This window comes from Lathyrus oleraceus, chromosome 1, assembly GCF_024323335.1.
Source record: "Lathyrus oleraceus cultivar Zhongwan6 chromosome 1, CAAS_Psat_ZW6_1.0, whole genome shotgun sequence".
In the NCBI taxonomy this organism is placed as follows: Eukaryota; Viridiplantae; Streptophyta; class Magnoliopsida; order Fabales; family Fabaceae; genus Lathyrus; species Lathyrus oleraceus.
Window position 1 is genome coordinate 249,498,745 of NC_066579.1, and position 144,179 is coordinate 249,642,923.

Genomic DNA, 144,179 nt, shown 5'->3' on the forward strand with positions numbered 1-144,179 from the left:
AACCGTGGCCTAAGCTGGAAGTTCATCTTCTTCCTCGTGCCATTCATGAACAGTAACAACATCAAGAACTTTTGTTCCAGAAATCACAATTGGATACACAATCCTGTAGATCTTTCATCAAGGATCACGAATACATGCATGGCTAAACCTAATTCCAATTATCATGAGCAAATCGAAACCAAGAACATTCATGCATGGAACTTTAAATCAACATTACTCAGCCAATAGTGCATGGAATTTCATGAATCAAAGCTCAGAATGATCAGTAAAAAGAGATCTATAACAACATCACAATAATTTTAAGAATTAAGAGGATTGATTCATGACCTCTTGAAGAGCAGATCTGGAATTCTCAAGCTATAGGCCTTGTAAATGCTTTACAGTTCTTCTATAATGCTTGTACAAGTGATTGGAGAGGAAAATGGAGCTCAATTGCACACGATCTCACCAAAACTTGAAATCACCATTGTTGCTTCACTCTTCAAGAATGCTTCGATGCAGCTCTGTTTTCTTCAATTCCACGTGCAATTCTACTCAATGATACCTCAGGAACAAGAATCAAGCAATGGAAATGGCTCTTATTTGAAGAAATTGGAAGAAAATTTTGAGAGAAATTTTTTGTGATTTTGATCTAGATCTGAATTTTGTGTTGTTAATCTGAAAAACAGTTGGAGTTTTAGCTTATATAGGTCATGCTAATCACTCCTTAATCATGTTTAAGCCAATTGGTAAGTGAGTTTAGCAAAAATGAGGTGTAAGTGCAAATTGCCTTTTTCACCTTATGCATGAAGTGCATGCATGAACAGTGCATGAATTTTCTTCCAATTTCCCTTAAAATTCAATTTTGGAGCCAATGGCAATGGTCAAATGTTTAAACAATGCACAAAATTTAAATTTCATGTTTTCCCTCCAAAAATCAAATGAATTACCAAATGCTCATGTGATGATAATTTGTGCAATGCAATGCATGATTTGGAAACTAGAGGTCAAAAGGAGAATTTAGCAAAAAGAACCACTTGAATTGGAGCTTTGGTTGAGAAGTTATGTCCATTTGAATCTTCAAGTACGCTTTGCCATGTTTTGATCATATCTCCTTAACCACACATGAGAAATTGATGATCTTGGACTTTTTGGAAATGGGAGAGAAAGATCTACAACTTTCATGTTCAACAAAATTTTATTTGAAGCTTTATTGATGATATAATTTGAAGTTGAAGTTAGGCTAAAACCTTTCCATTTTTGGCAAATTCAAATTATAGGTCACTTTCTATTTTTGGAAAGTTTTGACCTGACTTTAAATTCTTCAATGTTGATATTTGAAATGTCAAATGAGACTTGTTTGAACATGAATGAAGTATTTCTAATCACTTCCCACCTCCAAATCCACAGTTGACTTTGCTGTTGACTTTCTGGGCCTTCAGTTGACTGGGAAATGTTCTGATGAAAATCAAGCCTCTACCACTTGGGATTTTGCTTCAAAATAACATCATGGTTCATATGAACTCTTATGAATGATTATGGGGTCCAAATTCTCAAGAATGGCCACCATCTATTGCTCAATGAATGCCTTTGACTGCTTTGACTGTGATTGCTTCATCTGCAAGACAAAGGTTAGATGACATATTTTTGTACATTTGATTAGTGATAAAAGAAAAGCAACGATATACAAATGCAAAACATGCTTGGTGATCAAGAACCACTCTCAAAAGATAACCCACCCACAGGGAAGGAAGCAAGGTGCACCATGATCCTTGAGGCAATGAAATGATATGATATGATGCCATGAGGGATCTTAGGGGCAAAATTGGGGTCTTACAGATGCCCCTATTTAAGGTCATTCTAGCCGGAGAAGTGAAGTTTAGAAATCTTCATCTCGACGCGGTAGAATGGGCTTAAATAACAGTAATGAGACAAATTTTGGTCCCTAAGAGACCTCATGATGCAAATGTATGCATGCAAAAGACAAACAAAACTCTGTGGGGAATATGGGTCCACAAAGAAAGGACGATCCATCGGAGTAATACACTCACCAGGAATAGAGACTCTAACAGGACTCTCATGGGGATAAGAAAAAAGAAAAAGAATGCGTGAGCAGGACACGACTCTGAATTAGGGTAAAACTGACACGGCGTGAACAGGACACGACTGGACTGGAGACCTCACTGGGGAGAGAAGGACTCAAACAGGGAAAAGAAGAATTCCAAAGGAAAACACATCCATTGGAAAGACTCAAGCTGACTCAAATTATCCACAAAGGATACTTCGGATGAAAAATCCGGACTCGGACTGGGGAAAAGATTCACAAAGAACCTCCCTGCCGGGGAAAATTGCATATATTGGGGAAAACGCCAATACAGCAAAGGGGTAAAAAAACACCACAGGAAACTCCGCTGGAGAAGGTCTAACAAAGAGACTCTCCCGGGGAAGCAACAAAGAAATGAGGTGTCACCGGTATAAGGGTAACAAACTCAGGAAGAATGAATATCTAAGACCGGTATAAGGGTGAGAGATATCAATCAACCAAACATTTGAGAAAGACCTGAAAAAGGTACTTCAACTCAGGAAAATCTGACTCCACAGGGGACCAAGGTCATAATAGGGAGAAGAAAGGAAGGAACACCAGGGATACCGGTTACTGGGTATATAATAGGTGACCGACCAAAACGTGAATTGGTATATATGCCAAAACACTCATCATCCGAAAGGAGGGCTTGAAAAAGCAAATCGACTTACAGGATGGACATTCGAATCCGCAACGGGAGAACGAATATTACTCAGCTGGGAAAAAACCCAAAGAGCGCATGAGATATAATATCCATTACCGTCAGAACGTGGATAGTATACTCGCATGAGATATATTATCTATTACCGTCAGAACGTAGACAATATACTCGCATGGAAAAGACACCAGAGATACCGGTTACTGGGTATATAATAGGTAACCTACCGAAAACGTGAATTGGTATATATGCCAAGACACTCATCATCCTGAAGAGAGCAAAATGCAAACTTATCAAAGGATGGATATTCGATTCTACAAAGAATACGAATCTTACTCCGCTGGGGAAAATCAACAAAGGATTCCAACCAAAGAGCGAAAGAGATATATTATTCATTACCGTCAGAACGTGAATAATACACTCGATACAGGAAGAGACACCAGAGATACCGGTTACTGGGTATATAATAGGCGACCAACCAAAAAGAGAAACAATCGTTACCAACAACAACAGGGTAAACGAAAGATAACTCACAAGGGATAAAATTGCAAGCATCCGGCAATTATCCAAGAGACAACAAATATTCGATTCCACAAAGGAATAACGAATCTTACTCGACTGGGGAACCACAACAGGCTTCGACTGAAGAGTGCATGAGATATATTACCCATTACCGTCAGAACATGGATAACATACTCGCATGGAAGATTATCCACAACCGGTTATTGGGTTAATAAAGGATAAATCGACCGAAAAGAAAGGCATCGGGATACCAGAACTAGGTATATAATGATGACCGATCAAAGGGAGCAACAACATTACCAAGCAAAAGGGTAAATGAAAGAAGACTCACAAGGGATGCATTGATAAACATCAATGATCCGGGGAACAAATCACTAGCATACGGTGAAAGGACCCACTGAGGATAAAATTGCTAGCATCCGGCAATTATCCAAAAGACTTGCTGGGGATACAATTGCTAGCAAACGGCAATTACCCAGAAGCAAGGAGGGAATATCAACATCGAATATTGAATGAAGATAACCACAAAGAGTAACCATCATCGGTTAGGATGAACAGCAAGGTTAACTCTACAAAGGGGAGAAATTAGGGTTTACAACTACCGAATACGGGGTAGAAGACCAAAACTCTGGCTAAGGATAAAATTGCTAGCAAACGGCAATTATCCAGAAGAAAGCACAGACTCCGTTGGGGATAAAAACCACAACAACATAGGATTTACAACTACCGAATACTGGGTAGAAGACCACAAAATCCACCGTCAACCAGAACGAACCACAAAGGTTACCTCTGCTAGGGGAAAAGAGATAGGACTTACAACTACCGAATACTGGGTAGTAGCCAACAACTCTGATGAGGATAAAAAGATAGGGTTTATATCTACCGAATACGGGGTAGAAAACCACAACGTCCGCGTGGGAATGAAAGAATCACAATTCCGCACGGGAAACAAAAATAGGGTTTATAACAAACCACAAACTGCTGAGGAGCAAGCAAAACTAGGATTTACGACTACCGACTACTGGGTAGAAAACCAACGACTCTTGCTGAGGAATAAAAGGTATATAACCACAAATTCCGCCAAGAGGAAAAGGAACATAAGACTTATAACTACCGGTATAAGGGTAGAGGCCCGAAAGATTCCGCTGGGGATAAGATGAACTATTGCCGGTTACTGGGCAAATCATTCATTTATTCCACAGGGAAGCACAAAAGACAGTTGACAAATGCCAATTCAGGATCAAACCAAAAAGACATACTGAATCAAGACTCGTCCTATGAGGATATAACTCAATAGGAAGATCCATCCCAACATATGTGTTGGGAGGAAACGGAAGAAACCGTCATCCACGAGGATATATCTCAGTGGGGAACTGCAGAAGGAAAGACAGACACTTTCTGCTTCTGGGCTGACTCTATATTGAGATTAAACACCCGACATCTGCTTGGGGGAGATCTATTGTGGGGATCTATATCACCCATAGCAGGAGACAACAAACAAAAGATATATGGCAAAGAATGCAACATGAATATCTGAATGTTGAAAGTATGCATGAATATGCGGAATTTATGTTTGATGAATGCTGACAAAACAGACATATCTAACACAAACAGGCCCAGGAATCAAACGCCCGGTACTACACTTCCAGAGGAAAATCCAAGAAATCCAACTGGAGATCTTCAAGCTGAAAAGCAAAGATCTGCGGGGAGGCAAGAGAGGTCAGAGATATCAAAGAAATCACAAAATCTCTGAGTGATGGATCAACAATCAACCCAACTGGGGAACAGAAGTTCACAACAGGCCGAAACAGCCACAAAGATAAATCTGTTGGGGAAATGGAGAAATCCCGAGATTTCTGCAGGGGGATCCTCAGTATCAACTGGGAAGCAAGAGTTCACTGCATAAGCAAGAACTGCTGAAGAGAACAGAACACACAAGTAGAATCTAGCCGCACAAGCAACTCTACTGGGGAAACTGTCAGCCACTCCATCGGGGATAAACCCACTGAGGGAAAAATAGATCACACAAGTAGATTCTGCAACAAGCCACTCTACTAGGGATCAAAGCATCAGGGAATCAACCAAATCCATGGATGATAGATCACCAACCAACCCTACTGGGGAACAGAGGTTCACAACCGGCAGAAACTACCACAAAAGCAAATCTGTTGAGGATACCAACTCCGTTGGGGAATACCAACTCTGGCGGTGATTCTGTAGGGAAATCACACAGATACAATCATACCACAAATCTAAATAGTGGCTCCACTAGGGACGAGGAGGAGAGCTGGGGATCAACCACCAAATGTTGAACCTTCCAAAAAGAATCAACAAGCTGAAGAGGAAATAATCACTGCTCCGCTGAAGGATTAAGAGGTAAAAACCTCTACAAGCACTCTGATGGGGAGATATATCAACAATTCTGCTAGCGACTGTGCTGAGGAAAGTGATGAAATACCGGAATGTCAACCCATACACCACTGAATCTTCCAAAGGAAAGCACCCATGCTGAGGAGAGAAATACTGTTGGAGAGGACCATGGAGTCCTAACAAACACTCTGCTTGGGGAACAACCCCAACAAAAGCTCTGCTTGGGGAACAACCCCTAACAATAAAAATCTGGAGAAAGAGGATACAACCAAGCCAGGAATATGAACAAATGTCTTACCTGTTGGAAATCATGCCACCCTCGGGAGAGCACTGAGAAATTCTTAAGTATCCTTTCATCATTGTGAATGTTCACTTTGTTTAAAACAACAATTTGAAAAAATTTATTTGTTTAAAACAATGATATTTTATCAATTAAAACATGCAAAACATTTGTTGAATTGAAACAAATAAGAGTGCAAATAATTGGATAAAAGCTCAAATTGATTTGATGGAATGGTAGCCTGCAAATGGCAAGACTCCATAGATCTGTACAAATTTGAAATCAGTGATATATATTGGAAGAGGGCTACATTGAACATAATGATCCTTTCTCTACCAATTTGAATCTCAATGTATTCGAAGCTTCAGTTGACGACGAATCGAGAATTTCTGACGAAAAGACAGCTGTGGAACAGAAAGTCTTATCCGGATGCAGTTACTTGCCAAATCCCTAATTTTTGCCTAGATTGCCCCAGGGTGAGGTGCTCAATCTAGCGGGATGCAAATATTCTTTTTTCAAGTCTCTAACTTTTGCCTGGATCACCCTTTCGGGTTCTCCACCAAGACGCTCATTTTTGCCTAAGCCTCCCTTTCGGGTATTCAACTTAGCGAGCTATTCTGTTTTTCTTTTGCATCTTTTTTTTTTAGGCAAAGTATTTCTTAACTGCATCTGAATTCACAGGACGAGTGAAATCCTCCCCATCCATTGTTGTAAGCATCAAAGCACCGCCTGAAAAGGCTCTCTTAACAACATATGGACCTTCGTAGTTTGGAGTCCACTTGCCCCTGGAATCAGGCGCGAAAGACAAGACTTTCTTGAGCACGAGGTCACCTTCTTGGAACACACGAGGTTTGACCTTCTTATCGAATGCTTTCTTCATTCTCTGCTGATATAACTAACCATGGCACATGGCAGTCAATCGCTTCTCTTCAATCAAATCCAGTTGGTCATAAAGACTCTGAATCCATTATGCATCAGTCAACTTGGCTTCCATCAAGACTCTCATTGATGGGATCTCCACCTCTACTGGGAGCACAGCCTCCATGCCGTAAACAAGAGAAAAAGGGGTTGCCCCTGTTGAAGTGCGGACAGATGTACGATAACCATGCAAAGCAAATGGCAGCATCTCATGCCAATCTTTGTACGTAACTGTCATCTTCTAGATAATCTTCTTGATATTCTTATTAGAAGCTTCAACAGCCCCATTCATCTTAGGTCTGTAAGGAGAGGAATTATGGTGTGCAATCTTGAACTCAGCGCACAACTCTTCCATCATCTTATTATTCAGATTAGATCCATTATCAGTAATGATCTTATCTGACACACCATAACAGTAAATAAGTTGATTCTTGATAAACTTCACGACCACCTGCCTGGTCACATTCGCATACGAAGCGGCTTCAACCCACTTGGTGAAGTAATCAATTGCTACGAGAATAAACCTGTGCCCATTGGACGCTTTCGGTTCAATCATGCCTATCATGTCGATTCCCCACATAGAGAAAGGCCATGGTGATGAAATCACGTTCAGAAGTGTCGGAGGAATATGAATCTTATCCGCATAAATCTGACACTTGTGGCATTTCTTCACATATTTGCAGCAGTCAGACTCCATTGTCAGCCAATAATAGCCTGCTCTCAGCATCTTTCTAGCCATGGCATGTCCATTGGAATGAGTACCAAATGAACCCTCATGGACCTCAGTCATCAACAGGTTTGCTTCGTGTCTATCCACGCATCTGAGCAAAACCATGTCAAAATTTCTCTTATACAGCACTTCACCGCTGAGGTAGAAACTGCCTGACAACCTTCTCAAAGTTTTCCTATCTTTCACAGATGCCCCAGGCGGGTAGACCTGGTTCTGGAGGAAATTCTTGATATCAAAATACCAAGGCTTGTCATCATTCACTTCTTCAACTGCAAACACGTGAGTTGGTCTATCCAAGCGCATCACGGTGATATTGGGAACTTCATTCCAATATTTGACCACAATCATGCAAGCAAGCGTAGCAAGCGCATCCGCCATCCGATTATCCTCTCGAGGAATATGATGAAAGTCAACTTCGGTAAAGAATATTGAGATCCTCCTCGCATAATCTCTATACGGAATGAGACCTGGCTGATTCGTCTCCCATTCACCCTTGATCTGATTGACAACCAGGGCCGAATCACCATACACATCAAGATGTTTGATTCTCAAATCAATACATTCTTCTAGTCCCATAATGCAGGCCTCATACTCAGCCATATTATTCGTGCATTTGAAAGTTAGCCTTGCTGTAAACGGAATATGCGTGCCATGAGGAGTAATGATTACTGCCCCAATTCCATTTCCGTACTGATTTACAGCGCCATCAAACACCATCGTCCATCTGGAACCAGGTTCTGGACCTTCATCAAATGTAGGCTCATCACAATCTTTCATTTTCAAATACAGAATCTCCTCATCTGGGAAGTCGTACTGAACAGACTGATGATCTTCAATTGGCTAGCGCGCTAAATGGTCAGCCAAGATACTACCTTTGATAGCTTCCTGAGCTCGATACTCGATATCATACTCAGACAACAGCATCTGCCAACGGGAAATTCTCTCAGTTAAAGCAGGCTTCTCGAAAATATATTTGATTGGATCCATTCGGGATATCAACCAAGTTGTATGATTTATCATGTACTGGCGCAAACGCTTAGCAGCCCAAGCCAAAACACAACACGTCTTCTCAAGCATAGAGTATCGAGACTCACAATCAGAAAACTTCTTACTGAGGTAGTAGATAGCAGATTCTTTCTTCCCTGATTCGTCTTGTTGACCGAGTACACAACCCATCGAGTCTTCAAAAACAATCAAATACATGATCAGAGGTCTTCCTTCTACAGGCAGAGACAAGATCGAAGGTTCAGACAGATATTCTTTGATACTGTCGAAAGCTTTCTGGAAATCTTCGGTCCAATCATGAGATTGATCTTTCCGGAGGAGCTTGAATATCGGCGCACATGTGGCGGTCATGTGGGATATGAATCTGGAAATATAGTTCAAGCGGCCAAGAAAACCTCGGACTTGCTTTTCAGTTTTGGGCGCAGGCATCTCCTATATTGCTTTGACCTTTGCAGGATCAACCTCAATACCTCTCTTGCTGACAACAAAACCCAACAACTTGCCAGAACGGACTCCAAATGTACATTTGTTCGGATTCAGGCGAAGTCTGAACTTCCTCAGACGCTGAAAAAGCTTCAACAAATGCTCAACATGTTCAACTTCCGTTGGGGACTTAGCAATCATATCATCAACATAGACCTCTATCTCCTTGTGCATCATATCATGAAACAAGGTAGTCATAGCTCGTTGATACGTGGCTCCGGCGTTCTTCAAACCGAAGGGTATCACTCGATAACAGAATGTTCCCCAAGGTGTGATGAATGTTGTCTTCTCCATATCTTCGGGTGCCATCTTGATTTGATTATAACCGGAAAATCCGTCCATAAAGGAAAAGACTTTGAATTTAGCTGTATTGTCTACCAACATATCAATGTGTGGTAGAGGAAAATCATCTTTAGGACTAGCCTTATTCAAATCTCTGTAATCAACACACATACGGACTTTTCCGTCCTTCTTAGGCACAGGCACAATGTTGGCCACCCATTGAGGATATGTAGAAGTCACCAGAAACCCCGCATCAATTTGCTTCTGAACTTCCTCTTTGATCTTCACTGCCATATCTGGATGAGTTCTTCTGAGCTTCTGCTTCACAGGCACGCACTCAGGCTTCAAAGGCAGGAAATGTTGCACAATATCTGTATCTAGACCCGGCATGTCTTCATACGACCAAGCAAAGATATCGGAATATTCTCGTAGCAAACTGATCAACCCCTTCTTGACATACTCTTCAAGAAGTGCCCCAATCTTCACCAAACGAACACAATCTTCAGACCCCAAGTTGACTGTTTCCAGATCTTCGAGATGTGGCTGAATGATCTTCTTCTCGTGCTCAAGGAGACGGGTAATCTCACCAGGAATCCCTTCAACATCATCTTCCTCTGCCTCGAATACAGGGAATTCAAAATTGGGAGATGGTGTTGGATCATTATGTTCAATGGGTTTTAGAATCAACCTGCATAATGATTTTGGATAATAAAAGCTTTAGAATTTAAACAAGCAAATCATTATGCAGATGAAAAGGTTGCTTTTATTCTTGTTTTTAGGGTTTTTTGTGATCACTGATTTCATGCAAAAGCAAAAAGTGAAAACAAATGGAAAAACAAATGTTTAACAATGCATTAATTGAATGAAAATATCATTGTATAAATGCTGCCAACAATGTCATCACTTCTCCTTTTGGCATGGGAGAAGGGTTTTTGAATAAAGTGAACAAATTACGCTGACTTATGAATGACCGTAGGAACATCCACAGCGACCCAATTGTGGCAGACACCACCAGGGATGACAAAGTTGCTCAAATCCCCTGCATCCTCTTCCAAGATAGCAGCAACTTCTTCCGCTTGATCAGCATGGATGAAACCTCCACTCTTGAACAATCCTTGCTCATTAAATGCCCCAGAAGAATAGCCAATGCCAGCCCGGGATTTGTTGTCTTCAAGCTCAATCATCTTCCCTAAACCAGCAACTGCACCATATTCAATGGCCAGTTTCGCATCACGATAGGAAGCAAATGAAGGAGACTTCTTCTCAATCGGCTCAGCAATAGATAAAGCTTGGAAAGGTGTTCCAACTTCATCCTCAACATCAATATATGAGAAAGAAGACAAGTGGCTAACCAGGAGATCCTTTTCTCCCCTTACCACAACCAGTTTCTTATTCTTAACAAATTTCAGCTTCTGGTGTAGGGTGGATGTCACGGCGCCAGCCTCGTGAATCCATGGTCTACCAAGGAGACAACTATAAGATGGGTGGATATCCATAACCTGGAAGGTAACTTGGAAATCACTTGGTCCAATCTTGATTGGGAGATCAACTTCCCCAATCACAGTCTTACGCGACCCATCAAAAGCTTTCACAACAACACCACTCTGCCTCATGGGAGGCCCCTGATATGACAATCTCGAAAGAGTGGTCTTCGGCAATACATTTAAAGATGACCCAGTGTCCACCAGCACGTTGGACATGGCGTCGGTCTTGCAATTCATAGAAATATGTAAAGCCATGTTGTGGTCTCTTCCTTCCTCAGGGAGATCAGCGTCACAGAAACTCAAAGTGTTGCAGGCAGTGATGTTTGCAACAATACTGTCAAACTGTTCAATCGTGACGTCATGATCAACATTAGCCAGATCCAATACTTTCTGCAGAGCCTCCCTATGGGGTTCTGAATTCAGAAGCAAAGATAGCACGGAGATCTTGGACGGCGTTTGTAGAAGCTGGTCTACAACGTTGTACTCACTCTTCTTGATGAGCCTCAGCATCTCATCACATTCTTCATTCACAATGCCACTCGGGCCAACAGAAGAAACAAGAGTCTTTTGTACAGAGGAGGGTTTGGCAACAGGTGCCGGATTCGGAACATTAACAGCAGTCCCAACCGGACGCTCAGCAGAATCAGAAACAACAGCTCTAGCCTGAGGCTTAGGTGCTGAAAACACGCGACCACTACGGGTCAATCCGCTCACGTCAGCAATATTTACCACGGAGGTTGAAGGCAACGACACTTCTTTCCCATCTTCCACAGCAACGGGATTATATCGGAAAGGAATAGCTTTATCCGAAGAATAAGGCACAGGGTCTGCAGGCTTGATTACCAATGAAGGAGAGACCTTCGGCTTGCTACCATCATAATGGATGACAACAGGCTCGGGCAGCTTGAACACAGGAGAAATCACATTCACCTCTGGTTCATCTTCATCAACATTTCGATTCTGCAGAATCTCAATGGTACCATCATCCAACAGCTCTTGAAGCTCTCTTCGCACTTGGCGGCAACCCAATCTATTAACAGAACAGATACGGCATTTGTCATGGTCGTGCTCCATATGACTGTACTGACACAGCAGACGATGCAATTCGACCAATGACTGTCGAATATGACTTACATATTTGACTTTATATTTACCAGGGCAACCCTGGACCATGTTAACCGACTTCCCATGCTCGGGCAATGGGTTCTTCGTAACATTCGGGCCTGAGTCCTCAAAGCTCAGGATGCCGCATCTCATAAGGTCTTGAACCTTAGTCTTCAACGAATAGCAGTTTTCAATATTGTGACCCGGAGCATCGGAGTGATAAACACAATGTTGATCTGGCTTGTACCACCACTGCGGGTTAGCAGGCACAACCGGAGGCTCTCTGGGAGTAACCAGTTTCCGCTCTATCAAAGAGGGATATAGCTCAGCATATGACATAGGAATGGGATCGAAACTGATCTTTTTCCTATCATAATTCAAATTGGCCTGATTACTGGTGCTGCCACGAGGCTGGTAAGCCTGTTGCTGTGGACGATGTTGATGTTGATACTGAGGTTGTTGCTGATGTTGATTGTTGTCTCTGAAGACAGGTGCTATATGAGCCACCTGATGCTGATGACGCACTGGCTTCCTCCTTAGACGGGTGCTATATGACCCATCTTTCTTCTTAAACGCCCCATATCGTTTAGAAGAGCCTTCATCCTTAGACAAACGTCCTTCACGGACACCTTCCTCCAAACGCATCCCCATGTTCACCATCTCGGTGAAATCAGAGGGAGCACTCGCAACCATCCGCTCATAATAAAACGAACTAAGAGTCTTCAGAAAGATCTTAGTCATCTCCTTCTCTTCCAGCGGAGGAGTAATCTGAGCTGCCAGCTCTCGCCACCTCTGGGCGTACTCCTTAAATGTCTCTTTATCCTTCTGTGACATGGCGCTGAGTTGATCACGGTCAGGCGCCATATCAACATTATATTTGTATTGCTTGACAAAGGTTTCGCCAAGATCGTTAAAGGATCGGATGTTTGCGCTATCAAGGCTCATATACCAACGAAGAGTCGCACCGGACAAACTATCCTGAAAGTAATGAATCAGAAGCTGATCATTATCGGTCTGAGTAGATATTTTCCTGGCATACATGACCAGGTGAGCGAGAGGGCAGGTGTTCCCCTTATATTTCTCAAAGTCAGGGACTTTGAATTTGACAGGAATCTTCACACCGGGAACCAGGCATAACTCGGCAGCAGACTTGCCGAATAGATCTTTCCCTCGGAGGGTCTTCAATTCCTTTCGGAGCTCGAGGAATTGGTCATTCATGGCATCCATCTTCTCATTAACATCTGGGCCCTCAGACGGCTCAGAATGATAGATGGTGTCGTCTACCCTAGGAATGGTATGCACGACAGGAGGAGGCATTGCAAGGACCGGGCTAGATGCCGGCATAGAAGCAAAGGTAGGAGCTGGAATATCTGGCATGAAACCAGGAGGCATACCCCACGGAAACCCGGCTGGCATGGCATGCCGCACAAAATGGGCACTAGCAGCTGGCACAGTCGAGGAGACAATCTCTGATATAACAGTCCTCTGAGGAGGAGTTGCAGGAGGTGGAGACGGTTGATTCTGGGAAGCCAAAAATTGCTCCATCAGAGCACTCAATCTGGCGACCTCTTCCTTCAGCTCTCTGTTCTCTTGTTCTAACTGATCCATCACTCTTGCAGAATTGGCTCTGGTATAGTACCGGTGAGTCAACTTGTCTTCAAAATAAATGAAGAGCACAGAGTTAGGCCACAGACAAGAAGACCAGAACAACACCTGCTTATGCAAAATGATGCCTGCAATGCTTGTGCATATGCTTTATTTTTATTTCAAGGAACTTTTAGGGTTCTATTTGCAAATTTTGAAATTTTAAAGCATTTAATCGCATATGGAAAAATATCTCATCAAATATATTCAAGACAAAGAAGTACAACATTGTTGATTATTACAAGGGAAAAGGAAAATGAACATCCTATGGATCCCTAGAAGCTCGAGATGCAGGAAGACGGGATACACAAAGCTTCTTGATCTCTCTCTCATATGCTGCTTCCATATCCACTTTCTCTTTAGCAAGTCGATCATACTTCCTCTTCCAGAATTTGGAAGACTGAGGAAGCAGAGAAGTCCAGGTATCATTCGAATCATCTATCACCTGATGCTCGAGGAATTCGATTAGAGCATCCTTCTCCTTAATTTGCTGAAGCAATTCTTCTCTTTCACGGATCCAGGCACGTGAAAGGTCTTCGTCTCTCAACTCCTCTACGCCTTGGTTAGGGAGGGTTGAAGGCCCAGCCACAACCAACGGTGTAGGTCTCGGATAATCATATGGCATAAGATACTCAGAAGCTCTCTGCCTGACCCAAGAAGTATACGGCTCCAAAGCAATGCAGTTCTTCGGACCCAACTCGTTTCTACCCTTCTTGTGAATCTTGCGCCAAGCGCGGACCATCCTGGCTTTCAGACCTTGGGGATCTTTACCCTCCTGAAAGAACACACCTTCTAACAGAATGTTATGAGGTTTATCTTTTAGGGGGAACCCAAGCTAACGACGTGCTAAGATAGGATTGTAGCTGATCCCGCCACATGTACCAAGAAGAGGCACATTAGGGAATTCACCACAATAATCAATGATCTGAACAGTATCATACACGCGATCATACCAAGAGATATCGTCATTAGTGAGAGACATAAGTCTCGTAGACCACCGTAGACATCCCTTGTTCTCCTTGAAAGCGACCGTCTGCGGTAAGTGGGAAATAAACCACTTATACAACAGAGGCAAACAACACACAATAACTCCTCCACCCTTTGCATTCCTCAGATGCAAAGAGAAATAGGCATCACCCAATAGAGTAGGAACGGGATTAAGAACTGAAAAGATCCTAATGGCGTTCACATCCACAAATTTGTCGATGTTGGGGAACAATACCAATCCATAGATGAGCAGCACGAATATGGCCTCAAAGGCATCCTCACTCATGGCCTTCCTATAAACGGTAGCTTGAGCAATGAGGAAATCAGAAGGAAGACCCTGAATTCCACCTTTGGTGGTCATATGCGCTTCAATCAGGGATTCGTCTATGTGCAACAAGTCTGCGATCTCTCGAGAAGTCGGAATACTCTCTAAGCCACTGAACGGCACCTGATCCAGAATAGGAATACCCACAAGATGAGCATACTCCTCAAGCGTAGGCAACAGCTGAAAGTCTGGAAAAGAGAAGCAGTGATACAGAGGATCATAGAATTGTGCCAAAGTACTCATCAACCCTTCGTCGACCTGAGTAATCAACAGAGGCAGAAGTTTCCCATAATGAGCCTTGAAACCCAAGGGATCTAATACATAGGATGTCAGATTCCTTAACTCTTTCACATCGGGTTGTCTAAAGTTGTACTTCTTTGTATGCCTTTTCGGTCTTTCCATGTCTGAAAATTTTGCAAATAAACCCTTTAAGTTCCTTGAAAATTTTCTGATTTTTCTGATGACATGAATGCAGATGAATGCATGAATGCATGAATGCAACAATCACACTCAAGGATCAAGCAAATCACACCAGGCAAAGGTCATGGGAAAGCTCATAGTATCCTTAATATCAATCATCGATTTTGGTGGATTATGGTTTTCACCTTATCGACACCCAAGTTCCATTGATATTAACAATACATGAACCGGTTCAATCATCCTTAATATTAATCATCCGTTTTGGTGGATTATGGTTTTCACCTTATCAACACCCAGGTTCCATTGATATTAAGGGTGTCTGAATGACTCAACCACGAATCACGGGTTTGTTGAGAGTCACGAGCATGGAGTCTCGGTTAAGAACCACCCAAAGGGAGTGTACTAGGGTTTAAACCTGCCGAACATGTTCTACCAGAGGTTCCCATAGTCATCATCCCATCTTTCGAATATTATCGGAGGAACGAATACTCGTATTCCAAAAATATTCTCAAGAGAGACTCTTATGAGTGTAGTATCGCGTAACAATCGCATCAGATCTTACACCTGAACGACCTCCGCACTACGTCCTAAAAATAGGCCAAGATGGGCTTGGTAAACTAAGGTCCTTGGCTTCTAAGGCACATGATTGAAAGAATAATGCCTAACCACAAATAACTTGTGTGACATTATTAATCCAACATGACCTCCACCAAGTGAATGGGCTCGCAAGTCATCTTGTTAAGGAATACTCCACACAAGTCGACAAGACTATGCCATTCTCCTATTCTAAGGTGCACTCGAGTTCGGGTATAGAACTCATCTCACAGAGATCACCAAGCAAACAAGCAATTGTATATCAAGCAATTCAATCATTACAATCAATACAGTTATCCCAAATTGTACAAAAATATGTCAAATAACAAATAAACAATATCATACAACAAGGGTGAAAAGTAGGCAAAACCACCAAGGATCTTGTTCCCCAGCAGAGTCGCCACTTTTCTGTAGCGGTGTATTCGTCACTTTATGATTTATTGATTAAACCAAAAGCAAAGCATACAAAGAATCGAGTCGCCACCGCACTTTTATTTATCCGAAGGAATGACTAAAAAGCGAACAAAAGCCTAAGAAGTTTTACACATAGAAAACTAATGAAAAGATCAGAGATCTGGGTAAGGGGTTAATTACGCAATGGGAAGGTGTTAGGCACGCAAAACGTCCTAGGTACTCCTAGGGAGCCTTTTTCACACTTGTTGTACGAAATGTTATTTGTTTATGAAATATTTATTGTGCAAACATGGATTGAAGGGATGAGAAAAGAATATACAATTTTTATTATTTTTGTGTTTGAACGGATGAACCCGTTGCCTACGTACCTTTCCATGGAAGGTAAGGATCAAAACTCCGTAGTTCGGCTAAAAGATTTCCAAAATATGAGTGGGTTCATTTTAAAACAAAAGCCCTAAGGTCTTTCGTTATCCACGGGAGAAAACTCAACCTTATACAAACAACAAATCCACCATGTGAGAATAGCTTCAACTTGCTAGTGAGGGGTTAACCCTATAATAAGCAAGGAAGTCTTACAATTCAATCACTAAGGACAAAAGGTGAGATTAACATCAACCAACTAGGATAAATCGAACCTATGGCTAATGTATGAAAACTTGTTAAGAATGGACAAAGCCACAAAACAATTGAATGAGTGGAATTAACCAATTAGGATTATTCACAAAAGTGGTCAAAGTATGATTAGGATTCAATTCAAAAGAAGTATTATGAAATGGAGTTTGAAAAAATCAAAGGCCTAGAGCCTAGGTTTCTAATTTGAAAAGAAATGAAAATGTTTGCACAAAGTTTTTCAGGTTTTGGATTAACATGCAAATGGAGGTTTAAAGACAAAAGGTGGAAGGTTAGGGAGTGTAAAACTTCTTAGATGTTCACCTCTTGAGATCATATGTAGATGATTCAAGTGATTCCTTTGGAATAGGGCAACAATGCAAATAAGCAAATGAGCAAAGCAAAGGGATACCGGACGCCAATCAATGGACTTACACCAATCTCACAAACAAACATGGATACCGGATACCAATCAATGGATTTACACCAATCTCCTACAACAAAACAATGATACCAGATGCCAATCAATGGACTTACACTAATCTCAAAAACAAACATGGATACCGGATACCAATCAATGGATTTACACCAATCTCCTAAAACAAACACAAACATGGATACCAGATGCCAATCAATGGACTTATACTAGTCTCCCACCATATCATAGGAACAACTGCCAAGTAATGGACTTATGCTTGTCTCCTCCATGGACAAAGCAAAATGCTACAAAGCAAAGTTTATGAAATGATATACAAATGATGATGATAAATGCACAAAGGAACACTCAAGCAAATATGCACAGATGAATCAAGTAAGCAGACAATCAAGTCAGTTAGCACACACTATATACAATCAATTAGGCTCAAACAAGGTTAGGCTTTACAGCCAACTGGAATGGGGTACTTTGAGCTCTTAACCCTAACATTGAGAGTTAGGGTGAAGCAGATGAAATGGAGATGAGGGGTGTGCCTCATAGCTCTTATCCCTGGTCAGGGAGAGCTTTAAACAATGGAAGGTGTGGGAGTTCAGAAAGTTGGAACTCTTCTCCAAAAGTGATTTGACTCTATAAGATCTTGGGTTAGTATCCACAATGCATCAACACATGGTGTGAGCAAAGTGGATGACACACTGAATAGCAGGAGATGGATTACATATCTCTTTTATCTGCCAATTGCCTCATAAGAGGACTTTTCCTGCTTGGCACAAAGATAAACAAACACAAGCATTGCCTCTTAAGGAGGACTTCAGACAGGTGCCTGCCCACATAACAGGACAGGTCTTCCAGACTACATGAAGAAGAGAGGTTATACCTAAGTGGTTAAGCAACCAAGCAAAAGCAAGTTCAAAATGAACTTAAAGCAACTTATGTACCTGTGGAAACATCAAACAAATCAGTACAAGACTCAGACAACCAAACAACAGTCAATAAGCAACAAACAATCCCAATGTACACAATGTGTAAGCCAAAAGTTAAACTCAAATGAGTCAACATCAACCTACAAAACACATAAAGATTAGTAATCAAAGGCAAACATCAATGCTCAAATGATGGAGCATCAACAACTATGGAACTTGGATGTTCAACCTGAAATCAAAGCTCAAATGTGAGAGGCAAACCACTAGGTCAAAGCCTAGGGTCAAAGGTGGAGAAAAAATTCAAAACAGAAGCTGAAAATTAACATGAATCAACTTCAAACACATCTTGAAACATTCCAAAAGGTCTCACATCAATATCATATACCAAAAGCATTTCATGATCAATTGAAGTTCAAGGCAATTTTAAAGCTCAAATGTGACCAATCAGAATGAAAAATCTCAATTAAATCAGAAATGATTCAAATAATTCCAAGAAAATTCATGCTCATTCACAACATCCATAACATGCATCATACAAAAAATCAGGACAATTGGAGATCATTTGGCATGGCAAACACATCACATAAGTTAAACATCAAAAGGTGTGACACAAATTGTCACACCAACTTAACATGATCATAAAACAGAAATGATAAATGGTAAAAATACCAAATCAACACCAAAATGTCAAGCAAAGTGTCTAGTTTCAGCATGCAAATTTTCATAATCATTGATTCAAAGACCAGCATTTCACAAATGAATAAGCAAGGCAAGGTACAAAATGGATACATGTTCAAACATCCTAGCACCAAAAATTATTCAGCCAAGCACAACTTTGAAAATCATGATCAAAAAATAGTAGACAAGATAAGGATCATAATGCAAAAAACCTCATAATTTTTGGATCAATTTTCAAATTATTATGAATTTTTTAAGATGAGGAAAAATGAAAAAATGATATGAAGCATGTATAGAAATGTATGGAGGGAAATGAAAAAAGAAATGAAGCATTTGAATTATCACGCTGGCCAGGAATCGAACTGGGAGCGAATTCAAACGCTGGCGCCAAAACAACTGAAACGCGGCGTTTCATTTAATCCACATGGCACGGTCAAAGCTACATGGCAAAGTCAAACGCATCTGAGCCAATGGATATGCTGTGTGTGCAGTGACGTGGTCCAATGGCATGCGAACCCTAACAAACACATGCAGAACGCAGGAAAGCGTTCTCTATTGATCAAAACCGTGGCCTAAGCTGGAAGTTCATCTTCTTCCTCGTGCCATTCATGAACAGTAACAACATCAAGAACTTTTGTTCCAGAAATCACAATTGGATACACAATCCTGTAGATCTTTCATCAAGGATCACGAATACATGCATGGCTAAACCTAATTCCAATTATCATGAGCAAATCGAAACCAAGAACATTCATGCATGGAACTTTAAATCAACATTACTCAGCCAATAGTGCATGGAATTTCATGAATCAAAGCTCAGAATGATCAGTAAAAAGAGATCTATAACAACATCACAACAATTTTAAGAATTAAGAGGATTGATTCATGACCTCTTGAAGAGCAGATCTGGGATTCTCGAGCTATAGGCCTTGGCAATGCTTTACAGTTCTTCTATAATGCTTGTACAAGTGATTGGAGAGGGAAATGGAGCTCAATTGCACACGATCTCACCAAAACTTGAAATCACCATTGTTGCTTCACTCTTCAAGAATGCTTCGATGCAGCTCTGTTTTCTTCAATTCCACGTGCAATTCTACTCAATGATACCTCAGGAACAAGAATCAAGCAATGGAAATGACTCTTATTTGAAGAAATTGGAAGAAAATTTTGAGAGAAATTTTTTGTGATTTTGATCTAGATCTGAATTTTGTGTTGTTAATCTGAAAAACAGTTGGAGTTTTAGCTTATATAGGTCATGCTAATCACTCCTTAATCATGTTTAAGCCAATTGGTAAGTGAGTTTAGCAAAAATGAGGTGTAAGTGCAAATTGTCTTTTTCACCTTATGCATGAAGTGCATGCATGAACAGTGCACGAATTTTCTCCCAATTTCCCTTAAAATTCAATTTTGGAGCCAATGGCAATGGTCAAATGTTTAAACAATGCACAAAATTTAAATTTCATGTTTTCCCTCCAAAAATCAAATGAATTACCAAATGCTCATGTGATGATAATTTGTGCAATGCAATGCATGATTTGGAAACTAGAGGTCAAAAGGAGAATTTAGCAAAAAGAACCACTTGAATTGGAGCTTTGGTTGAGAAGTTATGTCCATTTGAATCTTCAAGTACACTTTGCCATGTTTTGATCATATCTCCTTAACCACACATGAGAAATTGATGATCTTGGACTTTTTGGAAATGGGATAGAAAGATTTACAACTTTCGTGTTCAACAATATTTTATTTGAAGCTTTCTTGATGATGTAATTTGAAGTTGAAGTTAGGCTAAAACCTTTCCATTTTTGGCAAATTCAAATTATAGGTCACTTTCTATTTTTGGAAAGTTTTGACCTGACTTTAAATTCTTCAATGTTGATATTTGAAATGTCAAATGAGACTTGTTTGAACATGAATGAAGTATTTCTAATCACTTCCCACCTCTAAATCCACAGTTGACTTTGCTGTTGACTTTCTGGGCCTTCAGTTGACTGGGAAATGTTCTGATGAAAATTAAGCCTCTACCACTTGGGATTTTGCTTCAAAATAACATCATGGTTCATATGAACTCTTGTGAATGATTGTGGGGTCCAAATTCTCAAGAATGGCCACCATCTATTGCTCAATGAATGCCTTTGACTGCTTTGACTGTGATTGCTTCATCTGCAAGACAAAGGTTAGATGACATATTTTTGTACATTTGGTTAGTGATAAAAGAAAAGCAATGATATACAAATGCAAAACATGCTTGGTGATCAAGAACCACTCTCAAAAGATAACTCACCCATAGGGAAGGAAGCAAGGTGCACCATGATCCTTGAGGCAATGAAATGATATGATATGATGCCATGAGGGATCTTAGGAGCAAAATTGGGGTCTTACAATTCCAAACATTATTCCTTCGTTCATTTACCCCATGACACGAATTTAACAGTACACCTTGTTATCACAACAATCAACCATCTCATAATACATATATAAATCATGGTTCATGGCAATTTGTTACACAATTAAATCATCTATTTCACCAACCTTCATACCCATGATCAAAGCTTCAAATATGCATCAACGGTATAAAATTACATGTTCATAAACAAAATGATTCACACATGTTATCAGTCATACAGTCACATAATCAAGTATATCTAATCATCAGTTTCTCAGAATTTAACACAACAACAACACATCCAAAATAGAATTATACAACTCTAATGAGAGCAAGGACCTCTCTTCCCTACCCTATCATTCAATACACCCATAGAGAAATTCTTTTCTCCCTCCTTACCTTAGATTCCTTACAAAAATTCATATTTGGATCAAGTTCTCTCCTTCCTTCTTCAAGCCCTAACCTTGCCTCCTTTCTGCCAAAAGTCTGTTTTCATGTACTGACAACTATAGGCTTATCTCTAATCATTTTTATTCCTAACCTAATTATTCCAACCTTTCAGTGATTCTATTTTCCTCCTCTCATATTACCTTTTCTCTCTCCTTGTTCCCTCTATTTCCTCACTATACCAAAACAGCTCCAACTCCTCTAATTCTCATTATTTCTCATTTTATTTAATTAATTAAATCAAAAAACTATAATTATAATTATTTTAATTACTATAAGTTTTTTATCCGTTCATCCACCCTACCATGGCTCTCACTATGCCCCATATATGCCTTACATCTCAACATGCATATTCATTTAAAAGCATAGCAAACACCAAATAATAAAATAAAATACGAATAATTCGATTAATTAAATTAATCAAATTTTTGGGGTGTTACAAACCAGGCTCTTGTATTTACGATGATGAGATACCCAACGTGAGGCCTTTACGATGATGAGATACCCGACACTGGCCATTTGGGATGATATTGGACTTACCGCATCTCTTGGAGTTGATCCTTTCCGATTTCGCTCGGGGGCCTATGACGGACTTACATTTGAATTCGAAAAGGTCCATTCGGGGGGGGGGGGGGGGGGGGGGGGTCATCCGAATGAGGCGAACCTTACCTGACTTTGCGAATTTGAATTTGGATCCGAAGGTGTACGCCGATCGGCTTTCCCGAGTGTTTGAGGTCGGCGCCTATAGTTGACCGAAACATCATAGAACTGGATCTCGACCCCGAGGTGTATACATGTGTTGTCTAACGGTGTCTCAGAGTTGATGTAACCACTTTTTCGACATCTGATCGGAGTTCGATGGATTTGAATGATGCAGATCTAAGATTTTGGCTTCTTGAGATTTCGATTTCCTCTCCTAAAATATTTTATGATTTCAAACTTAAGAGTTGAACGCAAAATTGTGAAAATCGTAGGAATTAGAAGTTGATTCCCACATACTGCACCATTGTTCCATTGTTGATATAGATGGCAATGGGGCGGGGCGGGGATGGGTTTTGCCTTCCCCAAACACAAATCCAAGTCCCAGTTAAAAACTTGTCTCATGCCCCAAACCCAAATGGGGATAAATAATTAAACCCAAAACTCATCCCAAACAGAGTTGGGTATCCCCGTCCTGTCCCATACCCGCATCGGAATCAATTTTGTAAATTGAAATAATCAAATTCATGAAACCCGTAATTTTTCCTGAACTCTAACAAACATTAGAAATAATAAGTTAAACAATCTTGAAATTTTTTGAACATACATTTTAAATATTTCAAATAATAAAGTACAAGCTAAAATATCAATGTACTAATCAAACAATTAATATTATAAATTATCAAAATAAAATATTCCAAATTACAAACGGGGTGGGTACTAGTGTCCCCATTACCCGCCCCGTATCCATCTTTTAAAAATCGTGGAAAACCCAAATCCCAACTCAAACTCAGTCAAAGCGGGTTGAATAGTGAGCCTTATGCTATTGGACTTTTAGCCGACGCGAAAAATAATAGGTCCCGGATTTTTGGCTAACACGATCTTTGATCGACATGGAACAATTTTGTTAAAATACACCAACTTATTAATTTTTTAAGAATATTATTTGTATTGAATTGAATTTTCTAAAACGTTGTTTTATTAAAAAATATTTATGTGTTGTATTTCAAGAAATATAATAAAATGTATTCCTCTTAAATTTTATTTTTTTAGAATTCAATCTTTTTTCTAACAAACATTCTTAAAAAATTAAAAAATATATATATGCTTTATGTCTAGAACATGTACTAACATAATTATAAAATTGTTTTTTTAAAAGAAATTGATGATTAATATGCCAAAAAAATCACCCAAAGACGGTGTTTTTTCTTACATTTTGCTTAAGTGATCATTAGTATAGATAAGAAGAGAAAAAAATCAAAAGGATGAAAAGAATTACATTAAGAGGTTTCTTTATGCCACACTATTTTTGACATGACAGCCTCATATTTTATAATAATGACAATTTTTTCTTTCACATTATCTATCTTTTAAATTTATATATTCTCTAAAAAAAATATCTTTGTAAAAATTATAAGAGATTAAAATATGGTATGAAAATTTTTGCCAGACAACGTTTTTATGTTTTTTTTATCGGACATTAAAAATTTTGGTATGAGGTTTAATGAATTTTTGACAAAAATCTAGAAATCTCTTGAATTTTTGGATTTTTTTTTTAAAGATTTGAAATCTATTGAAGTTTTACCGGTATTTTAGGAAAATTCCAAAAATATTTTTGAAGTATTTCTGGATTTTTAGTAAAAGTCAGGATATGTTTTGAAGTTTTACCGGTTTTTAAAGAAAAAATAGGAATTTGCAAGATTCTACCGTTATATTATCGGAGCTTTCCAAAAATCTCGTATACCATTCTTTTTATAAATATGCAATACCGGATTTTTTTTGCATAAATCCAAAAATCTAGTCATTCATTAGGCTTCAATTGTGCAGTCCTGAACTTGACTGTTCCCATGTGGATTTTACTCTGTTTTTCACCAGTGACGTGTTATATTTTTCATAAATGGATCCTTTTTATTTATGATATCTCTGACATTGATAGTTTATTTTGTATATGTTATAAATGTCAAATATTTTTCTCTCAGGCTGACGTTTTGGCATAGGCGCAGTCAGTTGATAAGCAACATGGTATTATTGTTATTACTATTCATTTCGATACTGCAAATGGGATGAGAAAGAGGAAAGATAAATTGATTATGGATTTTAAGAGAGGAGGAAATTGCAAGAAGAAGGATGTGATTGCAATAAGTTATACTATGAAAGCGAATGTCCATTTATGTTGAGATTTGTGCCAAGTGGAAGCGGTTGGAAGGTTACAGTTAGGTGCGGGTTTCACAATCAAACACTTTCTAAGGACTTAGATGGGAAGGATGTATTAGGTCATTTAAAAGATCATGAAATAAAGTTTGTGAATGACATGACCAAATATAATATGGCTCTCCGATACATAGTTACTACTTTGAAAGATAGAGATCCAAAAAAAACTAACGAGTGTTACCCAGGTCTATAAGGCAAGATCTACATACAGGACGAGCAAGAGAGGTTTGTTGACTGAAATGGAACATTTTATGAGTCTTATTCATGAAGATAAATACATGTACAAGACAAGAAACATGGACTCTTCAAATGTTGTTGATGACATCTTTTGGATGCACCCTGATTCAGTGAAGTTGTTGAACATGTTTCATCCTGTGTTGATTTTTTATTGCACATACAAAACAAATAGGTACTTATTATGTCAATTGCTTCTATTTTGATTTATTGCATTCTGAATGTTTTGGTTACTGACCGTGAACTGCCGTTGATGAATGTTATGAAAGTTGTGTTTCCAAACTCAACTCATTTATTGTGTCTGTTTCATATTTCAAAAAATGTTAGTATGAAGTGTAAGGAGTATGTCAAATCACATAGGCGTGAGCATGTTATTGATATGTGGAACAACATCATATATTCGAATACAGAGTAATTTTTTGGTACGCCTAAAGCATTTTGAAGTTGTATGTGCCGATATTCCAAAGTATGTGCAGTATGTGCACGAAACTTGGTTGACATCCTATAAAAAAATATTTGTTACTACTTGGACTAATAAAGTCACTCATATAGGGAACACAACAAAGAACTGGTACATCGATGTGAATATGAATATAGTTACATTACTAATTATCAAATAATAACATCTTGTTTTGTTTATGTTTTTGAGTTGAGTCTGCTCACTAGAGACTAAAAAATATGTTGACAAGTAACATGGGAGATTTATTTATAAGTTGGGATGTTGTTAACACCACGTTGAAACTAAAATTAGGTTCAATTAGAGTATCATTTCAAAAACAAATTTTCAACATTGAGAATCAGTATAACACTTCATTTTACTTCAGATTGCACGACTTCGTTTCAAAACAGTGCATACAACAATTGGAAAGGAGCTGGAAAAGATAAAATTAGTTGGTTGTAAAAAAGAAACATGTGGTTACTTTATTAGAATAACACATGGGTTAACTTGTGCGTGTAAACTTGCAGGTTATCAAATACAAAGAGAGGATATTCTATTAGAATCGATACATGTGTTTTGGAAGAAATTATTCATTGAAGAGCATGAGATCACTAAAGAAGAAAGTGGGACACATCTGGATTTAAAAGAAGAGTGTGAAGAGCGATGAAGAAGAAAGTGTCATAGTTAAAGACGTATTTTGGTACACTGGATATTGTATGCCGTAGGGAAATGAAGAAGAAAGTGCGGGAACTAATACATCCATCCACAACTTTCATGTTTCCACCACTAGTGAAGTACAAGCCAAAAAGGGAAATAAGAAGAGTAAAAAGGGTGAAGAGAGTGATGTGCATCGTGATCCTTCATAATGGGAGTATATTGAGGTCTCGCACTGAAGTTAGAGTACGAAGAGATCATGTACAAAACCAACTGAAAGTCAACCGTGTAGCATGTCTTCAAAACTAAAATATTTGTCTCAGTTTCCTATTTTCTTGCATCAGTACATTGATGACATTGTTGATGTGGAAGACGATGGAAATTATGGTTTTCGGGTTATCGCAACTTTACTTATATGAGGCAAAAAGTATTGGTCTTTGCTTCAGATGCAGTTAGATACTAAAATTTATCAATACCAACAATTGTATTCCAATTTGTCCTATGACACATTATTAGAAGTTAGGAGTGCGTTGTGGGTAGCTAACTTAGGTGTGCAGGGTCGTGAGAAGTGGATGACGAATCCTGATATGGGTTACCATATTGCTTCTAGATACAGTGTTATATTGGTCTCATTGTCTAGGAACCTTAACATCACATTCTTCCCATTAGTGATAGCTCCATGCATAACTTCAAGTAGACATAAAATGATTGCAGTTGGTTTTGTTAACAACAATCATTGGGTTCAGGTGAAGTTTAAACACAATTGTCCTTTTCTTCCCAATACAAACCGATGAAGACAAAATTATTGTGAAGTTGCAAGAGCATGAGAATTAGCATATGTGGGACGTATTAGGCACTGGGAAGAAGAAGTTAGGAAGTCAACATAATTTATTTTGTAATGTTATTATCATTTTTGTAATATATGTATATGTTTTATCTGGTACATTTTTTTAAAAATGTTAAAAAAAATGTTTTTCTATAATTTCTTTACTACCTACCCGATTTTTTAAAATTTTCAAAAATTTCGGTGTATCGGATATTTCAGAAAATCTTGTAGGTTTTATATGTTATCGGTTCTTTCCAAATATCCGGTAATTTTGTCCCGGATATTTTAAATTTCAGGTATTTCTTCATCATTTTTTCTAAAATTCTTAAATATTTATCGGCAATTTAAAAATATTCAATATTTTTGTATTATTTTGCGAAATATCTGATTAATTTTAAAAAATCCGAAAATTCTTCATCCAAACAATACAAAATATTCTTTTATATTTATATATATAAAAGGAAAATGTATGACTTTTAACACAATTTATTCTACTCCTTTTCTTAATTCAATAATTAGTTGGCCGTTAGAGTAATAAATTTTGCAAGTGTATTTTGCGGCTATACATTGGATACCTGCACCACTGTGCTAAGAAACCACCTCATTAATTTATCATCAATTCTGATCTCTGAACACAGCAACAATATTAACATATGAACGCAACAATATGATCTCTTTTTGTAAGTGTGGGTATCAATATAGGAATTGTAGAGGGGAATATGATGGTAAGTCTAGGTGGAGCAAGCCATGTTGTGGTTGAACAACATTGATATTCAAGACATGAGTTTTACTAATAATGAATCATATTAAATGCAATATTTGATCATTTTTTTCTCATTAAAAGAAATGTTCTTTTTAGTACACACTATATTACACATCCAACCACTTTTGCTCAATGGATTTCGTTTCTAATACTTGCTAAAAACAATCTCAACTCTTTAGCTTTCTGCTTGTGTTCAGGTGACACCTCTTTTTCTGAATCACTCAAATTAATCACTTCAATATTTTGTTCACTTGATGATTTAAATTTTGAAGTATTTGATGGCTTAAACGGAGTAGGGCTCAAAAGATCTATCACCACACTTTTGTCTGTACTAGAAACACGCTCATTGCTTGTCATGCTTGATGTGTTGCTGATATTCGGAGTCCATCCAATATTTTCTATGCCGTCAGCATGTGACGGAGATGATTTTTCTGTGTTTAGAACAGCATCAACCATAGAAGTTGTTTCTTCTAATATCCTCTCGAAAGAATCACCGGCGTCGTGATCGGTATTGTCTTCCAAGTTATCATCTAACATCAGGTTCTGCAGTTTTAGATCAAGCTCTGCCTGAGAAGGCGTGGTTTCCTTTTTCTTTGGTCGTCTTTTTTGAACATTTTGTTTCTTCCGCAGCAATTTTTTCTCCTCAAATTCCAAAATCTTCTCGGGACATGCACTGTCGATGATTAACAGTGAAACAATGATGATATATTAATGTCAGAGATGACAAAATTCATGTTGCATTCAGTTTAACTGAGTGCGTGTTTGATAAGAAGCATAATGCACATTGATAATAATCAGATCAATTACATTACCTTTCTATAAGATCTGCAGGTACTATTGATGTCTCAAGTCCATCCATGTCTTTCCAAGAAACCTCAAAGCACTCTCTCCCATGCAGTTTTCGACTCTTGATGATTTCTGACACGGGACATTTCACAGGGATCTGCGGTCCGATATATACTATGCATGATGACATAAGAAGGAACTTGTAGATAGAAATACAATTCATCTTCATCATTTAGAAGTGTTAACATGGGATAATTAAATATTGATCAGGTTTAGTTAATAGAGTTAGAAGTACCTCGTGTAAAGGAAGGTTCAACCCAAGTTCAGACGAAGTTGATCGCAAATTGGCAAATCGTCGTAAATCTCTTTCTGCTATACAGGGAAGTATATATCCATCTATTTCATGAACCAACAAATCAGCATTGCAAACAACTCCAAAATTTCATCCAATACATGAACAATAAACAATCTTTTTTTTACCATATAGCAACCGATGCGCGACTAATAAGAATAAGCATTTGAAATTAGATTAAGTACCTGTTATCTTCGAAGGCCATTCAAAGTATACAGCGCATATATGATGAAGCTTAGTACGTTGAAATGGATACTGAGAATGAGACCTACAGAAGTTTTTGCAAATTCTTCTTATTTTAAGCACATGTCTAATTAGTAACCAGATTCAGAACTGGAAACAATGAATTTAATAACATACTTGAGCACAAAATCTGAATCTGCTGAGTGGCATTTTGGCTTCAAATAAGCATCAATCACTTGTATAATGGTATCATCCCTTCCTATATTATTTTTAACTCCTGCATAAACAAAAAGATAGAAACAATGACCAATCGGTAGTTGGTCCAGTGGTGAGTGGTGCTGGACTTGGTAAGGAGGATCACAGTTCAAGTTCAATCCCCTGTAACTGTGATTGGGAGGGGGCTGGAACCACTTGTGATTGGGAGGGGGCTGGAACCACTTGATGCCAGAACTGACCCCCGAACCGGATTAGTTGGTCCAGTGGGCCGGATACTGGTGGTGAAACCCAAAAAAATAAATAGAAGCAATGATAAAAAGTTCAAGAGATGATTCGGTTAATACATTCGTATACCTTTTCGTTTTTTCACCCATCCAAGTCCTTCAGAAGCAAATTTTTTTAGGACATCTTTGTCCCCGATTGATTTTACTATCTGACAAGCTAACTCCTACAATATAACCATGGAAACAGTTATGCAAAAGCACAGGCAACTATATAATATGTAATATCCAACCCTGCTAAACAACAAGGGGTGAAAAGGCAAAAAGTAAATGATCATGAAGGATACGTTTAAGGACTCACCGGACCTAAACCATGAACTCCTTGATGATAGTCACTGCCGAGAAGCAAGGAGAGAGCAATCTGAAGATCACAGGTTACTTGGTTACTGATTTTCACCAGAACAAGAACTCAATACCCTTGAATTTTGAATTGACACCAAACAATGAAAGATAGTCTAAGAAAGCATTGCGATTCATAAGTATGTTAAAACATCAATCAGAAATTTACCAATGAATCCCGTCCAAATCCAAGTTTACTTTCAATGTCTGCCATCTCATAACATACAACATATCCACCATCTCCTAACTCATTAATAAAAAAAATTCCTCGTAAGTCATATGAAAGTACAAATAAATCCTTAGAACTTATAGTAAAATACAATTAGTAGAAAAATATATTCAACAATAATATTTAAAAATGAAATCAAATGGTATACTCACCGAGGCAAATTTCCCTGTACACAGTCCTTGCACCAAAGAGAAATATATCCGAATCTGAACTGAAGCATCCATCCTATAATTTTCAACAAGGAATGACAACAATCATGATATTAGCAAACAGCAATAGCATAAGCATCCCAAAAATAACTGATACTAATTACAAAGTAGGAAAAAAATGGAGTTTGAAGACGGCTAAGTAGACAAGTGCTTACACATAATGATTCAGAGTTCAACAAAGCACATTGAGCTTCAGCTTCTTCAATCCTGCATTTTCAAAAAGAGCATGATTCTATCAGTTCAAATTAGTGTAGTATCTTCTTTAGCATCCAGCAATGCAACTTGTTCAATCAAATATCAAAAGGAACAAAAATTCGATAATATCATTTCTAAATACCTGTTTAGTACCCCTACAAACAAATTTTAATTCTTGTATTAGTCCATAAATAAATTTTAACATCAACAATTACAGGCAAAATATCAGAGCATTCTTTAAAGCAAAACACCATCAAACTGTAACTTCTATTAAATATTACCCATTCAAACAAGAGACGCCAAGAGCCATCCCCAAGGCTTTAGCCTCTTTAATCATACATGAAAACTCAGACCCCAAATTTCTTCGTAAAGACGTCGCATTTTGTGAGTTAGTTTTGTTTTGAGCTACCTGCAGGATGATTATTAACTGACGAAAGTTAGTACAATAAAAAGTATGAAAAAGTCAACAGAATATGTCAAAGTACAGAATTTGAATAAAGTCTACACAGGAGATGGCAAAAGAAAAAGAAATATGAAAGGTCTGCTAACCTCTTTTCCATTGTTTAAGCGACGCCTATAAGTTGATAATTTGATGGCAGGTATTGACCCATCTACAAGGAATGAAAGAATACTTCATTAGGAAGGAGTATAAATGAATGAAGTAAATGCAAGCACATTCAAAAGATAAATAAGCCAAATGAATGGTTATAAAATGTTAAAAACACCGTAAACAAGAAAGAACTAACTATCACCTATAAACAATATTGTCCATCACAGATCAAGAAAAATAGTGGTTTGTTCAAATTCCGCTACACAACCTTGTTATATTGCCGCTATTTGACATTATTTTTACTAAATAGTATATAGTGAAATAATGACAATCTGTTCAAATTCTGCTACACTATAGCCCTATAGCGCCGCTATAGTTGATATTATACCTATAAATAAGATGCCTTAAGTTAATAACATATATATAATGGACCAGACAAGGCCATGCCGTTCACCTTGTTTTCCTCTAGCCTGGTGAATAATGTGATATGAAAGGTATCACTTTTTGGAAACGTTACCATAATTGGGGCATTTGGCTCTGCAATAGGTCTATTGAGGCATTGCTTTGGACCTTTGAACTGGAGCCCCCAATTCAACTGAGTAGAGACACACGAGAACTAATCTTTAATATTTTGAGATCTCCTAACCAGGACGCCTCTTAGCAACCGAATAGAATCAACTAGTATATTATTACAGAAAATGGGGAAGAATCCCCTTGCATTACAAACAAAGGTGGCGCTTGGAGGGTCTATCTGCCTCTCAATGTCAACAGGCCCTATTCCACTCAAATGGCCAGATGATTCTCTCTATCCATTAACTAAATTTTTAACTAACAATAATAACAGACCTATCAAAATTGAACTCGAGTTTCCTAGGGATCATAATGCATATTCACTCTAACAACCCATCTCTTGTTCGTATCTATGTTATATTTTACACACACACACCTACTATCACAAAAAACAGTCAGTTAAAACTTTAGCCACAAATAGAAGTCATTTACTTTGTCCATGTTTCCCACCATTGAACTACCATGTCCTCACTCCTCAATGTACTTAAAGCTAAAATGGTAAAGACCGGATAGGTGCTCACAGAAAAACCACTCCTCTCTTCAGAGAGAGACCTGTGTAGCAATCACACTTCAAATTGAAGGAGTGTCGGTGTCCGAAAGCAACAACTGCATAGATTCAACCATTATATTTTTAAATTACAAAAAAAATGTGTCAACAAATTTCAAAAAATGTATAATTTATTGGTTCTGTTTCATCACAAATTTCACAAACACGCACATACAAGAAAAAGAACAATTTTTACTTAGAAAAAACAAACAGCAAAAGAGAAAAGCAATGTAAAAAACCTGAAACGAAAACGACCGTGCAATTGAAGGAAACGAGAGCTCTAAGACGGTGAAAGAGTCCTCTAAGATAAACCCTCTCTTTCAAACAAGCATGCGACACTTTATGAAGCTGGACCACCCAGCACGATAGATCTACACACACCCTTTTGTTCCTGCAAAATCAAAATCCAACACACACCCTTGTTAATTCATCAAAAAGGGTACACGATTCAACAGGAAAGAACACATTTTTGAAAGTGAATGAAGAGAATTGTGAGCGAGTGTTATCTAACTGGAGATGATGAAGAGGAACCGTTTTCTTGCAAGAATCGAGAATGTCCCATAAATTCCTAACCCCCATGGAAATGGAGAATGAGAGATTCTTCTACTTGTGACTGTGAGAGGGATTGTTTCAGAGTTTTGAAAATTCTAACGTTGATTCAGACTCTGTAATTTTGAAATGCGCCACCGTTTTATTTATCTATTTTATATTATTATTTAATTTTAAAAAATAATAAAATTTATATTTTAAACTAATTTTGTTTATCTAATTTTATTTTGTTTTTTTTATGCAATATTAGTGACAAAATTTTGGATAGATATTTTTATTTGAGAAAAAGGGTGATGATCTGACAGTGTAAATTTATTTTAGACTGTCAATCAATGACCACTATGCATCCCGTCAAGTCAGAGTGAAAATTTAAAAATACTGATATGACATGGCAAAATGATATATTCTTCTTGGATGACAGTGTAAAATTATTTTATACTGTCAGTGCATCACCATTAAACCCTTTTTATTTTATAGAATAAGTTTTTCATTTGATCCCCTTTGAAGGATTCTTGGATTTAGTTTTTATTTTGCACTTTTGTTAAGTTAAATTGAATTTTTTGAATTAGATTTTTAAAAAGAAATATTTTTGTTCGATTTATTTCAGTTTTTTAAGAATATTTTTTATAATATTATTTATTTTTATTTTAAAATAATTATAATTTTTTTAAATAAAACTTTAAATAAAAAATCAATTTAAATAATTATGGACTTGTGTGGTTTAGTGTGTAGTAATGGGGCCTTTAATAATAAAAAGATGGTTAAATGCATTTTTGATCCTTTTACTTTGAAGTTTTTAAAATTTAGTCATCCATAAATTAGATTTTAGTTCCTAAATTTTACTTCTTTTGAGATTTTTATGTTCTCTTCCATTTGGTTGTCTCATTAATAACGTAACAACATCAGTGCAAATCCATGACACGTTTGTTGAATATTTTAATAACATTTATTTATATTTTATTTTACAAACCATTTTTAATTAATGGAAAATATTTTAGTTTAATTTTAAACAATAATGAACATAAAATGTAAATCAAGAAGTTATAATCATCTAAACCTAATTCCTTTTTGTTTTCTCTTTGAAGAAGAACACGAAGAACCCTAACCCAGTTTTTAAAGACCGACTCAAACATCAAACCCAGAAGCACTTGAAATAAAGACTCATAAAGGTTACTCGAAGCTCATTGTTGTAGCATTTCGTACTTGGCATTCGCGAATATGAGTAATGGGCAAGTGAAGTTCTATTTAAGGTATGTTTTCTTGTATCCTTTGGAGTGTCACCATGTCCCAGTTATTTTGTTTTATCGGTTGTAGGTTTTAGTTGTGGTTGATTGTCCTTTTCATGTGAACTTGTGGTCCCGTAGCTATTTTCTTTTTTAGTTGTCTTATTCCAATGTTGTGGTCCACCATATTTATTTAATGTTTAATTGTGGTCCCACTAAATGTTAACTTATTCCATATTTATCCGATTAATTCTCAGGCCAAGTCAGAGAAATAAGGTTAGGTTAAGAATACACCATATGGGAAGATTGGTTTCTGAACCTGTTAAGTGGTATGTTGATGGAGAGGTAACTGAGATGAATTGGCATTGGGATGTGGATTTCATGTCATACATGGATGTGGAGAGACTAAATAAAAGTTAGGGTTATGTAGACATAAAGTGTATGTTGTATTGGAACCCTATATTAAGCTTTTCACATGGTCTTAGGCCATTGAATAATGATCAAGATATGTTGTAGTTTACCAAAGATGTTGTAGGACATGAAGTGATAGATGTATATATGGAGCACAAAGGATCTGACCCCCTATGATTGTGGATCTAAGTGAATTAGATAACTACATATATGATGATGATGATGATGATGTACAATGTACTGGTTTTTTTGAGCCTAATGTTGAAATGAATAAGTCTAATAATGATTTGAATGAGCCTAATATTGATTTGAGTGATGAACAAGCTAAAGTTAGTGAGGCTAATGCTAAAGTTAATAATGAACATGCTGAAGTGACCGAGCCTAATGTTGATTTGAATGATGAACATGTTGAAGTGAATGACGAGGATTACGTTAAAAGTGAGTGTAATGAGTATAGTGAAGATAATGGAGTTAATGGGGCCTGTGAAGATTTTTGAGGAGATGGACTAGACCAAAGTACTACCTCCTGAAACTTTAGGTAAGGCTAGTGGAAGCAAAGGACCAGCTGATATGCAACATGAAGAATGTGAGGATTCTGATCATTTAATCAAATGGTATAAACCAATTATTTTATGTTACGCAAATGGTATATGTAACACCTCAAATTCGATTAATTGATTTAAATGAATTATTTATGTATTTGTTTGATTATCAGGTGTTCTAATTAAAATAAATTTTTGTGATTATATGTGTTCTCGCGGGATGTAATGGTATTCGCAGGGTATGATAAAAATATAGGTGCTTGGTAGAATAAAATAATTACTATTTTTAATTAAGTTAGAAATAAAAATAAGAATTAGTGGATTTATGTTAGAAATTATTTAACTAATTAAATTAAAGAGAAAATAGGAGTTATAAAGAAATAAGGGGCAATAAGGATATTTGGGAGAATAAGTTGGGGGTAGAAAAGAAAATACCTAAATGTAAGAATTAGATTTATTTATAAATAGAGGAGTGTGGGAATCGAGAGAGTTTTTCAGTACATAAAACTAAGAGTTGGAGTAAAGTGAGAAAAACAAAAGCTAGGGCTTGAGAGGGAGAATCCATAGGAATTGCTTGTTTTTACTGTTTTTGCTAGAAAATCTAAGGTAAGGGGGGGGGGGGGGGGGGGGGGGGGGAAAGGGCTTTCAATATGGGTGTATTTCATGATAGGGTGGAGAACAAAAGTTTTTGCTCTCATTAGGGTTGTATGATTATGTTTTTGATGAATTGTTATTGTGTTAGAAATCTGGAAATTGATGATTGTTGGTGTTTGTATATGCTTGAATCATTATGTTCATACATATATAAAATTCTACCATTATTGAATGTTTGAATGTTGTGATCACGAATATGATTGTTGGTGAAATTATTGATGTAATTGTATGAAAATTTTCTATGAATCGTGATTGATATAGGTCTTGTAATATGTTTCATTATTATGATGACACGTTGCACTGTTAAATTAGTATTATGGGTTAATTGAGTATGGGGATAATGGTTGGAGTGATGTATGAAAGTTAAGGGATGAAGATCATGTGTTAAAATTAAGTTTTCTGAAAAAATTGTCAGTGACAATCGATTGTCACCACATGATAATTGATTGCACACGTTAAAATTTTGAAAAAAAGTTACTATGACAATCGATTGTCATAATGAATTAATCGATTGCATGGCCTTTTGAAGCATTTTTTTGAAAAGTCAGAATGTACACAAGTTTGATGACATGTTGTATAGTTAAATTAGTATTATGGGTTAATTGAGTATGGGGATAATGGTTGGAGTGATGTATGAAGGTTAAGGGATGAAGGGGATGGAAATCATGTGTTAAAATTAAGTTTTCTGGAAAAATTGTTAGTGATAATCGATTGTCACCCTATGGCAATCGATTGCACAAGTTAAAATTTTGAAAAAAAATTACTTTGACAATCGATTGTCATAATGAGTTAATCGATTGCATGGTATTTTAAAGCGTTTTTTTTTGGAAAATTCATAATGTACACAAGTTTGATGACAATCGATTGTCATCCCATGACAATCGATTGTTGTAGGTCAAATGTTGAAAAAATTATTTTGATCTATGTTGCATTGTCTGACGATTTTGACTGTAACTTTAGTTTCATAGGTCCAAATGAGGTGTCGTTTGAAGTGTTGGAGAGCTAACATGGGGAGATATGTCATGGTAGTGCTTAGTGAGATAATTTATTTGTAGTCATATGTTAACTGTAGAATTGCATAACAACACTACCTATAAATAAGATGCCTTAAGTTAATACCATAATGGACCAGACAAGGCCATGTCGTTCACCTTGTTTTCCTCTAGCCTGGTGTATAATGTGATATGAAAGGTATCAATATTTTGAAACCTACCGTAATTGGGGAATTTGGCTATGCAATAGTGTCGCGACGCGAAAAATACCCGAGCGTAAGGAACGCTCGAAATATAAATAAAACAGAGTCGCCACCGAACTTTATTTATTCCCAAAGAGGGAAAGGGGAAATATCGATAAAACCCACAAAAATCAAAAAGAAATGGTCGTCGCAACCAAATCGGGTTCTGGAGTCGGTTATGTAAGGGGAAGGTATTAGCACCCCTCACATCCATCGTACTCGATGGGACCCATTTAGTTAGTTTTGTGTAAGAGTGTTAGCATGATATTGTTTGCGAGCTTCTACTTATCGAGTGAGGAAAGAGAAATAAAGAAAGGAAAGACTTAGGGTTTTTTAATATTAATGTGCCTGACAAGATTTCACAATCCTGCTCCTACGTATCTCCAGGTGCTATGAAGAACTCAAGGCATACGTAGTTCTACTCAAAGAGAACTACTAGATGGATTGCTTTTAAAGAGAGTGATGCTTGGATCACATTTGAGCGATTAAACCTTTACTTGCTGCTCACTCTTGGAGGCTGAAGTCTTTATTTGTTTCGCATCAAAATAGATATTGCATACTTTTTTCTAAAAATGTTTTGAGGGTCGCACGAGGGTGGAAAATAAGTTTGATGAGTTTAAGTTGATTTTAAGCGGAGACAGGCATCCAAGCAGGGAGCTCTACTGCAGTACTCGAATGCCCGAAAAGGAAGAGGCCTAAGCCCAATCACTCTCTTTTCATCCAAAAGTTTATTATGAAAATGTGTGGCAAATTAGGTCAAAGTTCATTAACGGAAGACGATTAATCAGACAAAGAGCTCTACAGCAGTGTCCAAATAATCGGGAAAGAGAAGGTCGATACCCAATCAATATTTTTCTTCTATAAGAGAAATGACCTAATTCTAGTAATTATTGTATTTTAATATGGAAGACGAATGTTTGAACATTGAGCTCTACAGCAGTATCCTAACATTCGAAACAGAGAAAGTCTAAACTTAATCAGTTTCTTCCATTTTTATTGTGAAAAGCTTTTAAAAACAAGGGGACGACTTGACGTTGGATCAAGTGTCAGAAGTTAACTTATGAAAATAATTTGGATGTGGCGGGGGTATATTTGACTTTGTAATCAATTTGGATTTGATTTAGGAAGAAAGACTCGATGTTGGATCGAGTGTTTGTTTTTGTTCTTTTCTGAAAGGGTTGATTTTAATCTTTTATTAACAATCAACTGGTATAGTAAAGTAAATGAAAGCGGTAAATTTATTACACATTTTTTTGGACTGGGGGTACAGTTTATCGAATGGAGATATAACACGGTAATTAAATGATATAAGCTTTGAAAGACAGTTGAAAAAATAAAAGAATCTCGTTGTAAGAAGGCCCAAGAGAAAGCCAAGGGACTCGAAATAAAAAATAAATAAATTTGAACTACATAATTTCGTACTATGTTAAGCAATCGTAAATCGATTCATATAGGAATTACCATATATAAGGTAGATAAACAAAACTCTATGCGCTTAAACAATTTCTGAAGTTAAATAAAATTTAAGCTTTGAAATCGCAACACAATTAAAATAAATGCAACATCAACCAAATTACTGTACATTATGCATGGATTACTTAATTAATCGACTAAAGACATGAAAATCGATTAATCAAATAAATCTCATTATTGAAAAGTAAATAGTTAATTAAATCTAATAACCAACTAATAATTAAAAGTTAAACAACTAATTAACTACTAATTTATTAATCAAATAAAAATAAAAATAAAACAAAAGGGTGCAAAGAGCAAAATAGGAGGGTATAGATAGGGATGATTAATGAGTTTTAGCCGATTGTTAGAAATTAAGCCCATTACTACACATATTAATATTACCTAATTCTTCTTTTATTACACTATATTATAAAATTAATGGGCTCACTTTAATCCAAAACCAACATACTATATATACTAAAATAAATAAAACCAAAAAGAAGTCAAAAAATGAAGTAACATATTCAAAACTAAAACAAGCGAGTGGAAATGTATTTATAGCATAACCAAAATGAGATTCTCATTCTCAGCATACAGTAAGTGATTTCTTTTTTTAAAAAATTATTAACATCCTCTAATATACTGACACGTGGCATGGATATTTTTTAATAAAACAAAAAGAGAAAACAACCTTACTCTCTTTCTCTTTCTCATTTCAGCCATGATATTTCTTTTTTTTTTTTTTTTAAATCCACATTGCATCAAAACTAAACTTGAATCCATGCTCACACTCATTTCTTATTTTCTATCATCTAAAATTCTAGATTTTCACTAAACTTGAACAAAGACTTAATATTAAAACAAGAGAAAAAAGAAGAAATTACCATCAGTGGTGAGCTGCAACGATTGTTGCGGTTTGGTTCCTCTTAATTCGGTTTCAACAGCTTATCACATTTTACTTTTGTTGTAGTGATAGAGAGGTCGGTTTCATGGTGGTGGTTGTGTTTGATAGGTGGTTGGATCGACCGTCGTGCTGGGCCGAGAGAGAAATAGAGCGTTGAAGACAAAGTTGTTATGTTGTTTGTGTTGTTGTTGTTCCGATGACGATGATGCTCGGTTTAAATGGAAAGAAGCACTTTTGATGGTTTGTTCGGCGGTTGCAAAGGGACCGGCGCGGTGGTCGTGTTTGTTCACAAGTTATGAGGGTTGTTTCCGTTGGAGGTCGTTGTGAAGGAAGAAAATATATGATAAGAGTTATACAGAGTTGAAGGGTGAAGAGAAAGAAAAGAGATTTAAGTTTTTATTTTTATTTTTTGGAGTGATAGATGTGAGAGATGTGAGATGTAAGTGAGAGAGATGATGATGAATATTTGTGTAGCAGAAGAAATTGATGTGATGGAGGAAGAAAAGAAGAAGTACACGTGAGGGAATAAGAGAAAGAGGGGAGAAAATATCTTTTGTTTTTTTTCTTCTGAAAATTTACCTTCATGCTATAATAAGTGACATAAAATGGAAGCCTTATTTCCACTATACACACGTGTCCTCCCGTTATTTTTTCTAGTTTTTTTTAAAAATAAATCAAATCTCCCCCATCAGCTGATGGCCACGTGTAGCCTCAATTAGGGAGAGTTTGAAGACATTTCTTGATTTTTTTGTTTTCCTTAGTTTCAAAAAATACTAAAAAGATTTTTTTTTATAATTTTTAAAAAAAATAGCACAAAAATAGAAAATTAAAATCAATTTTAAAAACATAAATAATTTCACCGATTAATTTGGCTAAACAATAAAAATAATCAGGAAAATAATGAATAAAAATCGGACGCCAAAGTGACCAAAAAATAAACTTAACATATTAAAATGATCAGTGCAAAATAAAATTTTCGTAAACATAATGGTTTTGGTCAAATTTTGAAATACATTTTGACCGGTTAAATGGCTCAGACGGATAAAATTGAGATCGAAAAAGTAGTCGAAAAATTAAAACTAGCACGCCAAGTTAAACCACACGAATCGTAGATTAAGAAAACTGACGTCTTCAAGCTCAATTTAGAAATTTTTTGCCCGCTAATTCGACGTACAGTTGAGAAACGGTGTGACTGGTCTGTCTATAGATCCGAAAAATTAACCTAGTTGAAATTTCAAGCACTATGCGAAACAAAATGCATGTTGTGACAAGTATAAAATGCAAATGTCTGTTGAATGCACTGATTCACTGACTGAATAAATACGAACAGACAATCAGACACAAACGAATCACCCTTGGACCATTTGCTTCTCATTCTCAAACACAAACAAAACCCTATACATATTCAGACTATGACAACACTCTTGATTATCACCTTCTAAACCTCTAAAAAAGATGCTACAGAATAAATGATGCATTGAGATCGAGAAATCAAGTCTTTCGATTTCTTAATCAATGTATGATGAAGGAATGTTTTTAAGATAAGATAAAATGCCAAAACTTCTGACTTTTCATCTAAAATCTTGACAAATTCTTTTTAACTGATGAAATGCATGACAAAATGGATCAATTCATGTTATGCTTATGCGAGTAAAAAAACTTAGGGGAAAATTTAGGATATGACAGCTGCCCCTATTTAAACATCTTTAACAGGAGGATATGAAGAGCTCTTGTCTTTAAATCATCATGGTAAAAGATAGTTTAAATACCAAACAGACCCAAATTTTGCCCTCTTATGTAGAAGAATGATATGCTTATGGTTATGACCGAATTCACTTGGACTTAAGAAATACTCTTGATTTCTTAATCAACAGACGATAATGCAAATGAAGGCAATGAGATTTAAGAAATACTCTTGATTTCCTAATTGTCGGGCGATATGCATGTAAATGAAGGTTAAGAAGTACTCTTGACTCCTTAAAAATGAATTCGAATGAATTGAGAAATACTCTCAATTTCTTAACTGTATGAATGACAAATAATATGGATGCTAAGAAGTACTCTTGACTCCTCAGAGATGAAAGAATTAAGAAATAATCTTGATTTCTTAATCATCATATGGATGAATGAAAATTCAGATGAATTGAGAAATACTCTTGATTTCTTAATCATCGGATGATAAATGATATGAGAAATACTCTTGATTTCTCATATGCTATGCAGGTTAAAAAGTATTCTTGACTTCTTAAATATGAAATGGTATGAGTTAAGAAATACTCTTGATTTCCTAATCATAAATGCAAATGATTTAAGAAATACTCTTGATTTCTTAATCATGATAATGCAAATTATTTAAGAAATACTCTTGATTTCTTAACCATGAGAATGCAAATGAGTATGAGTTATGAAACACTCTTGATTTCTTAATCATAGTTGTAAATGAAGTGTATATGAGTTAAAAAATACTCTTGATTTCTTAATCATGAATGTAAATGAATTGAAAAATACTCTTGATTTCTCAAATGATATGCAAATGAATTAAGAAGTACTCTTGATTCCTTAATCATGAATGTAAATGAATTGAGAAATACTCTTGATTTCTCAGATGATATGAAGATGAGTTAAGAAATACTCGTGATTCCTTAATCATGAATGTAAATGAGTATGAGTTAAGAAATACTCTTGATTCCTTAATCATGAATGTAAATGAATTGAGAAATGCTCTTGATTTCAGATGACATGCAAATGAGTTAAGAAATACTCTTGATTTCTTAATCATAAATGTAAATGTACTGACAAATGCTCTTGATTTCTCAGATGATATGCTAATGAGTTAAGAAATACTCTTGATTCCTGAATCATTAAGAATGCAAATGAGTATGAGTTAAGTAATACTCTTGATTCCTTAATCATGAATGTAAATGAATTGAGAAATGTTACAAAGTAAATGCTCGACTGTTCTTCAAACGTTCTTCGTTGAAGGCAGACACTCCTGGGGGAATAAGTGATCATATTCAGTTGCTTTTGGCCATAGATGTCATATTCAGCAACTCTTGGCTGAAACTGATGCATTCAACGACTCCTGGTTGAAGCAAAAACTGTAAAATAAAATAGTGTTCAACTGTTTTTTACTAAAACCACTGCATTCAACCGCTCATGGCTGAAGCAAAACTGGGAGATAAAAATAGTGTCCAGTTGCTCTTGGCTGAAACTACTGCAGCCAAAATAAAATGGTGTCCAGCTGCTCTTGGCTGAAACTAATGCATTCAACAACTCTCGGTTGAAGCAATCTGCTTAAAATAAAATAGTATTCAGTTGCTCTTTGTAACACCCTTCTAAATTACCCCAAATATTTAATTAAAACAACAAATATATACATCAGAGTAAAGGTGCAATTAAGGGTGTCACACAGACACTTCACACCATTCACCATAATAACTGTCATGCTCTTTTATTAATTCAAAACATAAAGCATTTGCACAATACGCAGCGGATAGAAATCAAATCAATCATGCAAAACATGTAACACATTACATGTAAACTTGTTCAACAATCAACAATGAAAAACAAGTAAAACATCCCGTCCCGATGTTACATCTACCAGAGCATGACCCACTAAGGAACTACACTAGATTCCAAGGACTAGCTTCTACTCAATCACTGCTCGTTACCTGAAACATAGTTGTAAGGGTGAGTTCCTCAATCGATATAATAAGCATTATAAAATATCATGTAATGCTAAGTAAATTAACACATCTCATCACCCTAATCAGATCACACATTCAGCAACAGCAACATCAACTCAAGATCATAGTCATACTCAACATAAACACACAACACACGTATAATATTGGAATACATCCATTCATATTATACGCCATACATACATTATGCAATGAGACTCCATGCATGCGGTACCGACTATTCGTGAACATATAGTTCAACCTCACCGATCAAATCCAGATACGGCTACCAAGCTCACTAGTCCCACTCATTTGAGACCTAGTGACTCACTCACTAATTCCTCACCATGGGAATTAGCTACCACCCCAAGGGCTATGATATGCACGCTAATCACCTAGCATGCAAACATCAACAACAATCCACAATACTCACTCACTAATTCCTCACCATGGGAATTAGCTACCACCATAAAGGCCATAATATACATGCTAAATCACCTAGCATGCAAGCATCAACAAAAATTCAAAATAGACATATGCTCACACTCTAAGCCATAAACAGTCCATTCACAATCGCATACATAACAAATACATTCACAGTATTATGCATACCATCATACGTCATCAGCATGTTTATCACAGAATCATATCATATCATGCTAAATAATAAATCACCGTATTAGCACACTCTACTAATACCTACACTGCTCAAAACAACGGGAAATGATCCCTACTATATCATATATCAGCTAAATTACATCACCCAGCTGAACAACCAAAAACTGCACAACAACAGCACAGAAAAATCACAATTCTGCCCATACGCGTATTGCCTAGTACCATACGCATATGGCCCATTTCTCAGCCAATCCCATACGCGTATTGTCTGCCTCATACGCGTATGCTACGCGTACCACATCCTCATACGCGTACCAACAGAGACAAAACTACGTTAAAATCATCATCTTCCTCATCCATACGCGTATTGCCTAGTGCCATACGCGTACCAGACCATCTCATACGCGTATTGCCTAGTGCCATACGCGTATGACCAGAAACCAGAATTCCAGATCTGCTATGGTTTTCTCTGCTACGAGATTCTCAGATCCAACCTTCCACATTCCAATTTTTACACCACATTCAGTCATATTGTCTAACACAGATCATACTCTATTCGATTTCGCAATTCTAACTTTATTACATCTAATTCCTACGAATTTCCTTCAATTATAACCCATATTTCGTTCATCCAATATTTCACGAATTTCAGTATACATCATTCTAATCAGAGTCAAATCAATGGTTTATCACTACCCATTACATGTTAACCCATAATACCCATTAAACGACGATAAACCCCCCTTACCTGAGTTAATCCGGCAAATCTCTGAGCTTCAAGCTTTTCCTTCCTTCAACCCTTGTTCTCTTGCTCTTTGCCCTTATCCACTTTTCAGTCGTTTCTCTGTTTTCACGTGAAAAAACCCTTCTTTACCAAATGGAATTCTCTTTATATATTTTCCAACTTATTATTCCAATTTATATTATTCCAATAATAATAATCCAATTATTTAATTAAATTAATAAATATATTATTAACTTATTTTAAATAATTATCTTATTTTTATCGGGGTGTTACAACTCTCCCCCACTAAAAGAGTTTTCGTCCTCGAAAACATACCTCAAGTGAATAACTCAGGATAAGACTCCTTCATCTGACTCTTAAGTTCCCAAGTCACATCGCCACCTGCTGGTCCTCCCCAAGCTACCTTTACTAAAACAATCTCTTTACCCCGCAACTGCTTCAACTCTCGATCCTCGATCCTCATGGGTGATGTTTCAACAGTCAGGTTATCTCTCACCTGTACATCATCTACTTGGACCACATGCGACGGATCAGGAATGTACCTCCTCAACTGAGACACATGAAAAACCTCATGCAAATTCGCAAGTGACGGCGGTAAAGCGATACGATAGGCTACCTCCCCTATCCTCTCCAAAATCTGATAAGGACCAATAAATCGAGGTGTCAACTTCTTCGACTTCAAAGCTCGACCAACCCCAGTTATCGGAGTAACACGAAGAAACACATGATCTCCCTCTTGAAACTCAAGTGACTTCCTCCTCTTGTCGTGATAACTCTTCTGACGACTCTGAGCAATCCTCATCTTCTCCTGAATCATCTTAATCTTTTCCATAGTTTGTTGAACAATCTCCGGTCCAACCACAACACTCTCACCGGACTCATACCAACATAAAGGTGTCCGACATCTCCTACCATACAAAGCTTCATACGGTGCCATACCAATGCTCGAATGAAAACTATTGTTGTAGGTAAACTCAATCAAAGGTAAATAACAATCCCAAGCACCTCCCTTTTCCAAAACACAAGCCCTCAAAAGATCCTCCAGTGACTGAATCGTCCTCTCAGTCTGACCATCAGTCTGCGGATGATATGCAGAACTCAATCTCAGCTTAGTTCCCAAAGCCCTCTGCAAACCTTCCCAGAACTTCGATGTAAATCTAGGATCTCTGTCCGAAACAATACTCGACGGAATACCATGTAAACTTACAATTTTCTCAATATACAACTCAGCTAATCTCTCTAACGGATAATCCATTCTGATCGGAATGGAATGAGCCGATTTTGTCAATCTGTCAACAATCACCCAAATAGCTTCAAAATTCTTAATTGTCCTCGGTAAACCAGAAACAAAATCCATACTGATACTATCCCACTTCCACTCTGGAATAACCAACGGTTGCATTAGCCCAGACGACTTCTGATGCTCAATCTTTGACTTCTGACAAGTCAAACAAGAATAAACAAAACTCGCAATTTCTCTTTTCATTCCCGGCCACCAAAATAACTTTTTCAAATCATGATACATCTTCGTAGCCCCAGGATGAATACTCAGGCCACTACGATGTCCTTCCTCAAGAATACTCTTCTTAAGTTCGGTAACATCCGGAATACACACCCGATTACCAAATTTCAAAACACCATTCTCATCAACTCTGAATTCACCACCTTGACCTTGATTCACTAGAGTCAACTTATCAACCAAAAGCACATCGGATTTCTGACCCTCTCTAATCTCATCCAGAATACCACTCGTTAACTTCAACATTCCCAATTTGACACTATTGTGAGTACACTCACACACCAAACTCAAGTCTCTAAACTGCTCAATTAAGTCCAATTCCTTAACCATTAACATAGACATATGCAATGATTTCCGACTCAATGCATCAGCCACTACGTTTGCTTTACCCGGATGGTAATTCAAACCAAAGTCATAATCCTTCAGAAACTCTAACCATCTCCTCTGTCTCATATTCAGCTCTTTCTGATCAAACAAATACTTTAAACTTTTATGATCACTGAAAACCTCAAATCTTGACCCGTACAAGTAATTCCTCCATAACTTCAGAACAAATACCACAGCTGCCAACTCTAAATCGTGTGTCGGATAGTTCCTCTCATGAACCTTCAGTTGTCTCGAAGCATAAGCTACAACCTGCTTATTCTGCATCAAAACACCACCTAAACCCAACAATGAAGCATCACAGTAAACCTCAAATGGTTCTGACGGACTCGGTAATATCAGAACAGGAGCAGTAGTTAACCTTCTCTTTAACTCTTGGAAACCTTCTTCACATTTTGAATCCCAAACAAACGCTTGCCCCTTTCTAGTCAACATCGTCAACGGTAACGCCAACTTAGAAAATCCCTCAATGAATTTCCTATAATAACCTGCAAGTCCAAGAAAACTCCTTATCTCAAAAACTGACTTCGGAGCTTCCCACTTAGATACCGCTTCTATCTTAGAAGGATCAACAGCAACACCACCTCTAGAAATCACATGACCAAGAAAACTAACCTCTTCTAACCAAAATTCACACTTGGACAGTTTAGCAAATAACTTCTTTTCTCGTAGAACTCCTAAAACCACCCTCAAATGCTCAGCATGCTCTTCTTCAGATTTCGAATACACCAAAATATCATCAATAAACACCACAACAAACTTGTCTAGGTACGGATGGAAAATCCTATTCATATACTCCATAAATACTCCAGGCGCATTAGTCACACCAAAAGGCATTACAGAATACTCATAATGTCCATACCTTGTTCTGAAAGCAGTCTTCTGAATATCCTCAGTTTTCACACGTATCTGATGATACCCAGATCTCAAATCTATTTTGCTGAACACACTCACACCAACCAACTGATCCATCAAATCATCAATCCTCGGCAAAGGATACCGATTCTTGATCGTCACTTTATTCAGTTGCCTGTAGTCCACACACAACCTCATAGTACCTTCTTTCTTCTTAACCAATAACACTGGTGCACACCACGGTGACACACTCGAACGAATAAATTTCTTATCCAACAGATCTTCCAGCTGACTCTTCAATTCAGTTAACTCAACAGCAGACATACGGTACGGAGCGATCGATATCGGCCTAGTACCAGGTACCAAATCAATCGAGAACTCAACTTCACGCTCTGGTGGTAATTCATTCACTTCTTCAGGAAACACATCAGGAAAATTACACACCACGGCTAGATCGCAAATCACCAGTTTATCTTTAGCCTCCAAAGTCGCTAACAGCATAAACAACTCCGCCCCATCTGCTACTGCCTCATTCACCTGCCTTGCTGATAAAAACAAACTCTTTCCTTCCTCAATCTCAGGAAAGATCACAGTCTTATCAAAACAGTTGATATAAACTCGGTTAGACACCAACCAGTTCATACCCAGGATAACATCAATCTGCACTAGTGGAAGACACACTAGGTCCATCCCAAAGTCTCTACCAAAAATACTCAAAGGACAATTTAAACAAACTGAAGTAGTAGTCACTGAACCCTTCGCAGGAGTATCAATCACCATACTACCATGCATCTCAGATATCTCTAATTCAAGTTTCACAGCACAATCCAAAGATATAAAGGAATGAGTCGCTCCTGTGTCAATAATAGCTACAAGAGGAAAGCCATTAATATAACACGTACCTCGGATCAAACGATCATCTGCAGAAGTCTCAGAACCCGATAAAGCAAAAACCTTGCCTCCCGACTGGTTCTCTCTCTTCGGCTTAGGACACTGTGGACTGATATGACCCACTTCTCCACAGTTGAAACAAGTCACAGTCTTCAACCGGCACTCTGTAGCCAAGTGACCACCTTTTCCACACTTGAAACACTTCTTCTCATTACTGGTACACTCATGGATACGATGTCCCGCCTGACCACATCTGTAACACTTCGTAGGGGCACTGGAGTCTCCCCCACTAGGCCTCTTCATCCCACTTTGTCTCTGGAAACCTTTGCCAGCTGCATACGGTTTCCCACGATCATTCTGATTCTTGCCTTTCCTATCAACCCTCTGCTGATAGCTCTCCGCTCTGGCCTTGGTATCCTGTTCAAAAATCCTGCAACAGTCAACCAAGTCAGAAAACACTCTAATCCGCTGATACCCAATAGCCTGCTTGATCTCGGGACGTAACCCGTTCTCAAACTTCACACATTTCGAAAATTCCCCAGTAGCCTCATCATAGGGAGTGTAATATTTCGACAGCTCTGTGAACTTAGCAGCATACTCAGTAACAGACCGATTGCCCTGCTTCAATTCTAAGAACTCTATCTCTTTCTTTCCTCTGACATCCTCTGGAAAGTACTTCCTCAGGAATCTCTCTCTGAACACCGCCCAAGTGATCTCAGCACTCCCAACAGCTTCCAACTCAGTGCGGGTAGCAACCCACCAATCATCTGCTTCCTCCGACAGCATATGCGTACCGAACCTGACCTTCTGGTTATCGGCACACTCAGTCACTCGGAAGATCCTCTCGATCTCCTTCAACCACTTCTGAGCACCATCTAGGTCGTATGCTCCCTTGAACATTGGAGGATTGTTCTTCTGGAACTCACTCAGTTGACGAGCAGCTCCCATTCCCACCACATTCGGATTCCCTCCAAGTACTCCAGCTAGCATACCCAGAGCCTCAGCAATCGCAGCATCATCTCTACCTCTTCCAGCCATCTCTATTCTGAAAACCCAACAAGCTAAAACAATAAGTACTGATAGGGTTACACAACACCTATCACGTACAGGGAAACAGAATAATTACGACTCGACTCGACCGACTATGCTCTGATACCACTAATGTAACACCCTTCTAAATTACCCCAAATATTTAATTAAAACAACAAATATATACATCAGAGTAAAGGTGCAATTAAGGGTGTCACACAGACACTTCACACCATTCACCATAATAACTGTCATGCTCTTTTATTAATTCAAAACATAAAGCATTTGCACAATACGCAGCGGATAGAAATCAAATCAATCATGCAAAACATGTAACACATTACATGTAAACTTGTTCAACAATCAACAATGAAAAACAAGTAAAACATCCCGTCCCGATGTTACATCTACCAGAGCATGACCCACTAAGGAACTACACTAGATTCCAAGGACTAGCTTCTACTCAATCACTGCTCGTTACCTGAAACATAGTTGTAAGGGTGAGTTCCTCAATCGATATAATAAGCATTATAAAATATCATGTAATGCTAAGTAAATTAACACATCTCATCACCCTAATCAGATCACACATTCAGCAACAGCAACATCAACTCAAGATCATAGTCATACTCAACATAAACACACAACACACGTATAATATTGGAATACATCCATTCATATTATACGCCATACATACATTATGCAATGAGACTCCATGCATGCGGTACCGACTATTCGTGAACATATAGTTCAACCTCACCGATCAAATCCAGATACGGCTACCAAGCTCACTAGTCCCACTCATTTGAGACCTAGTGACTCACTCACTAATTCCTCACCATGGGAATTAGCTACCACCCCAAGGGCTATGATATGCACGCTAATCACCTAGCATGCAAACATCAACAACAATCCACAATACTCACTCACTAATTCCTCACCATGGGAATTAGCTACCACCATAAAGGCCATAATATACATGCTAAATCACCTAGCATGCAAGCATCAACAAAAATTCAAAATAGACATATGCTCACACTCTAAGCCATAAACAGTCCATTCACAATCGCATACATAACAAATACATTCACAGTATTATGCATACCATCATACGTCATCAGCATGTTTATCACAGAATCATATCATATCATGCTAAATAATAAATCACCGTATTAGCACACTCTACTAATACCTACACTGCTCAAAACAACGGGAAATGATCCCTACTATATCATATATCAGCTAAATTACATCACCCAGCTGAACAACCAAAAACTGCACAACAACAGCACAGAAAAATCACAATTCTGCCCATACGCGTATTGCCTAGTACCATACGCATATGGCCCATTTCTCAGCCAATCCCATACGCGTATTGTCTGCCTCATACGCGTATGCTACGCGTACCACATCCTCATACGCGTACCAACAGAGACAAAACTACGTTAAAATCATCATCTTCCTCATCCATACGCGTATTGCCTAGTGCCATACGCGTACCAGACCATCTCATACGCGTATTGCCTAGTGCCATACGCGTATGACCAGAAACCAGAATTCCAGATCTGCTATGGTTTTCTCTGCTACGAGATTCTCAGATCCAACCTTCCACATTCCAATTTTTACACCACATTCAGTCATATTGTCTAACACAGATCATACTCTATTCGATTTCGCAATTCTAACTTTATTACATCTAATTCCTACGAATTTCCTTCAATTATAACCCATATTTCGTTCATCCAATATTTCACGAATTTCAGTATACATCATTCTAATCAGAGTCAAATCAATGGTTTATCACTACCCATTACATGTTAACCCATAATACCCATTAAACGACGATAAACCCCCCTTACCTGAGTTAATCCGGCAAATCTCTGAGCTTCAAGCTTTTCCTTCCTTCAACCCTTGTTCTCTTGCTCTTTGCCCTTATCCACTTTTCAGTCGTTTCTCTGTTTTCACGTGAAAAAACCCTTCTTTACCAAATGGAATTCTCTTTATATATTTTCCAACTTATTATTCCAATTTATATTATTCCAATAATAATAATCCAATTATTTAATTAAATTAATAAATATATTATTAACTTATTTTAAATAATTATCTTATTTTTATCGGGGTGTTACAACTCTCCCCCACTAAAAGAGTTTTCGTCCTCGAAAACATACCTCAAGTGAATAACTCAGGATAAGACTCCTTCATCTGACTCTTAAGTTCCCAAGTCACATCGCCACCTGCTGGTCCTCCCCAAGCTACCTTTACTAAAACAATCTCTTTACCCCGCAACTGCTTCAACTCTCGATCCTCGATCCTCATGGGTGATGTTTCAACAGTCAGGTTATCTCTCACCTGTACATCATCTACTTGGACCACATGCGACGGATCAGGAATGTACCTCCTCAACTGAGACACATGAAAAACCTCATGCAAATTCGCAAGTGACGGCGGTAAAGCGATACGATAGGCTACCTCCCCTATCCTCTCCAAAATCTGATAAGGACCAATAAATCGAGGTGTCAACTTCTTCGACTTCAAAGCTCGACCAACCCCAGTTATCGGAGTAACACGAAGAAACACATGATCTCCCTCTTGAAACTCAAGTGACTTCCTCCTCTTGTCGTGATAACTCTTCTGACGACTCTGAGCAATCCTCATCTTCTCCTGAATCATCTTAATCTTTTCCATAGTTTGTTGAACAATCTCCGGTCCAACCACAACACTCTCACCGGACTCATACCAACATAAAGGTGTCCGACATCTCCTACCATACAAAGCTTCATACGGTGCCATACCAATGCTCGAATGAAAACTATTGTTGTAGGTAAACTCAATCAAAGGTAAATAACAATCCCAAGCACCTCCCTTTTCCAAAACACAAGCCCTCAAAAGATCCTCCAGTGACTGAATCGTCCTCTCAGTCTGACCATCAGTCTGCGGATGATATGCAGAACTCAATCTCAGCTTAGTTCCCAAAGCCCTCTGCAAACCTTCCCAGAACTTCGATGTAAATCTAGGATCTCTGTCCGAAACAATACTCGACGGAATACCATGTAAACTTACAATTTTCTCAATATACAACTCAGCTAATCTCTCTAACGGATAATCCATTCTGATCGGAATGGAATGAGCCGATTTTGTCAATCTGTCAACAATCACCCAAATAGCTTCAAAATTCTTAATTGTCCTCGGTAAACCAGAAACAAAATCCATACTGATACTATCCCACTTCCACTCTGGAATAACCAACGGTTGCATTAGCCCAGACGACTTCTGATGCTCAATCTTTGACTTCTGACAAGTCAAACAAGAATAAACAAAACTCGCAATTTCTCTTTTCATTCCCGGCCACCAAAATAACTTTTTCAAATCATGATACATCTTCGTAGCCCCAGGATGAATACTCAGGCCACTACGATGTCCTTCCTCAAGAATACTCTTCTTAAGTTCGGTAACATCCGGAATACACACCCGATTACCAAATTTCAAAACACCATTCTCATCAACTCTGAATTCACCACCTTGACCTTGATTCACTAGAGTCAACTTATCAACCAAAAGCACATCGGATTTCTGACCCTCTCTAATCTCATCCAGAATACCACTCGTTAACTTCAACATTCCCAATTTGACACTATTGTGAGTACACTCACACACCAAACTCAAGTCTCTAAACTGCTCAATTAAGTCCAATTCCTTAACCATTAACATAGACATATGCAATGATTTCCGACTCAATGCATCAGCCACTACGTTTGCTTTACCCGGATGGTAATTCAAACCAAAGTCATAATCCTTCAGAAACTCTAACCATCTCCTCTGTCTCATATTCAGCTCTTTCTGATCAAACAAATACTTTAAACTTTTATGATCACTGAAAACCTCAAATCTTGACCCGTACAAGTAATTCCTCCATAACTTCAGAACAAATACCACAGCTGCCAACTCTAAATCGTGTGTCGGATAGTTCCTCTCATGAACCTTCAGTTGTCTCGAAGCATAAGCTACAACCTGCTTATTCTGCATCAAAACACCACCTAAACCCAACAATGAAGCATCACAGTAAACCTCAAATGGTTCTGACGGACTCGGTAATATCAGAACAGGAGCAGTAGTTAACCTTCTCTTTAACTCTTGGAAACCTTCTTCACATTTTGAATCCCAAACAAACGCTTGCCCCTTTCTAGTCAACATCGTCAACGGTAACGCCAACTTAGAAAATCCCTCAATGAATTTCCTATAATAACCTGCAAGTCCAAGAAAACTCCTTATCTCAAAAACTGACTTCGGAGCTTCCCACTTAGATACCGCTTCTATCTTAGAAGGATCAACAGCAACACCACCTCTAGAAATCACATGACCAAGAAAACTAACCTCTTCTAACCAAAATTCACACTTGGACAGTTTAGCAAATAACTTCTTTTCTCGTAGAACTCCTAAAACCACCCTCAAATGCTCAGCATGCTCTTCTTCAGATTTCGAATACACCAAAATATCATCAATAAACACCACAACAAACTTGTCTAGGTACGGATGGAAAATCCTATTCATATACTCCATAAATACTCCAGGCGCATTAGTCACACCAAAAGGCATTACAGAATACTCATAATGTCCATACCTTGTTCTGAAAGCAGTCTTCTGAATATCCTCAGTTTTCACACGTATCTGATGATACCCAGATCTCAAATCTATTTTGCTGAACACACTCACACCAACCAACTGATCCATCAAATCATCAATCCTCGGCAAAGGATACCGATTCTTGATCGTCACTTTATTCAGTTGCCTGTAGTCCACACACAACCTCATAGTACCTTCTTTCTTCTTAACCAATAACACTGGTGCACACCACGGTGACACACTCGAACGAATAAATTTCTTATCCAACAGATCTTCCAGCTGACTCTTCAATTCAGTTAACTCAACAGCAGACATACGGTACGGAGCGATCGATATCGGCCTAGTACCAGGTACCAAATCAATCGAGAACTCAACTTCACGCTCTGGTGGTAATTCATTCACTTCTTCAGGAAACACATCAGGAAAATTACACACCACGGCTAGATCGCAAATCACCAGTTTATCTTTAGCCTCCAAAGTCGCTAACAGCATAAACAACTCCGCCCCATCTGCTACTGCCTCATTCACCTGCCTTGCTGATAAAAACAAACTCTTTCCTTCCTCAATCTCAGGAAAGATCACAGTCTTATCAAAACAGTTGATATAAACTCGGTTAGACACCAACCAGTTCATACCCAGGATAACATCAATCTGCACTAGTGGAAGACACACTAGGTCCATCCCAAAGTCTCTACCAAAAATACTCAAAGGACAATTTAAACAAACTGAAGTAGTAGTCACTGAACCCTTCGCAGGAGTATCAATCACCATACTACCATGCATCTCAGATATCTCTAATTCAAGTTTCACAGCACAATCCAAAGATATAAAGGAATGAGTCGCTCCTGTGTCAATAATAGCTACAAGAGGAAAGCCATTAATATAACACGTACCTCGGATCAAACGATCATCTGCAGAAGTCTCAGAACCCGATAAAGCAAAAACCTTGCCTCCCGACTGGTTCTCTCTCTTCGGCTTAGGACACTGTGGACTGATATGACCCACTTCTCCACAGTTGAAACAAGTCACAGTCTTCAACCGGCACTCTGTAGCCAAGTGACCACCTTTTCCACACTTGAAACACTTCTTCTCATTACTGGTACACTCATGGATACGATGTCCCGCCTGACCACATCTGTAACACTTCGTAGGGGCACTGGAGTCTCCCCCACTAGGCCTCTTCATCCCACTTTGTCTCTGGAAACCTTTGCCAGCTGCATACGGTTTCCCACGATCATTCTGATTCTTGCCTTTCCTATCAACCCTCTGCTGATAGCTCTCCGCTCTGGCCTTGGTATCCTGTTCAAAAATCCTGCAACAGTCAACCAAGTCAGAAAACACTCTAATCCGCTGATACCCAATAGCCTGCTTGATCTCGGGACGTAACCCGTTCTCAAACTTCACACATTTCGAAAATTCCCCAGTAGCCTCATCATAGGGAGTGTAATATTTCGACAGCTCTGTGAACTTAGCAGCATACTCAGTAACAGACCGATTGCCCTGCTTCAATTCTAAGAACTCTATCTCTTTCTTTCCTCTGACATCCTCTGGAAAGTACTTCCTCAGGAATCTCTCTCTGAACACCGCCCAAGTGATCTCAGCACTCCCAACAGCTTCCAACTCAGTGCGGGTAGCAACCCACCAATCATCTGCTTCCTCCGACAGCATATGCGTACCGAACCTGACCTTCTGGTTATCGGCACACTCAGTCACTCGGAAGATCCTCTCGATCTCCTTCAACCACTTCTGAGCACCATCTAGGTCGTATGCTCCCTTGAACATTGGAGGATTGTTCTTCTGGAACTCACTCAGTTGACGAGCAGCTCCCATTCCCACCACATTCGGATTCCCTCCAAGTACTCCAGCTAGCATACCCAGAGCCTCAGCAATCGCAGCATCATCTCTACCTCTTCCAGCCATCTCTATTCTGAAAACCCAACAAGCTAAAACAATAAGTACTGATAGGGTTACACAACACCTATCACGTACAGGGAAACAGAATAATTACGACTCGACTCGACCGACTATGCTCTGATACCACTAATGTAACACCCTTCTAAATTACCCCAAATATTTAATTAAAACAACAAATATATACATCAGAGTAAAGGTGCAATTAAGGGTGTCACACAGACACTTCACACCATTCACCATAATAACTGTCATGCTCTTTTATTAATTCAAAACATAAAGCATTTGCACAATACGCAGCGGATAGAAATCAAATCAATCATGCAAAACATGTAACACATTACATGTAAACTTGTTCAACAATCAACAATGAAAAACAAGTAAAACATCCCGTCCCGATGTTACATCTACCAGAGCATGACCCACTAAGGAACTACACTAGATTCCAAGGACTAGCTTCTACTCAATCACTGCTCGTTACCTGAAACATAGTTGTAAGGGTGAGTTCCTCAATCGATATAATAAGCATTATAAAATATCATGTAATGCTAAGTAAATTAACACATCTCATCACCCTAATCAGATCACACATTCAGCAACAGCAACATCAACTCAAGATCATAGTCATACTCAACATAAACACACAACACACGTATAATATTGGAATACATCCATTCATATTATACGCCATACATACATTATGCAATGAGACTCCATGCATGCGGTACCGACTATTCGTGAACATATAGTTCAACCTCACCGATCAAATCCAGATACGGCTACCAAGCTCACTAGTCCCACTCATTTGAGACCTAGTGACTCACTCACTAATTCCTCACCATGGGAATTAGCTACCACCCCAAGGGCTATGATATGCACGCTAATCACCTAGCATGCAAACATCAACAACAATCCACAATACTCACTCACTAATTCCTCACCATGGGAATTAGCTACCACCATAAAGGCCATAATATACATGCTAAATCACCTAGCATGCAAGCATCAACAAAAATTCAAAATAGACATATGCTCACACTCTAAGCCATAAACAGTCCATTCACAATCGCATACATAACGAATACATTCACAGTATTATGCATACCATCATACGTCATCAGCATGTTTATCACAAAATCATATCATATCATGCTAAATAATAAATCACCGTATTAGCACACTCTACTAATACCTACACTGCTCAAAACAACGGGAAATGATCCCTACTATATCATATATCAGCTAAATTACATCACCCAGCTGAACAACCAAAAACTGCACAACAACAGCACAGAAAAATCACAATTCTGCCCATACGCGTATTGCCTAGTACCATACGCGTATGCCCATTTCTCAGCCAATCCCATACGCGTATTGTCTGCCTCATACGCGTATGCTACGCGTACCACATCCTCATACGCGTACCAACAGAGACAAAACTACGTTAAAATCATCATCTTCCTCATCCATACGCGTATTGCCTAGTGCCATACGCGTACCAGACCATCTCATACGCGTATTGCCTAGTGCCATACGCGTATGACCAGAAACCAGAATTCCAGATCTGCTATGGTTTTCTCTGCTACGAGATTCTCAGATCCAACCTTCCACATTCCAATTTTTACACCACATTCAGTCATATTGTCTAACACAGATCATACTCTATTCGATTTCGCAATTCTAACTTTATTACATCTAATTCCTACGAATTTCCTTCAATTATAACCCATATTTCGTTCATCCAATATTTCACGAATTTCAGTATACATCATTCTAATCAGAGTCAAATCAATGGTTTATCACTACCCATTACATGTTAACCCATAATACCCATTAAACGACGATAAACCCCCCTTACCTGAGTTAATCCGGCAAATCTCTGAGCTTCAAGCTTTTCCTTCCTTCAACCCTTGTTCTCTTGCTCTTTGCCCTTATCCACTTTTCAGTCGTTTCTCTATTTTCACGTGAAAAAACCCTTCTTTACCAAATGGAATTCTCTTTATATATTTTCGAACTTATTATTCCAATTTATATTATTCCAATAATAATAATCCAATTATTTAATTAAATTAATAAATATATTATTAACTTATTTTAAATAATTATCTTATTTTTATCGGGGTGTTACACTCTTGACTGAAACTAATGCATTCAACTGCTCTTGGTTGATGCAAATTGCTGGGAAATAAACAAAAGACTTTCTTGGGGAATAACTACATGTTCATCTGCTCTTGACTGACAGAAGACTCTTTTGGGGAATGAGAAGATCCCAGAGACTTGTTGGGGAGTTCATGAAATTTTGCTGGAGAAAATACAATGTTGGAGAAACTCTATGTGGAGATATCTACTGGGGAAACCAAGTAGAAATTCTGTTTACACCAAAGTTCCAACGGAAGAAAATCAATCACCTTGCTGAGGAAGAAACTCGTCTAAAGAATAATTACCAACAATGACTGTATTCTGAAAATACTATAGTACTGGAGAAGATAACTGCTATACTCTTGAGAACACCTCTTGCATCTTAGTCTGCTGAGGATTACACTGAACTTTCTTGAGAGGTTGCTGAATTCGGTTGAGGTTTATGCATGATCTGTTTTTGTACATGATATGCAAAATGAATGTGAATGCATGAATATATTAGTTTATGCATTTTGTGGGTATCAAGCTCGGATTCCCCAACGTCTTGTCTTGGATAGTTTTGTCATCATGAAGATGATTTTTTTGTTGCAAAAAAAATTCTGATTTCTGCTTTTCCGCCAAGCGGGCTTCAATGAGGACTTCTTGCTTCTGGAAGAAAATCCATTTCAAACTTGCTTTAGATTACAATGATCTAGGAAATGTCCCACGTCTTGTGAACCAGATGCATTATTGTAAACCAACAAAAATTCCTTTTATACTTTCAAAATCAAAACAAATTAAAGTTTTCAAAAGCTTTGTCGTTTCCACTATTTTAATGTTTTTTATCTTATCAAAAATAAAAAGCGACATTAAGCAGAAAAATAGAAATAATTGGTAAAGCAATGTTCAACTGAACAATTTTATTTGATGAGAAGAATAACTCATACATGGTGTTCATGAAGATGTAAACCCCTCTAAGAGGAGATTACAGAGAAAGAAAGCAAGTAAATGGCAACAAAAATTTAACTGATTTTCCAACGAAATACAACTTTGCTACTTTCCCCTATGTCCTCTAGTCCTCATTACTTTGCTTCTGGAGATGGTAATTGGATTGTTTTCTTCCATCTGAGCTTTGTTGTAGTGTTGACTTATGTCGCTGCAGTATTATGCTTTTGGATATTCCCTAACTTTTACACGAACCGCTCCTTAAGAGTTTCAGTTCACCGGGAGATTTTACCCTTTTTTGCTTAAGTCGCCCTTTCGGGCTTTCGACTTACCGGGCTTAATTTTTTTTGTTTATCCCTAATTTTTTCCTGAGCCGCCCTTTCGGGTTTTTAACTCACCGGGATGCTCATTTTTTTGCCTAAGTCGCCCTTTCGGGTTTTCAACTTAGCGAGCTTTTATTATCCATCTCTTTTTCTTAGGCATAATACTTTCTGACTGCATCAGAATTGACGGGGTGTGTCAACTCTTCTCCGTCCATGTTCATGAGAACTAAAGCTCCACCAGAGAAAGCTTTCTTCACCACAAATGGTCCTTCATAGTTTGGAATCCACTTGCCACGTGAATCCTTCTGGAGGGAGATTATCTTTTTCAAAACTAGTTCACCTGCATTAAACTCTCGAGGACGAACCTTCTTGTCAAATGCCCGCTTGAGCCTCCTCTGATATAACTGACCATAACACAACGATGTCATCCTCTTTTCTTCTATTAGATTGAGCTGGTCAAATCTGGTTTGAATCCATTCTGATTCTTCTAATTCTGTCTCCATCAAGACTCTCAACGAGGGGATCTCAACTTCTATCGGTAGAACAACCTCCATGCCATAGACTAGTGAGAAAGGGGTTGCCCCCGTTGAAGTGCGAACATCTGCTCGATATCCGTGCAAAGTAAAGGGTAGCATCTCGTGCCAATCTTTATAAGTTTTCACCATCTTCTGAATGATCTTCTTGATATTCTTGTTAGCTGCCTCTACAGCTCCGTTCATCTTTGGCCTATAAGGTGACGAGTTATGATGTTCAATCTTGAAATTTTTGCACAACTCCTTCATAATCTTATTATTCAGATTTGATCCATTATCAGTGATAATCTTGCTAGGAGTTCGGTAGCGACAAATTATCTCTTTCTTGATAAACCGAGTGACGACTTGCTTGTTCACATTGGCATAAGAAGCTGCTTCTACCCACTTAGTGAAATAGTCAATGGCAACCAGAATGAACCGATGTCCATTTGCAGCTTTAGGCTCAATCATACCAATCATGTCTATGTCCCACATTGAGAATGGCCATGGAGCTGATAAAACATTCAGAGGAGTAGGTGGCACGTTCACCTTGTCAACATAAATTTGGCACTTGTGGCATTTCTTGGCATAGTGGTAACAATCTGTTTCTATTGTCAACCAATAGTAACCAGCTCTAAGGATTTTCTTCGCCATTGCATGTCCGTTTGCATGAATGCCGAAAGAACCTTCATGGATTTCTTTGATGAGTAGGTCGGCTTCGTTTCTATCCACGTATCTGAGCAGAACTAACTCAAAGTTTCTTTTGTATAGAACACCACCACTTAGGAAGAAATTGGCTGATAACTTTCTTAAGGTCTTTTTGTCTGCGATGGATACATCATTTGGATACTCGTGCTTCTCAAGATATCGTTTGATGTCATAAAACCAAGGCTTGCCATCTATTTTTGCTTCAACTGCCAAGCAATGTGCTGGCTCGTCTAGACATTGAATTGTAATAGCAGGTGATTCGTTAGCCCACTTAACCTTGAACATAGATGACAGAGTAGCCAAGGCATCGGCTAGCTGATTCTCCTCCCTAGAATTATGATGGAAATTAATCTCATCAAAGTAAGGGATTAGCTTCGTGACATGCTCTCGATATGGGATCAAATTGGGATGACGGGTCTCCCAATCTCCTTTGATTTGATAGATGACAAGTGCTGAGTCCCCATACACTTCAAGAATCTTGATTCGTAGGTCAATAGCTGCTTCAATTCCCAAGATACATGCTTCATAATCCGCCATGTTATTGGTGCATTTGAAACATAACCTTGCCGTGAAGGGAAGATGAAAATCCTTTGGAGAAGTTATAACAGCCCCAATTCCGTTACCCAATGCATTTGAGGCACCATCGAACACGAGCATCCACCGCGATCCTGCTTCGGGTCCTTCTTCCGGGCCTGGAATCTCATAGTCTCTTATGTACATGACGTCTTCATCTGGGAAGTCGAGTCTCATTGATTGATAGTCCTCCACTAGCTGGTGCGCAAGGTACTCTGATAACACACTACCCTTAATGGCCTTCTGAGTTACATACTGAATGTCATATTCTGATAACAACATTTGCCAGCGAGCGATTCTGCCAATTAATCCAGGTTTCTCAAAGATGTACTTGATGGGATCCATCTTGGATATTAACATTGTTGTATGACAAATCATATACTGTCTCAGACGACGAGCGACAAATTAGGTCAAAGTTCATTAAAGGAAGACGATTAATCAGACAGAGAGCTCTACAGCAGTGTCCAAATAATCGGGAAAGAGAAGGTCGATACCCAATCAATCTTTTTCTTCTATAAGAGAAATGACCTAATTCTAGTAATTATTGTATTTTAATATGGAAGACGAATGTTTGAACATTGATCTCTACAACAGTATCCTAACATTCGAAACAGAGAAAGTCTAAACTTAATCAGTTTCTTCCATTTTTATTGTGAAAAGCTTTTAAAAACAAGGAGACGACTTGACGTTGGATCAAGTGTCAGAAGTTAACTTATGAAAATAATTTGGATGTGGCGGGGGTATATTTGACTTTGTAATCAATTTGGATTTGGTTTAGGACGAAAGACTCGACGTTGGATCGAGTGTTTGTTTTTGATCTTTTCTGAAAGGGTTGATTTTAATCTTTTATTAACAATCAACTGGTATAGTAAAGTAAATGAAAGCGGTAAATTTATTACACATTTTTTTGGACTGGGGGTACAGTTTATCGAATGGGGATATAACACGGTAATTAAATGATATAAGCTTTGAAAGACAGCTGAAAAAAATAAAAGAATCTCGTTGTAAGAAGGCCCAAGAGAAACCCAAGGGACTCGAAATAAAAAATAAATAAATTTGAACTACATAATTCCGTACTATGTTAAACAATCGTAAATCGATTCATATAGGAATTACCATATCTAAGGTAGATAAACAAAACTCTATGCGCTTAAGCAATTTCTGAAGTTAAATAAAATTTAAGCTTTGAAATCGCAACGCAATTAATATAAATGCAACATCAACCAAATTACTGTACATTATGCATGGATTACTTAATTAATCGACTAAAGACATGAAAGTCGATTAATCAAATAAATCTCATTATTGAAAAGTAGATAATTAATTAAATCTAATAACCAACTAATAATTAAAAATTAAATAACTAATTAACTACTAATTTATTAATCAAATAAAAATAAAAATAAAACAAAAGGATGCAAAGAGCAAAATAGGAGGGTATAGATGGGGATGATTAATGAATTTTAGCCGATTGTTAGAAATTAAGCCCATTACTACACATATTAATATTACCTAATTCTTCTTTTATTATACTATATTATAAAATTAATGGGCTCACTTTAATCCAAAACCAACATACTATATATACTAAAATAAATAAAACCAAAAAGAAGTCAAAAAATGAAGTAACATATTCAAAACTAAAACATACGAGTGGAAATGTATTTATAGCATAACCAAAATGAGATTCTCATTCTCAGCATACAGTAAGTGATTTCTTTTTTTAAAAAATTATTAACATCCTTTAATATACTGACACGTGGCATGGATATTTTTTAATAAAACAAAAAGAGAAAACAACCTTAATCTCTTTCTCTTTCTCGTTTCAGCCATGATATTTCTTTTTTTAAAATAAAAAAAAATCCACATTGCATCAAAACTAAACTTGACCACACTCATTTCTTATTTTCTATCATCTAAAATTCTAGATTTTCACTAAACTTGAACAAAGACTTAATATTAAAACAAGAGAAAAAAGAAGAAATTACCGTCAGTGATGAGCTGCAACGATTATTGCGGGTTGGTTCCTCTTAATTCGGTTTCAACAGCTTATCACATTTTACTTTTGTTGTAGTGATAGAGAGGTCGGTTTCATGGTGGTGGTTGTGGTTGATAGGTGGTTGGATCGACCGTCGTGCTGGGCCGAGAGAGAAATATAGCGTTGAAGACAAAGTTGTTATGTTGTTTGTGTTGTTGTTGTTCCAATGACGATGATGCTCGGTTTAAATGGAAAGAAGCGGTTTTGATGGTTTGTTCGGTTGTTGCAAAGGGACCGGCGCGGTGTGTAAGAACAAAGGAATCTGATCGCTTTATCAGATACAGAATAAAATCAGATACAAAGTACCAGAAGATCAGAAGCATCTGAAGTGGAAACGCTCCCTAGAAGTTCTGACTCTGAGCAAAACAACATATCAGAATATCAGAAACATCTGAAGAAGAAGCACGCTCCAGAAGTTCTGACTCTTTGCAACAACATATCAGAACACCAGAAGCTCTCAACTTCCTCTGAAGTCAACACTGATGATCTAAAAGACCAAGACTATCAGAAGCTCTAATGTCATTTCTCAGATCTCAAATTAAATAGAGTAATTCAGACTCTGACGAAGAATTTCCTTATCCAGAAAGAGTAACGGCAACTACAACTTCAAAAGGAAAGAAACCATATTTGGAAAGAAGTTATTCAGGGAGACAAACTTGTTTTGGCAAGAAACAACAGAAGTTATGGCATTAAACTCTCATCAAGACAAAATATCAGCCATCACTACAACGGTCCTTTCACCTCTATATAAAGGATGGCAAACCTCATTGAGAGACACACCTGAACGCACATAAATACTCTACTCTCTCTTAATCTTTCACGAGCTTTTGCTCATAACGTGAAACTTCTTACTTGCTCAAATTTCTGTAATATTTGCTTTAGCCTAGAAGCATTCTAGATTACAAATTCTGTTTTTACCTAAATTGATTTTTATTCCTCAAGTGACTCTGCGCAGTCTGTATACTTGAGAGGACTAAGAGATCTTTCTCTTAGACGTTGGTTGTAATGATCTTTCAAGATTAGTGGATTAAGTCCTTGTTGAAGGCGAAATCACCTTGGCCGGGTGGACTGGAGTAGCTTTGTGTTATAAGCGAACCAGTATAAAATCCTGTGTGATTTTATTTTGCAAAAGCACTTATTTTCCAAAACAATTCAAACCCCCCTTTCTTGTTTTTCTCACCTTCAATTGGTATCAGAGCTTCGGCTCTGTTATTGATTTTCCAATCAAACACTTAACCGTGTAGAGAGATCCAGAACGAGAAAAACTATGGCCCAAACAAATGAAAGAGACAGTTACGATGCTAAGCCTCCTGTCTTTGATGGAGAGAAATTCGATTACTGGAAGGATAGAATTGAAAGTTTCTTTCTAGGCTATGACGCTGATCTCTGGGACATTGTCACAGATGGATACAAACCTCCTGTAACTAATGCTGGAGTTGAAGTTCCCAGAAGCAAGATGACAGATGATCAGAAGCGCGAATTCAAGAATCATCACAAAGCCAAAACGATACTTCTCAATGCCATATCCTATAATGAGTATGAAAAAATCACCAACAGGGAAACAGCTAAAGATATACTTGACTCCCTGAAGATGACTCATGAAGGAAACTCTCAGGTCAAAGAAACAAAGGCTCTGGCTCTAATCCAGAAATATGAAGCCTTCAAAATGGAGGATGATGAAGCTGTAGAGGTAATGTTCTCTAGATTCCAAACTCTTATTGCAGGGTCTCAAAGTACTAGACAAAGGATACACAACTGCAGACCACGTCAAAAAGATAGTCAGAAGCTTGCCAAAGAAGTGGAGACCCATGGTCACTGCATTAAAGCTTTCAAAGGATCTGAACAACATCAGCCTTGAAGAGCTTGTCAGTTCACTCAGAAGTCATGAGATAGAATTGGAGGAAGATGAGCCTCAGAAGAAGAACAAATCTGTAGCATTAAAGTCCAGATCTGAAAGACGCAAGCCTGACAGGAACAAAGCCTTCCAGGCCGAAACAGAAGATGCTGATGACTCTGAACAGGAAGATTCTGATGACGAAGAAGAATTGTCCCTCCTAACTAGAAGAGTTAAACAACTCTGGAAAAAGAGGAACAATAACTTCAGGAGACCAAGACCCAGAGGGGATCGATCAGGATCAACCTCAAAAGGTAAAACTAACAAAGATGTTACTTGTTATGAATGTAAAGAAACAGGTGACTACAGGAACGAATGCCCAAAGTTAAAGAAAGACAACTCCAGAAAAGATAGCTTCAAGAAAAACTCCCTCAGAACCAAGAAGGGATTAATGGCCACCTGGGATGACAGCGAATCTGACTCATCAGAATCTGACTCTGATGAACAGGAAAATGTGGCATTCATGGCTACCACATCCAGGAGCACTTCAGATGAAGAATCTGAATCAGAAGAGGTATTTTATGAACTCTCTCGATCTGACCTAGAATCATGCTTGTCTGAAACTCTTAGCTCATATCAGAAACTAAAACAAAAATTTAAAGCAATAAAAGGCTGTCTTGAAGAAAAATTTGAAGAATGTGGCAAACTTGAGATGACAATTCTAGAACTAAAAGATGAAAACAAAGTTTTGACATCACTAAGAGATGCAGCAAAGAAAAATTGTTTAAAACTAGAAGAAGCATTATCTCAAGCTCCACAAACTTCAAACACGATAATTTATAAGTACGAAAAAGCCTTTCAAAAGTTTCTGAAAAATGGGATAGGAAGGAGTGTAATGGCATCCATGATTTATGGAGTCAGTCAGAACAATAGAAGAGGAATTGGGTATGATCCTAAGGAAGATAAAACTTCTACTAGTGACCAACCTAAATCCCCATTTTCATATCACTACACACACACACAAGAACAAAAGTTTGATAATGCTAGAAAACCCAAGGTAATCAGAAACTCTGGGAAAACTAATCATAAAGGACCCAAGAGACTCTGGGTACCAAAAGATAAGATTGTTTATGTTGCAGATATCTTATGCAGCAAAGTTCAAACACCAGTCATGGTACCTGGACTCTGGATGCTCGCGACACATGACGGGAAGAAAGTCTATGTTCTAAAGCCTGGAACTTAAAGACGCTGGATTCGTAGGTTTCGGAGGAGATAAGAAAGGAAAGATCAGAGGCTCCGGAACTATGGGTAATGGTACTCTTCCCTCTATATTTGATGTCCTTTACGTTGAAGGATTAATGCATAACCTGTTATCCATAAGTCAATTAAGTGATAACGGTTATGATGTAATCTTCAATCAAAAAACATGTAAAGCCATAAATCAAAACAATGGTTCTGTCCTATTCACAGGCAAGAGGAAAAACAATATTTATAAAATCAATCTGTCTGATTTAAAAGAACAAAATGTGAAGTGTCTGATGTCCGTTCACGAAGAGCAATGGGTATGGCATAGACGCTTGGGCCACATTAGCATGAGGAAATTATCTCAGCTAAATAAACTCGAGTTAGTCAGAGGCCTGCCTAAACTGAAGTTCTCTTCAGATGCTCTGTGTGAAGCATGTCAAAAGGGAAAATTTTCAAAAACATCTTTCAAAAATAAAACTATTGTTACTACCTCTAAGCCTCTGGAACTTCTTCACATTGACTTGTTTGGTCCAGTGAAAACAACATCAGTCAATGGAAAGAAATATGGACTAGTCATTATTGATGATTTCAGTCGCTGGACATGGGTAAAATTCCTAAAGCACAAGAGCGAGTCTCACTCTGTATTCACTAGCTTCTGTTCTAAAGTGCAAAAAGAATTTGACTCTAAAATTGTAAGAGTCAGAAGTGATCATGGTGGGGAATTTGAAAACAAATTTTTTGAGGAATTATTTGACTCTAATGGAATATCCCATGATTTCTCCTACCCTAGAACTCCACAACAAAATGGAGTTGTAGAGAGGAAGAATATGACACTCCAAGAGATGGCAAGAACTATGATCAATGAAACAAACGTGGCTAAGCACTTTTGGGCCGAAGCTGTAAATACAACGTGTTATATTCAGAATAGAATCTCCATAAGACCCATTCTGGAAAAGACTCCCTATGAACTGTGTAAAGGAAGAAAACCAAACATTTCATATTTTCATCCTTTTGGATGCTCCTGCTTTATTCTAAACACTAAAGAACATCTGAACAAGTTTGATTCCAAAGCACAGAAAGGTATTATGTTAGGATACTCAGAACACTCTAAAGGCTACAGAGTATACAATACAGAAACCAAAATTGTGGAAGAATCAATTCATGTCAGATTTGACGATAAGCTTGACCCTGAAAAGTCAAAGCTAGTTGAGAATTTTGCAGATTTAGAAATCACTCTTGCAGGATCTGACAAAGCTCCAGAAGCAACTGCCATTCAAAATCCTGAAGAAATTAATCTTCCATTAATCCCAAAGAAAGCTAAAAGTCGCCTCAACATATCTGAAGAATTGATTCTGGGTAACAAGGACGAACCTGTCAGAACCAGATCTACCTTCAAGACCTCTGAAGAGACTCCTCTGGGGCTAGTGTCTCTGATCGAGCCTACGTCCTGTGATGAAGCACTTCAAGATAACGACTGGGTTCTAGCCATGCAAGAAGAGTTAGACCAATTCACAAAGAACGATGTCTGGGATCTTGTTCCCAAGCCCAGAGGCACTCACGTTATCGGAACCAGATGGGTATTCAGAAACAAGCTGAATGAGAAAGGAGAAGTCGTCAGAAACAAAGCTCGACTGGTAGCTCAAGGTTACAGTCAACAAGAAGGTATTGACTACAATGAAACCTTTGCTCCAGTCGCCAGGTTAGAATCTATTCGTCTTCTTGTATCCTTCGCTATAAATCATTCTATCAAACTGTATCAAATGGATGTCAAGAGCGCATTCCTTAATGGTTATATATCAGAAGAAGTATATGTCAACCAACCTCCAGGTTTTGAAAATCCAAATTATCCAGAACATGTTTTTAAACTTAAAAAATCTTTATATGGACTTAAATAAGCTCCCAGAGCTTGGTATGAACGATTAAGTAACTTTCTTCTGGAACATAATTTCATCAGAGGAAAAGTTGACTCCACACTCTTCTGTAAAAACCTTAACAATGATCTCATGATATGCCAGATATACGTTGATGATATTATTTTTGGTTCAGCTAACGCCTCTGTTTGTCAAGAATTCTCTGAGTTAATGCAGGCAGAATTTGAAATGAGCTTAATGTAAGAACTAAAGTTCTTTCTGGGAATTCAAATTAACCAAACTTCAGAAGTCACGTACGTTCATCAAAGTAAATACATAAAAGATGTTCTGAAGAAATTTGACATGGCTGAATGCAACTCTGCAAAGACTCCCATGCATCTGACATGCATTCTTGAAAAGGAAGAAGTCAGTAAAAAGGTTTGTCAGAAGCTCTATCGTGGTATGATAGGCTCCCTTCTCTATCTGACTGCTACTCGACCTGATATTCTCTTTAGTGTCTGTCTCTGTGCCAAATTCCAATCAGATCCTAGAGAAACTCACTTAACTACAGTTAAGAGAATTCTCAAATATCTGAAAGGAACTCCTAACCTGGGCCTGATGTATGAGAAAACATCAGAGTATAGACTTTCTGGTTACTGTGATGCAGATTACGCAGGAGATAGATTGGAACGAAAAAGCACATCTGGAAATTGTCAGCTCCTGGGAAACAATCTGATATCCTGGGCAAGCAAAAGGCAATCAACTATCGCTCTGTCCACAGCAGAAGCAGAATACATCTCAGCATCACTGTGCACGACTCAGATGCTCTGGATGAAGAATCAGTTAGAAGATCTGCAAATCTTCGAGAGTAACATTCCTATCTTTTGTGATAATACTGCTGCCATTTGTTTAAGTAAGAATCCCATTCTGCACTCCAGAGCTAAGCACATTGAAATAAAACATCATTTTATCATAGATTATGTTCAGAAAGGGATAATCACATTGAAGTTCATTGATACAGATCATCAATGGGCAGATATCTTCACTAAACCCTTAGCTGAAGATAGATTCCTCTTTATCTTAGAAAATCTGAACATTCAAAACTGCCCTGAATAAAATGTGCCTCTGAAGTGGTTAAATGAGACTCTGACATAAACAAATGGATTCTGCCTTTGACTCTGATACTTCTACCCAGTTAGAAGTTATCTGAGTTGGAAATCTTCAGGAACCAATCGTTTGGTATTCCTGAAGATCAGATATATCAAACCACGTGGAGCATCTTGCGTCTAACCTTGAAACTTCTAGACAGCTGTCCAGCAGTAATCAAGGAACAGACTCTTGAGATCTCCTCGAGCAGTGTGCAAACTGTTGAGATTAGACATCATTTATGAGCTATAATCATTTCTCCCTCTAAACGTGCTAACTTGGTTTTTGTGCTAAACTCTGAATTCTGTGTCGTTTTGCATGCGCCCTTATGGGTATTTAAACACTCTTTTCACACTTTGCACACATTTCACTCTCACTCACTCTTTAAACCCAAGTTCTCTCAAGGCATTTCTGCAAACAGTTCATCTTCATCTTAGTTCTTCATCAACACCATGAATACTCAACAACAATCTGTGTTCAACTACTCTCAGCAAATGGATTCCAGCAACCCTGCTCAAAGCACCAGCAACCCTACTCCAACGGTTACAGGCGTAGTTACAACACCAGTTTACAAGGAGCCTCACATTCTTGACCGTGAACCCCATATTAACCTTGCAACACCTTTTGAAAAACTGGACGTGCTGTGTGAATCCCTGGTGGATTTTGATAACATGAGAAGAAATGGCGTAGACCTTACTGAAGAACTTCGCAAACAAGGTTGGGGAAACTACTTTCAACGCCTCTACGGTCCAGTTTACCCAAATATCATTAAGGAATTCTGGAGATTTGCTGATGCTGACGATCATTTCATAGTCTCATACGTTCTGGGTGTGAAGATTGTGATAACTGAAAAGTCCATCGCTGCTTTGCTGAACATGCAGAAAGATGGAGGAAGAAGGATTTACTGTTGGTGTAAGCCCTAGAGGCCAATACTTTTGGTACTTGTATCGAATTATTTATTAATAATAAAAGGCATTTTCTTTATTATGGTTGATTAATAAAGTCCCTAGAATAGATAGTCCGTTTAATGTATTAAGTGTGACTTAATCATGAGAACACATTAAACATAAGGGCACTGTTCTTAAATTATCCGTAGTCGACCTTTAATGTGAAGTGGGATAACATTAAAGCATTAAGACTATTATGTTTGTAGACTGATGATCGCATCTCATGGATCATGGATAAAGAGTTATCAAGTCTTAAACATAGGTATGAATATTAGGAGTAATATTTATACCGGATTGACCCGCTATGAGAATACTATATAGAAAGTTATGCAAAGTGTCATAAGTTATTCTCATGGTGATAATAGTGTATACCACTCTTCGACCTGAAACCACTATGGATCCTAGATGTAGAGTCGAGTGCTTTGTTGCTGATCTAACGTTGTCCATAACTGGATAACCATAAAGACAGTTGATGGGTACTCCACAAAGCATGCTGAGGGATATGAGTATCCTAGATGGAATTTGCCAATCCTGCGTAACAGGATAAATGTCTATGGGCCCAATATTGAACTAAACAAGGGTGACACGGTCTATACCTTGTGTTCAATATAGACATAAGGGCAAAGGGGTAATTATACACATAATTATTATCACAGGAGGTTTTTGTCAGATCACATGACATTTTCGTGACTTGGGTAGCAGTGATGTGTTGCTAGATACCGCTCACTGTTTATTATGTTAAATGCGTGATTTAATATAATTGCCAACGCCGCGAAAACCTATAGGGTCACACACAAAGGACGGATTGATGAGAGATAGAATAATTAAGGAACATCGTAAGGTACGGTGTACTTAAGCAGAATACGAAATATGGTAAGGTACCAAATACTTAAGTGATTTTGGCATATTATGAGATATAGGTCAAAATGCACTTAAGTGGGCTTTTTGGCTTGAAGCCCACACAAGTGGTTCTATAAATAGAGCTCTTGTGCAGAAGCTTTGTATGGGAATATAACACAACTAAAGAGTTGGAATTTCGTATCTCTCTCTCACTCAAAGCCTTCATTCATAACAGTTAGCACTGCGATTGAAGGAATCCGTTCGTGTGGACTGAGTAGAGACGTTGTCATCGTTCAACGTTCGTGATCGCCCCGTGGATTTGTATCAAAGGTTTTGATCATTATCAGAGATCTGCACCAAAGGTTTGAACCGCCACAAGAGGTAACGATTCTATCACTGATCATGCCCATTCGTAAGGATCACTAAATGGAGAAATTTTTAAATTCCGCCGCGCCTTGGATGGCAATTCTCCAACAGTGGTATCAGAGCCACTTACGAAACCATGAATCTGATATCTGTTTTTGTTATGTAATAATATGATTAAAACAGAATGAATCAAAGGTGAAATTAAGATCGATCAAGTTACATATATGTGATATATGTGATCTTGATGCAAAATACATTATATATGATATAGTGTTCTCGTTTCATTCATTCAAACCCTCGATGATTGTTTTCCTTTGAGCGATCAATGGTCGTTTGCTTCTTGATCCGACATTAGTATGGTGAAGCAATGACGTGTTGATCAATCATACTGAATTAACAATCGAGACGTGTTTGACGGTCTGAAATTGGTGCATCAGGGTTAGTGACGGCACAAGGGTTGTGTTGTCAGAGAGTTATGCGATTGGGGTTTGAACACACAAGAGTTGTGCTTCCTAAACACTTTTTGGAACAGTGTTAACCGGTTAACGCGTATGGTTAACCGGTTAACGGAATGCGAAATAATTTTTTTTGAGATTTTTAACAGTGTTAACCGGTTAACGCATATGGTTAACCGGTTAACGCAAGGCGGAAAACAGTTTTCCAAGACATTTTCAAACAGTGTTAACCGGTTAACACATTTGGTTAACCGGTTAACGCAAGGCAGAAAACAATTTTTTCAGATTTCAAAACAGTGTTAACCGGTTAACGCATATGGTTAACCGGTTAACGCAAGGAAATTTTCACCCATTCGGCTAACTCAGTGCTTTAAAAGTGTCAAGTGTTGATACGAAAAGCGACATCGATTTTAAATGAATTGTTCATTAAAATGTGATGATCGGTCGTCGAAATTTAATTTGATTTTAATTAATTAAAGGAATTAATAATAATAATAATAAAGTGTTTATTATTGTCTTGTGGTGATCAGTTATGGCCTTAGTTTTCCTTTGTTTTGTTTTGGGTTTTAAAATACGACCTGCGTGTCGTGCCTCTCTCTTTATCTCCCAAATGTAACTTCTTTTCTCATCTCACTCCCTTGTATGTAAAACGAGTTTATTTTATATAATGTAATGATATGAAGAAAGCAAAGAAGTCAGTGCCAAAGGAGGACAACCTTGAAGATCTTGCTTGGAGAAGCTTAGATCGTTGCAGGTTAGCTTAGGTTCTCTCATTGGCTTGGGAGAACAATTGCGCTAGGGGCCATAACTGTTTCATTTTGTTTGTATGTATGTTGAGGCATGTGAATGTATGTTGATGCATGTGAGAGACGGTTTATATGATAAACAAGTCGGTATGATCAGATAAATTGCAATTCCCTCAAAATAAATATTAAGTTTTTAGCTTTCCAAGTTTTAACACTCATCAAGACTAGTATCGAATAATGTAGGTTTCGCCTACGCGAGGTGCATGTTCTATATTAGTAAGGTGCGATGGGATAATTGTAATATCCAACTGTTAAAACAATGGGTCAAACTTAACTAAACAAATTATAATAAGATTATATATATGTTTAGAAGCAAGAGTTGGGAATGATCCATATGATGGATTGGAATAAGGAGTTATTCACCCAACTGAAATTTTTTAGAGTTGTATGAGATACAATTGGAAGGAGTTCCTACCTAAATAACCTAGTTTTGTGTAATCCGCCTACGCGGACTTAGAACGAAGTGAAATATGGATCTCGACCCACTAGAAAATCTTCCAACGGGATTTTCCGAATCAAATGATGAGGGTCATTTGTTTTTGAGTAAAATAGTGGGAGCATATTTAATTAAAGGCATAATTGAATATGTCAATGATACTTATATTTTCATTAATCCTTGTGTAGATTACCATGACAACAAACACCTCTAACAACATATTGCGATCAAACCCTGAGAAAGAAAAATTGTCTGGGACAAATTTTCTGGATTGGTACCGAGACATGAGGACTGTCCTCAAACATGATAAAGGGAAAGGCAAGGAAGTTGCCAAACCCAAACCCACTAGTGCTGCTTTGAAGCCTAGTGGAAGCATAGAAAAGGAGGGCACCTGCTTCCATTGCGGTAAGACCGCACACTGGAAGAGGAACTGCCCAAAGTACCTGGAAGATAGGAAGAATGGAGTAGAGACTCCAACTTCAGGTATTTTTGTTATTGAAATTAATTTATCTACTTCTGCATCATGGGTATTAGATACTGGATGCGGTTATCACATTTGTACAAATGTGCATGGACTGAAAAGGAGTAGAGATTTGGCAAAAGGTGAAGTCGACCTACGAGTTGGCAATGGAGCAAAGGTTGCTGCCTTAGCCGTAGGAACTTATGAATTGGCTTTACCTAGTGGTTTAATAATTCAGTTAGAGAACTGTTATTATGTACCAGCAATTAGCAGGAATATTATTTCCGTTTCTTGTTTGGACAAGTTCGGTTTTTCATTCATAATAAAGAACAATTGTTGTTCAATTTATTTGAATGATATATTCTATGCTACTGCTCAAATGAACAATGGATTATATGTCCTTGATCTTGAAGTGCCAATTTATAACATTAATACTAAAAGGATGAAACCTAATGAGTTAAATCCAACTTACCTTTGGCATTGTCGATTAGGCCACATAAATGAGAAACGCATTTCCAAACTCCATAAAGATGGATTGTTGGACTCTTTTGATTATGAATCATATGAGACATGCAGATCTTGTTTAATTGGAAAGATGACAAAGTCTCCATTCACAGGAAAAGGTGAAAGAGCTAATGATCTTTTGGCCCTCATACATACTGATGTATGTGGACCACTGAACATACCAGCCAAAGGAGGTTTTTAGTACTTCATCACATTCACTGATGATTTTAGTAGATATGGTTATGTGTATCTAATGAGACACAAATCAGAGTCCTTTGAAAAGTTCAAGGAATTCAAGAATGAAGTACAAAACCAACTGGGTAAGAATATTAAAACTCTTCGATCAGATCAAGGTGGTGAGTATTTAAGCCTAGAGTTTGATGACCATCTGAAAGAGTGTGGGATCCTATCCCAACTCACTCCTCCTGGAACACCCCAATGGAATGGTGTGTCTGACAAAAGAAATCGAACTCTGTTGGACATGGTCCGATCCATGATGAGTCAAGCCGATCTTCCAAACTCCTTTTGGGGACATGCGTTGTTGACCGCAGCTTACTGTAACACCTCAAAATTTGCCCTCCTCTCTTGGGACTAGCTTGAGCATTGCATATCATTTTGTAGGTCATTAGGCATTGCATATTTGCATATCATGTGGCTACATGGAGCAAGTCATCCTCCAAGTCTTGGTCAGAAGATAAGAGGTTGGGATTCAAGCCTGAGGGTTTATGGACTGATCGCTAGTCATCTGAGGATGTGTGATTCAAATTAGGGTTTCATGGTTTCTCAAGGAGATTGAGCTTGATCTTGGTTGAAATGATACATCATCATCATCATGGTCTTGTTATCACCAAGAGATTCAAGAGATTGATCAGACACCTTGAGATTAGGGTTTTGACCACTGGTCAACCCTAATCATCTGCATTGGGCCAATCAGGGCTTGGCAAGGAGATGGGGTCTACAATGAATATGGGGATCATCATGTGATTATATTGAGCTTATGGAGGCTAGGGTTTCATCATTGAGCCATTTCATCAGGAGTTTGAGGCTCAACTGGATCAGTGCATAGCCAAATTCATCTATCAGTCAGAAAAGTCAACTATGGTCAACTAGGCTTGAATTGATGGATTTGGAGGTGGGAGAGGGTTAGAGACACTCCATTCATGTCTAGACAAGTTTCATTTGACATTTCAAACATCAAGAATAAAGAAAATAAAGTCAGATGAAAGGTTTCCAAAAATGGCAGGTGACCTATAATTGAAAGTTTTTCACCTCAAAATTACATGTCCAAATATGCTTCAAATGAAATTTTGTTCAACATAAAAGTTGTAGATCTTGCTCTCACCTTTCCAAAAAGTCCAAGAACACTCATTTCTCATGTGTGGTTGGCAAGTTGTGATCAAATCATTTTCCAAAAATGCCTAAATTCAAAGTGGCATAACTTTCACATGGAATGGCCAAATTGGGTGATCTTTCTTTGAGAAAACCATATTTCACATGTACTTTCATGATGCATCATCACATTTTATCAAAAATGATCATGGCAAAAAGTCATTTTTTAAGTGGATTATTTGAAAATTGGTGGGAAAATAGGTGATTTAGTGAATTACATGGATTTTGCATACAAGGCTCATTCCAACACATCACAAATGACATGTTGGACTTGCATGAACTGATATTGCACTGTTACATTGACTGGTTTTGAAAAGGACATTTTGGCACTTTCACTTAAAATTGCATTTGTGCTAATTCTCTTCATTTTGGTTAATTGTGATTAAGAAATGGATTAGGAGATGGTATAAGACATTAATCATAACAGAGTTGATAATCACATTTTCATTCTCCAAGATCTAACAAACTTTCCCTCCAATTCTCTCCAAATTCTCCAAAATTTTTCACACTTTTTTTCATCATTTCACACTGAAGTCTTCATCAATTGCACTGGTTCTTGTTGGATTCATCACATACCAAGGCTTGTGCACGACTGTTTCATAAGATCAAGGCAAAAACCTTCAAGAATCGCAGCTGTCACATTCTCACACATCCATGGCAATTTCATGATTCTTGGAGCTGGAGCTGTTTTGAGCTGAGGCATCTATTCCATTCAACTTACACATCATTGGACTGCTTCTGTTTTCACATTTTGGACCTTGAGAAGCGCGATTCAACATCTGCCATCATCAAGAGGTAAAATCTCGATCTCCTTAATTGCTTAAATCATTATATGGCTTTGGTAGATCTTTCAACATAGATTATCATGCTGCTTGTGGTTTTGAGTTTGGTTGAGAATCGAGTGAGATATCTTGGATTTAAGTTTGATGTGCAAATGTTCTTTCGCTCGATCCCGTCGATACAGTTAGAATTAGGTCATATGCTTGCCATATCCATGATGTACATGCTTAGACGAATCCATTGATGTATGATTTGTTCATTTTGGTTGAAGTTTGGTCATACGCGATTTTCTGGAATTTTGCTTGTGGAAGACGATGAAAAACGCGCTTCAGTTCGCGTATTTGATCCAAAATTGCCTTGGCTGTGTTTGAATTGTTGTTTCCCGCTAGCCTGAGCCAATAGCAGCGCGCCAACAAATAAAATGAAACGACCGCGTTTGGCTTCGTGGCTCAAAAATTAAAAAATTGCCATTATTCACATATTATTTCATTTCATTTCTTTTTCTTTTTCATTTTTCATTTCATTTTGATTCATGATCTTTAAAAATTCATAAGTGATTCATTTTTTGTCCAAATTTGATGAGACTTTTTGCATATTTCTCCTTATGATGTGTAGTTTTTTATGATGATTTTTATGATTTTTGTGCACGTGTGAAAAAATAAATTGCCTAGGGTTTGGTTGAATGTGTCCAATTTGTGTATGCTTTGCCATTTCACTCATAAAATGATGATGCTTCCATATAAATGCTTGAAATTTTGCATGCCTATTCTTGACTCTTTGCTGGTGATTTTGATATGTGGTTTGCAATTTTTGGATCCCTGGTTGATGAGATATGAATTTTTGATTAGAGGTGTGACAATTTGTGTCACACCATGCTTTGTGAATTTCATGATTTTATTTGATGTGCTTGTGAACATTGGATTGAGCTAAATTTTTGCATGATTGAGCACATGGATGTTGAGAATACATGTGAATTTTTCTGGATTTATTGATCGCATTTCCTATTTGATTGGAATTTTTCCTCTGTTTGGTCATTTGTTGATTTTTTGTGATACATGTTGGTATTTGCTTTGTGAAATTCTGGTCATTAATTGGATGAGTGTGAAATTTGGTATGAGCATTGTAGACACATTATAGGTCATTGTGGTTTTGATCCCATTCATTTATCATATTTCATTTCTGTTTTATGATTGATGGAAGTTGATGATTGTTTTGATGCCTTGTGTTGGCTTGCTTGAACTTGTCTGGACTTAGTGAATTTAATTTCCATACTTCCTCTGGTCCAAATAGCATGAAATTTGATATGATGCTCATTCAATGTGTTCTGTTTAGGCTTGAATTTTTGTGGAATTTATTGAGCTGTTTTGATAATGATTTGATGGTGGTCATTCTATTTGGTCCTTTGAGGTTGCAAATTGCATGTTTTGTGCCTTTTCTTTCATGAAATGATGATGATGAATGATATGAGCATGGGACCAATGGGATTTGTTTCTAATTTGTTTGATTGTGATTTTGGATGATTTTCACTTGCTGTTTTGGATTTTTCATCTCCTTTTGACCCTAGGCTTGTCCTAGTGGTCTTGTTTCTCACTTTTGAATTGTGTTTCAGGTTGAGATGCAAATGCTTTAAAGGAGAATAATGCAAGTTGATTAAATTGAGTTTGGTTGCTTGTTGTGAACTAACTTGTGTGTTTTGTAGGATGCTTGGCTCACTTGCTTTGAGCTTGTGCTTGGCTCACTTGAGTTGGTTGTGCTTTGCACATTGCATTGTCTGATTATACATTGTCTGTTGGTTCTTAACTTGTATGTGTTGACTTTGTGACTTGAATACTGACTGTATTAGATTGATTTCAGGTACCATAGTCGCTTTAGTTCTTTAAGAACTTGCTGTGCTGCTGCTTGGTTGTATAAACCAATTGAGGTAGACTCTCTTGTCTCCATGTAGTCTGGAAGACCTGACTTGTTATTTAGCCAGGCAACTGTCTGAAGTCCTCCTTAAGAGGCGATGTTTGTGATTGTTTACTTTTGTCCCCAAGCAGGTAAAGACCTTGATTAAGGCAATTGGCGGAACCCAAGGGATGTGCAATCCATCCCCCGCTATTCTGTTGAGTCGTCCCTCTGCTCACACCACTGTGTTGATGCATTGGGACATTAACCCAAGATCTTGTACATTTGTACAGTCGAGTCAGAGTCTTGAGTGTAGAAGGGTTCCCACTTTCTGAACCCACACTCCTTTGTCTGAAGCTCTCCCTGGCCAGGGATAAGAGCTGTGAAGTCTAATCTTCACTCACCTTTCATCTGGCTTCACCCTGACTCTCAATGTCAGGGTTAAGAGCTAACACCACCCTTGTACAGATGACTTGCCTTGGCAGTCTGACCCTTTTGTTTGAGCCCACTTCTTGACTGGATATAGTGTGTGCTAACTGTGAATGTTTGATTTGCTTTGTTTATGCTTGCATGCTTTGCTTCTTCCTGGTTAGGATTAGCTTGCTGTTGTGCAAGTAGGTAGAAACCTTAACATAGGGCAATGATGCATGATAACACCTAGGCTCGAGTCCAGCTCCCTAGTAGTGTGTCTCCCTTTGTATCTGGTTAGAATTTCTTTCCCGTTCAGGGGAACTACGTCGCCCTGATCCTCATACCAGATGACGTACGTAGGCAGGAGACCGTGCGAGGTCTCTCCGGGCACTTTTTTTCTTTTTGTGTGTGTTTCCTTGTTAGCCCTCTTGTGTGCCAGGATATGGATGTAAGACCAGCGATTGGCTGTCCGTATCCTGAGTGTGTTTGTTTGGTTCGGAAGCCGATGTAAGTCCAGCGATTGGCGTTCGGGTTCCATGTTTGCATGTGTTTGTGTGTGTCTTGTTTCGGCGTGCGTGAGCCGAACTACGGCAGCTCTGATTCTCGTTCCAGACGAGATACGTAGGCATAGGATGCGATATCCTAGCGAGCCCTCTCCTCCTTTCCTGACCTGTGTTGTCTTCGGTGTGTGTGTGTGATGTTTGTTTTAGCAACCTTTTTCTATCGTTAGAACGTGGATCCCGTCGAGTACGACGGACGTGAGGGGTGCTAATACCTTCCCCTTGCGTAACCGACTCCCGTACCCTTTCTCTTTGGTCGCGAGGCCATGCTTTTCCCAGGTTTACTTCGAGCGTTTCCTTTCCCTCTTTTGGGATAAATAACGTACGGTGGCGGCTCTGTGTTGTTTTTGTTTCAGCCCGCCGGTTGTTTTTCGCGGATGCGACACTTACACACTTAACCGTGTTCCATCCAAAAGGGTTGATAAGACACCATATGAGATATGGAGTGGTGAGAAACCACATATGTCTTACATGAAGATTTGGGGTTGCGAAGTTTATGTGAAACGACAAATTTCAACTAAGCTTGAGCCCAAATCTGACAAATGCTTATCTGTGGGATATCCTAAAGAAACAAGAGGATATTACTTCTACAATCCTTCTGAGGGCAAAGTGTTTGTCGCTCGAACTGGAGTATTCCTAGAAAAGGATTTTATTTCCAAAGGAACCAGTGGGAGGAAAGTAGAGCTTGAAGAAATTCAAGAATCACAAAGCATCGATACACCTATGGAGGAATTAGAGCAGGAAACATAAATGGTTGTGGAAGAGCAACCTGCTCAAGTAGAACAAGACCAGCGTAGGTCAGGCAGGATACGTCACCTACCTGAGAGATATGGATATCTCATAACAGATCAAGGTGATGTATTACTCATGGATCAAGATGAGCCTGTGACCTACCAAGAGGCCATAACTGGTCCCGAGTCTGAGAAGTGGCTAGAGGCCATGAAATCCGAAATAGATTCCATGTACACGAACCAAGTTTGGAACTTGGTAGAGCCTCCTGTAGGAGTTAATCCTATAGGATGCAAGTGGGTCTTCAAAAAGAAGACTGACATGGATGGTAAGGTACATACCTATAAGGCAAGACTGGTTGCAAAAGGATATCAACAAATTCATGGTGTTGACTATGATGAAACCTTTTCACCAGTTGCAATGCTCAAATCTGTTCGGATTTTACTTGCTATCGCTGCATATCATGATTATGAAATATGGCAGATGGATGTCAAAACTGCTTTCCTTAATGGGAATCTTCTTGAGGATGTGTACATGACACAGCCTGAAGGATTTGACATACCAGAAGAAGCCCATAAGATATGTAAGCTACAAAGATCAATCTATGGATTGAAGCAAGCTTCCAGAAGCTGGAATCTTTGTTTTGATGAAACGGTAAAACAATATGGATTCATCAAGAACGAAGATGAGCCTTGTGTCTACAAGAAGGTTAGTGGGAGCATGATCGTGTTCCTTGTGTTATATGTAGATGACATATTACTCATTGGAAACGATGTCCCTACCCTGTAACAAGTAAAGACTTGGTTGGGGAAATGCTTTTCTATGAAGGACCTAGGTGAAGCAGCCTATATATTAGGAATCAGAATCTATAGAGATAGATCATAAAAACTGCTTGGCCTAAGTCAGAGTACATACATAGACAAAGTGCTGAGACGCTTTAATATGCATGATTCCAAGAAAGGATTCATACCTATGCAACATGGCCTGTGTCTATCAAAAACACAATCCCCTTCAACTAAGGAAGAAAGGGAATGCATGAATAAGATTCCATATGCATCTGCAATAGGATCTATCATGTATGCCATGTTATGTACTCGACCAGATGTCTCGTATGCTTTAAGTGCAACGAGTAGGTACCAATCTGATCCTGGTGATGCCCATTGGGTAGCTGTTAAGAATATCCTTAAGTACTTGAGAAGGACTAAGGAATCATTCTTGATATATGGAGGTCAGGAAGAGTTGGCTGTAATTGGTTAGACTGATGCTAGCTTCCAGACAGATAAGGATGACTTTAGATCGCAATCTGGTTATGTGTTTTGCTTGAACGGTGGCGCTGTGAGCTGGAAAAGTTCGAAGCAAGATACAGTTGCTGATTCTACAACCGAGGCCGAGTATATTGCTGCCTCAAATGCAGCAAAGGAAGCTGTTTGGATCAGGAAGTTCATTAGTGAACTTGGCATAGTCCCTAGCGTTGTGGATCCCATTGGTCTCTATTGTGATAACAATGGTGCTATCGCACAAGCTAAAGAGCCTAGATCTCACCAACGATCCAAACACATACTTAGGCGTTATCATCTCATTCGAGAGATAATAGATAGAGGAGATGTGAAAATATGTAAAGTACCTACACTAGACAATATAGCTGACCCACTGACAAAGCCTCTTGCGCAACAGAAGCATGATGGCCATACTAGATCAATGGGCATACGGGGTATGTCTGATTGGCTCTAGTGCTAGTGGGAGATTGTTGGTGTAAGCCCTAGAGGCCAATACTTTTGGTACTTGTATCGAATTATTTATTAATAATAAAAGGCATTTTCTTTATTATGGTTGATTAATAAAGTCCCTAGAATAGATAGTCCGTTTAATGTATTAAGTGTGACTTAATCATGAGAACACATTAAACATAAGGGCACTGTTCTTAAATTATCCGTAGTCGAGCTTTAATGTGAAGTGGGATAACATTAAAGCATTAAGACTATTATGTTTGTAGACTGATGATCGCATCTCATGGATCATGGATAAAGAGTTATCAAGTCTTAAACATAGGTATGAATATTAGGAGTAATATTTATACCGGATTGACCCGCTATGAGAATACTATATAGAAAGTTATGCAAAGTGTCATAAGTTATTCTCATGGTGATAATAGTGTATACCACTCTTCGACCTGAAACCACTATGGATCCTAGATGTAGAGTCAAGTGCTTTGTTGCTGATCTAACGTTGTCCGTAACTGGATAACCATAAAGACAGTTGATGGGTACTCCACAAAGCATGCTGAGGGACATGAGTGTCCTAGATGGAATTTGCCAATCCTGCGTAACAGGATAAATGTCTATGGGCCCAATATTGAACTGGACAAGGGTGACACGGTCTATACCTTGTGTTCAATATAGACATAAGGGCAAAGGGGTAATTATACACATAATTATTATCACAGGAGGTTTTTGTCAGATCACATGACATTTTCGTGACTTGGGTAGCAGTGATGTGTTGCTAGATACCGCTCACTGTTTATTATGTTAAATGCGTGATTTAATATAATTGCCAACGCCGCGAAAACCTATAGGGTCAGACACAAAGGACGGATTGATGAGAGATAGAATAATTAAGGAACATCGTAAGGTACGGTGTACTTAAGCAGAATACGAAATATGGTAAGGTACCAAATACTTAAGTGATTTTGGCATATTATGAGATATAGGCCAAAATGCACTTAAGTGGGCTTTTTGGCTTGAAGCCCACACAAGTGGTTCTATAAATAGAGCTCTTGTGCAGAAGCTTTGTATGGGAATATAACACAACTGAAGAGTTGGAATTTCGTATCTCTCTCTCACTCAAAGCCTTCATTCATAACAGCTAGCACTGCGATTGAAGGAATCCGTTCGTGTGGACTGAGTAGAGACGTTGTCATCGTTCAACGTTCGTGATCGCCCCGTGGATCTGTATCAAAGGTTTTGATCATTATCAGAGATCTGCACCAAAGGTTTGAATCGCCACAAGAGGTAACGATTCTATCACTGATCATGCCCATTCGTAAGGATCACTAAATGGAGAAATTTTTAAATTCCGCTGCGCCTTGGATGGCAATTCTCCAACATTTACAATATCAATCCCAGGGCAAAATACATAGCTCAAGAAATCAACCCAACGATCTTCAAACTAAACGCAGAAGGCAACCCCTCAAAGAAAAAGGAACTGCATCAGAACCTCCGGGTCTGGCTCAAAATCATTCTGGGAACAATCCATCATCGCCCAACGTCAAATTCATCAGATTACAACAATACAGATCAGAAATGTATTCTGTACTGTATTCATAAAGGTCTGAAGCTATGCCTCCCAGCACTCCTCTTCAAATACCTCAGAGACTCTGTACGAGAAACCAGAAATCACATGAAGCCCAGAACTTACATTCCCTTGGGAAGACTCCTCTCAGATGTACTGATAGAGAATGGTCTCGTGGACCATCTGGTAAAGCTCAGGCTTATGGACGACATGGAAATCGACACTGGAAGGCCTCTGAACTCCAGGAATCTGAAGAGCATGGGAATTCTAGAGAAGGTCAACGTTAGACCCACTCTGGACACCTCTTGGGAAGCCTTAAAAGATCAGAGGAAAATTCCCCTTGGTCTATATCTGTTCTCCAAGGAAGAACCCAAAGAGGCAATTCTCCACTATCTCCAACGTCTGAAGGATGAAGGCGTGGATATTTCAGAATTCAGGTTGAGCAAACTTCCAGATAAAGCTCCCAACTTCGTGAGGCATAAAAGAGGTCCCTCTGAGAAGACATCACAGGCGAAGAAAGCGAAGCTAGGAGAATCCTCTGAAACAAGACCTCCAGCACCTCTGCATGAGTCTTCTGGTAAGTCTTCCTCTCCTGCTCCTTCTGTACAGCAACTTGCCTCTTCTATTCCTCCACCAACCCCTCTATACACCCCATCTGAAACCCCTCCTTCAACGACCAGAACATCTCAACCACTCCCAAAATTTAACCTCGCCAATAACTCCTTACCCATATCTGAAGCTGAACAAATGAATGAAACCACCTCCTCATCTTCAGCCCCAGAATCACCCCCTTACTGTATCATCTCATCTGACACAGAATTCTCTGACCCCGCTTCTCCCACTCTAGCCCAACTTCAGACACAAAACCTTGCCTCCCAACAACCACAACCACCTCCACCTGAACCTGAAGTAACCTCACCACCCACAAAACAACCAACAGTCACTCCATCTGACGTTCAACCCTCTGACCCCAACGCCTCTGACCTTACCCCTCCATACACTTCTGCTGAGCCTCAAACTCTCAACCTAAGCCCTCCCACTTCCTCACCTCTACCATTTGAACCTGACCACTCCCTGCCAACCCTAGAAGAGGCAATTATGCTGTTTGCAGAAGCATCAGTGGAAAAGGTTAAGTCCCTGTCCACAAACTCTGGCATCAGTGATGATCCTTCCTTCCTCTGTTAGGACACACTGGAACAGAGTCATTGGCTGGATGACTTCTGAGGCCTTTAAGCTGAAGCACATCTCTGAGCAAGTCATAAATGACTTTATCAGAGACGCTGAGGCAAGACTATAGGAGCGCTTAGCCAGAGAAGCTGAGGAAGAAGCCAAAAGGGAAGCAGAAGAAAGAGCAAGACAAGAAGAACTTCAAAGGGTAAGGGAAGCTGAAGCCAAAGCTCTAGCTGATGCTGCTGCTGCTGAAGCTGAAGCTAAAGCCGCTGAAGAACAGAATGCTCTGACTCAGGGGGAGTCCTCTACTTTTTCCCCTCTGGTTCTCAAGACCCTTGAGGAGCTTCAGAAAGAGCAGAAGGAAGTTCGAGCCAGATTTGATCAACAGGACACAGTCAACGCCAACATCCAGAATCTGCGGACTCAACTGCTTCAGAGAATGCCTCCTCCTCCCAACCCTTAGGCACTTAGGATTTTTTTCTTGCTTGTTGCTTTGCTTGTTTTGTCTCTGATGTTTTTGCTCTTATCTGGATATATATATATATATATATATATATATATATATATATATATTTTCCTGCTTATTACTTTTTTTAAGTCTTTTTGATTCTGACAAAAAGGGGGAGAAATCAAACAGCTCTGATGAAAAATTGTCTAATTCCTCAAGCACTCTGCAAACATACTGTTCAATTAAAATCCATATAACACTCTTTGACTTAGAAAGATGCAGAAAGGTATCTAGAAAACTTCATTGCTTGGAAGCTCTGGTAAGAACTTCTGAACTACCTAGCTTATCTCAGGGGGGAGCTCACTTCTATCTGATCTGATAAACTCTTATATCTGAATGTTTCATCTGTCAATTAAGTTTGTTTTGTCATCATCAAAAAGGGGGAGATTGTAAGAACAAAAATAGTTCTACAACAGACTCCAGGATTTTGATGATAACAAAGGATGAAACCAAAATTGGCACTCTAACGAAAAGTTTCTAAGTGTGCAGGACTCTGAACAAGAACAAAGGAATCTGATCGCTTTATCAGATACAGAATAAAATCAGATACAAAGTACCAGAAGATCAGAAGCATCTGAAGTGGAAACGCTCCCTAGAAGTTCTGACTCTGAGCAAAACAACATATCAGAATATCAGAAGCATCTGAAGAAGAAGCACGCTCCAGAAGTTCTGACTCTGAGCAACAGCATATCAGAACACCAGAAGCTCTCAACTTCCTCTGAAGTCAACACTGATGATCTAAAAGACCAAGACTATCAGAAGCTCTAATGTCATTTCTCAGATCTCAGATTAAATAGAGTAATTCAGACTCTGACGAAGAATTTCCTTATCCAAAAAGAGTAACGGCAACTACAACTTCAAAAGGAAAGAAACCATATTTGGAAAGAAGTTATTCAGGGAGACAAACTTGTTTTGGCAAGAAACAACAGAAGTTATGGCATTAAACTCTCATCAAGACAAAATATCTGCCATCACTACAACGGTCCTTTCACCTCTATATAAAGGACGGCAAACCTCATTGAGAGACACACCTGAACGCACATAAATACTCTACTCTCTCTTAATCTTTCACGAGCTTTTGCTCATAACGTGAAACTTCTTACTTGCTCAAATTTCTGTAATATTTGCTTTAGCCTAGAAGCATTCTAGATTACAAATTCTGTTGTTACCTAAATTGATTTTTATTCCTCAAGTGACTCTGCGCAGTCTGTATACTTGAGAGGACTAAGAGATCTTTCTCTTAGACGTTGGTTGTAATAATCTTTCAAGATTAGTGGATTAAGTCCTTGTTGAAGGCGAAATCACCTTGGCCGGGTGGACTGGAGTAGCTTTGTGTTATAAGCCAACCAGTATAAAATCCTGTGTGATTTTATTTTGCAAAAACGCTTATTTTCCAAAATAATTCAAACCCCCCTTTCTTGTTTTTCTCACCTTCACGGTGGTCGTGTTTGTTCACAAGTTATGAGGGTTGTTTCCGTTGGAGGTCGTTGTGAAGGAAGAAAATATATGATAAGAGTTATACGGAGTTGAAGGGTGAAGAGAAAGAAGAGAGATTTAAGTTTTTATTTTTATTTTTTTGGAGTGATAGATGTGAGAGATGTGAGATGTAAGTGAGAGAGATGATGATGAATATTTGTGTAGCAGAAGAAATTGATGTGATGGAGGAAGAAAAGAAGAAGTACACGTGAGGGAATAAGAGAAAGAGGGGAGAAAATATCTTTTGTTTTTTTTCTTCTGAAAATTTACCTTCATGCTATAGTAAGTGACATAAAATGGAAGCCTTATTTCCACTATACACACGTGTCCTCCCGTTATTTTTTCTAGTTTTTTTAAAAAATAAATCAAATCTCCCCCATCAGCTGCTGGCCACGTGTAGCCTCAATTAGGGAGAGTTTGAAGACATTTGTTGATTTTTTTGTTTTCCTTAGTTTCAAAAAATGCTAAAAAGATTTTTTTTATAATTTTTAAAAAAAATAGCACAAAAATAGAAAATTAAATTAAATTTTAAAAACATAAATAATTTCACCGATTAATTTGGCTAAACAATAAAAATAATTAGGAAAATAATGAATAAAAATCGGACGCCAAAGTGATCAAAAAAATAAACTTAACATATTAAAATGATCAGTGCAAAATAAATTTTTCGTAAACATAATGGTTTTGGCCAAATTTTGAAATACATTTTGACCGGTTAAATGGCTCAGGCGGATAAAATTGAGATCGAAAAAGTAGTCGAAAAATTAAAACTAGCATGCCAAGTTAAACCACACGAATCCTAGATTAAGAAAACTGACGTCTTCAAGCTCAATTTTAAAATTTTTTGCCCGCTAATTCGTCGTACAGTTGAGAAACGGTGCGACTGGTCTGTCTGTAGATCTGAAAAATTAACCTAGCTGAAATTTCAAGCACTATGCGAAACAAAATGCATGTTGTGACAAGTATAAAATGCAAATGTCTGTTGAATGCACTGATTCACTGACTGAATAAATACGAACAGACAATCAGACACAAACGAATCACCCTTGGACCATTTGCTTCTCATTCTCAAACACAAACAAAACCCTATACATATTCAGACTATGACAACACTCTTGATTATCACCTTCTAAACCTCTAAAACAAGATGCTACAAAATAAATGATGCATTGAGATCGAGAAATCAAGTCTTTCGATTTCTTAATCAATGTATGATGAAGGAATGTTTTTAAGATAAGATAAAATGCCAGAACTTCTGACTTTTCATCTAAAATCTTGACAAATTCTTTTTAACTGATGAAATGCATGACAAAATGGATCGATTCATGTTATGCTTATGCGAGTGAAAAAATTTAGGGGGAAATTTAGGGTATGACAAATAGGTCTATTGAGGCATTACTTTGGACCTTTGAATCGGAGCCCCCAATTCAACTAAGTAGACACATAAGAATTAATCTTTAATATTTTAAATCTCCTAACTATGACGCCTCTTAGAATTGAATAGAATAAACTAGTATATTATCACATAAATTAGGAAAGAACCCCCTTCTATTACAAATAATGGCGGTGCTTGGAGGGTCTATCTACAACCATTCAATGTCAAAAGGCCATATTCCTTTCAAATGACAAAATGTTTCTCTCTCTATTTATAGGGAATGTGTCTTATTTGGCCTAAGTGGCTCTCAACAACTCATTAACTAACTTCTTAACAAACAATAACAGATCTATGAGAATTGAACTCGAGTTTCCTAGGGATCAAAATGCATATTCACTCTAACAACATATCTCTTGTTTGTATGTATGTATGTATTTCACACACACACACACAATATCACAAACAACGGTCGATTTAAACTTTAGCCACAAATTGAAGTCACTTACTTTGTCCATATTTCCCACCAATGAACTACCATGTCCTCACTCCTCATTTTACTTATAGCTACAATGGTAAAGACCAAATAGATGATCACAAAAAAATCACTCCTCTCTAAAGATAAAGAGGAGTGATTTTCGATTAGTTTTGATAGTGTTCTCTTTTAGAGCCTATCACTTGTGTAGCAATCAAACTTCAAATTAAAGGAGTATCGGTGTCCAGTTAAAAAATGTGTCTCTTATTATTAGAGTTTATCCTAACTCATTCTTATAAAACTGGATGGTAAGGTACGTATGTCACTCTATATAAACTCTTTCAATGCTCTATCTCCAACCAATGTGGGACTTGGGATTTTCCCAATACACCCCTCATGCCCAACACTCTTTTTAGGCTTAGTGGCGGCCTAAGGTCTGATCGACAAGGTCTGATACCATATTAGAGTTTGACCTAACTCATTTTATAAAACCGGTTTAAAAACCGGCTTATAAGATGAAGGTGTCACTATTCATAAACTCTTTCAATGGGATCTTACCAATACTCATTGACAACAAACTTTAGAAAATGCACAATTTATTTGTTTTGTTTCATCACAAATTTTAAAACAACACACATAAAAGAAAAATAATAATTTTTACTTTGATAAAATAGATAGAAAAAGAGAAAAACAATGTAAAAAACCTGAAACAAAAACGATGGTGCAATTGAGGGAAATGAGACCTCTAAGATGGTGAAAGAGTCCTCTAAGATAAACCCTCTCTTTCAAACAAGCATGTGACACTTTATGAAGCTGAACCACCCAGTACGATAGATCTACACACACCATCTTGTTCCTGGAAAATTGAAATAACGCCTTTTTTAAAGTAAAGGAAGAGAATATTGAGCGAGTGTAAACTAACTGGGGCAAATTTACCGAGATAACCCACTTTTTCGAAGAAATTCCCAAAATAACCCACTTTTCAGGAAAATTCCCAATCTACCCCACTTTTAGGAGGAGGCGCCAATTGGATTGGCGAACCCTCTTAAAAATTACAAGGAGGCGCCAATTGGATTGGCTAGGGCACCTGCCCTAGCCAATCCAATTGGCGCCTATGTGTATTTTTTAAGAGGGGGCGCCAATCCAATTGGCGACTCCCTTAAAAAAGCCTCAAATGAAAACACCTTCAACATGAAAGTTGTAGATCTTTTCAAGACAATGAATTTGGATATAAATTTTGCATCATTTGGATTTTTTATGAGAAAGTTATGGGCAGTTGAAGTTGGACTTCTGAGTTTTTCAACTATAATCTGACCTATAATGTCTTGCATTATTTCATGTGTTTCTTTTAGAGTTATGAAATTTTGTCCAACATAACATTTGAAGTAGACATATTAAATTTTCCAATGCACTTGGTCCCACCTCAAAATAATTAAAAATGAGTGAGTTAGGTTCCTGCGAAATTGACCTAAAATTAGGGTTTCAACTGTAATCTGACCTATAATGTCTTGCATTATTTCATGTGTTTCTTTTAGAGTTATGAAATTTTGTCCAACATAACATTTGAAGTAGACATCTTAAATTTTCTAATTCACTTGGTCCCACCTCAAAATAATTAAAAATGAGTGATTTAGGTCCCTGCGAAGTTGACCTAAAATTAGGGTTTCTGTCAAAATGATCTATAATGTTTTGAAATGAATGATGAGCTTCCAAGTTTCAAATGGATTTTTGATGAACATGAAAGTTGTTCATATGGAGACTGTTGTTAAAACTTGAATGGAGGCGCCAATTGGATTGGCTAGGGCAGGTGCCCTAGGCTAGGGCAGGTGCCCTAGGCTAGGGTAGGTGCCCTAGCCAATCCAATTGGCGCCTATGTGTATGTTTTAAAAGGAGGCGCCAACTCAATTGGCGAGTCCCTCATAAAATGCCTTTTTTGTCTTATAAATAGATGCGTTGTGTGACCTATTGTTCCACAACTCATATAATCATTTGGCTATCATGTTTGGTGTTCGTCGCCGATACGGTAAGGTGATTTATGCGAGAGACAAACCTCAATTGCTGATGCTGTTTTGGAACATCACCACGTTAGATCAACTGAAGAGGGAGCTGGTTCGGTGGTTAGACGGGAAAATACCAGAAGGGGAAAAAATCAGAAGTATTGAGAGACTTGACAGTATCTTTGGTTGGGTGCGAATGAAGACTGATAAGGATGCTAGGGAAATGATGTTTGGTCGAGACGACATTAATTTGATTGTTGTAATCAGTTAGAATTATTTATGTTTTCAGATGTTTTGTACTGATGTTGGTTATGAAACTCGTTGTAACAAGAACTTAATGATATATATTGATTGATTGTTACAGAAATACAATGTTACAAAAAGCATAAGATCAAGATAAAATGTTACAAAAAGCTTAAGGTCTAGATAAAATGTTACAAAAATCTTAAGACCTAGATGATGCTCCTTGATTGGGACAGTTGTTTTTGTTGTGTCCTGGTTGACGACAGATACTACATAATCTTATCAATTTATCTGTGGAATCCATCTCTGTTCTGATACGTGTGCTGTTTGGCCTTCCTTTCTTCTTTCTACGCATCTCTTCATTGTGCCAAACAATATCTCCTTCATATGGAGGCCAGTAATCCTCCATTGGTAGTACTGAAAAGCTTTGACTATATACATTCATGATGGTGTTTGCCTTGTACACATCAGATAAATGGGTGTAAGCGTCTTGACGAGTATAAGCGCATGCTGCAATGACATGGGAGCAAGGTATGCGGAAGGCCTGAAATTTTCCACAATCGCACCAACCTTTGTGTAGTTTAACCGCGTAGGCTAAGTTTGGTCTCCCGTCGCTGTTGCCCATTGTTTCCTGGACGCTGAAATTTTGTCTTTGACGGTCAAACACTGTTACAGCGTGTGTCGTAGCTTTGATGCTCTCCTCTTTCATGACCTTCATGCAACACTCACTGAATACTTGTCCAGACATTAACACTGCACTCCATCTTTCACCTCTGGTTGCGAACATAGAAGCCAACCTATAATAGGTTGATCTTACCAAGGCGGTTATCGGCAGGTTTCGAATTCCTTTGAAAACCCCGTTCATGCATTCCACAATGTTTGTTGTCATGTGGCCCCATCGACGACCACCGTCAAATGCTCTTGTCCACTGCTCTACTGGGATGTTATTTATCCATCTCCCCGCGTCTTCATTAGACAGACGAATCTCATCACGATAATATTGAAAAGACGGTTGAGTTAAAGCATACCCAGCATTCACCACCTTCTTGCGAAGATTCTTATCTTTTATAGCACGCATGAAGTTTTGTGCAATGTGTCTAATACAGTAGACATGTGTAGAAGGAGGATCATGCCATCCGTTGTCATGGTTGTTGTAGGCACTTTCGATGGCAGCATGTCTATCAGAAATCAAACATAGATTGGCTTGTGGAGCGACATGCGTTCTGAGATGTCGAAGAAAGAAACCCCATCCACCAGCCGTTTCACCTTCAACAAGAGCAAAGGCAATGGGAAATACATTGTTGTTACCGTCTTGTGCAACTGCCATGAGCAACGTACCCTTGTATTTTCCGTATAACCAAGTGCCATCAATTTGTAGGAGAGGTTTGCAGAAAGCGAAACCTCTGATGCACGGGTCAAATGCCCAAAAGAGACGGTGAAATATTCTATTACCTGTAGCACAGGTTCCGTCTGGCATCATTGCTGGCACTGTCTCCAGAATTGCCACAGTTCCTGGGACATAAGTTTTTAGTGCCCATAAAAACCGTGGTAATTCCTTGAATGAGTCCTCCCAGTTTCCGAAAACCTGCTCAACAGCCTTTGTCCTCGCAATCCATGCTTTCTTGTAAGATGGAGTATAATTATATGTTGTTCGGATATGGGATATAATTATACTCACCTTCACTGATGGGTCTTTATTTACCAATGGCAGAATGTCTCGACATATCAAAGCTGTGCTCAGTTTACGGTGATCTTGTTCAACGGTTGTTGCGACGCAACTGTGTGGTGGGTCTATTGAAGCGATCTCCCAAGAGTCATTTTTCTTCTTGTAAGATGCAGCCAAACGAAATTTACAAAGCATGTTACGACATTCGATAACATACCTTCTAGAATCAGTGCGTTTCACCGTAAAGTCAGCAAAGTTGTTCATGTGGTATTTTTTGATTGCCAAGACACATTCCTCTTTGGTACGAAACATGTCTCCCACCTTTAATTCGCCTACTGGTCTCGGATACGGATTATAGAAGACACTGTCGGACATTTCATCGTCGTTAAGAGCCATATTTGTCATATGTTGAGGAGGAATATAGGCATGAGTAGGAGGTATTGGTGGTGGTTGAGCCTCATCTTCATCGTCGTTATTCAGGATGTGATCAACCTGTATCTCAGTCTCCTCTTCTTCTTCATCAATAACGTCGACCTCTACTTCTGCTTCTGGGTTGAGTTCATCTGACCATTGTGCATCATCTGCAGCATCTCCACCAGCTGGATCCTGATCTGTTAGTTGAGACTGTTGAGACGGTATACATGGCTGTAGAGTAATGTACAACTCGATACAATCCATGCCTGAATGTTCATGACTAAGAAACATGCTTTCAACATCTTCATCGTCTCGTATCTTTAGGGGGAAAAACTTGCATTGACCATTCTCAAAAAATATAGGATTCTGATATGTCATCTTTGACACATTACCTGATGCTATGAAGGATTGTATTCTTTTTTTGAAATGCAAAAAGGTTGCATTTCTCTTCATCGTGACTCTAATGGTATCAGTGTTTTTAAAACAAAAACCATGAATCTCAGACTCAAAAGTTTCACCGTTGCAGTGAACGTTGACACTGTATAATGATGAAGATGACATTTTGGAGATGAAAACTATTTTGCAAGTGCAGATGAATGTGAGTGAAGATGCTAAGTATTTTGCAGATGATAAGTATTAATGTGAGTGAAGATGAATGTGAGTGAAGATGAAAAGGATTTTGCAAGTGCAGATGAATGTGATAGTAAGACACTTAAATAGATGGTATCAGTGTCTCACATTGAAGCTAGTCTGAGATACCGTGTCAAGCATGCAAGTAATTTCAGAGATGAGGTGTCTGTCATGCAAGACAGTGTAACCTGATGTGTCAAGCATGCTAGCTAGTCAAGAGTTGATGTGTCTGTCATGCAAGACAGTGTGAGTTGATGTGTCAAGCATGCTAGCTAGTCAAGACTTGATGTGTCTGTCATGCAAGACAGAAGTGAGTATTCAGCATGCAGGATACTAGAGAGCCACGTGTCTGAGATAATGTGTCAATCCTGCAAGACAGTGTGAGTTGATGTGTCAGCCAGGCAAGCTATCAAGAAGGTAGTCATCAGCATACAGGAGACAAGACAGACACGTGTCGGACACCTAAGCATGCTAGCTAGTCAAGACTTGATGTGTCTGTCATGCAAGACAGAAGTGAGTATTCAGCATGCAGGATACTAGAGAGCCACGTCTCTGAGATGATGTGTCAATCCTGCAAGACAGTGTGAGTTGATGTGTCAGCCAGGCAAGCTATCAAGAAGGTAGTCATCAGCATATAAGAGACAAGACAGACACGTGTCGGACACCTAAGCATGCTAGCTAGTCAAGACTTGATGTGTCTGTCATGCAAGACAGAAGTGAGTATTCAGCATGCAGGATACTAGAGAGCCACGTCTCTGAGATGATGTGTCAATCCTGCAAGACAGTGTGAGTTGATGTGTCAGCCAGGCAAGCTATCAAGAAGGTAGTCATCAGCATACAGGAGACAAGACAGACACGTGTCGGACACCTAAGATGGTCAGAGATGATGTGTCAATCATGCAAGCCATCCATAAGTGTTTTGTTCAGCATGCAGGAGACAACAATGCCACGTGTCAGACATGCAGAAGGTGGCGCCAATTGGTTTGGCGCCTACCTTTAAGGGTTGTACATGGTCGCCAATTTGAATGGCGCCCCCATGTAGTCAGTCCTCGAAACCAAGCATTCAGAACTAGCCTTGCATGCATGTACCCTATGGTGTCGCCAATTTGAATGGCGCCCCCTCCTTAATGTTGAACATGGTCGCCAAATGAGGTGGAGACACCATGCAAACACAATTTTCCATGCACTCCTCCATTTGCCTATAAATTGATCCACTCCTTCAACAATTCTTCCACACCAACATTCTCACTACCTCATCTACATTTCTCACTACTTCATCTACATTACTTCTTTTACAATTTCATCTTCAACAAAATCTTCCATTTTCATCTACACCAACTCCCCAACAATATGTCTTTACTCACAATGGGCGAAGCACACAGAGGAACAGTTGCAAACATCGCGACATACGTAAGTTTTTTCTTATACTTCTTTTTTATGTTTCATCTCCACCAACCCCATTTTATTTTGAAATACCGACTTAGTCAAGCGTTACATTATTTCTATTATAGGATGTCTCAACGTTTCGCACTCGAGTCCACGAATTTGTCCCAATGGACCCGATGATTCAACCTTATGTTGAACTCGCCGGTTTTGGTCACCTTAGCAAAATTATGTCTTGGTCTATAGATAACAAGTTCATTCTAGCCTTATGCGAAAGATGGAGGCCAGAGACACACACATTTTGGTTTCCAACCGGTGAGTGTACCGTGACGTTAGAAGACGTCTACATGCTTTTAGGACTACGAATTGAAGGCAAAGCTGTTAATGGTAAGACCAACTTTCCAAATTCAATTTGCATGGAGCTTTTAAACACTGATTTGTTAGATGATAATGCTAGGGGACAAGGTATACTACTTTCACGCCTAAAGTCATATTATAATAGTTTTTATTTAGATGAGCATTCTACCGAAGATGCTCGAATCATCAAAACTAGGTGTTACATTATGTTGTTACTAGGATCCTTTTTATTTCCCGAAGGTAGTGGTTCTAGCATGCATATTATGTACTTACCTTTACTTAGACATATAGATAGAATAGGTAGTTATAGTTGGGGATCCGCATGTCTAGCCTATCTCTATAGTTCTTTGTGCAAAAACTCCCACAAAGATACTTCTACATTTTCTGGATGTGCTGTTTTGCTACAAGCATGGGGATGGTCAAGACTACCGTCTCTAGCACCGGTCAATAACAACCCCTTCACTTTTCCATATGCAAAAAAGTAAGTTGTTTAAATTGCTATATCTTTACTTCCTTCCTTACAATTTATTACCCATAACTAATTTATTTTAACTTTTTGGTGTAGATGGTCGGCACGCGGTATGAATTACAAAAGATGTCCGAGACACTGTATTACTCAATATCGCAACCTGTTGGATCACCTTCGACCGGCAGACGTAAGCAAAATAATTACATTATTTCTTCATATTATGTTGACTTTTTCTACATTCATTTAAATCCTATTGTCTTTAACATTTCAGTTCATTTGGCGTCCATACCTTAATATGGATCATGAGCATCAGATCAACCCTGAAGACGCAGCCGTATGGACAACATGCACACCGATAATACGGTTCACAACAGTGGAGCTGCACAACACCGATCGTGTGAAGCTGCAGTTTGGTATGGTCCAGAATATCCCAGATCCCCCAGCTAGCCTAGGAGAATGGCATATGCGTAAAGTGAACGACCAATGGAACTACAACCCTTGGCAAACCTTCGCAAGATCAGAGTGTCGCAAGTGGAAGCACCGTCATGACCATGTCTTAACTGACGCAGTCATGCCAAATGAGGTAAAACCAAGTCGTACTTATATGGCTTGGTATAGATCAGTTGGATTTCAATTCATCGCCGATGATATGTACCTCTACGACCCACGCCAGACAAGTTACACACAAGAAGGCTCAACATTTAACCCCCAACAACATTCTCAGCCCGGTTACTCACAACCACCTATCCGACAAACTTTCCGTTCCACAAACACACAAACATACAACCAAAACATGCCATTCACCCAACCCCAAAACCAAGAACATCCCCCATACCACCACCAACAAATGGACCATCAACCTTCGACCGAACATCGCTTCGCACCCATACCATCACCCTACCAAAGTCGCCTTACCCAAAACACTAACCGCCCCATCACCTACCGTAGCCAAGAACCCCAAACATCACAATACCAAAACATCCCACAACCATATCTCTTCCAAACACCCCAACAACCTTTCCAACCTTTCCTAGACCCATCATTGTCACCCATGTCCCCCTTCAACCGTCCTGGTCGCCCATCCATGAGTCAACCACACCCCAACTTCTCTGGCATGGGTCATGAGCTCAGCTACGCCGGTACACCATCATTGAATACTGAAGACTATGCTGAGTTGGCTGAATACCTCAACGGATCTTCTCCTGTAGGAGGTAATGACGCTCCTGGACCATCAGATGAACAACCACCGGTGCAGAACCGTCAACGTGGGTTAGGGCCAAGGGTTAGGGTAGCTAGGGGATGTGGGACCGGAGGTCGGTTAGGTGATCCCGGTCATCACCGTTAGGATTCATTGTGTAAAATCCAAATTTTATTAATATCAATTCGTATTATGTCAAATTTATCTTTGTGTAAACTCCAAACATTAGGTTTCTTTCATAATTCTAAAATAAACACATATCATAATACAAAAATTTATAGGTCAGAAACCCTAATTCAAGGACTTGTTATTGTTATGTTGAAGGGCTTGAAGTTGGTCCCTTTTGGCAAAATTCACATACACTTGTTTTGACAGAAACCCTAATTTTGGGTCAAGTTCGCAGGGACATAACTCACTCATTTTTAATTATTTTGAGGTGGGACCAAGTGCAATGGAAAATTTAAGATGTCTACTTCACTTGTTATGTTGGACAAAAATTCATAACTCTAACACAAACACATGCAATAATACAAAACATTATAGGTCAGATAACAGATAAAATGTCAAAGAGCCCAAGTTCAGGTGCCCATACCTTTCTCATAAAAATTGCAAACGATGCAAAACTTTAGTCCAAATTCATTATCTTGAAAAGATCTACAACTTTTATGTTGAAGGTTTTGTCATTTGAGGCTTTTATCATTCAAACTAAAGGGCTTGAAGTTGGTCCCTTTTGGCAAAATTCACATACACTTGTTTTGACAGAAACCCTAATTTTGGGTCAAGTTCGCAGGGACCTAACTCAGTCATTTTTAATTATTTTGAGGTGGGACCAAGTGAAATGGAAAATTTAAGATGTCTACTTCAAATGTTATGTTGGACAAAAATTCATATTCCTAAAAGAAACACATGCAATAATACAAAACATTATGACTCAGATAACAGTTAAAAAACTCAGAAGTCCAACTTCAACTGCCCATAACTTTCTCATAAAAAATCCAAATGATGCAAAATTTATATCCAAATTCATTTTCTTGAAAAGATCTACAACTTTCATGTTGGAAGTTTTTTCATTTGAGGCATTTTTAAGGGAGGCGCCAATTGGATTGGCGCCCCCTCTTAAAAATTACACATAGGCGCCAATTGGATTGGCTAGGGCAGGTGCCCTAGCCAATCCAATTGGCGCCTCCTTGCAATTTTTAAGAGGGGGCGCCAATCCAATTGGCGCCTCCCTCTAAAAGTGGGGTATATTGGGAAATATTTTGAAAACTGGGTTATTTTGGGAATTTATTTGAAAAAGTGGGGTATATTGGTAAAAAATCCACTAACTGGAGATGATGAAGAGGAACCGTTTTCTTGCAAGAATCGAGAATGTCCCATAACTTCCTAACTCCCATGGTAATGGTAATGGAGAATGAGAGATTATTCTACTTGTGATTGTGAGAGGAATAGTTTCAGAGTTTTGAAAATTCAAACGTTGATTCAAAATCTGTGATTTTGAAATGCACCACCGTTTAATTTATTTATTTTATATTATTATGTTAATTGAAAAATATATATTTTAAAATGAATTCAAAATTTAAATTAATTTTGTTTACCTATTTTATTTTTATTTTTACACAATATTATCGACAAAATTAGGATCTCTTTAAAGAGTTCTTGGATCTAGTTTTCATTTTATAGAATAAGTTTTTCATATGATCTCTTTAAAGAGTTCTTGGATCTAGTTTTTATATTTTACTTCTCTTAAGTTAAATTGAATTTTTTGAGTTAGATTTCAGAAAAGAAATATATTTGTACGGTTGGTTTCAGTTTTTTTAGAATATTTTTTATAATGTTATATATTTTAATTTAAAAAAATTACAATATAAAAAAAAACTTTAAATAAAATATCAGTTTAAATAATTATGGACTTGTGTGGTTTAGGGAGTAGTAATGTGGCCTTTAATAATAAAAAAGTTGTTAAATACATTTTTGGTCCCCCTACTTTGAAGTTTTTTAAGTTTAGTCCCCCATTTTAAAAATCCGACTTTTGATCCCTAAATTTTACTTCTCTTGAGATTTTCATGGTCCCTTTCATTTGGCACTCTCATTAATGACGTGACAACGCCATTGTGAAACCATGACACATTTGTTGAATATTTTAATAAAACTTATTTTTATTTTATTTTACAAACCATTTTTAATTGATGGGAAACATTTTAATTTAATTTTAAACAATGAAAAATGAACATAAATGTAAACCAGAAGCCAAAATCACAAAAACCTAATTCCTTTTTGTTATCTCAATAAAGAAGAACACAAAGAACCCTAACCCAGTTTTTAAAGACCGATTGAAAACATCAAACTCAGAAACGCTTGAAACAAAGACTCATAAAGGTTACTTGAAGCTCACAGTTGTAGCATTTCGTACTTGAGATTCGCGAATATGAGTAGTCGACAAGTGAAGTTTTGTTTAAGGTATGTTTTCTTGTCTCCTTGGGAGTGTCACCGTGTCCTAGTTGTTTTGTTTTTTTGGTTGTATGTTTTAGTTGTAGTTCATTGTCTTTTTCATGTAAAGTTGTGGTCCCAAAGTTGCTTTCTTGGTTAGTTATCATATTCCAATATTGTGGTCCACCATGTTTATTTAATGTTTGGTTATGGTCCCATAAATGTTAACTTATTCCATATTTATCCGATTAATTCTAAGGCCAAGTCAGACTAATAAGGTTAGGTTAAGAATACACCATAGGGGGAGACTAGTTTCTGAACTTGTTAAGTTGTATGTTGATGGAGAGGTAACTGAGATGAATTGGCAGTGAAATGTGGATTTCATGTCATACATGGATGTGGAGAGATTGAATAAAAGTGAAGATTATGTAGACATAAAGTGTATATGGTATTGGAACCCTATATTAAGCTTTTCACGTGGTCTTAGGCCATTGAAATAATGATCAGGATGTGTTGCAGTTTGCCAAAGATGTTGTAGGACACAAGGTGATAGATGTATATGTGGAGAAGAAAGGATCTGACCCATGTGATTGTGGATCCAAGTGAATTAGATAACTATATTGATGATGATGTACAATGTACTGGTTTTAGTGAGATTAATGTTGAAGTGAATGAGTCTAATGTTGATTTGAATGAGCCTAATGTTGATTTTAGTGAAGAACAAGCTAAAGTTAGTAAGGCTAATACTGATGTTAATAATGAATAAGCTGAAGTTAGTGAGGCTAATGACAATTAATAATGAGCATGCTAAAGTGACTAAGCCTAATGTTGATTTGAATGATGAACATGTTGGAGTGAATGATGAGGATTATGTTAAAAGTGAGTATAGTGAAGATAGTGAAGTTAATGGGACTAGTGAAGATTCTGAGGAGATGGATTAGACCATAGTGCTACCTCCTGAAACTTTAGGTGAGGCTAGTGGAAGCAAAGGACCAGCTGATATGTAACATGAAGAATGTGAGGATTTTGATCATTTAATCAAATGGTATGAACCAGTTGTTTTTATGTTACTCAAATGGTATGTGTAACACCTCAAATTCGATTAATTGATTTAATTGAATTATTTATGTATTTATTTGATTATGAGGTGTTTTAATTAAAATAAATTTTTGTGACTATATTGGTAGGGTGCCATAAAAATATAGGTGCTTGGTAGAATAATTAACAATAACTAGAAATTAGAATAATTAGTAATTTTAATTGAAATAAAAATAAAAATAAGAATTTGTGGCTTTATGTTAGAAATTATTTAACTAATAAAATGAAAGAGAAAATAGGAGTTAGTAGAGAAATAAGGGGCAATGAAGATATTTGGGAGAATAAGTTGTGGGTAGTAAAGGAAATACCTAAATGGAAGAATTAGGTATATTTATAAATAGAGAAGTGTGGGAATTGAGAGAGTTTTTCAATACATAAAAAAATAAGAGTTGGAGTAAAGTGAGAAAAACAAGAGCTGGGGCTTGAGAGGGAGAATCTAGGAGTTGGTTGCTTTGACTACTTTTGCAAGAAAATCTAAGGTAAGGGAGGAGAAATGGATTTCATTATGGGTGTATTTCATGATAGGGTGGAGAAGAAAGGTTCTTGCTCTCATTAGGATTGTACGATTATGTTTTTGATGAATTGTTATTGCGTTAGACATCTAGAAATTGATGATTGTTGGTGTTTGTATATGCTTGAATCATCATGTTTATGCATATATAAAATTCTACCATTGATGAATGTTTGAATGCTTTGATCATGAATATGATTGTTGGTGAAATTGTTGATGTAATTGTATTATAAATTACTATGAATCATGATTGATACAGGTCTTGTAATATGCTTGATTGATGTGATAACATGTTGTGATGTTAAATTTGTATGTTGGGTTGATTGAGTATGGGGATAGTGGTTGGAGTGATGTATGAAGGTTAAGGGATAAAGGGGATGAAGACCGTGTGTTAAAATTAAGTTTTCTGGAAAAATTGTCAGTGACAATCGATTGCACACGTTAAAATTTTGAAAAAAAACTATCACAATCGATTGTCATAATGAATTACTCGATTGCATGGCCTTTTGAAACATTTTTTGGAAAATTCAAGTGACAATCGATTGCTGTATGTCAAATGTTGAAAAAAAATTGTTTTGATCTATGTTGCATTATCCGACGACTTTGGTCGTAACTTTAGTTCCGTAGGTCCAAATAAGGTGTCGTTTGAAGCGTTGGAGAGCTAACACGCAGGTCTACCTTATGGTAGTGCTTGGTGAGATAACTAATATGCAGTCTTGTGTTCACTGTAGAATTGTATGACAATATTGCCTATAAGTAAGATGCCTTAAGTTAATAAAATATACCATAATGGACCAGACAAGGCCATGTCGTTCACCTTGTTTTCCTCTAGCCTGGTGAATAATGTGATATGAAAGGTATCACTATTTGGAAACCTACCGTAATTGGGGTATTTGGCTCTGTAATATGTCTATTGAGGCATTACTTTGGACCTTGGATTTAGAGCCCCCAATTCAACTAAATAGACACACAAGAATTAATCTTTAATATTTTAAATCTCCCAAATAGGATGCCTCTTAGAAATCAAATATAACTAACTAGTATATTATCATAGAAAATGGGAAAGAATTCCCTTGCATTACAAACAATGGCAGAGCTTGGAGGGTCTATTTGTAACACCCTAATCCCCAACTCGACATTTAATAAAATAGTTCAAATAAAAATCCACGATTAGAGTTGCACTCATGCTTCACCATAGCATAAAACATCAACCACAAAATAGTTATGAGAAAATAAGCAGCAAACAAAAATAAAAGTTCGACATATAAGTCTCAACAACCAAAAACTCCAACATGTGAAAAACATAACACGAATAAATAATGACATCCCATCCCAAGTGCTACATATCAAAGCGACTCCTCTAAGACCCAATGAAAAAAGTGAAAGAGGCATCAACGTCATTCTCTAACTCAAATGACTACTCCTGTACTTGATTTCCTGTACTTCCGAGGAGCACAGACGCCAAAAAAACAAACAGGGGGTGAGAATACATCTAACAAATGTTAACAGAGAAATTCAACAAAGCAGGATAGTAATAACAATTTATAAAGTATTCTCAATCACACTCAAACAAAATCAAATAAATGATAATATAAATGCAATGCAATGTCACCATCTCCTTCTCAAAATGTATGTGGTACCAGAATCACTGAGATCAGAGGTATGTTATCTATATTCCCATGTCTTCGGTTCCTCTCTGACCGTGTCCCTATCTAGACGTGAGACCATCATAGTTCCTCTCTAAATTAGACCATCATTAGACCGAAGCCCTACCTATCTTCGAAATATATGAGCACATGATTATAAACAACACAACATGCAACAACATCAACATCAAAAAATCACAAAATCACAGTTCTCAAATATCAACGCATGCTTAAGAAGGTTCCGCTCTTGAACCCATAATTCGCCATTCACAGGCCATCATTGTAATTCCTCTATAGATTACTATACTCAAATCACAAATAAGGCATCACTGTAATCCCTCTCTAGATTACTATGCTTAAATCGCCAATAAAGGCCTCATTGTAATCTCTCTCTGGATTACTATGCTCAGAAATATGTATTTAAAACAATTTCAATTATTTCTCCTAAAAAATGTAAAGTTATGTTATCACTCAAAATTCTCAATTTCTCAAATTACTCAGGGAAATCAAAATGTCTCAAAAATTTATAATTCTCAAAATATCTAAAAACTCATAATTCTCAAAATGTCTCAAAAACTCATAATTCTCAAAATGGCTCAAAAATTAAAAATTCTCAAAATGTATAAAAAACTCATCAATAGAGTAAACCACTATTATTTATTACTTGTGTCATACCATCAACAGGGTAATAACCTTTAACACCAAGCCATACCAACACAACTCTAAAACATATCAAAGTTACTCAAATAACAACTCTGACAACTCTAAGGTAACAAATCAATCTCTTAAACTTATCAAAGTTTCTCAAAGGTAACTCTAAATTATATCAAAATACAAATTACACTCTCACAACTTTAAAAAACTCAAGACAACTCAATAGCAACTATAAACTCATCAAACAACCCCAAAATCATGCATTCTACTAGTCATACATCATATCCGAATAATTATTTAAAATATCAAAGTGAGTAAGCATAAAGCAAATGAATATGTTCCAGTTGAAAATTGTATAATTATGAGTAAATTACAAATATTTCCAGTTGAAAATAATATTAAAGATTCTTCCTAATGCAACTGACGACATTTCAAAAGAACTTACGAAACTCAAGTTATGCTTGAAATATTATGACTGACGCAGAACTAAAGTTGACTACGCCTCTAGCATTAAAAACTACAAATCACTACTATTGTAGCGCCCCTAGACCCAATTTCTCTACTTCAAAAGGAATATTATCGTATTAGTTTTCCAATTCTTTGAACCACACCTTAATCTAAGTCCTGAAACTCAAGATGTGTCTGAAATAAGGCGGTGAATCCCCCTCTAAGTCTACCAGCAATTTTTCTGCGTTTTTCTCCTTATTGAACAAATTTTTGAATTATTTTTTTTAAATTTAAAATTTTAAGTTTCTGTACAAAAACTGAGTTTTTGTAAAATAATAAAAAATTAAATTTTTTTGTAATTGGGAAAAATTCCAAATTAATCGACTCAGAAAAAAGTTTAAGCAAATAGAACAAAGGTCTCAATATCTTTGGAACTCAAACGACCAAAATAGAGTCGTTCGAATCCTCTTGGGAAAAATCTCAATTCAACATAAATCAAAACAATGAAGAAGCAGATCATCACAATACATAGTTTATTACATCCAAAAATAACTTAAAGAGACCGAGGATGATTTATTCCAAATCCCTTATTAGAATGTCAGAGCAAACACGTAAAAATACACAAATCAATACAATTCACAATAGTTAAGAAAACATGTAGCTCATTCATCACATAAAGGGAAAATAAAAGAAACTCATAATAATTCCTAATGTAATATCTCATATTCCCTAAAATTCTCAATTAGTTGTCATTTAAGACCAACTGAGTTCCTATGTACTCTATCTTTTGTCAATTAAAATAATTTGAGCTTATATGTGCTTTAATTGTTGCCAGTTAGGACAACTAGAATAGCTAGTAGACTATTAAAAGATCAATCCCTATTAAAAAAAATTGACCTTTATTATTAATAAGTATAAGAATGAGCATTTTGGTAAAAATAATAATTGGTAAATTGGTACTAGAAGACAAATTTAAATTTAAGATATTTTTCCTCTATCCATTTTTCCTCTCCACCACTAATTTTCTCTTATTCCTCCACCACATATTTTCCACCCTTGTTTCTACTAATCAGTAAACATAAAAAGAGAAAGAAAGCAAAGGGGATAAGAAGAAAAGAAAGTGGGGAAAGAAGAATAAGAAAAACTTGAGAAGAGAAGGGAAGAAGATGTCATACCCCAAAATTTGCCTGTTAATTTTTATGATAAATTGATTCATGCATGACATTCATTTCACATTTGCATTCATTCATTAGCATACATTCTCATATAAATTATAAATTTTAATTTATTTATTACGTGATACAGATATAAAAAATAATAATAATTTTGGTTATCTGTATGATATAAATAAATTATATATATATAAATAAAATAGTTTTAATTTAATGATAAATAAAAATAGATCTGAATTTTAATTGTATAAAATTTTAAATTAATTTTATTTGTTAAAGCTCATTAAATTATAATAACGATTTTTTATAATTTAGTGAGTCATGTTCCATTTATTCATTATTTATAAATAGTATTTATTTAGTAATTCACGTTGTTTTTACTTAATAAAATTTATTTATAAGAGTAACATTTTTTTAAAAGCCCATAAATTATAAAATAATTTTGGTTGATATAAGTAAGAATAATTTTGATTTTTGTTTAAATGATGAAAGTAAAAATAGAAATAGGTTTAAATTTTAATTCAATTATGTAACTAAAATTTAAATTAATTTTTATTTAATTATTCATTATTTATAATAATATTTGTATTTAATAAATATTTAGCAAGGTTAAACCCTAACTCTCCTAAAGTATAGGAAGGGATCCAAATATTTAGCAAGGTTAAACCCTAACTCTCCTAAAGTATAGGAAGGGATCCAAATATTTAGCAAGGTTAAACCCTAAAGTATAGGAAGGGATCCAAATATTAGCAAGGTTAAACCCTAATCCACACCATTATAAATACTTCATATGGTTGCAGCGAGAGAGAGGAGACGAAAAAGAGGAGAGATACAGCAGAAGAAGATACACAAGGCAAGGCAGAAGCAAGAAGATTCACGGGCAGGGAAAAGAGAACCATCATGATTATCTTGCAATACTCCTTAATTCATGCATGAATAATATTGGTTTAATATATATATTGAGATGATGTATTCATGGTTTGGTGGATGTTGATATTGCTTTATTCAAGTATGCATCTGTTCTTGATATGTCATAGCATGTTGGAGAAATTTTGTTTGCATGATTAAAGAATTATATCTGCCATTTAATTATTATTATATGAGTGTTGTTTCTAGCATGATTATGTTTATTTCACATGCTATTATTACATAATAATGATGATGATGATATAATGGTGATAATATAAACCCTTGGTTGTCTTTAACATGTATGTGTAAGGTTTGTTTTATCATTATCACTTGCAGTAAAGAGAACTAATACATGAGTAAAATAATATAAACTTCTTGATTTGTGCATGACTATTTTTATTATTGCATGATGATTACATATGATCTTATTTTTTGTGTGTGGTTTGACATAAGATGAAGTTACAGGTTTGTTGTATTCACATGAAAGAAACAACATGAAAAAAAATTAAGTAGCTTGCCGTAAGAGAGAAAGCTGTAACATGCATGGTGGTGTTGTATCAAAAATGGAAAAATCCATGTAGAATTAATATATATTTTAATGAAGGCGAATAAATAATGAATGGACCAACATAACTCGTTGGTAGCTCCCCCTCACTGCAATGTAGAGGTCCTGGGTTTGAGCCCCCAGGACCTATTTTTTAGCTTTTCAAAACTAGGATATAATTTAATCTAGTTTATTAATTAAATTTTCATATATCACTTAATTAATTAAAATGGACTATTTTGAATAATAAAAATCTAATTATATTTTTTTCTCTTTTCTTTTAAAATTTCTATCAATTTAGTCTAAGTTTTTCCATAAATTCATAAAAAAAAAGTTTCTATTATTATAGACTAAAAATATTCTTAATTCATTCTTAAATTTAGTTTATTTATTTCATTTGTCATGAACTTTCTATGTAATAGATTTAATTAGGATTTTTTTTTCATTTCTTTCTTTTTAGTTTAATTAGGTTTTATTATTTGGTATGCCCTTTTAATTTTGTACTCGTTAATTAAGACTTAGATATTTTATATCCCCTTTTAAATTATGTACCCCCATCCCGAAGTCATGTAATAGCGTAGTCTTATTTTTCGCACTTTAATTTTTCCATACTGTGAATATAACTGTCTAGATGTATGCTAATAGGATTGCATGGAAAGATAAATAATCGAACTTAGATAAATTAATTCAAGATAATATATCCGAATCCAATCATTTCCACACTTGCACCTCTAGGGTAACCCTCTCTTTGTTGCCTTACGATATTACGATCATGTCCCGCGAATGTGGGGATACCCTTAGCAAAGACCCTTTCGATTAAATCATCATCATCCCTAAACAGATAAGTCATAGTCCCTTCGATCAAAAGGTCAATGTCCCTACAAGATAAATCATAGTCCCTCGAACGTTGCCTTTGAATATATGACCTTGTCCCTCGTACGTTGCCTTCGAATATATGGCTTTGTCCCTCAATGACCCTTCGTTGTAGCCTACGATTAAATGATGATCGTCCCTTCGAATGCTAAGGTATCCTTACAAATGTTGCCTTCAATGACCAATCGACGATCCCCCGATGTCCCTTTACATCCAAAGGATAAGACTACTTACTTCTCAATAGTAAGGACAGTTTTACCCTCCTAAGGATAGGAAATACCTATAAAGACCTTGGTTAGGTATAACTCTTAAATGCTTGCTCACAGCTTAAAATACTCTTCACACCTCACACTTTTCATAACATCTTTTAGAAAATCACCACTTGGTATACATTCGCACCAGAATCATCGCCGAGTTATATTTTTCTAAACATCTTTCAAAATCAAACGAGATAAACACTTTATATACATTCATACAAGAATCATTACAAAGTTAAACTCTCCTTTCAAAATATTTTCTAAACACACCACATTTCTCAAACACTTTCTCAAACAAGGAAAACATAAGTGAGTTAAGAAATTAAGAGCCCATGGATAACCATGGATACAAAGGGTGCTAACACCTTCCCTTTGTATAATGTACCTCCCGAACTCAAAATCTAATCAAGGTCTTTCCTGTTCTTTTCCGCCTTTCCTTATTGGATAAAAGAAAAGTCGGTGGCGACTCTTGCTATCCGCAACATTGCTTTTCAAAGCAAAAACACAAAGTCAGTTCACCGTATCATAGAACTGGCGACTCTGCTGGGGAATCTTAAAAAGAGAGGTTACCTTAAAGATAAGATCACTTATGTTTTCGAATTGTTTCTTTGTCTGATTTACTTTTAAGGGATTGTTTGGGTATTCTATGCTTGAGTGAAAGATCCTACACCCGGATCTAGTGTACCTTAGGTAAGTAACAAGAGATCATCGCGACTGTCCGGCGTATACTGGAATGGTTAAAATGATGGCTACGGTTAATGTGACACTTTGGATGTCCTGATGTTCCTCATGTTTACTTGAGGAAAATTTTGGCGTCTGCGTGGTGTCATCAAAGCATTAACCAGACCTTTACAACCCTAATTGACTCATCCTAACCATTAGAAAGTAGTGAGATAACTGACTTCGGTTCCGACTGGGATTGGTTGATACTCGATACTACACTCTTTGAGATTGGACTTTAGGGAAATTTTGGTCAACCGCTTGGTGTTGCACTGAAGTGGACTTAAGGAAAGGTCAATGATTTGAGATCCTTCTAGAACCCGGTTACTATTCTAGGACAGGTTGAACCAACCAAACTTCAGTGGGGAGGGTACTTACCTATGGAACTCATGCAAGCCTTAAAACCTAGGAATGATTGTGGTGTGACTTATTTGTGCTTGTTACTTACTTGACATCATAACATCATAACATCATGACATCATGGCATTGTACTAACCATTTCGAGGACTTAGGGATTTAACTTTGCTCTGTTTTGTAGGGCTATGGCTTCCAGGAAGACCATCCGGATCAATTTTGTAGCGACCCCTCCTCAACTCAAGGATTTAGTGTCAGAACTTCCCGATCATGCTCAGTTCATCAAGAAACATGGTTATCTCCTCAATTTAGTTACCATCGGTTTCAAGGAATATATGATGAGAGTTCTATTCCAGTTCTTCGATCCTAAACATCATTGCTTCACCTTCCTATATTATCAGTTGGTACCCACCTTAGAAGAATTTTCCAGGTTGCTTGGGATACCTATCCTTGATCAAACACCTTTCAGTGGTTTAGAAAAGATTCTGAGGTCTGAAGAGGTTGCCGCGGCTTTACACATGACAAAGTCCGACATTGAAACTAATTGGGTAACAAGAAGTGAAGTTAAGGGTTTACTTGCCAAATTTCTGATAAATAAGGCCTGAGAATTCCTAAAAGCTATGAGTGTCCACGCTTTCGAAGATGTTCTAGCATTACTAATCTATGGTTTGGTGCTATTTCCTAATCCGGATCAATTCATAAACATGAATGTTGTTAAGATATTTCTCACTCATAACCCTGTGCCCACCTTGCTTGGAGACATTTTGCATTCCCTTCACACTCGTACTATGAAAAGGCAAGGGACTTTCATGTGTTGCGTACCTTTATTATCTAGGTGGTTTATTTCGCACCTTCCTCAATCAGTCTTGAAGAATGAGAAAAATTTGAAATGGTCTCAAAGGATAATGTCGCTCTCCCATTCAGACATCCATTGGTGTCCCCAACCCAAAGAAAATGTTATCATCATTGACCGTTGTGGATAATTCTCTAACGTACCACTCCTGGGGATAAGAGGAGGTATTACTTATAATCCTGCTTTAGCCCTACGTCAGTTTGGTTATGCTCGAAGAGATGGTCCACATGAAATAATTATCCAAGGCACTGTGTTTGACTATGACAACGATTCTCAAGGTCTCCGTCAAAGGTTTGTACGAGCTTGGGGCATGGTGAAAAGAAGTACTTTAGGACAGAAAAACTCTATTCCTATGGAACCTTATCTCAGATGGGTACGCGCCAGAGCTCGTGAGCTTATCATGCCATATCTTGCAATCGGACCTCTGATTGTTGAACCAGAAGTTGAAGGAGGTACCCCTCAGATCATTCCTTATCCAGATATGCCTACCAATGTTGAAGAATTGAAGAAATCTTGGATCCAGTTGAGAGAGGAAAGGGATACTTTTGAAGCTCAGTTTTGTGCTGAAAGGAAGAAAGTATTAGAGCTCACCAGCCAGCTTAATGAGGAACGAAGTCTCAATGCATATCTCCGCCCAAAAAGCAGCCATCCCTGGGAGACTTGAGCTTTCATTTTTTCTTGTAATGAACATTGATTAAAGAAATTATTAATAAAAGTTCCCCTTTTTGGTGGTTTACGCAAAGTTAAATTCCAAAAGTCCTTGAAAACATTTCATACATTGCATAGCATAACATAACATTGCATAACAGGTACTCTAAAGGATCAATGTTCTCACGGTCTTCCTCTCAAACAGAAAAATGGCCCTCGAACAAACTATCAAGGATCTCCAGGCTCAGAATGCTCAATTCCAGGAGATGATCTTGAACTTATCCAAGGGGCAGGAGGAACTGAAGACTCTATTGCTCGAGAAGAAGAAAGACGAGAAATCTGTGAGTTACATTAACCCGGGAAGAAGGCTTAAAGGACAGGCTCCAGGAGTCAAGATTGGAATTCCGAAGGATAAAGAAGATGAGACAGAAAATGATTCGGAAGATGAGAATGCTGATCCCTTCAACCCTGAGGACGACTATGAAAATTATGAAAATGAACAGTACTCTTCGAAAGATGATAAGTATAAGTTGTTGGAAGAACATATGCTAGCTATGGAGGGTCAGAAGGCGCCCGGTCTGGATTTCGAAAACTTAGGTCTGGTCTCTGATGTGGTCATTCCTCGCAAATTCAAGGTCCCCACTTTCACTAAGTATGATGGTGCGTCTTGTCCTCAGATGCATCTGAGAGCTTATGTGAGAAAGATCCAGCCGTATACCACTGATAGGAAGCTAGGGATCCATTTCTTCCAAGAGAGTCTGTCTGGCACACAGTTAGAGTGGTATTATCAGCTCGAGAGCTCTAACATCCGCACCTAGATTGATTTAGCGACAACTTTCTACAAGCACTACCAGTATAATTCTGAATTAGCGCCTACTCGGCTAGAGCTGCAGAATATGACTATGGGTTCTAAAGAAAGCTTCAAAGAATATGCTCAAAAATGGAGAGACTTGGCTGGCAGAGTCAAACCCCATATGACTGATCGAGAATTAATGGACATGTTCATGGGTACACTGACTGGCCCATTCTACAGCCATATATTGGGAAGTTCCTCATCGGGTTTCACTGAACTTATATTGACGGGTGAACGTGTTGAAAGCGGCACTCGAAGTGGAAACATACAGGCGGCTACCTCTGCAAGCACCAAAAAGTCCTATCAGGGGAAGAATGAATCAAATGCTGTGTACGGTCAAAGGGGTCATAACAAGAAAAATCGTGACCATACTGTTGGAGCAGTTACGATTGCAACACCACCATCTCAAAACTTCCAACACAGACAAGACAGGCCAAGAAGGCAGTTTACCAAGATCAAAATGACTTTAGAACAAGCACTGCAGGGTATGCTAAAAGCAAATTTAATTACCCTCAGAGATCCTCCTGCAAATCCCAACACTACTTCTCCTCGTTATAATCCCAATTCCAGGTGTGCATATCACTCCGATAGCCCCGGGCATGATACAAACGATTGTTGGTTGTTGAAGAATAAGATTCAGGATATGAACGACGCTGGAGAAATTGAATTTGATCCTCCGGAGACTCCTAATGTCATCACTGCTCCTATGCCTAATCATGACAAGACTGTTAATGCTATGGATGATGATTCTCACATTACTAATGTAGCTGACTTAGCATCTCCTCTCCTGATCATCAAGAAGAATTTATTGCAAGCTGGTTTATTTCCAGGTTGTGCTGAAAATTGCAATCTATGTATGCTATGACCCAATGATTGCTTGAAGTTGAGGAATGGTATTCAACGGCTGATGGATGATCGTACAATTCTCTTTGAAAAGATTCCTAAGGTGGAAAACCCTATTGAAGAAATATCTGTGATTGCTAGGTCCAAAGTTCCAGTGAAGATTACCGCTACTAGAGTGCCTGTGAAGATTACTGCTGAGCCCAAGGTAGCTCCCCTAATTATTACTGCACCTGGCCCAGTACCGTATTCCTCAAGCAAAGCCATTCCGTGGAATTATGGAGGTAATGTTTACATCCACGGCATAAAGCAAGATGATAATTCTGCTAATCCTAATGACGTTGACATTGTTGGGACTAGTAAAATTACTCGAAGTGGAAGGATCTTCTCTCTAGAAATCTCACCTCCCGCCCCTGAAACTCGAGGAAAGGGACCAGTAATCAATCCTTCTCAGTCAAAGACACCAGTCGAAGTTACTATCGAAGATGTTGCCAAGCAGGAAATGGAAGAAATGCTGAAAATCATCCGTAAGAGTGATTTTGATGTGGTAGAACAGCTGAGGCATACTCCGTCTAAAATTTCGATGTTATCCTTGTTGTTATCTTCTGAATCTCATGCCAATGCGTTGATAAAATTCTTGAAGACCGCTCATGTACCTCAGGAGACATCTGTCGATCAGTTAGAAAATTATGTCGCTAACTTGGTTGTTGATAATGGCATAGGCTTTTCTGATGCTGACCTGACACCAGCAGGAAAGAATCACAATAAAGCTCTGCATATCTCCATTGAGTGTAAGGGGATCACCTTGTCTCATGTGTTGATCGACAATGGCTCTTCTTTGAATGTGCTACCGAAAGCTGTGCTCGATAAGCTTGACTGTAAAAGCATTAAACTGAAACCTAGTGACGTTGTGGTGCGTGCTTACGATGGTGCGAAGAGTGTTGTCCATGGTGAAGTGGTTTTCCCTATCAAGATAGGACCTCAAGTCTTCAACACTACCTGTTATGTAATGAACATTCGTCCTGCCTATTCCTGCTTGCTGGGACGCCCTTGAATCCATGGGGCAAGTGTTGTAGCTTCGTCTCTCCATCAAAAGCTGAGGTATCCAATAGAGGGCAAGATTGTCACTGTGTGTGGAGAAGAAGAGTATATTGTCAGTAGTGTGCATACCTTCAGATACGTCGAGATGGATGGTGAATTCTTTGAGACTCCTTCTCAGTCATTTGAAGTAGTTCCTCCGACCAGTCCTGTCCTTAAGCCAACTTCCCGTGTGCCCAAGGTTATTCGTGCTCCTCCTGCTATGATTTCTCTGAAAGATGCTCAAGCCGTGGTTGAATATGGTGGTCGTACTGGCTAGGGTCAACTGATCGATGTACCGTACATGTCTGATAAATTTGGCCTGGGGTTTAGCTCTGAAAAGATAGTCAAAGATCAGATTAATGCTGTAGAAGATGCTGATAGCGATTGCGACTCGGATAGCTGGATTTTCCCAACAATTGGTGACAAACTCAATAATTGGATAGCTGAAGACACTATCCCGATTTCCTTTAGTCAGGAGTAATTGTTATTGCTTATTTTAGTGTTTCAAATTTTATAATTTTTATTATGAACAATTTAACTTCTTAAAGCATTGTGTCTATGCCCGGGGCACAATAACTAATTTGTTAAGGGTTTTGTCATTTTCATAAGCATATTCACATTCAATAAATCAATGGACTTTTGCATTCAAATATTGTGCTCTTTATCTTTCCTGTCATCTTTCAAATAAGCTATGTTTTCTTACACACACTCACGTAACAAATTGCAGATCCATATCCACTCTGGATCCTGTTGATAATAATTCTGCTACTGTTAATTATGGCTTTAAAAATCCGATCTACCAAGCCGAGGATGGAAGTGAGGAAGATTGCGAAGTGCCTGGAGAGCTTGCCAGACTGTTACTGCAAGAAGAAAAGACTATACAGCCGCATGAGGAATCAATTAAAATTGTAAATCTGGGTACTGAAGTAGACAAGAAAGAAGTCAAAATAGGAGCAGGCTTGGAAAACAGTGTCAAAGAAAGGTTGATTCAGATGTTACATGACTATGTAGAGATTTTTGCTTGGTCTTATGAAGACATGCCAGGACTGGATACTGATATAGTAGTACATCGTTTGCCGATGAAGGAAGATTGTCATCCTGTTAAGCAAAAGGTTCGTCGCATGCGTCCTGAAATGTCTGAGAAAATCAAAGCCGAGGTTATGAAACAATTTAATGAAGGTTTTCTAGCTGTTACTTCTTATCCTCAATGGGTTGCTAATGTGGTACCAGTGCCAAAGAAGGATGGTAAGGTTCGAATGTGTGTAGATTACAGAGATTTGAATAAAGCAAGTCCCAAAGATGACTTTCCACTTCCGCACATTGATGTTCTGGTAGATAACACCGCTCAAGACAAGGTATTCTCATTCATGGATGGATTCTCAGGTTATAACCAGATTAAGATGGCACCTGAAGACATGGAGAAAACTACGTTTGTGACGCAATGGGGCACTTTCTGTTACAAAGTAATGCCATTCGGTTTAAAGAATGCAGGGGCAACATACCAGCGTGCTATGGTGGTTTTGTTCCATGATATGATCCATCATGAAATAGAGGTATATGTGGATAACATGGTAGCCAGATCTCATACTGAAGAAGAACATTTCGATCATTTATACAAACTGTTTGAGAGGTTGAAGAAATACAGGTTGAGATTGAACCCAAACAAATGCACCTTTGGAGTAAGATCCGGTAAACTCTTGGGCTTTATTGTCAGTGGTAAAGGAATTGAGGTTGACCCGGCTAAGGTGAGAGCTATTCAAGAAATGCCAGTTCCCCGTACAGATAAAGAAGTCAGAGGTTTCTTGGGATGCTTGAATTACATTGCCCGATTTATCTCCCATTTGACTGCTACTTGCAAACCCATCTTCAAATTACTGAGGAAAAATCAAGAGATAATATGGAATGATGAATGTCAAGAAGCTTTTGACAAAATCAAGAAGTATCTCCAAGAACCTCCAATTCTGATGCCACAAGTTGAAGGAAGACCTCTAATCATGTATTTGACCGTGTTAGAAAATTCAACGGGGTGTGTGCTAGGGCAACATGACGAGTCTGGTCGAAAAGAGCATGCAATATACCTTAGCAAAAAGTTTACCGACTGTGAAACAAGATACTCACTGCTTGAGAAAAATTGTTGTGCTTTGGCTTGGGCTGCTCGCCGACTAAGACAGTATATGTTGAATCATACCACTTTATTTATTTCTAAGATGGATCCTATCAAATATATATTTGAGAAACCTGCTCTCTCCGGAAGAATAGCAAGATGGAAGATGATTTTAACAGAGTATGATATCCAGTATACTACCCAGAAAGCAATCAAAGGAAGCGTGTTAGCTGATCATTTGGCTCATCAAGCAGTTGGTGATTACCAATCTATGAATTTTGAGTTCCCTGATGAGGATGTTATGCTTGTTACTGATTATGAAGAACCTGGACCGGATGAAGGACCCGAACTGGGATCCCGATGGACTATGGTTTTTGATGGATCTTCTAATGCATTGGGCAATGGTGTTGGTGTTGTAATTATTTCTCCCAAGGGTTGCCATACGCCTTTCACTGCTAGACTATGTTTTGATTGTACCAATAATATGGTTGAGTATGAAGCATGTATTTTGGGACTCAGAGCTGCTATAGACCTAAGAATCAAGTTTTTGAGTGTGTACGGAGACTCAGCCTTAGTAATCAGTCAGATCAAAGGAGAATGGGACACTAAACATCCGAATCTCATCCCTTATCGAGAGCGGGTGTTGACATTAATCTCATACTTTGAAGAGATTACATTCGAACATATTCCACGAGAAGAGAATCAGTTGGTAAACGCATTGGCTACCATGTCATCTATGTTCAGAGTCAGATGGGACAATGAAGCTCCCATGATCACCATTGAACGATTAGATGAACCAACATATTGTTATGAACTTAATGCTGATGAAGTAGAAGAGAAACCTTGGTTCCATGAAGTAAAAAGATATTTAGAAACTCAGGAATACCCTGAAGGGGCATCCATCAATGACAGAAAATTTCTGAGGAAGTTCTCCGCTAAATTCTTTTTGAGTAATCGAGTATTATACAAACGTAATCATGATTCGACTTTGCTTCGCTGTATGGATAAAAAGGAAGCATAAAAGATTATGGAAGACATGCATGACGGTATTTTTGGGACTCATTCTAGTGGACATACGATGGCCAAGAAAATTCTGAGATCAGGGTATTATTGGTCTACCATGGAAGCTGATTGCCACCATCACTCCAGAACTTGTCACAAGTGCCAGATCTATGCGGACAAAGTACATGTACCTCCTGATCCATTGAACGTGTTGATAGCCCCTTGGCCCTTTGCAATGTGGGGCATTGATATGATTGGAGAGATTAAACCTACTGCTTCTAATGGACATCGTTTCATTCTTGTTGCTATTGATTACTTTACGAAGTGGGTTGAGGCAACCTCATTTGCTTCTGTCACCAAGAATGTGGTGGCACGGTTCATCAAGAATAGTCTTATTTGTCGGTATGGCATCCCTGAAAGAGTTATCACTGATAATGGTACTAATTTGAACAACAAGATGATTACTGAATTCTGCACGCAGTTCAAAACAAAACACCATAACTCTTCTCCGTACCGGCCAAAGATGAATGGCTCTGTAGAAGCTGCTAATAAGAATATTAAGAAGATTATACAAAAGATGACAGTAACATACAAAGACTGGCATGATATGTTACCATTTGCTCTTCATGGTTATCACACTTCAGTACGCACTTCGACAGGGGCAACTCCTTTCTCTTTAGTCTACGGAATGGAAGCCGTTTTACCAGTGGAAGTTCAGATTCCCTCTCTAAGAATTATGAAAGATGCAGGCTTAGATGAAGATGAATGGATTCAGACTCGACTCCATCAGATAAATTTGATTGATGAAAAGAGACATGCGGCTGTTTGTCATGGACAGATATATCAGAAGCGCATGACCCATGCATTTAATAAAAAAGTCAAGAGACAGGTGTATCAAATTGGCGACTTGGTGATAAAGCGTATCATTCTACCACAAGGTGATCCTAGAGGCAAATGGACTCCCACATACGAAGGGCCATTTGTAGTTAAGAAGGTATTCTCTGGTGGAGCCATGATGCTTGCTACAATGGATGGCGAAGATTTCCCGTATCCCGTGAACGCGGACATAGTTAAAAAATACTACGCATAAAAGAGACCCGCTAGGTCGACATATCTAGGCAAAAGTAAGGGCATCCCGGCGAACCAAAAGGGTTCGGGCAAAAATTAGGGATAAACATATAAAAATGTACACCCGGCAAGTCGAAAACCTGAAAAGGCGGCTTGGGCAAAAAAGGGTATCCTGGTGGATTGAAAACCTAAAAAGGCGGTCCAGACAAAAATTAGGGATTAAAGCGTATGACTATGTCCCGTTCTCGGTCAACTTCACCAAAGTCAAAGAGACTGAATAAGCCAATCACTTCTATCCGACAGCAAGAGATGAGATGCTTGAAGACATAATAGCAGTAGTAGAATTAAAATCAATAGGACTTTTTTTTTCATAACTGTTTTTTCTTTGCTTTCTTGACAATTTCCTCTTACTAGGATTTCGGTCTCCTTGTATTAAAATTGCTTGTTTATAGGCCCTCTTTCAAAATCAATACAATTTTATTTTCAAAAAGATACTTTTGTTTTACTTTCTCCGTTTTGTTTGCATAAACGTCCATTGATTTAATTCGAATTAATATATGCATTTGAATATGATTTATGTTTACCGAAAATACATGCATAAAATAGAAATAGAAATTACTAAAATACTTTAGGATCAAGGATAAGGTTTAACCATGCGTTCTAACAAATCCGGTTGCAAATCCTATTCCCCAGCAAAACCAGTTATTCCCAGAAGAAATTGGCACTACTAGACAGACTGGTCATCTCTTTTATCCCCAGTCAGGTTATGTTGAATATTTCTACCATCAGACAGAAATCAAATATCCCCAGCTAAGAAAGGGTCATCAATACAAATATCTCCAACCAGAATATCGAGATTTATTTTCCCATGGCAAAAATTTTCAGACGCATAATTCATTCATGCATCATTTCACAGCATATACATGCATGCAATGTTCGCATTTATTTTCAAGAGCATAAAACATCTCATGCATCATGACATGGCATGAGGCTAACTCTTTTTTTTCCAAGTTAATTATCCTCCTGATACAGTCAAAATAAAGATTCATTCAGACGGATATCTTTATCGATTACATTCAAGATTCAGATACATCTTTCAGATATAATCCATATGAATATTCATTCTGACAAGCATTCTGGTATCCTCCTAATGATGGCATCTTTAAGCCCATCCCAGACATTTATTGCAAATACAACATATACAAATATTATCAGATATAGCCTAACGTATGGCTCATTCTGATTCAGCCTAACGTATGGTTCCTTCAACTGTTCCAATACGGTCTAGCGTACGACCCATTTGGATATTCATCCCCTCAGATACTACCTAGCATACGGTACATTCTGAAATGTAGTCTAGCGTATGACTACCCCTTTTATCATCAGATACATCCTAATGGACGACTCATTCTGCTACTCAGATACGATCTAGCGTATGATCCATTCTGATATTTTATCCTCAGATACAGCCTAATGGACGACTCATTCTGCAACTCAGACACGGTCTAGTGTACGACCCATTCTGGCTCTTCTCATCAGATACTACCTAGCGTACGGTACATTATGAAATGTAGTCTAACGTGTGACTACTTTTTATCGCCAAATACAGCCTAACAGATGGCTCATTCTACTACTCAGATGCGATCTAGCGTACGATCCATTCTGATCTTTATTTCTCCAGATACAGCCTAACGGATGGCTCACTCTGCTACTCAGATACGGTCTAGCGTATGACCCATTCTGATCCTTATCTCATCAGGTTCAGCTCACCCTAATATCACCTAATGGATGACTCATTATACGGTCTAGCGTACGATCCAGTTTGACACCCATGTCTTCAGATATGGTCTAATGTACGACTATGATACGGTGAACTGACTTTGTGTTTTTGCTTTGAAAAGCAATGTTGCGGATAGCAAGAGTCGCCACCGACTTTTCTTTTATCCAATAAGGAAAGGCGGAAAAGAAAAGGAAAGACCTTGATTAGATTTTGAGTTCGGGAGGTACATTATACAAAGGGAAGGTGTTAGCACCCTTTGTATCCATGGTTATCCATGGGCTCTTAATTGCTTAACTCACTTATGTTTTCCTTGTTTGAGAAAGTGTTTGAGAAATGTGGTGTGTTTATAAAATATTTTGAAAGGAGAGTTTAACTTTGTAATGATTCTTGTACGAATGTATACAAAGTGTTTATCTCGTTTGATTTTGAAAGATGTTTAGAAAAATATAACTCGGCGACGATTCTGGTGCGAATGTATACCAAGTGGTGATTTTCTAAAAGATGTTTTGAAAAGTGTGAGGTGTGAAAAGTATTTTAAGCTGTGAGCAAGCATTTAAGAGTTATACCTAACCAAGGTCTTTATAGGTATTTCCTATCCTTAGGAGGGTAAAACTGTCCTTACTATTGAGAAGTAAGTAGTCTTATCCTTTGGATGTAAAGGGACATCGTGGGGTCGTCGATTGGTCATTGAAGGAAACATTTGTAGGGATACCTTAGCATTCGAAGAGACGATCATCATTTAATCGTAGGCTACAACGAAGGGTCATTGAGGGACAAAGTCATATATTCGAAGGCAACGTTCGAGGGACAAGGTCATATATTCGAAGGCAACGTTCGAGGGACTATGATTTATCTTGTAGGGACATTGGCCTTTTAATCAAAGGGACTATGACTTATCTATTTAAGGATGATGATGATTTAATCGAAAGGGTCTTTGCTAAGGGTATCCCCACTTGCGGGACATGACCGTAATATCGTAAGGCAACAAAGAGAGGGTTACCCTAGAGGTGCAAGTGTGGAAATGATATATTTTCTTGAATTAATTTATCTAAGTTCGATTATTTATCTTTCCATGCAATCCTATTAGCATACATCTAGACAGTTATATTCACAGTATGGAAAAATTAAAGTGCGGAAAATAAGACTACGCTATTACATGGCTTCGAGATGGGGGGTACATAATTTAAAAGGGGATATAAAATATCTAAATCTTAATTAACGTTTAGGGTTTAGGGTCTAGTGTACGACCCAGTCTGGCTCTTCTCATTAGATACTACCTAGCAAACGGTACATTCTGAAATGTAGTCTAGCGTGCGACTACTTTTTATCGCCAGATACAGCCTAACGGACGGCTCATTCTACTACTCAGATACGATCTAGCGTACGATCCATTCTGATCTTTATTTCTCCAGATACAGCCTATTGGACGACTCACTCTGCTACTCAGATACGGTCTAGCGTATGACCCATTCTGATCCTTATCTCATCAGGTTCAGCTCACCCTAATATCACCTAATGGATGACTCATTATACGGTCTAGTGTACGACCCAGTGTGACACCCATGTCTTCAGATATGGTCTAATGTACGACTGTGATACGGTGAACTGACTTTGTGTTTTTGCTTTGAAAAGCAATGTTGCGGATAGCAAGAGTCGCCACCGACTTTTCTTTTATCCAATAAGGAAAGGTGGAAAAGAACAGGAAAGACCTTGATTAGATTTTGAGTTCGGGAGGTACATTATACAAAGGGAAGGTATTAGCACCCTTTGTATCCATGGTTATCCGTGGGCTCTTAATTGCTTAACTCACTTATGTTTTCCTTGTTTGAGAAAGTGTTTGAGAAATGTGGTATGTTTAGAAAATATTTTGAAAGGAGAGTTTAACTTTGTAATGATTCTTGTACGAATGTATACAAAGTGTTTATCTCGTTTAATTTTGAAAGATGTTTAGAAAAATATAACTCAGCGACGATTCTGGTGCGAATGTATACCAAGTGGTGATTTTCTAAAAGATGTTTTGGAAAGTATGAGGTGTGAAAAGTATTTTAAGCTGTGAGCAAGCATTTAAGAGTTATACCTAACCAAGGTCTTTATAGGTATTTCCTATCCTTAGGAGGGTAAAAGTGTCCTTACTATTGAGAAGTAAGTAGTCTTATCCTTTGGATGTAAAGGGACATCGTAGGGTCGTCGATTGATCATTGAAGGCAACATTTGTAAGGATACCTTAGCATTCGAAGAGACGATCATCATTTAATCGTAGGCTACAACGAAGGGTCATCGAGGGACAAAGTCATATATTCGAAGGCAACGTTCGAGGGACAAGGTCATATATTCTAAGGCAACGTTCGAGGGACTATGATTTATCTTGTAGGGACATTGACCTTTTGATCGAAGAGACTATGACTTTTTTGTTTAGGAATGATGATGATTTAATCGAAAGGGTCTTTGTTAAGGGTATCCCCATATTCGCGGGACATGACCGTAATATCGTAAGGCAACAAAGAGAGGGTTACCCTAGAGGTGCAAGTGTGGAAATGATATATTATCTTGAATTAATTTATCTAAGTTCGATTATTTATCTTTCCATGCAATCTTATTAGCATACATCTAGGCAGTTATATTCACAGTATGGAAAAATTAAAGTGCGAAAAATAAGACTACGCTATTACATGGCTTCGGGATGGGGGTACATAATTTAAAAGGGGATATAAAATATATAAATCTTAATTAACGAGTACAAAATTAAAAGGGCATAGAAAGTTCATGACAAATGAAATAAATAAACTAAATTTAAGAATGAATTAAGAATATTTTTAGTCTATAATAATAGAAACTTTTTTTTTATGAATTTATGGAAAAACTTAGACTAAATTGATAGAACTTTTAAAAGAAAAGAGAAAAAAAAATATAATTAGATTTTTATTATTCAAAATAGCCCATTTTAATTAATTAAGTGATATATGAAAATTTAATTAATAAAACAGGCTCGAACCCAGGACCTCTACGTTGAGGGGGGGAGCTACCAACGAGCCATGTTGATCCATTCGTTATTCATTTGCCTTCATTAAAATATATATTAATTCTACATGGTTTTTCCATTTTGACACAACACCACCATGCATGTTACATCTTTCTCTCTTTCGACAAGCTACTTTATTTTTTCTCATGCTGTTCCTTTCATGTGAATACAACAAACCTGTAACTTCATCTTATATCAAATCACACACATAAAATAAGATCATATGTAATCATCATGCAATAATAAAAATAGCCATGCACAAATCAAGAAGCTTATATTATTTTACTCATGTATTAGTTCTCTTTACTGCAAGTGATAATGATAAAACAAACCTTACACATACATGTTAAAGACAACCAAGGATTTATATTATCACCATTATATCATCATCATCATTATTATGTAATAACAGCATGTGGAATAAACATAATCATGCTAGAAACAACACTCATATAATAATAATTAAATGACAGATATAATTCTTTAATCATGCAAACAAAATTTCTCCAACATGCTATGACATATCAAGAACAGATGCATACTTGAATAAAGCAATATCAACATCCACCAAACCATGAATAGATCATCTCAATATATATATTAAACCAATATTATTCATGCATGAATTAAGGAGTATTGCAAGGTAATCATGATGGATGCAAATTCCATAATGAACACTTACTGGGGATTTGATTCTTCTAGCTTGCTCACTGTATGTGTGTTGTTCTTATTCAGGCTATGAGTGTTTTATGGTTGCTTCTCTTTTCCCTGCCCGTGAATCTTCTTGCTTCTGCCTTGCCTTGTGTATCTTCTTCTGCTGTATCTCTCCTCTTTTCCCTCTCCTCCCTCTCGCTGCAGCCATATGAAGTATTTATAATGGTGTGGATTATGGTTTAACCTTGCTAAATATTTGGATCCCTTCCTATACTTTAGGGTTTAACCTTGCTAAATATTTGGATCTCTTCCTATACTTTAGGAGAGTTAGGGTTTAACCTTGCTAAATATTTGGATCCCTTCCTATACTTTAGGAGAGTTAGGGTTTAACCTTGTTAAATATTTATTAAATACAAATATTATTATAAATAATGAATAATTTAAATAAAAATTAATTTAAATTTTAGTTACATAATTGAATTAAAATTTAAACCTATTTCTATTTTTACTTTCATCATTTAAAAAAAAAATCAAAATTATTCTTACTTATATCAACCAAAATTATTTTATAATTTATGGGCTTAAAAAAATGTTACTCTTATAAATAAATTTTATTAAGTAAAAAACGTGAATTACTAAATAAATACTATTTATAAATAATAAATAAATGGAACATGAGTCACTAAATTATAAAAGATAATTATTATAATTTAATGAGCTTTAACAAATAAAATTAATTTAAAATTTTAATTATACAATTAAAATTCAAATCTATTTTTGTTTATCATTAAATTAAAACTATTTTATTTATATATATAAATTTATTTATATCATACAGATAACCAAAATTATTATTATTTTTATATCTGTATCACATAATAAATAAATTAAAATTTATAATTTATATGAGAATGTATGCTAATGAATGAATGCAAATGTGAAATGAATGCCATGCATGAATCAATTTATCATAAAAATTAACAGACAAATTTTGGGGTATGACAGCTGCCCCTGTTCAATATTCTTAAACCGAGAGAATTAGAATGGTATGTACGCCATTCGTGATCTGGAGGTGGAAGATTATTGAACACTTAGAATGCCCCAAAAATTTGCACTTGTTAATTAAAAGATAGTCTTGATGGAGATGGGCTTAAAGATGCCATCCAGAAAGTTTGATGATGAGAGCTTCAGAGTGCGTCGTACATTAGACCATATCTGAAGACATGGGTGTCACACTGGGTCGTACGCTAGACCGTATAATGAGTCATCCATTAGGTGATATTAGGGTGAGCTGAACCTGATGAGATAAGGATCAGAATGGGTCATACGCTAGACCGTATCTGAGTAGCAGAGTGAGCCGTCCGTTAGGCTGTATCTGGAGAAATAAAGATCAGAATGGATCGTACGCTAGATCGTATCTGAGTAGTAGAATGAGCCGTCCGTTAGGCTGTATCTGGCGATAAAAAGTAGTCGTACGCTAGACTACATTTCAGAATGTACCGTACGCTAGGTAGTATCTGATGAGAAGAGCCAGACTGGGTCGTACACTAGACCGTATCTGAGTTGCAGAATGAGTCGTCCATTAGGCTGTATCTGAGGATAAAAGATCAGAATGGATCATACGCTAGATCGTATCTGAGTAGCAGAATGAGCCATCATTTAGGCTGTATCTGATGATAAAAGGGGTAGTCATACGCTAGACTATATTTCAGAATGTACCGTACGCTAGGTAGTATCTGAGGGGATGAATATCCAAATGGGTCGTACGCTAGACCGTATTGTAACAGTTGAAGGAACCATACGTTAGGCTATATCTGATAATATTTGTATATGTTGTATTTGCAATAAATGTCTGGGATGGGCTTAAAGATGCCATCATTAGGAAGATATCAGAATGCTTTTCAGAATGAATATTCATATGGATTATATCTGAAAGATGTATCTGAATCTTGAATGTAATCAATAAAGATATCCGTCTGAATGAATCTTTATTTTGACTGTATCAGGAGGATAATTAAATGGAAAAAAGTTAGCCTCATGCCATGTCATGATGCATGAGATGTTTTATGCTCTTGAAAATAAATGCGAACATTGCATGCATGTATATGCTGTGAAATGATGCATGAATGAATTATGCGTCTGAAATTTTTTGCCATGGGAAAATAAATCCCGATATTCTGGTTGGAGATATTTGTATTGATGACGCTTTCTTAACTAGGGATATTTGATTTCTGTCTGATGGTAGAAATATTCAACAGAACCTGACTGGGGATAAAAGAGATGACCAGTCTGTCTAGTAGTGCCAATTTCTTCTGGGAATAACTGGTTTTGCTGGGGAATAGGATTTGCAACCGGATTTGTTAGAACGCATGGTTAAACCTTATCCTTGATCCTAAAGTCTTTTAGTAATTGCTATTTCTATTTTATGCATGTATTTTCGGTAAACATCAATCATATTCAAATGCATATATTAATTCGAATTAAATCAATGGACGTTTATGCAAACAAAACGGAGAAAGTAAAACAAAAGTATCTTTTTGGAAATAAAATTGTATTGATTTTGAAAGAGGGCCTATAAACAAGCAATTTTAATACAAGGAGACAGAAATCCTAGTAAGAGGAAATTGTCAAGAAAGCAAAGAAAAAACAGCTATGAAAAAAAAGTCCTATTGATTTTAATTCTACTACTGCTATTATGTCTTCAAGCATCTCATCTCTTGCTGTCGGATAGAAGTGATTGGCTTGTTCAGTCTCTTTGACTTTGGTGAAGCTGACCGAGAACGGGACATAGTCATACGCTTTAATCCCTAATTTTTGCCTGGACCGCCTTTTCAGGTTTTCAGTCCACCAGGATACCCTTTTTTGCCCAAGCCGCCTTTTCAGGTTTTCGACTTGCCGGGTGTACATTTTTATATGTTTATCCCTAATTTTTGCCCGAACCCTTTTGGTTCGCCGGGATGCCCTTACTTTTGCCTAGATATGTCGACCTAGCGGGTCTCTTTTATGCGTAGTATTTTTTAACTATGTCCGCGTTCACGGGATGCGGGAAATCTTCGCCATCCATTGTAGCAAGCATCATGGCTCCACCAGAGAATACCTTCTTAACTACAAATGGCCCTTCGTATGTGGGAGTCCATTTGCCTCTAGGATCACCTTGTGGTAGAATGATACGCTTTATCACCAAGTCGCCAATTTGATACACCTGTCTCTTGACTTTTTTATTAAATGCCTGGGTCATGCGCTTCTGATATATCTGCCCATGACAAACAGCCGCAAGTCTCTTTTCATCAATCAAATTTATCTGATCGAGTCGAGTCTGAATCCATTCATCTTCATCTAAGCCTGCATCTTTCATAATTCTTAGAGAGGGAATCTGAACTTCCACTGGTAAAACGGCTTCCATTCCGTAGACTAAAGAGAAAGGAGTTGCCCCTGTCGAAGTGCGTACTGAAGTGCGATAACCATGAAGAGCAAATGGTAACATCTCATGCCAGTCTTTGTATGTTACTGTCATCTTTTGTATAATCTTCTTAATATTCTTATTAGCAGCTTCTACGGCGCCATTCATCTTTGGCCGGTACGGAGAAGAGTTATGGTGTTTTATTTTGAACTGCGTGCAGAGTTCAGTAATCATCTTGTTGTTCAAATTAGTACCATTATCAGTGATAACTCTTTCAGGGATGCCATACCGACAAATAAGACTATTCTTGATGAACCGTGCCACCACATTCTTGGTGACAGAAGCAAATGAGGCTGCCTCTACCCACTTCGTAAAGTAATCAATAGCAACAAGAATGAAACGATGTCCATTAGAAGCAGTAGGTTTAATCTCTCCAATCATATCAATGCCCCACATTGCAAAGGGCCAAGGGGCTGTCAACACGTTCAATGGAGCAGGAGGTACATGTACTTTGTCCGCATAGATCTGGCACTTGTGACAAGTTCTGGAGTGATGGTGGCAATCAGCTTCCATGGTAGACCAATAATACCCTGATCTCAGAATCTTCTTGGCCATCGTATGTCCACTAGAATGAGTCCCAAAAATACCGTCATGCATGTCTTCCATAATCTTTTCTGCTTCCTTTTTATCCACACAGCGAAGCAAAGTCGAATCATGATTACGTTTGTATAATACTCCATTACTCAAAAAGAATTTAGCGGAGAACTTCCTCAGAAATTTTCTGTCATTGATGGATGCCCCTTCAGGGTATTCCTGAGTTTCTAAATATCTTTTTACTTCGTGGAACCAAGGTTTCTCTTCTACTTCATCAGCATTAAGTTCATAACAATATGCTGGTTCATCTAATCGTTCAATGGTGATCATGGGAGCTTCATTGTCCCATCTGACTCTGAACATAGATGACATGGTAGCCAATGCGTCTGCCAACTGATTCTCTTCTCGTGGAATATGTTCGAATGTAATCTCTTCAAAGTATGGGATTAATGTCAACACCCGCTCTCGATAAGGGATGAGATTCGGATGTTTAGTGTCCCATTCTCCTTTGATCTGACTGATTACTAAGGCTGAGTCTCCGTACACACTCAAAAACTTGATTCTCAGGTCTATAGCAGCTCTGAGTCCCAAAATACATGCTTCATACTCAGCCATATTATTGGTACAATCAAAACATAGTCTAGCAGTGAAAGGCGTATGGCAACCCTTGGGAGAAATAATTACAACACCAACACCATTGCCCAATGCATTAGAAGATCCATCAAAAACCATAGTCCATCGGGATCCCAGTTCGGGTCCTTCATCCGGTCCAGGTTCTTCATAATCAGTAACAAGCATAACATCCTCATCAGGGAACTCAAAATTCATAGATTGGTAATCATCAACTGCTTGATGAGCCAAATGATCAGCTAACACGCTTCCTTTGATTGCTTTCTGGGTAGTATACTGGATATCATACTCTGTTAAAATCATCTGCCATCTTGCTATTCTTCCGGAGAGAGCAGGTTTCTCAAATATATATTTGATAGGATCCATCTTAGAAATCAATAAAGTGGTATGATTCAACATATACTGTCTTAGTCGGCGAGCAGCCCAAGCCAAAGCACAACAAGTTTTCTCAAGCAGTGAGTATCTTGTTTCACAGTCGGTAAACTTTTTGCTAAGGTAGTATATTGCATGCTCTTTTCGACCAGACTCGTCATGTTGCCCCAGCACACACCCCATTGAATTTTCTAACACGGTCAAATACATGATTAGAGGTCTTCCTTCAACTGGTGGCATCAGAATTGGAGGTTCTTGGAGATACTTCTTGATTTTGTCAAAAGCTTCTTGACATTCATCATTCCATATTATCTCTTGATTTTTCCTCAGTAATTTGAAGATGGGTTTGCAAGTAGCAGTCAAATGGGAGATAAATCGGGCAATGTAATTCAAGCGTCCCAAGAAACCTCTGACTTCTTTATCTGTACGGGGAACTGGCATTTCTTGAATAGCTCTCACCTTAGCCGGGTCAACCTCAATTCCTTTACCACTGACAATAAAGCCCAAGAGTTTACCGGATCTTACTCCAAAGGTGCATTTGTTCGGGTTCAATCTCAACTTGTATTTCTTCAACCTCTCAAACAGTTTGTATAAATGATCGAGATGTTCTTCTTCAGTATGAGATCTGGCTATCATGTCATCCACATATACCTCTATTTCATGATGGATCATATCATGGAACAAAACCACCATAGCACGCTGGTATGTTGCCCCTGCATTCTTTAAACCGAATGGCATTACTTTGTAACAGAAAGTGCCCCATTGCGTCACAAACGTAGTTTTCTCCATGTCTTCAGGTGCCATCTTAATCTGGTTATAACCTGAGAATCCATCCATGAATGAGAATACCTTGTGTTGAGCGGTGTTATCTACCAGAACATCAATGTGCGGAAGTGGAAAGTCATCTTTGGGACTTGCTTTATTCAAATCTCTGTAATCTACACACATTCGCACCTTACCATCCTTCTTTGGCACTGGTACCACATTAGCAACCCATTGAGGATAAGAAGTAACAGCTAGAAAACCTGCATTAAATTGTTTCATAACCTCGGCTTTGATTTTCTCAGACATTTCAGGACGCATGCGACGAACCTTTTGCTTAACAGGATGACAATCTTCCTTCATCGGCAAACGATGTACTACTATATCAGTATCCAGTCCTGGCATGTCTTCATAAGACCAAGCAAAAATCTCTACATAGTCATGTAACATCTGAATCAATCTTTCTTTGACACTGTTTTCCAAGCCTGCTCCTATTTTGACTTCTTTCTTGTCTACTTCAGTACCCAGATTTACAATTTCAATTGATTCCTCATGCGGCTGTATAGTCTTTTCTTCTTGCAGTAACAGTCTGGCAAGCTCTCCAGGCACTTCGCAATCTTCCTCACTTCCATCCTCGGCTTGGTAGATCGGATTTTTAAAGCCATAATTAACAGTAGCAGAATTATTATCAACAGGATCCAGAGTGGATATGGATCTGCAATTTGTTACGTGAGTGTGTGTAAGAAAACATAGCTTATTTGAAAGATGACAGGAAAGATAAAGAGCGCAATATTTGAATGCAAAAAGTCCATTGATTTATTGAATGTGAATATGCTTATGAAAATGACAAAACCCTTAACAAATTAGCTATTGTGCCCCGGGCATAGACACAATGCTTTAAGAAGTTCAATTGTTCATAATAAAAATTACAAAATTTGAAACACTAAAATAAGCAATAACAATTACTCCTGACTAAAGGAAATCGGGATAGTGTCTTCAGCCTTCCAATTATTGAGTCCGTCACCAATTGTTGGGAAAATCCAGCTATCCAAGTCGCAATCGCTATCAGCATCTTCTACAACATTAATCTGATCTTTGACTATCTTTTCAGAGCTAAACCCCAGGCCAAATTTATCAGACTTGTACGGTACATCGATCAGTTGACCCCAGCCAGTACGACCACCATCTTCAACCACGGCTTGAGCATCTTTCAGAGAAATCATAGCAGGAGGAGCACGAATAACCTTGGGCACACGGGAAGTTGGCTTAAGGACAGGACTGGTCGGAGGAACTACTTCAAATGACTGAGAAGGAGTCTCAAAGAATTCACCATCCATCTCGACGTATCTGAAGGTATGCACACTACTGACAATATACTCTTCTTCTCCACACACAGTGACAATCTTGCCCTCTATTGGATACCTCAGCTTTTGATGGAGAGACGAAGCTACAACACTTGCCCCATGGATCCAAGGGCGTCCCAGCAAGCAGGAATAGGCAGGACGAATGTTCATTACGTAACAGGTAGTGTTGAAGACTTGAGGTCCTATCTTGATAGGGAGAACCACTTCACCATGGACAACACTCTTCGCACCATCGTAAGCACGCACCACAACGTCACTAGGTTTCAGTTCAATGCTTTTACAGTCAAGCTTATCGAGCACAGCTTTCGGTAGCACATTCAAAGAAGAGCCATTGTCGATCAACACATGAGACAAGGTGATCCCCTTACACTCAATGGAGATATGCAGAGCTTTATTGTGATTCTTTCCTGCTGGTGTCAGGTCAGCATCAGAAAAGCCTATGCCATTATCAACAGCCAAGTTAGCAACATAATTTTCTAACTGATCGACAGATGTCTCCTGAGGTACATGAGCGGTCTTCAAGAATTTTATCAACGCATTGGCATGAGATTCAGAAGATAACAACAAGGATAACATCGAAATTTTAGACGGAGTATGCCCCAGCTGTTCTACCACATCAAAATCACTCTTACGGATGATTTTCAGCATTTCTTCCATTTCCTGCTTGGCAACATCTTCGGTAGTAACTTCGACTGGTGTCTTTGACTGAGAAGGATTGATTACTGGTCCCTTTCCTCGAGTTTCAGGGGCGGGAGGTGAGATTTCTGGAGAGAAGATCCTTCCACTTCGAGTAATTTTACTAGTCCCAACAATGTCAACGTCATTAGGATTAGCAGAATTATCATCTTGCTTTATGCCGTGGATGTAAACATCACCTCCATAATTCCACGGAATGGCTTTGCTTGAGGAATACGGTACTGGGCCAGGTGCAGTAATAATTAGGGGAGCTACCTTGGGCTCAGCAGTAATCTTCACAGGCACTCTAGTAGCGGTAATCTTCACTGGAACTTTGGACCTAGCAATCACAATATTTCTTCAATAGGGTTTTCCACCTTAGGAATCTTTTCAAAGAGAATTGTACGATCATCCATCAGCCGTTGAATACCATTCCTCAACTTCAAGCAATCATTGGGTCGGAGTATACATAGATTGCAATTTTCAGCACAACCTGGAAATAAACCAGCTTGCAATAAATTCTTCTTGATGATCAGGAGAGGAGATGCTAAGTCAGCTACATTAGTAATGTGAGAATTGTCATCCACAGCATTAACAGTCTTGTCATGATTAGGCATAGGAGCAGTGATGACATTAGGAGTCTCCGGAGGATCAAATTCAATTTCTCCAGCGTCGATCATATCCTGAATCTTATTCTTCAACAACCAACAATCGTTTGTATCATGCCCGGGGCTATCGGAGTGATATGCACACCTGGAATTGGGATTATAACGAGGAGAAGTAGTGTTGGGATTTGCAGGAGGATCTCTGAGGGTAATTAAATTTGCTTTTAGCATACCCTGCAGTGCTTGTGCTAAAGTCATATTGATCTTGGTAAACTGCCTTCTTGGCCTGTCTTGTCTGTGTTGGAAGTTTTGAGATGGCGGTGCTGCAATCGTAACTGCTCCAACAGTATGGTCACGATTTTTCTTGTTATGACCCCTTTGACCGTACACAGCATTTGATTCATTCTTCCCCTGATAGGACTTTTTGGTGCTTGCAGAGGTAGCCGCCTGTATGTTTCCACTTCGAATGCCGCTTTCAACACGTTCACCCGTCAATATAAGTTCAGTGAAACCCGATGAGGAACTTCCCAATAGATGGCTGTAGAATGGGCCAGTCAGTGTACCCATGAACATGTCCATTAATTCTCGATCAGTCATAGGGGGTTTGACTCTGCCAGCCAAGTCTCTCCATTTTTGAGCATATTCTTTGAAGCTTTCTTTAGAACCCATAGTCATATTCTGCAGCTCTAGCCGAGTAGGCGCTAATTCAGAATTATACTGGTAGTGCTTGTAGAAAGCTGTCGCTAAATCAGTCTAGGTGCGGATGTTAGAGCTCTCGAGCTGATAATACCACTCTAACTGTGTGCCAGACAGACTCTCTTGGAAGAAATGGATCCCTAGCTTCCTATCAGTGGTATACGGCTGGATCTTTCTCACATAAGCTCTCAGATGCATCTGAGGACAAGACGCACCATCATACTTAGTGAAAGTGGGGACCTTGAATTTGCGAGGAATGACCACATCAGAGACCAGACCTAAGTTTTCGAAATCCAGACCGGGCGCCTTCTGACCCTCCATAGCTAGCATATGTTCTTCCAACAACTTATACTTATCATCTTTCGAAGAGTACTGTTCATTTTCATAATTTTCATAGTCGTCCTCAGGGTTGAAGGGATCAGCATTCTCATCTTCCGAATCATTTTCTGTCTCATCTTCTTTATCCTTCGGAATTCCAATCTTGACTCCTGGAGCCTGTCCTTTAAGCCTTCTTCCCGGGTTAATGTAACTCACAGATTTCTTGTCTTTCTTCTTCTCGAGCAATAGAGTCTTCAGTTCCTCCTGCCCCTTGGATAAGTTCAAGATCATCTCCTGGAATTGAGCATTCTGAGCCTGGAGATCCTTGACAGTTTGTTCGAGGGCCATTTTTCTGTTTGAGAGGAAGACCGTGAGAACATTGATCCTTTAGAGTACCTGTTATGCAATGTTATGTTATGCTATGCAATGTATGAAATGTTTTCAAGGACTTTTGGAATTTAACTTTGCGTAAACCACCAAAAAGGGGAACTTTTATTAATAATTTCTTTAATCAATGTTCATTACAAGAAAAAATGAAAGCTCAAGTCTCCCAGGGACGGCTTCTTTTTGGGCGGAGATATGCATTGAGACTTCGTTCCTCATTAAGCTGGCTGGTGAGCTCTAATACTTTCTTCCTTTCAGCACAGAACTGAGCTTCAAAAGTATCCCTTTCCTCTCTCAACTGGATCCAAGATTTCTTCAATTCTTCAACATTGGTAGGCATATCTGGATAAGGAATGATCTGAGGGGTACCTCCTTCAACTTCTGGTTCAACAATCAGAGGTCCGATTGCAAGATATGGCATGATAAGCTCACGAGCTCTGGCGCGTACCCATCTGAGATAAGGTTCCATAGGAATAGAGTTTTTCTGTCCTAAAGTACTTCTTTTCACCATGCCCCAAGCTCGTACAAACCTTTGACGGAGACCTTGAGAATCGTTGTCATAGTCAAACACAGTGCCTTGGATAATTATTTCATGTGGACCATCTCTTCGAGCATAACCAAACTGACGTAGGGCTAAAGCAGGATTATAAGTAATACCTCCTCTTATCCCCAGGAGTGGTACGTTAGAGAATTCTCCACAACGGTCAATGATGATAACATTTTCTTTGGGTTGGGGACACCAATGGATGTCTGAATGGGAGAGCGACATTATCCTTTGAGACCATTTCAAATTTTGCTCATTCTTCAAGACTGATTGAGGAAGGTGCAAAATAAACCACCTAGATAATAAAGGTACGCAACACATGAAAGTCCCTTGCCTTTTCATAGTACGAGTGTGAAGGGAATGCAAAATGTCTCCAAGCAAGGTGGGCACAGGGTTATGAGTGAGAAATATCTTAACAACATTCATGTTTATGAATTGATCCGGATTAGGAAATAGCACCAAACCATAGATTAGTAATGCTAGAACATCTTCGAAAGCGTGGACACTCATAGCTTTTAGGAATTCTCAGGCCTTATTTATCATAAATTTGGCAAGTAAACCCTTAACTTCACTTCTTGTTACCCAATTAGTTTCAATGTCGGACTTTGTCATGTGTAAAGCCGCGGCAACCTCTTCAGACCTCGGAATCTTTTCTAAACCACTGAAAGGTGTTTGATCAAGGATAGGTATCCCAAGCAACCTGGAAAATTCTTCTAAGGTGGGTACCAACTGATAATATAGGAAGGTGAAGCAATGATGTTTAGGATCGAAGAACTGGAATAGAACTCTCATCATATATTCCTTGAAACCGATGGTAACTAAATTGAGGAGATAACCATGTTTCTTGATGAACTGAGCATGATCGGGAAGTTCTGACACTAAATCCTTGAGTTGAGGAGGGGTCGCTACAAAATTGATCCGGATGGTCTTCCTGGAAGCCATAGCCCTACAAAACAGAGCAAAGTTAAATCCCTAAGTCCTCGAAATGGTTAGTACAATGCCATGATGTCATGATGTTATGATGTTATGATGTCAAGTAAGTAACAAGCACAAATAAGTCACACCACAATCATTCCTAGGTTTTAAGGCTTGCATGAGTTCCATAGGTAAGTACCCTCCCCACTGAAGTTTGGTTGGTTCAACCTGTCCTAGAATAGTAACCGGGTTCTAGAAGGATCTCAAATCATTGACCTTTCCTTAAGTCCACTTCAGTGCAACACCAAGCGGTTGACCAAAATTTCCCTAAAGTCCAATCTCAAAGAGTGTAGTATCGAGTATCAACCAATCCCAGTCGGAACCGAAGTCAGTTATCTCACTACTTTCTAATGGTTAGGATGAGTCAATTAGGGTTCTAAAGGTCTGGTTAATGCTTTGATGACACCACGCAGACGCCAAAATTTTCCTCAAGTAAACATGAGGAACATCAGGACATCCAAAGTGTCACATTAACCGTAGCCATCATTTTAACCATTCCAGTATACGCCGGACAGTCGCGATGATCTCTTGCTACTTACCTAAGGTACACTAGATCCGGGTGTAGGATCTTTCACTCAAGCATAGAATACCCAAACAATCCCTTAAAAGTAAATCAGACAAAGAAACAATTCGAAAACATAAGTGATCTTATCTTTAAGGTAACCTCTCTTTTTAAGATTCCCCAGCAGAGTCGCCAATTCTATGATACGGTGAACTGACTTTGTGTTTTTGCTTTGAAAAGCAATGTTGCGGATAGCAAGAGTCGCCACCGACTTTTCTTTTATCCAATAAGGAAAGGCGGAAAAGAACAGGAAAGACCTTGATTAGATTTTGAGTTCGGGAGGTACATTATACAAAGGGAAGGTGTTAGCACCCTTTGTATCCATGGTTATCCATGGGCTCTTAATTTCTTAACTCACTTATGTTTTCCTTGTTTGAGAAAGTGTTTGAGAAATGTGGTGTGTTTAGAAAATATTTTGAAAGGAGAGTTTAACTTTGTAATGATTCTTGTATGAATGTATACAAAGTGTTTATCTCGTTTGATTTTGAAAGATGTTTAGAAAAATATAACTCGGCGATGATTCTGGTGCGAATGTATACCAAGTGGTGATTTTCTAAAAGATGTTATGAAAAGTGTGAGGTGTGAAGAGTATTTTAAGCTGTGAGCAAGCATTTAAGAGTTATACCTAACCAAGGTCTTTATAGGTATTTCCTATCCTTAGGAGGGTAAAACTGTCCTTACTATTGAGAAGTAAGTAGTCTTATCCTTTGGATGTAAAGGGACATCGGGGGATCGTCGATTGGTCATTGAAGGCAACATTTGTAAGGATACCTTAGCATTCGAAGGGACGATCATCATTTAATCGTAGGCTACAACGAAGGGTCATTGAGGGACAAAGCCATATATTCGAAGGCAACGTACGAGGGACAAGGTCATATATTCAAAGGCAACGTTCGAGGGACCCTATGATTTATCTTGTAGGGACATTGACCTTTTGATCGAAGGGACTATGACTTATCTGTTTAGGGATGATGATGATTTAATCGAAAGGGTCTTTGCTAAGGGTATCCCCACATTCGCGGGACATGATCGTAATATCGTAAGACAACAAAGAGAGGGTTACCCTAGAGGTGCAAGTGTGGAAATGATTGGATTCGGATATATTATCTTGAATTAATTTATCTAAGTTCGATTATTTATCTTTCCATGCAATCCTATTAGCATACATCTAGACAGTTATATTCACAGTATGGAAAAATTAAAGTGCGAAAAATAAGACTACGCTATTACATGACTTCGGGATGGGGGTACATAATTTAAAAGGGGATATAAAATATCTAAATCTTAATTAACGAGTACAAAATTAAAAGGGCATACCAAATAATAAAACCTAATTAAACTAAAAAGAAAGAAATGAAAAAAAAATCCTAATTAAATCTATTACATAGAAAGTTCATGACAAATGAAATAAATAAACTAAATTTAAGAATGAATTAAGAATATTTTTAGTCTATAATAATAGAAACTTTTTTTTATGAATTTATGGAAAAACTTAGACTAAATTGATAGAAATTTTAAAAGAAAAGAGAAAAAAATATAATTAGATTTTTATTATTCAAAATAGTCCATTTTAATTAATTAAGTGATATATGAAAATTTAATTAATAAACTAGATTAAATTATATCCTAGTTTTGAAAAGCTAAAAAATAGGTCCTGGGGGCTCAAACCCAGGACCTCTACATTGCAGTGAGGGGGAGCTACCAACGAGTCATGTTGGTCCATTTATTATTTATTCGCCTTCATTAAAATATATATTAATTCTACATGGATTTTTCCATTTTTGATACAACACCACCATGCATGTTACAGCTTTCTCTCTTACGGCAAGCTACTTAATTTTTTTTCATGCTGTTTCTTTCATGTGAATACAACAAACCTGTAACTTCATCTTATATCAAACCACAAAAAAAAATAAGATCATATGTAATCATCATGCAATAATAAAAATAGTCATGCACAAATCAAGAAGTTTATATTATTTTACTCATGTATTAGTTCTCTTTACTGCAAGTGATAATGATAAAACAAACCTTACACATACATGTTAAAGACAACCAAGGGTTTATATTATCACCATTATATCATCATCATCATTATTATGTAATAATAGCATGTGAAATAAACATAATCATGCTAGAAACAACACTCATATAATAATAATAATTAAATGGCAGATATAATTCTTTAATCATGCAAACAAAATTTCTCCAACATGCTATGACATATCAAGAACAGATGCATACTTGAATAAAGCAATATCAACATCCACCAAACCATGAATACATCATCTCAATATATATATTAAACCAATATTATTCATGCATGAATTAAGGAGTATTGCAAGATAATCATGATGGTTCTCTTTTCCCTGCCCGTGAATCTTCTTGCTTCTGCCTTGCCTTGTGTATCTTCTTCTGCTGTATCTCTCCTCTTTTTCGTCTCCTCTCTCTCGCTGCAACCATATGAAGTATTTATAATGGTGTGGATTAGGGTTTAACCTTGCTAAATATTTGGATCCCTTCCTATACTTTAGGGTTTAACCTTGCTAAATATTTGGATCCCTTCCTATACTTTAGGAGAGTTAGGGTTTAACCTTGCTAAATATTTGGATCCCTTCCTATACTTTAGGAGAGTTAGGGTTTAACCTTGCTAAATATTTATTAAATACAAATATTATTATAAATAATGAATAATTTAAATAAAAATTAATTTAAATTTTAGTTACATAATTGAATTAAAATTTAAACCTATTTCTATTTTTACTTTCATCATTTAAACAAAAATCAAAATTATTCTTACTTATATCAACCAAAATTATTTTATAATTTATGGGCTTTTAAAAAAATGTTACTCTTATAAATAAATTTTATTAAGTAAAAACAACGTGAATTACTAAATAAATACTATTTATAAATAATGAATAAATGGAACATGACTCACTAAATTATAAAAAATCGTTATTATAATTTAATGAGCTTTAACAAATAAAATTAATTTAAAATTTTATACAATTAAAATTCAGATCTATTTTTATTTATCATTAAATTAAAACTATTTTATTTATATATATATAATTTATTTATATCATACAGATAACCAAAATTATTATTATTTTTTATATCTGTATCACGTAATAAATAAATTAAAATTTATAATTTATATGAGAATGTATGCTAATGAATGAATGCAAATGTGAAATGAATGTCATGCATGAATCAATTTATCATAAAAATTAACAGGCAAATTTTGGGGTATGACATCTTCTTCCCTTCTCTTCTCAAGTTTTTCTTATTCTTCTTTCCCCACTTTCTTTTCTTCTTATCCCCTTTGCTTTCTTTCTCTTTTTATGTTTACTGATTAGTAGAAACAAGGGTGGAAAATATGTGGTGGAGGAATAAGAGAAAATTAGTGGTGGAGAGGAAAAATGGATAGAGGAAAAATATCTTAAATTTAAATTTGTCTTCTAGTACCAATTTACCAATTATTATTTTTACCAAAATGCTCATTCTTATACTTATTAATAATAAAGGTCAATTTTTTTTAATAGGGATTGATCTTTTAATAGTCTACTAGCTATTCTAGTTGTCCTAACTGGCAACAATTAAAGCACATATAAGCTCAAATTATTTTAATTGACAAAAGATAGAGTACATAGGAACTCAGTTGGTCTTAAATGACAACTAATTGAGAATTTTAGGGAATATGAGATATTACATTAGGAATTATTATGAGTTTCTTTTATTTTCCCTTTATGTGATGAATGAGCTACATGTTTTCTTAACTATTGTGAATTGTATTGATTTGTGTATTTTTACGTGTTTGCTCTGACATTCTAATAAGGGATTTGGAATAAATCATCCTCGGTCTCTTTAAGTTATTTTTGGATGTAATAAACTATGTATTGTGATGATCTGCTTCTTCATTGTTTTGATTTATGTTGAATTGAGATTTTTCCCAAGAGGATTCGAACGACTCTATTTTGGTCGTTTGAGTTCCAAAGATATTGAGACCTTTGTTCTATTTGCTTAAACTTTTTTCTGAGTCGATTAATTTGGAATTTTTCCCAATTACAAAAAAATTTAATTTTTTATTATTTTACAAAAACTCAGTTTTTGTACAGAAACTTAAAATTTTAAATTTAAAAAAAATAATTCAAAAATTTGTTCAATAAGGAGAAAAACGCAGAAAAATTGCTGGTAGACTTAGAGGGGGATTCACCGCCTTATTTCAGACACATCTTGAGTTTCAGGACTTAGATTAAGGTGTGGTTCAAAGAATTGGAAAACTAATACGATAATATTCCTTTTGAAGTAGAGAAATTGGGTCTAGGGGCGCTACAATAGTAGTGATTTGTAGTTTTTAATGCTAGAGGCGTAGTCAACTTTAGTTCTGCGTCAGTCATAATATTTCAAGCATAACTTGAGTTTCGTAAGTTCTTTTGAAATGTCGTCAGTTGCATTAGGAAGAATCTTTAATATTATTTTCAACTGGAAATATTTGTAATTTACTCATAATTATACAATTTTCAACTGGAACATATTCATTTGCTTTATGCTTACTCACTTTGATATTTTAAATAATTATTCGGATATGATGTATGACTAGTAGAATGCATGATTTTGGGGTTGTTTGATGAGTTTATAGTTGCTATTGAGTTGTCTTGAGTTTTTTAAAGTTGTGAGAGTGTAATTTGTATTTTGATATAATTTAGAGTTACCTTTGAGAAACTTTGATAAGTTTAAGAGATTGATTTGTTACCTTAGAGTTGTCAGAGTTGTTATTTGAGTAACTTTGATATGTTTTAGAGTTGTGTTGGTATGCCTTGGTGTTAAAGGTTATTACCCTGTTGATGGTATGACACAAGTAATAAATAATAGTGGTTTACTCTATTGATGAGTTTTTTTATACATTTTGAGAATTTTTAATTTTTGAGCCATTTTGAGAATTATGAGTTTTTGAGACATTTTGAGAATTATGAGTTTTTAGATATTTTGAGAATTATAAATTTTTGAGACATTTTGATTTCCCTGAGTAATTTGAGAAATTGAGAATTTTGAGTGATAACATAACTTTACATTTTTTAGGAGAAATAATTGAAATTGTTTTAAATACATATTTCTGAGCATAGTAATCCAGAGAGAGATTACAATGAGGCCTTTATTGGCGATTTAAGCATAGTAATCTAGAGAGGGATTACAGTGATGCCTTATTTGTGATTTGAGTATAGTAATCTATAGAGGAATTACAATGATGGCCTGTGAATGGCGAATTATGGGTTCAAGAGCGGAACCTTCTTAAGCATGCGTTGATATTTGAGAACTGTGATTTTGTGATTTTTTGATGTTGATGTTGTTGCATGTTGTGTTGTTTATAATCATGTGCTCATATATTTCGAAGATAGGTAGGGCTTCGGTCTAATGATGGTCTAATTTAGAGAGGAACTATGATGGTCTCACGTCTAGATAGGGACACGGTCAGAGAGGAACCGAAGACATGGGAATATAGATAACATACCTCTGATCTCAGTGATTCTGGTACCACATACATTTTGAGAAGGAGATGGTGACATTGCATTGAATTTATATTATCATTTATTTGATTTTGTTTGAGTGTGATTGAGAATACTTTATAAATTGTTATTACTATCCTGCTTTGTTGAATTTCTCTGTTAACATTTGTTAGATGTATTCTCACCCCCTGTTTGTTTTTTTGGCGTCTGTGCTCCTCGGAAGTACAGGAAATCAAGTACAGGAGTAGTCATTTGAGTTAGAGAATGACGTTGATGCCTCTTTCACTTTTTTCATTGGGTCTTAGAGGAGTCGCTCTGATATGTAGCACTTGGGATGGGATGTCATTATTTATTCGTGTTATGTTTTTCACATGTTGGAGTTTTTGGTTGTTGAGACTTATATGTCGAACTTTTATTTTTTTTTGCTGCTTATTTTCTCATAACTATTTTGTGGTTGATGTTTTATGCTATGGTGAAGCATGAGTGCAACTCTAATCGTGGATTTTTATTTGAACTATTTTATTAAATGTCGAGTTGGGGATTAGGGTGTTACAAATAGACCCTCCAAGCTCTGCCATTGTTTGTAATGCAAGGGAATTCTTTCCCATTTTCTATGATAATATACTAGTTAGTTATATTTGATTTCTAAGAGGCATCCTATTTGGGAGATTTAAAATATTAAAGATTAATTCTTGTGTGTCTATTTAGTTGAATTGGGGGCTCCAAATCCAAGGTCCAAAGTAATGCCTCAATAGACATATTACAGAGCCAAATACCCCAATTACGGTAGGTTTCCAAATAGTGATACCTTTCATATCACATTATTCACCAGGCTAGAGGAAAACAAGGTGAACGACATGGCCTTGTCTGGTCCATTATGGTATATTTTATTAACTTAAGGCATCTTACTTATAGGCAATATTGTCATACAATTCTACAGTGAACACAAGACTGCATATTAGTTATCTCACCAAGCACTACCATGAGGTAGACCTGCGTGTTAGCTCTCCAACGCTTCAAACGACACCTTATTTGGACCTACGGAACTAAAGTTACGACCAAAGTCGTCGGATAATGCAACATAGATCAAAACAATTTTTTTTCAACATTTGACATACAGCAATCGATTGTCACTTGAATTTTCCAAAAAATGTTTCAAAAGGCCATGCAATCGAGTAATTCATTATGACAATCGATTGTGATAGTTTTTTTTTCAAAATTTTAACGTGCGCAATCGATTGTCACTGACAATTTTTCCAGAAAACTTAATTTTAACACACGGTCTTCATCCCCTTTATCCCTTAACCTTCATACATCACTCCAACCACTATCCCCATACTCAATCAACCCAACATACAAATTTAACATCACAACATGTTATCACATCAATCAAGCATATTACAAGACCTGTATCAATCATGATTCATAGTAATTTATAATACAATTACATCAACAATTTCACCAACAATCATATTCATGATCAAAGCATTCAAACATTCATCAATGGTAGAATTTTATATATGCATAAACATGATGATTCAAGCATATACAAACACCAACAATCATCAATTTCTAGATGTCTAACGCAATAACAATTCATCAAAAACATAATCGTACAATCCTAATGAGAGCAAGAACCTTTCTTCTCCACCCTATCATGAAATACACCCATAATGAAATCCATTTCTCCTCCCTTACCTTAGATTTTCTTGCAAAAGTAGTCAAAGCAACCAACTCCTAGATTCTCCCTCTCAAGCCCCAGCTCTTGTTTTTCTCACTTTACTCCAACTCTTATTTTTTTATGTATTGAAAAACTCTCTCAATTCCCACACTTCTCTATTTATAAATATACCTAATTCTTCCATTTAGGTATTTCCTTTACTACCCACAACTTATTCTCCCAAATATCTTCATTGCCCCTTATTTCTCTACTAACTCCTATTTTCTCTTTCATTTTATTAGTTAAATAATTTCTAACATAAAGCCACAAATTCTTATTTTTATTTTTATTTCAATTAAAATTACTAATTATTCTAATTTCTAGTTATTGTTAATTATTCTACCAAGCACCTATATTTTTATGGCACCCTACCAATATAGTCACAAAAATTTATTTTAATTAAAACACCTCATAATCAAATAAATACATAAATAATTCAATTAAATCAATTAATCGAATTTGAGGTGTTACACATACCATTTGAGTAACATAAAAACAACTGGTTCATACCATTTGATTAAATGATCAAAATCCTCACATTCTTCATGTTACATATCAGCTGGTCCTTTGCTTCCACTAGCCTCACCTAAAGTTTCAGGAGGTAGCACTATGGTCTAATCCATCTCCTCAGAATCTTCACTAGTCCCATTAACTTCACTATCTTCACTATACTCACTTTTAACATAATCCTCATCATTCACTCCAACATGTTCATCATTCAAATCAACATTAGGCTTAGTCACTTTAGCATGCTCATTATTAATTGTCATTAGCCTCACTAACTTCAGCTTATTCATTATTAACATCAGTATTAGCCTTACTAACTTTAGCCGGGTCAACCTCAATTCCTTTACCACTGACAATAAAGCCCAAGAGTTTACCGGATCTTACTCCAAAGGTTCATTTGTTTGGGTTCAATCTCAACTTGTATTTCTTCAACCTCTCAAACAGTTTGTATAAATGATCGAGATGTTCTTCTTCAGTATGAGATCTGGCTATCATGTCATCCACATATACCTCTATTTCATGATGGATCATATCATGGAACAAAACCACCATAGCACGCTGGTATGTTTCCCCTGCATTCTTTAAACCGAATGGCATTACTTTGTAACAGAAAGTGCCCCATTGCGTCACAAACGTAGTTTTCTCCATGTCTTCAGGTGCCATCTTAATCTGGTTATAACCTGAGAATCCATCCATGAATGAGAATACCTTGTGTTGAGCGGTGTTATCTACCAGAACATCAATGTGTGGAAGTGGAAAGTCATCTTTGGGACTTGCTTTATTCAAATCTCTGTAATCTACACACATCCGCTCCTTACCATCCTTCTTTGGCACTGGTACCACATTAGCAACCCATTGAGGATAAGAAGTAACAGCTAGAAAACCTGCATTAAATTATTTCATAACCTCGACTTTGATTTTCTCAGACATTTCAGGACGCATGCGACGAACCTTTTGCTTAACAGGATGACAATCTTCCTTCATCGGCAAACGATGTACTACTATATCAGTATCCAGTCCTGGCATGTCTTCATAAGACCAAGCAAAAATCTCTACATAGTCATGTAACATCTGAATCAATCTTTCTTTGACACTGTTTAACTTTGTAATGATTCTTGTACGAATGTATACAAAGTGTTTATCTCGTTTGATTTTGAAAGATGTTTAGAAAAATATAACTCGACGATGATTCTGGTGCGAATGTATACCAAATGGTGATTTTCTAAAAGATATTATGAAAAGTGTGAGGTGTGAAGAGTATTTTAAGCTGTGAGCAAGCATTTAAGAGTTATACCTAACCAAGGTCTTTATAGGTATTTCCTATCCTTAGGAGGGTAAAACTGTCCTTACTATTGAGAAGTAAGTAGTCTTATCCTTTGGATGTAAAGGGACATCGGGGGATCGTCGATTGGTCATTGAAGGCAACATTTGTAAGGATACCTGAAATTCTAGTTATCAGACTTTGGATGTCACACTGGTTGTTATGACATCCAATTCTGCACAGACAGGGATTATGCAGAACTTAATTGTAAGTGCAGTAAATAACACAAGTAATTGTTCACCCAGTTCAGTCCAACATGACCTACATCTGGGGGCTACCAAGCCAGGGAGGAAATCCACTATTAGTAGTATCAATTCAAAGCTAAACTCACCCGTTTACAACTTATCACTTAATCCCTACCCAATGCAATTTCAATCTTAATCTAAGATCAGAGTTCCTACTCACTCCCCCTCAATCACCTCAGTGATATTAAAAACACTTTGAAGTCACACTTCAAAAACAACTCTTGGTTATGCTTCACAGCTTAAACCAAGATACACAGCACTCACGCTTAAAAGCTTTGAGTGACACAACACTTACAACTCAATGAACACCCTATGCCAAAGCAATCATCTATTTGATAATGACTTGGCTTACAAGATACGTCTAATTCTAGACTCACAAAAATACAGCAGTGAAGTAAGATGGACACACTAAATCTTCACGCCTCAAAATCCCTGAAACTGAATGGAGGAATGCCTTCCTTTTTATATTGCAGCACCTGGGCTTTTGCACCTGTATTTTCCTGAATTTTAGGTCACATACGTTCCCTCAAATTCAATATTTAGGTTGCTAACAAATAGGCTATTTGTTAGGTTCATTGAATGTAGCTTGGTTGTTGATTTCCTGGATTTTCTCTAAGCTGTTGACTTCCTAAAGAATAGCCTGAGAAAGCTGTAACAGAAAACTGAACAACCTACAATTTAGCATATGCTGTCAGGCATGAATGTCACGACATTCAGCTTGACATCAAGGTCCATATGCTGAGTCTGTTTTCCCAGAAAACAGACTGTACAAATCTGCTGACCTGTACATGATCAATATGACCATACTACAGTACCAGCTTACATTAGTAAATGTCAAAGTGTCCAACTTAACATTTACACAATTGGCCTTAAGTTAGTTCTGCTATTCTCTTGAATAACAAACTAAGTAAAGTGCTGAAGTATAGCAGAACACCACTCTGCCCAATCTTCAGTAGCTGCTGTCAATGATGAATGTCACAACATCCAGTTTGACATTCAATCAGTAGGCCTTATGCCAGGTCTGGTTCTTCCTTGATAACCAGACTGCAAGTGAATACTAAGTTCTAACAGAACTCCTGATGTTCTATTCCTTAGTATCTGTTGACAGGTATGAATGTCACAGCATTCAATAATCCTGTGTTAGCTAGTCCTGCAGTAACTATAATGTAGTTACATTTACATGTCATGACATCAGTCAAGACATTAGTGTTTTACCATACAATGCAGCCAATTAAACACCTACAAACTCCCCCTTTGGCAAATTTTTGGCTAAAACACTTTGATCCCCATAACAGAGTTCATGGCAGCGGAATAATACTAGCTAATACATTCAGAGTGGCAGCACACTCACACACATGGAAGTTAAATAAAAACTTCTCATAGCAGCACCTATATATTAGAAGTTGCACCTAAACTTCAACATCAGCTGCAGGGGGAATCTTCAGATCTGTCATGAGAGTCTGTTAGACCCACTCTGTTTGTCAGGGGTATTGGTGGTTATTACTCCCCCTTTTTGTCACAAATGTTGCCAAAGTCAACAACATAGGCAGAGCACAATGACAGAGTTCCAGACTTGGTTTTACTTCACAGTTTCAACCAAGTTCACATCCACTTGATCTTGCTTCACAGCTTCGATCAAGTGATCACCCACTTTTGCTTTACAGTAGGTACCACCATATCAGATGCCATGATGTTGTTTCTGACAT

The 144,179-nt window shown here is 37.6% G+C and overlaps 1 protein-coding gene across 2 annotated transcripts; it reads right to left on the bottom strand.

Annotated features, from left to right (window-relative positions):
• Nucleotides 1-27,624: 27,624 nt before the first annotated feature.
• On the bottom strand, nt 27,625-97,181 carry LOC127129659 (single-strand DNA endonuclease 1). 2 transcript variants are annotated; one of them, XM_051058812.1, is made up of 14 exons: nt 97,103-97,181; nt 32,278-32,429; nt 30,921-30,982; nt 30,653-30,780; nt 30,332-30,383; nt 30,120-30,192; nt 29,908-29,981; nt 29,701-29,760; nt 29,473-29,566; nt 29,080-29,179; nt 28,905-28,987; nt 28,663-28,763; nt 28,394-28,524; nt 27,625-28,254 (listed from the first exon to the last, which is right to left on the bottom strand). In XM_051058812.1, the coding sequence occupies exons 1-14, from the start codon at nt 97,168-97,170 to the stop codon at nt 27,711-27,713; spliced, it is 1,722 nt and encodes a 573-aa protein (XP_050914769.1). In that variant the 5' UTR covers nt 97,171-97,181; the 3' UTR covers nt 27,625-27,710. The 2 variants fall into 2 exon arrangements, with proteins under 2 accessions (XP_050914769.1, XP_050914766.1); XM_051058809.1 differs by lacking the exon at nt 97,103-97,181 and adding an exon at nt 32,550-32,713.
• Between the last annotated feature and the right edge of the window lie 46,998 nt (nt 97,182-144,179).

Excerpts from the sequence above, each read along its gene's own strand:
- LOC127129659 (XM_051058812.1), bottom strand. The coding sequence starts at position 97,170 with ATGGGAGTTAGGAAGTTATGGGACATTCTCGATTCTTGCAAGAAAACG. Across the intron at positions 29,761-29,907 it reads GATTTGGACGGGATTCATTG|ATTGCTCTCTCCTTGCTTCT; the intron begins GTAAATTTCTGA and ends TGTGATCTTCAG. Across the intron at positions 28,764-28,904 it reads ATGGCCTTCGAAGATAACAG|ATGGATATATACTTCCCTGT; the intron begins GTACTTAATCTA and ends TTCATGAAATAG.